The sequence below is a fragment of the Anopheles ziemanni genome, chromosome X (assembly GCF_943734765.1).
Source record: "Anopheles ziemanni chromosome X, idAnoZiCoDA_A2_x.2, whole genome shotgun sequence".
Classification (NCBI taxonomy): Eukaryota; Metazoa; Arthropoda; class Insecta; order Diptera; family Culicidae; genus Anopheles; species Anopheles ziemanni.
The window spans coordinates 11,920,173-12,062,896 of NC_080707.1; the positions used below are offsets into that span (position 1 = coordinate 11,920,173).

A 142,724-nucleotide genomic window follows, 5' to 3' on the forward strand; every position below is an offset into this window, starting at 1 on the left:
TGATTTTTAAAAGCCGATGACAATCAGAACAGTGCAAAACTAACCAAATTATTATGAGTCATAATTTTCGTTACATTCAAATTGGAATAGCTTTTAAATCTGTAAGCGTTGGAAACGTTTTCTTTTCTAAAATAGCATTATGCATCGAAAGGTTATGACTGTGGCAAATACTACCACCAGATCCGGCCCGCGTCCCGTGCCAGAAACGAGACACGCACCGGAGGCTGGCAATCGCACACACTTTGACGCAAAATGTACAGCACTTTTTGCCTTCCACTTCACTTTGCACCGCCAGTTCAGATTCGGTTTTTGTTTCACACGGCGCAAAGGGCTTACGGTACGTGAGGCTGCCCATGCCAGAACGTTGCCTCTGTATGCGTTTCCACGAGGAAGAGACACAAAAAAGCAAATTCTTCTCGAAACGAACATCTGCTCCAGAAAGCGACATACGGCGGATGCTGCTGTGGACTCTTCCGGCAATTTTTTCCTTTCGTTGTTGTGTGTCTGCCCGTTCCGTTCTGTTCTAAAATGTGTTTTACCGAGCGAAGTGGTAAGTGGTACGTTTTTCGTAATGGCGCATATGGCCGGTTGTGGTACCGCGACCATTTGCGCTGCCACAACCGATCCATCAGCGGGTTCAAAAATCATGATCGATTTGGGGCCGTGTGTATGTGTGTACGTGTTTGAATGGCGCATCTGCTCCATCCAGCCCGGCAGGTGATTTGGGGCAAAAAGGGCCGGTTCGAGGCATCACTCCAGGGCACTCGCATCAATTTGTTCGCACCTGTGTGTGCGCGCGCCGTGACGCGCGGATCTTTTCAGAAAAACCGCAACGAATGCACCCGATCGACCTTTTCGCGAATGGCTGCGGCGGGAGATCGGTGAGGATCGGGAGAAGATCGTAGGGCGACGAGCAAAACAAAGAAAAGGGAACACAAACACACGCAAGGGCGGCGCTCTACTGCTACTGCCTCGGTCGGCCGGGTGCGTGAGAGAGTTCATCGTGGCGCTAATGTCGTGTTAATTAAGACCTATGGATGTTCCCGCGCGAGCGAGACAACGGTGGAACTGCTTCCCATTAGCGGGCTCGACGCAAGATGAATGGGCAAAGGTCGTACCGTTCCAGAAAAGAAAACGAAGCCAACGTAGAACGAATTGCTAGGGCACTTCGAGGTGAAGAATTACTCCCGGCAATCTCAACAAAGGCACATACACACACACTCGCTACTTGCCGGAAATGGCCGAGCAACGAGCCCAACTCAAACAGCGGCTGGATACCGACCTGCAAACGGCTGCACTGAAGCAAGCAACCGCGGTTCAGCAAACGGATCAGGCCACTCACGGTACATGGAGTTGAACATGGGTAGCTACCTTTTTACAATACACCATGGTTACGGCCCCAACGAAACACATCTTCACGACGTACACTCAAGATGGCCACCATTCTTGTGCACCCTCCAGGCTGAACTCCCGCCCCCCCGCTGGGCAGGCACTTTTGGAGAGTTTCCAGTGGCAACATCCGAGCTGCACAAATGCATTCGACAGGAAGAACAAACTGCAGCAGCACTAGCGATAATTGCAACCGTGAAACCCTTCCTTTCCGCACAGGGGGTTTTTGCTTCGACGCAAACAAACATGGCTGAGCCGCTGACTGGCTGACGAGTTCGTAAATAGGCTCACTGCATGTTGTTATTTGAGTTGCTTTGGTGTGCCACTCCGATTGTTGCACCACAACTGTCCCGCCAATTCTTCGAGGAAACCTACAAAAAATCAACCACACTCGCCTGACTGAAGTAATCTTTTTTGGGGAAAAACAAACCAAAACCAAACCACACGAAACCAAAGACAAGGCGAGGATTAAAAACAAAAGGGGATTGCCAAGTAACGCTGGAAAACTGTATCTAAAGTGCCTGCCATCGATCGGTTCTCGGAGGGAAACTAAGCCAGAGGAGCTCCAACAAGCTAGCACCGGGGGCAAAAGTTTATCCATAAAACAATCTCAAACCGAGCCCCTGCACCTGGATACTAACCGGGCAGGTGCGCGAACACTAGCATGGTCGAGCGCGTCGGGAAGTATTTTCCGTGTGCGTCCTTTGGACTCTCCAAAAGAAGAGAACTTTTGCCGTTTCCGTAAGATATTTATAATTCCAACGTGAATGCAAAATAACTTTTCAAATAATTATTTTTCTTTCTACAATGTTTTAGACCACAAATTTTCACAGTACTGATACACAATTTCTAAAAGCAATGAAAGCGAAAAGGATGAAAAAGGATTATTGTTGCATTTTACCAAAATCTTTTGAAACAAGGTTCGCTTCCCGAGAGAGATCTTTAAGATGGTCGTAGGAACAAACACATCAATGGTGATTTCAACTTCGTATTAACGAAGACTCCTCGAAGCAGCAGTTTCATACGAAATTTTCTGAAATAGTTTCTTCATAGTCAAAATGGCGCCAAACCAACATAACCTGTTACGACAGTGCTGCGGCGAACACTAGCCCGACCGTAGCTTGTGTTTCGTGAGGTGCACATGCTTGGTCCCTAAAACTTGTGTGAACGAGGAGTATTTTGTGGCTTCATGTGACTGCATCAACTCGGCACAGGTATTCCGTTCAAACCGCGTAACAAGACCTTCGAGAAGTTCAAGCGAATTTCAACCGGGAATTTGTGAAATTGGTTCCCACTCTCGGGTTGCACCTTGTGTACGGCAAGCCCGACTAAAGTCTCACGTAATCTAATCGAACCGCTCGCTCCGACATCCGATGAACAATAAGGTCTGTCCAACGTGGTCAACTTTTCGGAGCGTCCTAAACTGGGATAATACTGTATGAATGAATCCATCTGTAGAATGTTTGATCCAGTGCAAGAACCCACCGGTTCGACCATCGAAGAGGTCAACCATGCGATGCCAAAGCAACCAACGCAACCGAAAGGTGCGGCTTCCGGAATGGGCCGGCATATTTCCGGCCGCACGCTCCGTGAAGCGGAAAGAAACCGAAATGGAGCGGGCCGGGTAAACGCCATCGGAAGAACACCCGACTCGGGCACATCCATGCCCTTCCCGGACGCGCATTCGGCCAAACCCTCGGTCGATTCCGGATGTTTGTAAGTAGATTCCGGTATCGGGCATGTGCGTCGCAAATCACGCCATCCGATCGGTTCCGGCTGGTCAGCTAAAGCAGCCCGCAACTGCAGGCGGTAGTTGCATTACCTCGCCCACTCGGAACAATCACAAAAACATAAACACACCGCTGCGTCCAAAATTTGGTTGTTGCCCAGGAGGCGCAGTATTGTTTGTGGTAAACCGATAAGTAGCCACCGACGGATGGATTGGACGAACAACATGCTTCAGGGCAAGCCTCCGCACCGCCAGTGTACACTTTCATCCCCCCTCGAAAGCGCCCTCGCTACACTTCCCATACAGATTACATCTACAAGAGTCCGTTTGATGTGCTTGTAAACTTTACGGGACTTTTAATAGGGAAAACAAACAAGCGATATGGATCAGAGCTCCATGAAATTTGATCAATCGCAAAATAAGTAAAACTTTAAAACTACTTCAGGAGTCTTTTTTTCAACTGGTAGGGAAAGTGTGGAATAAATCAAACTAAATGTTCAAAGTCATATCAAATCCACAGACTGTCCCTTTAGAGAAGTTTACCTACAAGAAACGAGCAAATTATTACTAAAATGCCCCCGAAAAAGAAGTTTGATATTAAAGAGAAAACAAAATCCAAATGAATCAAATCCTCACTGACAGGCAATTTTATAATTGAGTTTTGACTGCCACAGGGAATAAACGAAAAAAAAACCCTGACACTCCTGAATTCACCCTTTGAGCCCTAGGAGCGCCGCCCGGAGCGTTCGGCTCCCTGCGTGAACCCTTCACCTCACCTTGCGGCTAATTTTCCCAAGCGCAACCCGAAAAAAAGGGGGCCACCACCGAGGAGCAGCACATGACGAGAGATCAAGCTAACGGGGTTTGCATTTTTGCGCTTAACCGGCAGGCGCGCAAGGTGGGTTGTGCCAGTTTGGCTGTGCATTGACGAAACGGGAGGAAGAAAACAAAAAGTAAGCGGAAAACCCCGTAAAATAAACATATTGAAATCGACGACAAACCGGCTAACGAACTGATCAACGGTACTGAAATTAACGACACGTTAAGAAATGATAATTCCTGGGAGGTAAAGGGAGGAGTGAAATAATGTTTCAAGTGGCGTTTCGTGCAGGCGGGGTAGAGAAAATGGCGAGCAATTCACCCATCCGTAAACAACAACGTAGCAAATGGTAAAACATGAACTGAATCAGCAATTATTCCTCTTATGCAAAATATATGTTTCATGAACTTTTGGATTGAAGATTTTTTTGTAACTAGACTATTATGTCCCTAGCATTAATTCGGACAACAAAATTTGATATAACAATTATTGGATACTTATCAAAATATTACACTTTGTTGTGACAGTTAGAAATCGTGTTTAAACGTTAGGATTTGGAACGTTATCAATCTGTTGTCTTCACTAGCTTAGTTTTTTTATCGTCGTTATTTCTATGTTCTTCTATGTTAGTATGCGTAACAGAGACACTGGCGCGGCAAATCATTTGTAATCCCTCTTCGTCAACTCCTGCGCGTCGGTAAATGTTTTAATTAAAAATTTAATGTAAAACAAAAAGGAACAAAACACTGAAAAATGCACAACGTACGAATATTTGCAAAATAAATAATATATAAAGTAAGGTCCAACTTGAAACTTGTTGTAGAAACCTTAAACCATACGATTCAAAAAGAAAATCAAAACAAAACAAAAGTAACCATTATTGACAGCCTGAAGCTAACAAAGCGAACGACCAAACATTTCGTTCGGGCAACACTTTTATCCAACCGGTCAGCACATTTTCCCCCCGAAGTGAGCAAAGTCCGCGGCATACAGCGTACCACCACCCTCGGCGAATGTGATCCCCGTGCGATTTAGCACGAAATGTTTCTCATGCTTTGACCGAAACCAACGGGCCCTCAACATGGAAGCAAAAGTGTTTCGCCTAACATAAAACGCGAACGGTGGAAAAATCATCAAGTCGAGTCTTAAATGGGAAAAGAAGGGCGTTGATCGATCAAATAAATATGTAACAGAAAAAAACGGAGGAGCAAAGAAGAAACGAAGACGCAAAAGGCCAGTGAGATGTGTTGAGATGGCGTCGGATGATGTTCCAAACTTGCTCAAGGGACTCCATTGTTGATAGTTTATTGCGCCAACATAAAGCTCAGTTTTGTGATCATGCGTTTTCGGTACCATTTCTTTCCATTACTTCTCGTCCTCCTTCTCCTCATCCGAAGGGTATGTTGGTCCGTCTTTTCTTAATCTGCTCCCATCATCAGCAGCATCGTATTTCGCACGGCGTGGCCACCCGATCGGCCAAACATCATGCTGGCTGCGCGATCGGCGAAATTCAGGGCTTACGCCTGTGTGCATTGCACGCACGCCGGTTTGCGCTGATGAAAAATTCACCGTTAAGCGAAATCTCATCTCGGTAAACCACAACATCTCCCTGCCCGGAGATCAGCGCGTCGTTTTCAGCTTCACCAGATCCGGCCCCGAACCTGTTTCCGCACGGCCCGCGATGAAGAAGTGGGCTGAGGGGGAGCGGGGGAGGGGTGAAAGAAGGCATCGCAGTTTGCATTCTTCTTGTCGATGCCAGTGCGCGCCTTCATGCCGTCTCGTTTCCCATTTCCATCCCCCCGAGAGCGAGCTCTTGGGAGATCTCATTTCCTTCCCGCGCCATAGTTGTTTGTTTGCCGGTGGAACGGGCTTCCGACTGCCTACGATCACCTGTAGCCGGACTGGAGTAGGTGCTGCTTCAAAGGAGAAACAACGACAACGGCTCAGCCGTTTGTTTGCTTCTTTCTTTCCGATCTACTCATTCATTTCAACCAGTCGGTATTCGGTCGAGCTCTTTTCTGCCCACCCAGCATCTTTCCAAATTGTAGCTATTACGACGCCTTGTAAGTTTTCACCAAAGAGATGCTGTATTTTCCTATTTTTCTTTTGGTTACGTTTTACTTTTCGTAATTTTCGCCCTTTAAAAGTTTTGTTATTTGATATAGTATTTTGGAACCGGAGTTTTAAGTCTCCTGTAAGAAATTAAACGCTTCTAACTGTCATTTGAAGCGATTTTCTCGACAGAAATCATCTATTTGACGTTCATTACATTGATTTCGTAATTTTTTTATGAAGAGCATGAGAGTTTTAAACGAATTAACACGTCAACTAACATGTCACGCAAAAAGCGGAGGACGGCAGCTATCCACATCAGCCCTTAAAAACAAATGTAATAATGCCCTTATGTAGCATAAAGCTATAATAGCTACAAAAGTTAAGTTTAGAAAGTGGTTTGATGTATTTTATAATCACATTCCATAAAAAAAAATATACTAAAAACAGGTACTTGTTTCGACAATTTTTTTATGTGCTCCATAAATTAAAAAAGCCTATTATGTGCGTATAGTTTGCTGCCTTTTGACAATCAAAATTAATTGATAAATGGTTGAAAATGTTGCTTAAACGTCAAATTTGAGTTTTTACCAAATTGTTTTGTGCAGCTGTTGCGCAATGCTTGCGGGCATTACCGAAGGGACGGAAAGGCGAGTGAGAAATGTTGTGATCCGCCATCTTATTCGCGGATGAGTAAGTAAGAGCAGCTGGTACAACCTCACCCCCTTCTGAAGCGGTTACAAGTGCAAGCTTTTCATCAAGCGGCGGGAAAAATGGTTTGAAAAGCCTCGAGACTGGATGCCGCTGAGGGTGAAAGAAAGCAGCGTCATCGCTGTAGGGGCCGGTAGCGCGGACTGACTGACCGACTGATGAGGAGGAAACCGACCGACGTATGGCGCTCGAGGCTTGAGGAGCGAGGTAAAGTGCGAGGTGCACGCATTACCGACGGAGGGGGGACGGGAAAATCTCGCGCAATTTACAAGCGATTTACGATTCCGCAGTCGCTGCGGGTTGTGAACCTGATGCTGCCCAGCAGACTGTGGCGATTACCGACCAAAGCAACGGGCCGCACAGTGGGTTTTATCGGTCCAAAGAGCTAGAATGAACGGATCCGTTTGGGTGCGTGCGATCGAACGTGTTGTTGTAGTGTTGCGAATGATTCGAACTAAAATGTATCTGATATTACACTTGAATTTACCACCGATTTTTTTCCAAATTTTCCTATTACTTTTACAATCTTTTTCAGAGGAGAAATGAATATGGCATTTGTTACATCATGAGTGCAGAATGAACATATAAATTATCTATTTTGAGTAAGCTTCTTCCTTCACTTTTTAAAGCCTGGATCTAAGTAAATCAAAAGGAAGAAAGCGCGCTACTGTAGCGCCTCTAGTGGTGCCAGCCGGAAACTAAATTTTTTAGTACAGTCGGACGTCGATTATCCGGGGCCGGATTAACCGGGGGGCGGATTATCCGGGTGTCTGGCAACTGACAACTGCACAACCGGGTTGAATTGTTTCCATGAATATCAGGTTGGTTCGCAACATTTTTTTAGGAAAAGTGTCAAATAAAATTTGTCTGATCGAAATTAGCATTCAAAATTACCATAAAACAATAATTCAAACATGTTTTATGTGTAACCAACTAACTGGAACTGGTCAAAAGTGAACTAGCCAAGACTCAAACCAGGTATTATAAACGTATTTTAGTATATGTTCGATTATCCGTGGAATTCGATTATCCGGGGACCTCCCGGTCCCGACACCCCCGGATAATCGACGTTCACCTGTAATTTTTGTAACTTGTAACGTTCATATTGTGAAAGTTCACTAAAGCAATTGAGCAAATTGAATAGGCCGGGAACCAATTAAAACAAATGACAAGTATTTTTCTTTAGTACAGTTATGTACAAAGTTTGTTATAAAAATAGGTTTCTATTATTTACGTGTTCCCTATTCTTATAAACTCATGTATTTCAAATATGGCTAAAACGCGTTGAAATATTAACGATCATTGCCATTTTTCCTCAAAATGTAATTAGAAATATATGCAACAATACATAAATAAAGAGCTAAACTAAAAGCCAAAAGGGAAAAAACTAATTAGTATAAAAGAAATTTGATAAAAGTAAATAAAATAACGACAACTTGAAGCAAACCAGCTTTCATTTGGGTCACCTTGACCCAACTTCTGGACTCGAGATCCCATAGTGATGCACCAACACCACAAAACGAGTTGCGATCTTGGGCTTGCTTCGAAAACCGTCAAATAAAAATGAAACCGTCCACAAGGTAGAAATGTCTTGCATTAGAAATAAGTAAATTATGTCATCGCTGCCATCAAAACCCGCCCCGTCGCCCCCTTTCCCGGGTGGTGATGGTGGTTTGTGAACGGGGATGGGTGAGAAAAACAAGCTCGGAAAAAGTGAGCTGGTAATTGTTACGCTTTCGCGCACCGAAAAGGAAAACCGCATGGAAGGGAGAGAGGGAGAGAGAAACTAAAACCAAAATGGACACACTGAGGAGCAGCAGCAGCAGCAGCACAGATTGCACCACACTTTCCCGGGCAAAACGTAATCACCTCCGGTTGCCACCCACCCATCACCTTTTTCCCGTTCCCCTACCCTCCCCCTTTTGGCCATCATTTGCTCCTCCTGGTGAATCATTTCAAAACGCGATGTGCATTAAAAGTAGTGGCTTGAGGTCTCCGCGTTGCCAAGGGAGGGAATGAGAGGGGGGTAAGCAGCCAGCGCACATACACAGCGCAACCCAGCAGCATAAATTTCCCATCCCCAGCACCCACCCTCCGGTCAGCCTGCCCTCAGCGTAGTGGAGGAGGACGAGGGATTTGGGGCTTTTATTGTACTCTCCTCTGCTAAAGAGGCATTATTTTACTGATCGCTAACGTCCGCCGTACCGTCCCGCCCGTTCCTCGCACCGCTGCACATGCCAAGCATCATTCACGCCACGTTCTAGACTCCACCCCTTGCCGTTGCGGCGACGGAGGGGTGGAGGGCTTCGTAATGCATTTGGTGTGGAAAATTTCCACAGAAAACCATGCTCCGGTTACGGTTGCATCGGTTTGAAGTAACAAAAAACAAATGCATTTTTCACTACAAGCACAGGGCGGGCACGAACGTTCAAACTGACACCCTATTTAAATCGTTCGATTGGACGAAATTTTGTAAGGTTCTCATGTGAGGTTATTTTCGTATATAGATTTTTCTCCATGCAACAGACTTCCAGCAAACCAGTGTACGGAAAAATTTAGGAAAAACATGTGCAATAATTGCTTTTTAATTATGATGAGCTTTAGAACAAATTACAGATCAAAAGATGTACTACATTAGAGCATTATATTTTTAAAACTTAGAGATTATAAAATTTCTATATCTTTTTGCTATTTTGCGTATGGAGTTTTATGTACACTCGACCAATACTGAACCGTCGTTTCTTAAAACTTGCCACATATTATGTTTACGACCTACAGATTTTGTTGAACATTTGTTTGACCTTCTTTTTTTTTAGAAACTCTCTCCAAAGAGAGTTACTGTGATCAAAAGACGGGATATTAAAGAACGTTTCATCCGTTTTATTTGATAAAAGTGTTTTTTACTAAAACCATCTACATTTTACATTTTGAACACAGTTTTCACAAACACTAAGCATGTACGCTCGTTACAGTGAAAAATAAACACCACATCATAGAAATGTACATAGTTGTTGCACAAACCAAGTTTGTTTACTTTTTAAGCAATGTACACTTTTTCGTTATCATTAAACGAAATTAAGACTAATACATAATTCTAATTCAAATTGCTGTTCACTGTTATCTGTAAAGGTTTATTCATCAAAGGTGTATACAGCAAGGAAAAATAGGTGAACAAGTAGTTTTATTTTTAAGAAAGAGTAAAACATTCACGAGATTTAATAAAAAAGTTGAAGTCTCATTCAAACTCAATTAACAACACATCATTTAAAGATTTAATAAAAAAATTGAAGTCTCATTCAAACTCAATTAATAACACTTAATTCAAATAAGACAGGACAAATCGTAATTTTAACTAAATGTCTAGCAATTGATTTGAAGGTTCTTGTAAAAGTGAAAAACCTAAATGAAAACCATAAAATTCATCATTTTGGCAGTGCAACACAGGGGACACAGTTTGAGCCCCGCGTAAGGGCAGAGATCCAGGAAACCGAAGGCGGATTTGCAGGGCAACAAACACGAAAACTTCATTAGCATTTCGCTCCGGCGGGGGTTTCGGTGGTTAATGCTCATAATGCCCCCGTGCGGTTTAGTTTTTACCTTCAATTTGGGAAAAAAAACTGATCCATTTGGTTTCGTTGTTTATTGTTTCCTTGCTGGCTCGCCTCATTTTTGCTAAAAGGATTTTGATTTCAAACACACACTTTCATTTGGCGCGTTTTCTCCCCCGCCATCCCTTCGGAGCGGGCGGAATCGTGGTTTTTAATTGGAATGCTGCTGCGGTTACTCCAATTCTTTCGATCCGGTTCCGGTGAATGTGGTCGATCGGTTCGCTTCCGCTCCCCGATCGGTTCGCTGTTCGATTTGCTGTTAGCTCGAGCGAACTGGGGTAAAAAAGAAACATTAGAAGCCATCCGGCAACGCCGTTAGCCGTACCCCGATCGAGCGTGCGATAGTTTGGGGCAGTCCGTTACAATATAGACTAGGCCCCAAATATGCACAAATGTGCCGTACTTACGCGTGGAAAGCTGGTAACTGTGTGTCGGAAAACGAAAAGAAAAGAAAAGTCGAGCAAATCAAAGCCGGGAATTTCATTCCGTATCACTCACGCGCGCGGCGGCACTAATCAAGCGGGCGAGGAACAATGGACAAGACGCAAATTCACCTCCCGAGGCATGCCACGGCTTATTTCACAAACGAGAAAAACTCGAGCAAACAAACCACGACTCGTGCAGAATGGAGAGCGTTTCCAATTTGTGGAAGTAACTGCAATACCGGCATTCAACAGGTTGGATTTCCTCCGGAGAAATATTTGGGTCCATCAACTGGAGCGCAATTACGCCACGCTCGAGAAACAACATACGCCGCCTAAGAAGAACAAAAACGTGACTGTCTGTCGAATGGCTTCAGTTTTGACGCCAGGAGAAAACTTATTTACGATATTTTTGTTATTATTGTTATTAATTCTGTAATTTTTAGTTTTATCATTTTAGTTTTTCTCTTTCACATTTTCCATATAAGCTTAGCAACCAACAATCCTTATTTTGTCAATATTTTAATCTGTTTAAACCATCTCTAGCTAGAGCCAATAGGTACTGCGTCTAAAAAAGACATTACAAACCTGCTTCAAAGTTAGTTGAACAAGCATCTCTTTGATAATTGCATTGCAAGTAGTGATGGGAATAATAACTCTTTTTAGAGATTTGAATCAGACTCAAGCTGAATCTTCGAATCTTCTACTTACTCTCTTGTGATTTAAAACGCGAAAAATGAGTGATTAGTCGCTCCAGTGACTCGGATCCTTAAGAGAGATTTGAATTCGAAAAGAATGAATGAGTGAGTGAAAGAGTCAAATCCCAAGGGGGAGTAAAAGAGCTACAAGTCGCCACAAAGATTAGAATCTGTAACAAAGAATCGAATGTCAAACAAGGATTGGAATCGCAACCAGATGCAACGACATCTGTAACACAGTTTCTTCTCTCGTTTATTTACTCTTTTAACACTTTGTTGACGGGCGTTTTTTTCTCAACACTAGCTGCTGTCACCGGGGCCAACAAGGTGGTATGTGTACAACGTACATGTCCGTCTTTCCGTCCTCAACGTTGAGTCAAAAACAGACGAAGATCTCCGTCTCCCGTCAACAAGGTGTTAACTACTCTGATGAGATTCGAGTTCCTGTTTGGGATTCGAATCCCTATTTAAAATCCAAATCCCTATTTAAAATTTGAGTCCCCATTTGATTCGAATCCCATATGGTTGGGAATCCAATCATTGTTTGACATTCGATTCCTTGTGTCGATTGACTGTAACGATTAGTAACTCTATTACTCACTCTTGGGATTCAGATGCCTACTTGAGATTCCAACCCAGATCCCCTCCTCGCGAACCGAATCGCTGAGACGTCCAGTATCTCTTTTACTTACACATTCGCACTTTTGCAATTCAAATCATTGTTAAGGAATAAAATCAAAACTATCTGTGAGGATTTCAATCAATTTAATAGTTAGATTCAACTCATTCACTCATCCTTACGCACATCACTAATTGCAAGTTCAGGACAAAAAATATAAACAGTCAGTGAAGTAAATTAATTACCGCATGAAGTAAGACGAACGTTTCACTAGAGAAGAAGAGAATTGAATCAAACAATTCCTATCTTAACATCTTTATAGATTCACACAAAATATTTGTTTCTTGAAGATACTCTTGTAAATTTATCGAACAACTGAATCAAATCAAGCGCATAACTTAGAAGAACAGTTCAATCCAGCCCAATTCATCATCTATGTTGCTTCAATGTATACATCTTCTGATGCAGCTAAAGTGCTAAAGCTTACTGCCACTCGAAACGAGTGAAACGACTATTCGCTGAGTTGCAAAACACAGCATTTTCTGAACGACCTAAAGGAAACCGATTAACCCGATGTCGGTTGTTATGGTTTGCGTGGTACGGTTTCATCAACGGAGAACTTCTGGGAAGTCTGCTCGGATGCATTCGCTTAGCCAATGGTTGATATGTGAAACGGTTCCAAGTGGACCGATTAAAACCTGCTGGTTCGGCGCAATCAGGATGCAAGCTGGAGGTACAGTTACGAAATGCCAATAAGGCAGAAATGCAACAGCGACCAACCAACGCCAAGGGAGTCATCTGCCAGGGAAATTTTAAACCGTATTCCGCATGGTCGACGTAAAAATTAGCGATAATATAACATCATTGTCGCACTACGAAGGATTCAAGCGTTAGTGCGTCAAAATAGCCCATCAGATTAGATCATCAAATAGCCTACACCATACCGAACAACCTAACACAAGTTATCACACATTTTTCTAGTGTTTAAAAGATGGTGTTATGAAACGGTTGGTCCCCGTTTACGTTCAGTGGCAAGTAGCAACGGCTTTAGACACTAATATCTTGTCCATCACGATCGGTTACGCAGTTCCAAAGCAGCATTTTGTACCAACGCACTATGGGCACGGGGTGGAACAAAACGACAAACTGCAATCGAGCTAACCCTCAGTAAGAGACAAAATATTAGCCATAGAGTTGAAAGGATCCTGAAAAATGTGCTCGAACAAATGTAAACAAAAGTCTTTTGACACTTTTTTCCTTTTTTTAAATAGCTAAAGTTTTATAATTCAGATTCCGATTCATAAGTCTGAGTGATTTTTTTCGTTTTAAAGATTCATAAATCTTTTAACGAGAGATTCACGAATTCCAAAGATTCATCCACTGATGAAAAGTGATGAGAAAATCACAAAAGATTCATGAATCCATCGGAATGAATCTTAGGTGAAAGATTTGTATGAATGAATCTCGCCAAAAGGTTCATAAGGCACAACACTAAAAATAGTTAATTAATAAATACACCCTACTTACCGAGGAATAACTAGAGTTAAAATAGTTGAAACGTCTAAAATTAAGCCTAAAAGAATATAAACACGATAAAATGAGCTAGAACTTGTTTCGAACTGGAAACTTAACTAGAGGAACTTTAAGAGAGGATTTGTCAAGCATGGTTCATGCTTCTTTTGTCAATTTTCAAATATCCTATCGTTAAGACTCAGCTATTAGGAAGTAAAACTGTCACTCCATTGTTGGTTTAAAGTTTCCATTTTCATCATACAACCACATTCGGTTGTGCAAGTAAATCAACAACGACGCTTCATCCAAACGCTGTCGAGCACGGACGCATCAGCCACGTTATGGGCCTCCCAGGCTGATAAGGCACGTCTGACAGTGAACCATTCTCCCCGAGGTCGGTTGGGAGGAAAATTGCAGCAGCAATGTCTGCAAACGATAGGATGGCGGGCTGGTGAAATCATCCCCTGTCTGGCGGTTTTCTGCTGCTAGTTTTGGCATTGTACCGTTTAGCAAACTCCCGGTGGGTACCAAAGTCGTGGGGAAGCAGGTGCAAACGCGGAAAACTGCTCGCTCTCTAGCAGACGAACTGTGTTCCATTAACCAATCATAAACGAGCTACTTAGGTGTAAAACGCATTAAACCTTTACGTTTTTTGAAGGCGTTTTTGCTTCGTAAAGCTGCCAAAAGCAATAACTACTAGACAAAAAAAACGAAAAATTAATGTGAGGCAGCAAAATAAAACGAAACAAAACAAAACAGTGAAGAAAAAGAATCTCAAACAATGGATGGGAAATGGGAATATTTTTAAGAAAAACATTTTCTGTTTTTGCTCTGAAACCTTTCGTGGATTGTCTTTCAATTTACTGATCTCACTACATTCACACGCTAAAAAAAATCTTAAAACTGTAAACTGCGACAATTCGATGCTGATTGTTTTTACAGTCGAACAAAAAACACGATATAATGTGTTTGATAGCGACAAAACCAAAACGTGGCCGATCCAGTAGCTGTAGCAAATCGAATAACAAATATAAAGTTTAGGATAGCCGAGCGGAAGAAAAAACCAACCGCCCAAGTGCCAAATCAGGAAAAAAAGGAAAATTTCCTTTCCGAATACTGTGGGCGAAAGAAAAGCAAACACATGCACCGTGTGCTTCGACGAACGCCACACGGGCTCGGGCTGCTTCTCACTGCTCTCTCCCTCTCTCTCTTGGGGCGAAAATGGCGAACACGGAAGCGATACGATCGCGGAAGGTGGGCGGGCGGGGAAAAGGAAGCCGGGAAAATCAATTAGATGGTGTTCGAAGGCGATTGACGGGAGGAAATTGAACTTTATCGTGTTTTTGGTTCGTTTTCCCTATCACTTTTCGCACTGTCCGCTAGAATTACATTCGAAGGTAGAGGAAGTCTTGTGAACACTTTTTTTTTGTGTTTGTCGTCTAGCTTTCCGGTACCTTCACATTTTCAGCTTCCCGGAGTTTTTGTACCTTTTGCTTAGCCGTTTTTGTTATAGCAATGCATTCTTGCTACACACGAAGGGGCTTTAAGATGAAAGGGCCGTAGATGTTTCTCTAGTATGTTGCAATTTACAACAAACACACAGCGTGCGAATATTTGCTCATCTTTTTTATCTTAATTAACTTTTCTCCAACCCTTTTTTTCCAATCTGAGAACGAAAAACTCCTTAAAGAGAAGAATTCGAATTGACTTTGAAAGAAAACAACTTGAAATAGTTTGAAAACCCCTATTGCAAGAAGAACAAAACATGATACTATGAAAAACAGAATTCGATTACTTTTTCAATCAAAACATAGAACCGAAAGAAACAAATTAATGACATTGCAAACCCCTTCAGAAACAAAAACGCATAGTTTTTCAGTAACGTCAGCAGTTGAATCGGAAAAGCGGTAAAGTTGAATCATTCTGTGTAGAAAACAAAATAAGAATCTTCTATCCTTCGACCGAATGAATCTTCAACAATCTAAACAAAACTTTTCCACTTCTCGCAAGCTCGTGTATGCTCTGCAGGGCTCGAATGCTTTCGTAGAAGTAACCAAAAAAATAGAAAAACAAAAAACCCGGATTGTTTATGTTTTCCTTTTTTTCCAACTGGATTTCGGAAAAGATAAGCGCGGAAAACGAACCCCTGGGAAACGGCAACATAAAAGCTAAAGGCAAAACTACTCATCATTTCGTTGTATCGACAGCCGCACACGTTGCAGGAGATGGCTGAGCGGAATAAAGGCAAGGTATCAAACAAAACTCAACGGGGGAAAACAAAAACAACGCAAAAAACCGACGCGAACGGATGAATTATGATTGTTCCACTCCATTAAAATGCCTCCAGCCGTGGATGTTGTGATCTTTCGCCATGTGAAATTGATAATGAGCTCGTTTGCGGGGCCGCCGGAAAGAGCCAAAACAAGGGCATTTTCCGAGCCCGATTTTCTCAAGCACTCGGCCGCGCGGGGACGGCGTCTTGTGCTTGGCGCTTCACCCATTCAGCCGCCGCATCGGAATAGGAGCAAATCGGGTAGAAAGTGTGGCAGTGCATCATCGCCGGCATGCACCGTTGTTGCGCAGACCGAGGGCGCTCTCATGGTTGATTTGAGACGAACGCCGAAAACACTTCCACGGTGGAAGTTAAACCTGCTCCAGCATCACCATCACCACACCGCCACCTCCGATGGAAACGCGACCTGTCACGTAGTGGCGTAGTTTCCTCCTCTAGCGCACTCCGGCAACCTTAAGCTTGAAGGTTATGGAAGCCAAAAATGAAATCGGCATGGTTGCGAAAGCAAAACCACACACAATGAGCAAACCATGTGAACCGCGGTGGAACACAAATCAAGCCAAACTGACTCGCTTCGGTTTCACTTTTTACTTTGGCTGCACGTTGCAAAGTGGTTTAAAAACAGTCAAACATACAATGTTTTGCTAGATTTTCGTTCGCGGTTCTGTCACACGAATTAGAAATCGTACATCGTCTTTGAAGTCTACTTCTGATAACCATTTACACTCCGTATATTAACTCTCGCCTGAATGTCTCCTAATGTTAAGCACATTACGAACAACTTCGTTCTCCTACTTTGTATATATTTCTTAAATATTTCATAAGCCGTAATTTATCGATACTAATTAATTAGAAAGAAAGGCTTTTAAATCATAATTTCTTGATTTTTAAATCCCCTTTTCTAATTTTCCTGAATATTTACTTATTGACCGATATCAATTGACACCTCTAATTTCTAAAAAAAATGTTACGACATTTTTTTTTTAATTTGTCATCAATTGACTAATATCATTTCATTGTCCCCATTTGTACAAGTTTTATTCTTCTTAAATTGAAGGTAAGTCCTTTAGCATGCTTCTTAAATGAGGCGTCATATAATTTTAACAAATCGTTGGACTTAGAAGAAAGAAAGTTGGCTACCATCGAATAAAATTTATTAATAAATTCCATATATTCAATAAATAAGGACAACAAAAAACTAACTAAAAACTTCAAACAAAAATCAAAACGATTCGGAATGATCTAAAATTGGACGCGCTAAGGTTATAGCAAAAGGAAATATTATTATAATCGAGTAATCTTTGTGGAAGATACCAAAAAGAAAAGCTGCATGGACGAAACACGCCTTGCTGCTTTCAAGGTGTGCGCATCTTGTTTCCCACTAGCCAAACGGTGGATAATTTATTACCGACAGCAATTGAATTAGGGGGTCGTATCTCTCACTGAGTCGCTCGTGGAATGATACCACTCCACCCATTGGCAGACGCAAAACACAAGAAAACAACGGCTGAACCTTCACCCTTTAGCCACGGAAGGGAAAACCACCGACCCCCTGGAGCACCCGCGCACACAGAAACGGTTCCGGTCGGCTTCACTGTCCGCAAGTGCACAAAACACAGGCTCGAGCGGAAGCTTTTATTACTTCGCTGCCCCTCGGTATCTTCGGGGAGATTCTGCTGCTTTCTCCCGTACGCTGGGGCATTTTCCTAAGGTTTCCTTTCCCTGTGAGACAGGTCGCCCGCCCGCCGTTTCATCTACCCTTTTATCTCGATGCTCTAGCATGCCCGACCACCTCCAAAAGTGTTACATCACTGTTCCATTCAAAAGTTGTGGGTAGCAGCTACAGAATTAACAGTTAGAAATAGGTGTAATGCCTGAAACGCACTTTCGGCCGCGTACAACAAGCTGACAATGAAAAGCCGGAGAGAAGGTAACTTGTCACCTTACCTCGATTAAATGGCGCTGCCCTTCCGCCACAAGACGATGGCTTCACGCTTCACTCGTCACTTAATTTGGGCAGCGGCGAGATCCTTTGGACCGAACCCCCGGAAGTGTGTAATAATGGGAACAGAGGAAAACAAAAACGACCACCAAACAACAACCAAACAACTGAGCGGCGGAAAAGTGCGGCTCTCGGTTTCATTCACAGTTGGATAAGTTTTCACGGTTTTCCCGCCACCCCCTCCCCTGTGCCTGTGTCAAAGGTTTCCGGCGTCACGTGCGACTTGCTGTCATGGAGACGTTTCGTTCGAGCAAGAAAAGATGATAGTTATGACTCCGCCAAGGCGATTTATCAGCCACCCATACAAGCGTGCGACGGGAAATGCCTCCACGGAAAAGCAACAAACTTATCGGTCATAAAATCTTGACTAACGCCTAACCATGTTAAAAAGTCTAGGATTTGACAAATTTCACAATGTAACTTTGTAAGATGACAATTCGTAAGGTGACAATTTACTAAAAAAATGTTTGAACGTGTTGTACCTAAGTTGGTTTCTTTATTTCACTTAACTATCTCTTTTCTTGTTCAGATCGTTCCGCACGTGGTCCTGTTCGTACCGGTACTAACATCTGTCGCTCTTCGATCTATCAAGCCCTTTTGTCTGTGGAGCCTTTGTTTCATCCAGCATCCATTATTATCATCCATGTTGGATTAATGCACCATCATTTGCACCGGGTGCCACAGAATGCAAAATGTGTTAATCAAAATAGTTCAAACAAGAGCAACCAACTAACAGATAGTAGAGACATTCTGCTTTATTGGAGGAACTCGTGAAAGCTTGACGCCTAACCATGTTAAAAAGTCTAGGGTTTGACAAATTTCACAATTAAACAATGTATGGTGACAATTAACTGAAAATGTTTGAAGGCAAATGTTAAGTTAATCATAGAAACTCGATATTTAAATATGAATACAAAATAGTTCAAACAAGAGCAACCAACTAACAGACAGTAAAGACATTCTGTTTTATTGGAAAGAAATCCAACGTACGGACTTGCTGGACGCTTGGAAGAACTCGTTACCGCTCGCTCGTCAAAGACCCACCGCCTTCGAACAGGAGTGAGGCGCTTTTGCTTCTCAAATGTCCGACGGATGGCCATCGAACCGAAGCTGCGGCACGTACTTGGGAAATGGCGTAAGTTAAAAAGAACAAGGCATTAAGAGCAAGCGCTTAAGCGAAGCACTCCTACCGCCTCTGCCTAATGCTTGCAGCAAAAGCCCGGGGGTTGGGGGAGAAGAAATCAGAGTGACCGTACAGGAACACTAACTTTGAATTAACCGTTAGCTGTAAACGACCGTAATACTAGCCACGTACTCGTCAAGAGGGTAAAGACGCTCTCGGACGGAACGGACCAGAACCAACCCGGCCAGAAACGGGATTGGGAATCTATTACTCAGCGGAGTAAAGTCTGATCAGCACAATATGTGGACCTACAAGTTGATTTCTACTAAAATCAGGTTCTTTTTCAATTGTAAACATTATAAGGAACATTTCCAAAATAACGGTGCTGAAGAGTAAACGTAGAAACTAACCTCTTCAAGTTACATCCACCTCAAACGATTGCAAAACTATTAAAAGAAAGTTTAATTTGTAGCGAATTGAGCGCGTTAAATTATGTATGCAATATGCCTACTGCATCGCACCATTAAAATGCACAGATTGTTCTTCCGTTCATGCTCCAGTTCCCAATTGTCTCGATGTGTATGCTAACTACTCTACTGTGTTCCTATATTTTCAGTCATAACTACGGCATCGAAAACTCCAAGCCACACGCAACGGACGGAATGAGTTGGATATAGTCAGGCTGACATTTTGCAAGATATCGCTTCGTGAGCAAAGCAAAGCAGGGAGATATACGATATACGATAGCCGGATATACAGCTACAACGAAGAGGAGTACCACCTGTTAAGCAATGGTTGTCCGGAGTGGGTCACCTCGGCCGGCGGGGCTTCGAGGGCCCGTGAATATCTGCATGGTGGTGGTGGTGGTACTATTGATGCTAGAGGCTCATGTTGGTGATTGCTTCCTGACGAACTACCGTGGCATTAGTGCGGACGGGTTCAGTATCTGCCCGTCGGACATGCGCAACTGCTCGTGCAAGTCGTACACGGGTTCGGAGAGCGAGATCGACTGCCCAGAGACGGACCCGACGATACAGCTGCGCATTGAACCGCGACAGTACGCGGAGCTCAAGTGCCAGCGCAACCGGAGGTACGAGTTCGATCAGATCCCTCAGCTGGCGATTGGTGCGACGAAGCGGCTGACGATCGACGACTGTCCGTTTCCGCGCCATCAGTCCATTCTGCAGTTCGTGTCGTTCCTGGGCACGGCTCAGGTGAAGCTGCTGTGGCTGAAGAACAATGCAAACCACGAGCAGAGCGCGTCACTCGTGAGGCACCATTTCGAGGGTCTGGAGAGTCTCGACCGGCTCGCGATCAGCAACGCCAAGCTGGCCGACATCCGCGCCGATCTGTTCGAGCACCTGCCCAACCTGACGTGGCTGGATATGCGCGACAACATCTTCCAGCTGCCGGCCACCATCTTCGACACTCTGCCACGGTTGCGCATTCTCGAGCTCAGCTTCAACAGCATGGAGGTGCTCGATCCGCGGCTGCTGCGCAACCTATCAAACCTACGGCTACTAACACTCTGGCATAACAAACTGCGCAGCATCAGCCGTGAAGCGTTCGAAGGTGTTCCGCTGCTGGAGCGGCTCGATATTTCCGCGAACCAGCTGGAAACGCTGCCCAGTGATCTGTTTGCGCCGCTTACCAAGCTCTCCGAGCTGGCGCTAGGGTTCAACCACTTCCGGACGCTTCCGCAGGGACTCTTCCGCACGAACAAGGAGCTGCGGAAGCTCAAGCTAGCCTTTCAGCGTGTCGAGCTTGATACACTACCGCACGATCTGCTCCAGCAGCTTCCTGCGCTGGAGCAGGTGATCCTGGAACGCAACGGGCTCACCAGTCTGCCGGGGACACTGTTGTACGGCTCAGCGAACGTTACCGAACTGAATCTGGCCGGTAATCGACTACGGGAGCTGCCGGAGGATCTGTTACGCGATCAGCGTAGCCTACGGGAGCTGAAGCTGCAAAACAACCAACTCGTCTCGCTACCGGACGGGCTGCTGAGGAACACGGAGGAACTGCGCTCACTACATCTGTCACACAATCAACTAGAGCGACTGTCAGGGTTAGTATACCACAGTGGTGCTCCATAGATTGGACTATGTTACTGATGATTTTCTTTTACTTTTAGTTCCATACTGCGCGCTCTGAACAAGCTTGAAGAGCTCTACCTGGACCACAACCAACTACAAACGATCGACCAGCGTGCGTTCCAGAGCACTGGTGCACTCCACACACTGCACCTGCAGTCAAACCAGCTCTCGTTTGAAACGTTTACTGCCCTACCCAAGCTCGAGACGACAATTGACGCAGCGGCAGCAGCCATTGAAGCGGCTGCCAGCGCTGGCACATCCGACGAGTTTGGTATTTTCGTACAGGACGGTACACCATTCCAGTACATGCATGCGCTGCGTGAGCTAGATCTGTCGGACAACTTCCTCACAAGCGTACCGCGCGACCTGCTGGTTAATACGCACGAGCTGCAGCGGCTCAATCTGACCCGCAACAACATCACCAGCCTCACGTACTCGAGTCTACAGTTCCTGGCGCAGGACATCACGGTCGACCTGCGGCACAACAGCATCTTCGAGATCGACCTGGCCGACATGGAACGCTTGGCACGGCTGGAGACGAGCGATCCGAGCCGCGGCGATGAAGCTGACAGAAGCACCAAGGCACGCATACTGCTCAACGACAACCCACTGAACTGCAATTGCATCGTGTACGCGTTCGCCCGCTATATGCAGCGCCGATTGAACAGCAGCTCGCTGTACGAGCGCGTCGAGCTGGTGGCTGACACGTTGGCCTGCGAGGGCCCGGAGCACCTGCACGGTATGCTGATCCGGGACGTGCCTACCCGGGAGTTGCTGTGCGAGCTGGACAGCCCAACGACCGCCATCCGCCACTGCCCCGACGGTTGCAGCTGTCTCATACGCCCAGCCGACTCGGGGGTTATCGTGAACTGCAACAGCCTAGGGTTGAACCACGTACCTTCCCTCCCGCGGCCAACCTCGTTCGGCTATCGGTTCATCGAGCTGCACGTCGAGAACAACAACATAAGCAGTCTGCCCAGCACGGGCCAAGGCGCCGGTGGCTGGAACGATGTGCACGAGCTGTACGCGTCCAACAACTCCATCGACAAGCTGCGGCTCGATCAACTACCGGCCGGTCTGCGCGTCCTTGATCTCACCCGCAACAAGCTGACCGGCTTGGACGGAACCGTCACCGAGGCGCTGACGAACCGCGCCGACAAGCTGCTGGCGCTACGGCTCGCACACAACGACTGGACCTGCCAGTGTGAGGCATCGCAGTTTCTCACCTTCGCCCACGCCAACGCACGCAGCATCGACGACTTTGGCCGGCTGCAGTGCGCCGACGGCCGCCAGCTCGACCAGACGACCCTCGGCGACCTTTGCACCGACCGTACCGGCTCGATCGTACTGGCGTGCGTCCTCATCTCGATCGTCGCCTGTCTGCTCGCCCTGCTCTCCTTCGTCTACTACACGTACCATCTCGAGCTGAAGGTGTGGCTGTTCAAGCACGGCATCTGCCTATGGCTGGTGGCTGAGGAGGAGCTCGACCGGGACAAGCTGTACGACGCCTTCGTATCGTACTCGCACAAAGACGAGGCGTTCATCACCGAGCACCTGGTCCCGACGCTCGAGCGCCCTCCGATGAACTTCCGCATCTGTTGGCACGTACGTGACTGGACACCGGGTGAAATGATCTCCTCACAGGTACGTCTATAACGTTTGTTCAATCAAGTTTATGATCCTTGCAACCACAACGTTATCAACTCGTGCCAGAATACCTACGTTGTGCTACTCTTTAAATAGTTCTCGATAAATATCCATCTCATGTTGTCGTTATTTGATATTACATTTAAAAATTCAGGACTATATGGCATTCACACCTTTTTGAAGTTCATGAAAGTATTTTGTTATGAGTTTGATATGTGGATTTCTATTTGTTGTCTCCATTGGACGATAAATGTGTTACAATAAGGTATTGCCAAACCCCCATAAACATTATAATTTCTACCAATACAATGCACGAAATTCCTATAAACGCACCACCATATTGATACTGCTGTGCTTACTGTTGATGAAAGAAGTTTTGTATTAGTTTTTAAAGTAACCACATTTTGCAATAAAATGAGAACTCTCAATAAAGTAGGACATCCCTATGAACACACCATAAAATATTTCAAATTAACTTGACAATCACCTTAAAATATCTACACCAAGTTTGTGTGATATTTTTTAAAGTGTTTGGAAAAATTACTTGGCGTACAATTGGCCAAGATGTGCATCATGGGTATTCTTCTCTGATGGCCACTTGGAGCTCTCGAATCATTCTAAACTGCATCTCTGATGTAAAATCGTCTGACCATTTGTTCATGCATCGCGTTAGCAGTAACTTAACTAAAAATGATTTCCACAAATTGCGCAACGAAAATATTCATTAGAAAAACAAACACAGAGGGCAAATGAACTTAAAAAAAATATATAAAACTCCTGTCGTCAAGATTAGATTAGGCATTAAAAGAAATGGTGGTGCGTTTACAGGAATTTTGCGCAGTGTTTGTGCAGTTCTTAAACTTTTCAACATTTCATACAGATTACAATGTGTTTTCGAACATATTCAAGCTTTTAATCCGCTTCTCGAAAGTCTTGACACCAAAAGTAGGAAATGACGTACAACAACTCCAAAATAAACACGAGTGATTACATACTTGTAAAACATTGAAATGGATCTAATCCAAACTTCAAATTGCTCAAATTTTCCTCGTTAATTGAACAAGCAACATTACTTCAATAAAGTTGCGACTTCAAAACTAAATATCTTGTTATATAAGGTTTGTTATTGTGCCTTTACTAATTGTATCTTCTTATTTTGCTTTTTCTCTGACAGATATCGAGCTCGGTCGAGCAATCCCGGCGCACCATTATCGTACTGTCCAGCAACTTTCTGGAATCGCTCTGGGGCCAGCTGGAGTTCCGCACGGCGCACCTGCAGTCGATGGCGGAACGGCGCAACCGGCTCATCATCGTGATCTACGGCGACATCGGCAACATCGACGACCTCGAGCCGGAGCTGCGCGCATATCTGCACACGAACACCTACGTCCGGTGGGGCGACCCGTGGTTCTGGGACAAGGTACGCTTCGCCATGCCGCATCCGCCGAAGGTGCGAGGGGGGGCCGGCGGCGGCGGCGGAAGTGGAGCGAACGTCGTCAAGTCCGGTGTCAGCACCGCCGGCGGTCTGTTCATGAAGCAACTGCAGCCATCCGCCAACTCTACCGTCGACGATAAGCTCGAACTTATCAAACCGCAGAGCACGATGGTACCGGCGACGCCGCCCGCACTCACCACACCCCCGACCGAGCCGAACGGTGCGATTCCGGCCACCCCGAACGGGTCGGTGGGTCCGTTCATCATCAGCAACGGTCTCAGCAACGGCACACCGACGCATCGGATCGTTTCGCCACCCTACCGCACCATCAACGGTGGCCATATCAACGGAGCGTTCATGATCAACACCAACGCGAAGCAGAGCGATGTTTAATAAAGGGCGAGCAATTCATCATCAAGCAACCATCGAACATCAACGTCAGCCAGTAGTTCATCTAACCAAATCAATCATCTCAGCAAGAACCAAGCGTGAAAATCTGAGACCCGGACGACCCGGAACGTCCTTTGGGATGTGAGTCAAAAGCAGATCAGATCAAAGAACGGCGAACGGATAAACGTAACCACCTAGATAGACGAATAGTGTCCTAGCACTCAAACAAACGAACAGACTGATTAAGCGAAAACTCATTCGCGCGAAGTATCCTGCGTAATCCTACCTTTCAGGAGGATCGAGGAAAGATCTATATGAGATTAAGCTACCGTAAGGCAATCGATAGAGTAACACTGCGCAGTGCTCTCTACTACCAACCCATCGCGTGGTACAGGACTGCATCGAGTAGAACATTGATCTTGGGGGCATGTGATTGTGAAAGCGTTAGAATCGAGCTCTCTCCAACACAAGGACCCCAACGACGCCACAGTCGGTTCTTTCTAGTTTGCGAATTTATGTGTTTTGATCCAGGATAGTCGGAACCCCTTCGCTCACCCGGACTTTCTTTTGCCGGTCGTTTTTAATTTAAATTTTCCACTATGCTAGCGTGTAAGAAACTACTCAACACAAAGAAACCAATGGTAGCAAGCAAGCGGGGCAGATTAACGTTTAAGCGTAAACTCCAAAGCATCCCTCTCTCCCCCTGGCGTGCCCATTTTATCCTCCTTCTCGCACATTTTGATAATGGCTAACTGTGACAAAAAAAAAACAAAAAACCAGACGAGTGTGGATTCGATGGGCTTATCATATTAGTTGGTTTGGTGCGAGTTGAACAAGGGGGCGTTGAAGGCTTGCGCCAAACGGGTTTAAGAATGTTGCATAGGGGGGAGGTGGGGGGGATCTAATTTTAACACTTGCATGCCCTATTCGTACTTAAAAATTAAATTTTTGCGTTTGAATGTGAGATCCTCTTCTTCCGAACAACATAAACCGGCGTGAATGTTTAGGATCTAATGGTGCACGAGTTATAACTTAGTACCTTTTTTTTAATGTTTGAGGTTTTGAGACGATGTAAAAAACAATAGGCAAAAACAGGCAGCTTGGATTTATTTTCCGTTTATAAAATGTAAGGTTTACGCCACTGAATGCGTATCGAGGAGGAAGAGAGAGAGAGAGACGAGAGGAAGATAACTATATTTTAGATTATAACCAACATAAGAAACAGTACGTAGTAAGTACAATAATATACGCAATCGTGTCAAAAAAAAACCCATGAAGCATGGTGTTGTGTTTGCCTGGTTTTTGTGCAGAAAGATTTAATCTTGTGGTTTTTTTTGTCCGCTTCCGCGTTTGGAGAGTGACCAGAGGCGCAAGATGCAGATGTTAAGTTTTTCAACCGCTTTCGCTATCAGCTATGTTTCTTCTAGGGTTTTGTTTTGATTTGCCTGCCTGTAGAACCAGCCTCACCGGGTACGAAACGACCCAATATTGCTGAAGTACAAACGGCGTGGAAAACCCGAGATAAGACCCCGACACCGAGGCATAATGCGTCGAACAACAAAGTCAAACCCATCACGTACGACACTTCTTGAGATGTTGGTGTTTCATCAGGAAGAACTTTTACCTATTCCTGGGAATTACGTCTCACCGTTGCCTGCGACTTTCGCCGTTGCCTGGTAGGTAAAAAGAGAGACGGCACACGATGGATACTGCATGGAGATACTTAAAATTATTATTTACTACCACTTGCTTCCGTTAGATTGGCATCGAACGTTACTCAACGTGATCGGGTCCGCTTCGTTCGTGACTCTCAGCCAACCGTTCCCGAGATTGTCTAGATATACTCATGGCGCCATATGCCGTGCAACAACGTTACAGCGCTCCAACAATCGGCATGCATTCTGATGAGCTATTAACACGTCCAGGCAGCAACGGCCAAGCCGACGCAGTTGAGAGAGCTTCAGTACGAATCAAGGTCAGCAAAATCACCAACCGCAAGGCAAACGAAGGAAAAGCCTTTCAAAGTAACGATACGCAAACCGATCGAGCACGCCCGAGACCATCATCTTAAGAAGAGGATTTTCCGGTTTTGGTTGACGCTACGCCAGCGCGTTGCTGTCGTAAAGCTATCGTTTACGACTTGGATCAGAAATAACCCTGCTCAGCCTGTTTTGTTTATCGAACCAACCCGCCGGGGACTGGGGCAAACCTGTTTCTGGGGTAAAATTCAACCCGCTTCCAGGTGCCAGTACGAATCGTGTTCATTTTGTTCTAAAAACATTAGAAAAACCCTAACAACTAATTCCTTTTCCGAAGTTAAAAGTATACAAGGAATACTTTTCGTGTTGCTAAATAAAATACTTTCATTTCATTGCACAAACCTTAACTGTAATATTAAATAAAAAAACAAACATTCTAAAGGATAATTGTAGTTACACTTTAGAACCTCAATACGCATTAATCAACGACCTATAATCCGAAGGAGATAATGGATTATTTTACTACGTCTTGCTACAGCGTTGCAATGTTGTTTTTAGAACGAGATTAACACATAAGGTTCCACATTTAAACAAATCTGCTCACACGGGTTTAAAGTCACTGGCGGCTTGAGCCTTTAATTAATTTATCGAGAAACTCTGATTAGCAAAGTTGTACCTCCGCGTGCCACTCTGATATTTACATAAATAGTTGCAGTGCACTTGCGGTTGCGGATTGCTAGATAATATTTATGAATGCCCGTAAGGCATTCAGGCGTCCAGTGTGTACAATAAAACTGCATTCATCGAAACGCTCCTATGGTAATCATCTATGAAGCGGCTGACGTTGTTGCTACTCAACGCAAAATTGATGGATTGCCTCTGGAGCATAAAACTGCAATTACCATGCAACAAAAATTACAACTGCACGTAATGGTTCAACCATTCTGGTTCTGCTTCTCTTCCTCCTTTCTCCCTCTCTCTCTCTCTCTCTCTATCTATATCTTTCTAATGCCGAACGTATGAGTCATTCAACATAGCCGTAGCATAGATTACCCGTTTGTTGGGAAATTGTCGTAAATTGACTTTGGAGACGTTACGTCCCCCGAAGACGTATTGACCGCAACCATCCGTGAGTGTGTGTGTGTGTGTCCGTTTGTGATGGAAGGGCACAACTACCTGCCACGAGTCAAAGTCGCGTGCAGACCACATCGAGAGAGGCGACATGTATTCCGGTCTGCTACCCCTGGCGGGGAAAATCGATTGCTTCCACATTGCCCCTCTCCCTCCACGCTTGCCTTTCCTCCGGCCCGCAGCAATGCACCCGGATCTGGTGCACGGTTCTTCTTGGAAGCGAAGGGCAAGCATCTAAAAACAAAAAAAAACACAACAGCACCGCCGACGAAGGGAATCTTTGGCGGGCTGGGGAATTCAGAGCGCGCGCACACACGCGCTATGCTGCATGGTGTATGCGGCTCGTACACACAGCCATCGCGTAGTAGCAGGGCGCTGGTCCGGACGTCGGTTACGTACCACGGGCGCCAGAAAGCTGCTTTGCCAGTCAGTTCGCCATCGCGTGCATTGCTGGATGGACGCACTTCTAGCGCAGCGCGATCGTTTCGATTCGAAAAATCCCCACCCATCCCGTCACGCCTGGTAGTGGTGTGTTTCGTTAGCTGGTGTTGTGTGAGCAAGTCCGAACCCGCGAACCATCGCCAGCCAGCAAAGACGAACACGATCACATCGCACGGCGCAAGAGCAGCGCCGATAGTCTTACCCAACGAACGGCGATCGGCCGCCATCGGCCGTGTGACAGATGTAGGCAGCCTCACGCCACGGAGCTGCGCCTCGGTGGACCATTAGCCCCAATACGCCGCAGCGCATGATTCAGATTAGTGAGGTGCGATCGATAGAGCATAGTGTGCGCTGGAGAACCCGTGAGGTCGTGCGGGCATCTTGCGGTCGCATTGACGTATGGGAAAATCCCGTCCTATCAATCCGGTAGATTGTGTTTATACCCGTCGTCCGCCGCACGTTGCTTTGTTTGCCTCGCTCGCGTGTGTATTTCCGTTGCCAAGTGGTGACGCGCACGGCACCGTCATCACCCTCTAATAGAGATCAGCGCCAAAAGCGCATACGGCAGTCAGCTGAAAAGGTAGGTCAAACGAGTGTGTAGTATTGTCCAGTGCATTCGAAAGTCAATCCGAACACCGCCATTCGCAATTCAATCTGTGTCTGCCCCATCAGCACCGATCAACCTTTCGCTCGTGCAAAATTCCGTGCCTAGCATACGGCAAAACCGGTTCCTGTGACGTTGTAGACTTGATGTCGTGTGTGTCGTCTTTACCGCTGGTGCTGTGGTAATATCATTCCGCCACACATTGGCTCGATCTACCGAAAATCGAAAAAGGTCGTCTCGTCACAGAGGCACCGATCGGATGTGCGTAATTCTAAAGCACACACACACGCGGTGCGTGCGGGTGGTGGTGTTACATCTACCATCGGTGCCCAGCGAAGCGTAAACAACGGCCGCGAGTTCGCGAACCCTGCCGCCATTTTCCTCGATCAACTCAAATACCCCGCACCCACACACGGAGACGAGGATGCTGCCTCTGTGTTCGATCTTCACCGCTTTTTTCTTGTGCACTGCTGTTAATGTGTCGCTCTTATCAGGGTTCGGGAACGGATTTCATACGGTCTCCACAATACGGCGAAATCCACACCACAAAGCAAGAAGTTCAGCTCACTGTTAATGATTTGAAGGATGATTTCACTAGAGTAAACCAAAGTTTGATCATATTTTTTTTAAATCCTTGAAATGTGAAGTAATTAAATCATTTGGAAATATAAGATATGTTCAAGATAGAAAAATACAAGCTAGCAAGTGTTCAATTATCAAATATATCCCATACACAAGCACCGCGAACAAGTGTATACTAGGTTTCATAAAAATACCAAAAGGGTCCTGGTTTGTAGAACTGTATTCTACCTTTGAAACATCAGAACATAAGAATTTGTTTAATTCTCACTGCCAACTTATCAATTGTTTTTCAACATGGTCTTGTAATTTAAGTGGAAATGTTTTTACTGTAAATTCTCCGACACCGACTGCTAGGAACTATTTGCTAAATAAATTAAATTAACCTAAACCATACTTAGTAGCACTCGATTTAAGAATTGGTTGCAAGCGTTTTAAGAATTGGTTGCAATTTTATAGTATTATTATTATGGAGGAAAGTTGCCGACTCCTGGCGAATGGGGTTTCTCCACTGACATGCTTCCAACAAGCTGTTTAGGAATCAGTTTGCGATAACCCTTGCAGTCAGCCGGTGATAGTAAAAGAGTAAATAAAAGAAGATTAAAATCTGTTCTACACTGAATTACAAAATTGAGATCTATAATGAATATTCGTTTAGCAAATTTTTTTTTTCTTCTTTTTCTAGGCACAACAAATCATCGAATCGATGTGGATACTATTAAATATTAGAACAAGACTTAACACAAGCCAAGCATCGTAGATTTTCTGGGACGCATCGCAGTTTAACATCAAGTTACCAGACAGCACCATGGTTGTAGGAGTGTGGCAGGTCTGCCTGCCACTTCTTGCGTTGATGGCATTGCTGGCGCAGGGGAGCGTCATTTGTCCACAAGAGTGCTACGAATGTAGCCCTACAAAGGTAGAATGTCCGAGGTTTACCCTCGAGGTAAAGTTAATCAAAACCAGGAAGCACCTGCTTGTGCGCTGCAAAAGTGGGTACAGCTTCACGGACATGGTGCCGAATAGTTTAAAGGATCTGGATTTTTACGACCAGCTGACATTAGCGAAATGTCCCATTCCCGAGAATCGCTCGCTAACAGACACGCTCTCTATGCTGGGCCCTCTCACCCACCTGAAGGATTTGTACTTCGTGGAAAACTTAGACAGTGCCCCACTGGAACCAGTGCTTTTCGAGGGGCTCGATTCGTTGGAAATTCTTTTGCTGAAGAACGTCACCCAGCACCCGATCGTGGCGTCCGATCTGTTTAAGCACATACCACACCTCAAGTGGCTTGATCTGCGGCTGTACGATGGAGCGACCCTTCCGGCAGATTTGCTCCGTCCGCTCCAAGCCTTGACAACGCTCGAGTATCAGCAGAACGCGCACGTAAAGGAACTAGCGCCCGGCTTTTTCTCCAATCTACCGCAGCTCAACAAATTTGTCATCTACAGCAATGGGCTGACAAGGCTGGAACGTTTCGTGGGTTTACCTAACCTGAAACAGCTATCCATGCGCAGCAACCAATTGGAACAGCTCCCGGCGGACATGTTCACCGAGGTGCCCCAGCTAACTGAGCTGGACTTGCGACAAAATCGTCTCACATCACTACCCGATAACCTATTGGCTGGGCTTACGCAGCTGGAAACGCTCGATCTGTCCCTCAACGGACTTCTACACCTGCCGGACACGCTACTGAAAGACCAACGCCACCTAAGATACCTCAACCTGGGCTACAACCGGCTGACCAGCCTGAACGAGTAAGACTTTTCCATTCATTCCTTAGCCAATTTCAATTCATTCCTTTACCAGTTCCTCTCCGGGAACAAAGATTACGCGGATAAATGGGCGTTTACATTTTTGAAAGCTCACGTCAGCACGCGATAATAAGGTGTTTTTTCTTCTATGTTTTTTTCGCCTTTTAGCAAAGTGTTTGAAAATCTGAAAGCACTTAACACGCTGCACCTCGAATACAATCGGCTGCGAATAATCGAGAAGAATGCATTCATGGCGCATGGCCAAACGCTGTCCGAGCTGGACCTGAGCCACAACAACCTTTCCTTCGGCGACAACGTTATGTACGAAAATGGTATAGCCCTGGTGGGTTGGTATACACCGATATTGAACCTGGAAAAGATCACCATCCTGAATCTGTCCCATAACGCCATTGGGAAGCTTTTCAAAGGTTTCGACGATTACATGGCCGACCTGCACACCGTTGATCTGTCGCACAACGCCATCGAGAGCTTGGACTTCGCCCAACTCAGTTTCAGTGCAAACGTTGCATGGCTTAACCTGGCAAACAATCGGATCCGAAGCGTGAAAGTTTCCGACGTGTCCACGAAAAAGTTTCCCAAGCAGATCATCCTAAACAACAACCCCATTCGATGTGACTGCAATGTGCACGCGTTGCTGGCATTCTTGAAGAAAGAACCACGGTTCGTAGTGAACGAGTTGAGGTGCGATGAACCAACGGTGCTCCAGCGGACGAAGGTGAGCGACGTGCCACCGCTGGCACTGACGTGCGATTATACCGAAAGCAGCTGTCCGTCCGAGTGCGACTGCCAGATCCGACCGGAGGATCGTGTGCTGCTGGTGGACTGCTCTGCACGCAACCTAACCACGGTGCCGACGCTGCACCCACCGAAGGACAACAAATACCGTGTCGTTGATCTGCGGCTGCAGGATAACCTGCTCGATGCACTCCCCGACACAACCGCGGTGTCGGCATGGGAGACGGTGTATCGACTGAATGTCAGCAACAACCGGCTGGATGCACTGGAGACTAGCAATCTACCGTTCCAGCTGGAGATGCTCGACGTGAGCGGCAATCGACTGCGGGCTTTCGGAGACGGAGTCGCGCAGCAGCTGAAGCTTCTGCGAAACGTTCATCTGAAAGCCAATCCCTGGGAGTGTGCGTGCGGCGCGGAGCTGCTCAATTTCGTTCAAGCGAACTCCACTCGCATCACCGACTTCGAGGCGATGCAGTGCGAAAGCGGCCAGAACATCACCATGAACCTGCAGAACGAACTGTGCGACAACCAGTGGAAAGCGGTTGCTGCGATCTGCGGGATCGTGGCGGTGTTCTTTGCCATTGCGGTGGTGCTTGTATCGTTCGGTTACCGCTACCAGCACGAGGTGAAGGTGTGGCTGTTCACGCACAACTGGCTCCAGTGGCTGACGAGCGAGGAGGAGCTCGACAAGGACAAGGTGTACGACGCGTTCGTGTCCTACTCGCACAAGGATGAGGACTTCATAACCGAGCACCTGGTGCCGAAGCTCGAGAACGCACCGATGAACTTCCGGGTCTGCTGGCACGTGCGGGACTTTATGCCGGGCGAGATGATATCCACCCAGGTAAGGGCAAAACAGGGGCGAACATTAGCGAATGTAAACGAATGAATATTAATCGACCTCGCCTCTTGCTTCACAGATCACCAAAGCGGTGGAAGAATCGCGGCGCACCATCATCGTGCTTTCCACAAACTATCTCGAATCGGTCTGGGGCCAGATGGAATTCAAAACCGCCTACCTGCAGTCGATCGAGGACAAGCGCAACCGGGTGATAGCCATCGTCTACGACGACATCGGCAACGTGGAAGACCTCGACCCGGAGCTGCGCGCGTACCTCCGGACGAACACCTACGTCCGGTGGGGTGACCCATGGTTCTGGGACAAGCTGCGCTACGCCATGCCGCATCCGGGCCGCGTCAAGGGTAGGCAGATCAACAACAACATGCGTATGGCCACGATGGACAAACTGGAACTGATCAAAACTCTCCAAAACGGTAGAGCTCCAGCTGGAGATGGGGACGCTTCCCCGACACAGGAAAGCACTCCACCCATCGAGCACGTCGTAAAGGAAATCGATGGCCCGCTGGCCAAGCTCTACGCATCGACGCCGGCGACGCCCGTCTTCACGATCAGCAACACCAAGCTAGACCTACACGCTCCCGAGTGACTCCCTGGCCTGCTTCACACGGAGCGGCACTGCTCGTACCAAGGCGACTGAATCACAATGAACAGGAACTTTCAGAAAGCAACGAAACACAATGAAAATGTAGGAAATCTCCGGTACATCACAGTACCCAACAGGAAATCTCAGTGCGTACTTTTCCTACTTTTGAAAGGAATGATATACGCAGTTTTAGTCATAACAGTGCCTTCGCTTATATCGCCCCCCTTAGTGTAATAACATGTTGTTTTGCAATGGGTGACCAGATTATTATATAAGTCCAATGATATGTCAGAACAAAAACGAAAAACATTTCAATTGCTTACAAATACCTTTAAAACTACTCTAGACTTTTGGATCGTGTTCAACGTACGATACACGACGCGCTCGCTAAAACTGGTACTCTACAAAACAACACTTCTATACGGTGCAACCAACAGCTTCCATTATTCTGTAGAAAGCCTTTCCTGATACATTGAAAAATATTCAAATTCACGAGGTACAAAAGAAAAAACAGCATTAGATAAACGCGAAAACCAGAAGCCGCGAAACACTGAGAAAGGCTAGGTTTGCTAAGGTCAACATGTCTGACCATGTGATTGTTACTATGTTATTGACCGATCAGTGGAATTTGGGCAATCAGCGTGCCGTTTTAAACCACTTGACGACACTTCTTAATCCACGCTGCGTCCATAGAAATAAAGAGAACATCCACATGATAGTTGATGCGGATGGTAAAGGGATGATATACTCAGTTTTAGTCATGAGAATATTAAGAATGCCTTCGCTTGTGTCGCTACTTCTATGCAAGAACGTTATGTTTTGCAATGGAAGACCAGAATACGCTATGTCATAGGTTAGCTAGCAGAACAAAATGAAGCATATCAAATACCGCTCTTACTACTCTAGACTATTATCACGTGTACAAGATATGAATACAATACGCTTCTTTTTATATTTTCGATTATTCTGTTAACCGAACTTCCATAGATCTGATTAACTCAATCATAAAAAAATTAAATTTATAAGGCACAGAAGAGAAAACAGTTTAGACACACGCGTTAAACGCGTCAAGCAATGTCGAGAAATAAAAGCTTGTCTGTGCAACAAAATAGTCGGATACATTTGTGATTTATACAAAGTGTTTGACCCGTCAGCGGTTCTAGCGACACTTTGGCACTCCTTTTTGCCATTTCGAACCATTTTACCACATTTCGCCATACTTCATCGTCCAACAAAAAAAAGAGTTAACGCGCGATTTGTTTACTTTTGCAGTTAGAGTACTTATATAAGTTTCTCACATGAGAGAGAGAGAGCTACCTCCGTACACCCAAGTCCAGATAATAATTAAAAACAAGAAATAGTCCAGAAAAGTTTGGCAAGGAATTGTGTACATTTATAGAATTAGAAAAGGGTTATGGATCGAGGGATCGAATTATTACTGTTAACTTCTGCTAACAGACGTTAGATGTTGTTTTGTTAATGTTGTTTTTCAGAAGGTCATGGGAACAAATTTGTTAGACGGAGGAAGGAAACTTGATGATGCATCAGGAATGAAACGAACTGTTCCGCCAGCATTTGCATTGAAAAGAAACGAGGCGCCTACCCTCAGTACAATAATACTGGGCGGATGCAAGTATGACAACATCCTGCCAGGCTCAGCAGAGCGATAGTGCTATATTGACCGTTTTATCGTATTGACGAATAAATATAGTTAATAAATATATTTTGATGTGTTTTATAAACTATTTTTGTTTGCTTTCCACCGACAATCTAATGGTAACAAATAGGAAAATTGTGAGAACAGTGTAAAAGATCCTTTGTTTTAAATAGAATAGTCACCCAATTCCATCGTGAAGCAAAACTTTACCAAAACAACAGTTCCCCATGAAACTATGTTACAATACTTTGTTTGCCAGATGGGCAACAGTCGTGAAACGGTAATCGCTTATATGATAAAGGAGCGATAATGTTTTTTTTAAATAGTACAAATAACGTTCATATGCCTTCAATGTTGTACTTCATTTAAAATCGTTTCCCCCAAGTTTCTCGTGCATGTGAAAATGTAAGCGTGCCTTAAGATAAAAAAGTAAATGAAACTGCTTATCGTTGCTGGCCTGCTGATTTCAATACTTACAGAGCAGACGGGAAATAACAGGCATGGCTGTGACTCTACCGATACTTTTCAACTTATCAAGCTACTTTCAAACAAAGAATAAATGAGTAAAAATGACGAATGGCATAGACTTATCATTTGCCTCAATGGCTTGATAAAATGAGTTACCGTTACCAAAATAGTTTGTTCTTGAATTTGAGTCATTGGTGGTGGAAAAAATATGATCAAAGAAGATGCATGACACCACCTCACCTTCAGGGTTTATGAATTTGACGTAACTTAAACGGTTTAGCTGCAACATTGAAGGTAATATACCGTTACTTACCGCAGTTCGTTCCGGTGACTTATTTTCCCCGCACGTGATCGTGATGTTGTAGTAACGTTTGCCTGAAACATATGGTGAGATAGAACGCCGATCAGTGTTACGGATGTTAATGCGATTGTGCCCGCCCCACCGTTTACCTCCCGAATCGCGGCAACTCGTTGCGTCCTGGTCGCTGAAGTGTACATCGAGCGCGTCCGGCGTTCGCCCATCGATGGACGCCACCGGGCTCCGTTCGCACAGGTCGCCCATTTCGGTACCGACGAACACGTCGTTCATGTTCGCCCAGACGGCGGTGGTCGGGTTGTAGAAGCTGCAATTCTTGGGTTCAAAGCGAATGTCCGTCGGTGAAGCAGGCGGCGTCGGTGGTGGAGGTGTTGGAGTGGTGTTGTGCGTCGGGCCGCAGATCACGGACGTGGGCCAGTCGAAGCGATAGTGGCATTCGTTGGCGATCTCGACCAAATGCGGCTCGCCCGCTCCGGCGGATGGCACACAGCGGAAGGTGATGCTGGTGGAGAGGTTGGTGTGCGGATCGTGACGGCACGGTTCACCGTGGAAGTATTTCAGCAGCACGGTGTCACCGACCACGACGGGTTGCACCTCCGGGTAGCCGAGCGTCGTTTCGTTGCGCTGCGTTTGCCCGTCAAAGATGGTCTCGCAGGCGGCCGCCCCGCCCCGGCAGCTTAGGCCGTACTGTGGTACGAGCGGGCGGCACACGTTGATGAAGTAGCGGTGCGTGTTCGGGATGCCCGGCCCCAGATGCGCCTCGTAGTTGCCGTCGGAGCGCACCAGCGGGCTAAGGTCTATGAACTGGTCCGGTGAGGAGGCATTGTAAGCGCCGCAATCGAGCTGTCCGAGGCACGCGTAGCTGGTCACGAAGTGCACCACCAGCAGGCAGTCGCTGTCCTCGGCCACCACGACCAGCGGCTGCGAGCGTGTCCTGTCGCAGATAAACTCGATGCGCGTCTCCCAGTGGGTCCCATTCGCCGTGCAACCCGCCCCGGACCGGTACTGCAGGTAGGGGTTCTTGTCGAAATGCAGCTCGTCGTTCAGCAGTCCCAGCGAGGTCGTTTGCGTGCCATTGCCTGGGTGTGTCTCGCAGGCACCCCACGACGGATCGCAGCGGTAACCGAGCGACGGAGCGTTGCACACGGCCAGCTCGTACGTGTGATTGTTCCCGGCCGCCGTCACCGGGTAGGTGCGGTTCGCCAGCGGGCTCAGATCGACCAGCTTGTTGAGGGCACAGGAGCGGGTCACGTTCCGGCACGCCAGCTCCGTGCTCCACTCGAACTCGTGCGTGCAGTTCTTCTGGCCGAGATATTTCACCACGTCCGGGCTTGAACCGCACCGGAACACGATCCGCGACTCGCCCCCACACCCCTGCTCTGATCCCGACCGCATGCGCATCTCCAGCACGCCCTGCGCATTCAGCGTTGGGTTCGCGACGGCCTGGCCAAAGTCACGGTACCGGCGCGCGCGAACCGGTTCGGTTGCATTCACAAAACATACGCTACTGCCGGGCGGACACATCGCCTCGTGGCTGTAGTGGACCGGCTTGCACACGGACAGGATGAACTTGGAGCCGTTGGCGAGGTGCACCTCGTGGTTTTCGCGCCCCAGCTCCAGCAGACTGTACTCGTACGTGCCGTCCTGCACCGTGCAGTTGTTGTTGCGCACCGGGTCCGGCAACGGCAGGCAAGCGAGTGGCGTGTCCCAGAAGATGAAGTACCGGCAGCTGCCGGGTGCGTACGGCACCACCCGCAGCTCGTCCGGATTGTGCTCGTACCGGCAGATCAGTATGATCTCCAGCGAGTGGACGCTACCGGTCGTGCCACACGGCGCACCCTCGAACCGGAACTGGATGCGGCCCTCGTCGAACAGCAACGCCGGCTGCCGACCCAGCGACACATTGCCACCCGCCTGCTTCAAAAAGGCCTCCGAGTCGTCGCACACGTTGAAGAAGAACCGCTCGGGATTCTCCTCATCCGACATGACGTGGTGCTGCAGGTCGGAGCTCAGCGAGCTAAAATCGAACGTATGGTTGTACAGCGGCTCGCGAACCGTGCACTTCGTTCCGTTCAGCTTCCGGTGGGCCATCGCGAAAAGAAAAAGAAAACATAAAAACATAAGTTTAGTCATCAGCACAATCAGCACCATTTGCTTGTGGACAACAACGAAGGCTTCCTTTGACGGGCACTATTTGAAAATGCAACAAAACATTACCGGAAATCTATGCAAAACGATCAACATTTAGTTCTTTGCTAATTGAAGTGCGCTAAACGAGACCAATGGAATTACGATAGGAATGAAAATGAGACATAATTAGCAAAAAGATTAATAAACATTTAATTTTGCGATAAGGCCAAATTTAAATTAGAACCAATTTAGAATAGAAAAGCAGCGGGCTATTTTCACAGAAATCGTGTTGAAACATGTTCTGGTTTTCGTAATTTCACTATACATACACATCAAATGTAATATGCTGGAATAGTGAACGATCACAATCGATGCAGCTTTCGTGAAACCAATAAAAAAGAGCAAGCGTGAGATTATATGCAAACTCAATGTTTTGCAACAATGTATAAAAACATGGTATAGTGGGTAAAAAATTAAATCAACGATAATTTATTCGAAGTTAAAATTAAATGTGCAGCTGCGTTCGTGCGAGTCCCATGAATAAATTAGTTCGAACAAAGAAAATCGTCTGCACCAGTTTGCAAGTAACAATACCAAAGTATCGCGGTCGATGAGTGTTCACAAAACATACCCACACACAAAGTCAATAAGACCAGCTAGATAAGAACCTCCAGGAGGAGAAAAGAAAAAAAAGTCGTTAAGGCGCTTCGGAAAGTTTTGTGGCTTATCAATAATGCTATCAAAATGCTATCGCTGCCAGAGAATTGGCTGTAATCCGTGAGGTGACGTTGAAAACAAACACATGACTCACGAATGGAAACGACCGGCGACTGGACCGAAGGGAAAATAAGTTAAAGAGGTCTTAAATAATTGTTTTAAGTGAAATTTTAGATGGAACGTAATGTGTTACAAAGTTTAACTAATTTGAATTTTCTGAACCTTTCCCTTTCTACAATGTTGCGTGCAATATGTTGTGATTTCCTGAAGGCAAACAGAACCAAATGTATTATTGTCTAGAAAGCTCGAGAATATCTGTTTCTTGTCTAAAATATAGGAAAATATGTTCGATTTAAATGGCAGCCATTTCTCGGTGTTTTAAGATTATCCATCTGTTTCCCGAGCGGTTGTTGTTGATGGTCGCAACACGATAGTCGTAATGGTGGGTGTTTATAGATGTCTTTAGGCATGGGAAGTAGGCATCCCATGGATGCACATAAAAGCCCGCATAGTTGATAGCATTTCGGTTGATAGGTACGTCATACTTGGATGTTTTAGTGGTCCACTAATTACCGCCGCAGAGACGTCGCACCTACCTTCAATGGCTCGTAGCCGCCCGGAGCCTCAGCTGCCTCGGCCGACAGCAGCCACGACGCGCACAGGAACACGAGGCCAATCGAATAGCGGTGCCTTTTGGAAGATATTTTGAATTCCGGCCTCCGTTGTTCCGGCGCCATTGCACCACATGGTGCACCCATTGTTGTGTGGAAATTACCCGGCACAACAAAGTATCTACGTATGGCGTTCAACTGTTTCCACCACCTTAAGGAACCGCACGTTGCACTCTTTGGTGTTTTTTTGTAACGGAAAACTTCGTCACAACACTTAAATTTGGCTGATAAATCCTAGGGCTTCTTTCTTCACTCAAACACGGACAGACACACACGGGTACACGACGCACGCACGCACGCACTGATGTGCACCGAATTAGGACACGGTGGCGCGGTCGTAGAATGCACTTTTCGTCTGTGCACTGGCTGTGTCTAGCGAGGCACAAGTTTCGAAACAATTTCGTTCCCCAAACGCCGCAATGAGGGGTGACACTACGGCGCGGTCCAGCAAGGTACGTCCCCGGTAGGAATGATAATGTTTATTTCTTATCACAACAAACACACGGCCACAGGGCGCTGAAAAAAGAAACGAGTGTGTTTTTCCACCGTGTCCAACACACACCTGTCGAAATACGATGGGAAGAGGTGTGCCGCGGACGGAAGGAGGGGTGGGTGACACGACTGGTCACAAGGATGTGGCGTCGTTTCTTTGACGGTGTACTTTGTCTGCCGTATTTTCAGCTTGATTTCTGCAATCTAAATTCGATGCGTGCCAGCCGCTGGCTCGGGAGGTTTTCGCGAATCCTGCGACAATGTGACGCACGGTGTGCAACGCACCTACACCAGCACATACCGAGTGCGCGCGCTAAACGAAACTCCGCGCCAGTCGGGAAGGGCAACCGTCACATCAAATTAGCCCTTTGGAGCGTACAGCGGAGCAGGTTGGGCGAACAACACAGCAGTCGCGCCTCGAATAAGACGGTTGCGTGCAACCGTTTGCAGGTTAGTCAGCTGGACGGGTCGACCGTACAAGTAAACAGTGTGCGCCCGGCCTTTCTTTCGCCTTGACTTTTATCGATGGTGCGACGAGGAAACTATGGATGCTTATCACGCTGCGAAACTGCCACCCTTGAAGCACCATGAACTATAAGCTGTGACTCGACAGCTCAACCGACGACGGGACTATTATTCACCGACAATTCGTCTGAAAACGGGAAGGTGAGCAACGTTAAACTGCGATGTTTACATTTTGCCTTTAGCCTAGTTGCCCGAGTTTGTATGTGTAGCTGTCGAAGGCGCGTGCGTCGTACCTGTTGGGGCAACGGATTTCGTATTGGGGTTTTCTTAAGGGTGAAATCTGCATTATATTACAGCTACGTATTGACTTCCTGCAATTTGCAGTGCACCTTTGCCATCTGTGCATTGCGACCGTGCATATACAAAGCAACTGCTGTTGTAACAGCATTACCGGTTTGCCAAAAATCCACACTTATCATACGAGCACGAACAGTATGTTCACAACGAGCACCAAACCCCCGTCTATCTGCTCGGAAAATACTCCGGCTGCAATGTCTCATTTCTCCGGACATGTCATTTTTTATTTCGCAAAAATATCTTATAAAGAACGTAATACGCTTCATTGTTTATAAAAATCTGCAACTCCATGCCGAGCAGGCGGTTGACCAACATTGCTGTAACACAATAGGTTAAGCCAACAGGGTTGTTTGTTTCTGTCAAAGTGGAATCCATCGATGGATTATTTTCGAAGACGACCTTTTGATGTAAATTTAAATTATTGAAAAGCGTAGAAAATAAATTGAAATCATTTCATGAACCGTGCTTCACCCAACTTTGTCGAACTCACTTATGTACCCTACTAAAAAAGTTGACAATCGTTTACCACCGATGCCGTATGTCACAACCTGGAGCCCGTAAATCCATTGTGCATTGACATTTGTTGCAAAACACTTCGCACAGGGTGAGAGAAAAGGGTCGAATTTGGAACAGTGCTTACTAATCGTTTTAATTGTAAATTCAATGAAAGTCAGATGACGAAAACTAGTTTTTACAATATAATTCTTTTGTTATGTTTGACGTTTGTGATCTACTATAGTTTAAATGTATATTTCATCAATCACTTACAATCAACCACACCGCTAGATGATGGTGTTGTAGGCCATAGTAATGGCAAGCCAGGTTCCAATAAAGTGAAGCCATCGAAGGTGGCACAAAGCAGAGATTTGCCAGGCAATGCCCACTTAGTACAAAGTGCGATAATGCGCACGGCGGGAGTGCTGAAACCTGCTTTTAGAAATAGGAATCCAAAGTATGTCCAACTCAAACAGGAGCTGGTCGCCTGCGTCGAACCGAAACCGTACAATATCAGCACTATATGGAAAACGGCAAACTCGGTATGTATGTTCGCAATGCAGCAATTGCTGACACAGCAGATGCAATATTAAACTTTTCACTTGTCCACTTTGCAGTGGCCTAAAGCAAACGAGGTGGTCCCTGGAAACGAGAAATTGGTCGGGGCTGTGATAAATGCTATCGCAACCGAGCCGATACTGCGGATTAAGAATTCTCAGCGAGGGACCCAACTGAAGCTGGTGTTCGAGTTTGCCCAGTCGCAACACGTTCTTTTCAAACCGAAATGGTACAATCGTGAGGAGGTCATCAACGGGACGGTGTACTCCGGCAAGGATCGTCACAACTCCGAAATAGTCAGCTTCCATCTGGCCATGATCTTAAACCTTCGTTCGAGCCCGATCGTAGCGGGAAGAAGATTTTCACTTCGGGATCATGTCTCACGGACGGCTCCGGAGCTACAAATATCTATGCCGAGTATGTAAAGATAGTACTAAAGATAGCATTTTACTTGAATAACGTATTGCAAATATGTTTCCATAGTTGTAAATAATCGACAATGTATATACGGCGTGTGCTACTACTGTAACAGCGACGAAATGGTGTGTGACGACCCGGACAGCGGCCTGCTGGAGGGTGCCGTTTTATACACAATCCCTGGTAAAATCAACAAACTCCGATCCCCGTGGCAGCGAACCTACGACAATAGTGTGCTAGCTGCGTGGGAAAAGAACGACAACTACTGCTCGCTGGTTCGGAAGAAACTCACCCTCGAGGCACTGCTAGATCTGATTGATGCAGCACTGTTCGATTTTCTCATTCAAAACGGTGACCGACATCATTACGAAACGCGAGATGGTCGCCTGTTGTTGCTTGACAACGGGAAGGGATTCGGAAATCCGTACGTCGACCATATGGACATATTGGCGCCCTTATATCAGTGTTGTATGTAAGTAAATCTCCAAACTATATATTTGTTAACTAACCCGGGTAGTTGGTTGTATTGTTCAAAATTCACATCACATACAGTTCTTTCTAACCTCCTTTCGTTCTTTTCAGCGTTCGAAGGACAACATGGGAAAGACTACTCTTATTTTCCGGTGGAGCATTAACCGATACGCTTCGTGCAATGAACGAACTAGATTTGCTAAAGCCACTGCTAACCAAAGAACATTATGACGCGCTCGAACGGCGCCTCCTATACATTTATGGTACTGTTGAACTGTGCAAAGAGAAATATGGAACTAAATTGTTTAAATAACTTTATTTGCTAAACGTGTAGTCGCCTACTTATTACTACTTCGCCTTAAAAGCCGCTCCAACGCGATACGCTAGCGACCCTCGTATCCGTTTTCCGCGCAGGGCCAAGCCGGTCGGTAGTAGCGCTGGCAGGCGCACGTGCACGCCTCTTCGATTCGGTGTCCACGCGCGAAACACGGCTTCCGCATCCCTCGGCAGATTAATACCAAACCAGCCCGCCGATGAGAGCAGAATGTCACACACAGTCAGGTGCTTGTCCTCGGCACCGTGCACCAGTATGTCCGGCGCGCTCTCTAGCGCGGGCCAGTTTGCTAGTCGATTTTCGGTGCCGTACGGTACGCCCAGCATATCTGTTCCGATCAAATTGGTGTACAATGCGGCCGCATCCGTGGTGTTGCAGATTAGCGTGGGGAGCGTCATGGCAGCGTAGAGAATCACACGAATCGAGTCTGGCCCGCTGACGTAATCCAAACGGCCCAATCCTGCGAGGAAGATGGTCATTCCCGTCTTCAGCAAGTACGTTCGTGGCCGTATTATCTCTTTCGGCACGGTTTGCAGTATCTCTTCCGTAGTCAAGAGGTCCAATATTTGATCCGGCTGGACGACGCCGGGCGTATCGTAGCACCATTTGCTGTTTACGTACCGTTCGTTCTTCTCGTTCAGCGTAAGTATAGGTGCATCCCCTCCAGTTCGCTGAGTGACTGAGAAATGGTCGTGGCTTTCGAGTTTCTCCTTTTCAAACGTGCGCCCGATATGACCGATCAAGGTGGCGTACTTTGCGTTGCCGGAAGTTTTCGCCTGCTGCTGCCGAAGCTGCTGTTCCGCTCGTTGTTCATCTCGAAGCTGCTGCAACCGTTGCGTTCTCTGGTACAGTCGAAAGTCGGAAGGTCGTAGGATAGGAAACTTCAGCATACGTATCGTTGTGCCTGGCCACGGGCTTGCCGTAGCGCGCTGTACCAGATCCGCCGCCAGCACCTTACACAGATCGGAGCGAAGCAACGCATTGAACAGCGTGCTTTTGCCAACGTTTGTGCAACCGACCAGATACACGTCCCCTCTGGTGCCCCAGATGTTGTGGATTCGCGTAATCAACTCCTCCACTCCGTAGCCTGTGTTAGCGGAGATGAGCGACACGTGTTTGATGTTGCTCCTAGCAAACCCCGAATCGATAATACTTTTCGTTAAACATTGCCTCACATTTTCCAGGTACCCCCGGGACGGCTGTGGTAGCAGATCGACTTTGTTACCGGCTACCAGGATCGGCCGGTTCGGTCCCAAAATCTCCGCAAGCCCTGGCCAGATCGAACATGGAAAATCTAGCAGATCCACTAGAAGTACAGCGAGAGCCTTCTTGTCCTTGATTGATGATATCATCTCAATGTAGTCTTCGGGTGAAACGGTCACGTTAACGGCGATGTTGTAATGTTTTAGAAAATGGCACCGTTGGCAAATTGTCGTCTGAAAGTGAGAATGTTGGTTATGAAATTGATTATGTTTGGTTCTTCATATTTTAATGTACGTCCAAAAATACATTGGAAAAAGTATTCAACTCTTGCTTGCTTTACTATAAAATTTAGGTTCAAGTTTTGTTAGATTAATATCTTTTTGAGTAACGAAATATTATAACAATGAACCTTTTAACCCTAATTATATTTCATCATGATTACATCTTGGTTGGTGATGTGTTCGTGTAGCTTACCATTAATTGCTCCTTAGATTTTCTTTTAAATAGTTGACTGGGTAGATAGCCAGGAATGCTCGGTTCTATGCAATGCAAAAGAGCGCCACATCCTCCACAAGGAATGTGTGAAGACGGTTCTTTAGGATCGGGTGTACCATAGAAGGAAGCCGCATCGCTCTGCTCGTCTTCGTCGTAGTATTCGTAATCGGACATCCACGCACCGGTGGTTAGCTTTTTATCATGTTCCTCCTCCATATCGGTCGACTTCGGCACAGCCATGCCGACCCGCCTGAACGGCATCTGATAAACCATGGAAGCGTCTAGCTGGCGGTTTGCTTCGTCGGGATCAACCTCTCCGGTATCGACCAGGTCGAATTGGTCCCGTTCGATTTGCTTCAGGACTACGGGGAACGGCTGGACATCTTTGGATCGTTGCGAGCAATACTTTTCGTACCGTTTCATTTTAGACTCGATTATTTTGTTCTGCCTGTAGCCCATCTTGAGCGTTATGCTGTCGAGGTATGAACTGTAGAGAATTTTATCTTGCCATTTGTCGTATAAATCATCCGCGGTTGCAAGTTGTTGTGGAGAGGAAGAAATTTGCGCATTTCGTGTTCGTATGGAACTGCAAAGTGTTACATTTCTGGTCATATATAAACAATAGCGACTTTTAAGCACTTTTGGTAAAGAAAGCCGGTAAAACATTTTAGCAAAAGAGTAGCACATGCATTAGTTGAATAATAATATTTGTAGACTGACAACCGACCGCTTGTATTTTGTAAACAAATGCGTTTAAGTTCGCTAGTTCGATGCTGTTGTAGTTAAATTTATTTATAATACATTCTGGTGTATATAAATCAATGGTTTTGATACTATGATATTCTTATTAAAATTAATTATTTTATGAAACTAGGTAGTATTCATTCTTGCTTCCAATTTCATCTGCTGTAGCAGGTTCATAGTTTCGTTGCCATTTTAAAACCCCTGTGTTCTTTATCTTGTTCGCTTGGCGATGTCAAATAACTGTCATACTATAATACGAAACATAAAATCATTTCACAGAAATATTTTGGATGTGCCTCAACTGATGCGGTCTGTGCAATCGTTGTGAAATCTTTAAGTAAATTGTGACCGATCCCCTTTGGTAGGTAAACAAATGAATAGAAGCCTATGCAGTATAGTGAGTGTTATTTGCTAAATGTCTCATTTTCCGAAAAATATCCTTTCCGGTTCCATAGGCATCCTTTCAGTGCTCAGTCATCGGATTGGATTCAGTTGTACATCTAAAATATATTAGAAACTATGGGAAATACGGCCAGTGCGTTCCCTTCCGTGGTTGCCGCCTCCGTAACGGAAGAGCCGACGAAATCGGCCACCAAAGAAAAGCCGAAGTGCAAAGCATGTTGCGCTTGCCCCGAAACGAAAAAAGCGCGTGATGCATGGTATGAATGAATAATATAATTATGTAATGATTTTTATAATAACTGTGACCTTGAATCATTCTACTTTCAGCATAATGGAAAACGGCGAGGAAAACTGTAGTGAGCTTATAGAGAAGCACAAGCAGTGCATGCGGGATATGGGCTTCAATATTTAACACGCTCTGGTGCCAATAATGTTCCAGTAAAGAGTAATGAGTAATGTAAAGAAACAATGATGCCGGTATGTTGGATAAGATTTGTTTGATTAATATTTTATTTATCAGGTAGCCTACCACAATTATGCGAGTAGAACTTCTGTTAATAGTTGGCCTAGACTTAAACATGTTAATTTAATAAAACAGCGACGGGCAGTGATGAAAACAATCATGTGATATGTTTTATTTTTTCGGTGTCTCCTCTCGGCGGCAATACAACCTCTCCGAAACCTTCAAATCGATGCCCTTTACCTTGTATCCGTGCTATGGTAGATTTGGCGAGGGATAGAAATAAACTCACAAATAGGACGCAGTGTAGAGTGTCTGCTCTTTAGAGCTTTTATTGAAATGTAGATTAGCAACGGGCGTTTACTATTGTACAAGAATCCATTTCGGTCAATACAATGGTTTGCAATATCGGTAATCGATAAACTACGCTGAAATATCCTCTATCTTTTTGCTCACGTGGTTCGTACCGCAGGATTTCCGATTACCAAAATCACCTTCAACGTGTGTCGTGGAAGGAGCAAAAAAAACAACAAAACCGAACGGGCGACCAGACACCGACTAATGCGCCGCCTGGGTTGCTTGCTTCTTCGCCGCCGTAACACACTTGGCCATGGTCGGGGAGGCGCGCGTAATCGGATCGGTCATAAAGAAGTCGGACAACTTCTTCTGGCCGACGTCCACCTTGCTGCCGTCGAAGCTCACTGACGCATTCTTCAGCAACGCATCGGCGATGCTGAAGAAGTTGGCCGCCTCCAGTCGCCCGTAGCGCACCAAATGCGGTGCGACGTCCTCCAAGCGAGCCCGCAGCTCGTCCAGGTTGTCGTACGGAAGCGGCGTGCCGGCCACCTCGGACAGAGCGCGCAGAATTTTCCAGTCTTCACGCGCCAGGCCCGGCGGCGTGACGGCCACCAGCGTCTGCTGGGCTCGGCCCTCTGTGTTTACGTAGGTGCCCTGTTTCTCGGTGTACGCAGCACCGGGTAGGATAGCGTGAGCCTGCTGCGCTCCGACATCGCCGTGATGGCCCTGGTATACGATGAAACAATCCTTGGGGAGTTTTTCCTTGTCGACCACACCGCCGTCGGCTCCGAGCAAGAACAGCACCTTTGGCTGTAGCTCAATCACGGCATCCATGCCCGGCGTGTATCCCACGTCCAATGCAGCCGTTTGGGCGGCGTTCGTTTGCAGCACATTCCATACCTTCCAATTTTTCTGCAACGGAAGCAACCAAAGGAAACATGTTTAACACCCGGCTTTTTGATTTACTTTTCAATCTACTGCACAAAATCGGTTTCATATTTTGCCCGATGCAAAGCTTTCGAACGCTCATTTCAGGCGTGTTCTCCATTCTACAGAGGACACAAACCAAACCTATAGCAAGTATACTTGCTTCGATTTCTATGGATATTTAGATACAGGAACAGACTTAGCACAAAATTAGATATCGAGCAAAACCAACCGATAACTGCAGCTATTGGATTTCACTAGGCATTTTATGCATGTTTGCTATTTCATCACCTTTAGGAATCGATTTCAACTTCCGTACCCTGTATGATAAATTGACAGACATGACGCACAGGAATGCGAAAATTTTGAATTGCACTAATTGCAAAAACCCAGATTTTATTCTTGACCCAGAGTTTGACGAAAGTGCTTAACGTCTGTGCATAGGAGGTTTTTCAGTATTACAATTTTGGAACTTTGCGAGGTATACTTTTCGTACCGTTTCCATTTAGATCTGATTACTTTGTTCATACGAAAATGAAACAACGAATGCTGTGTAATACCAAGAATAGATCAATTAACCTTTTCGTTTAGAGAATACAATGATAGAAAAGGGTTTTCCGTTGAACCGTTTGAACTCGGCATTATGACAGTTGTACTGTTCGTATCGAAGATATATCAGTACCGTACAGCCTCTCTTTGACTTAACAGACGCGCAGGTGTTTCATTGACAAAAAACAAGCGACTCAATAAGAGCGTAGAAACTTTTTGAACGTAGTATTAGCTAATGGAAAAAGAATCATGGAGGACGACATAGACGGAGTATTGCAGCACTGTATGTTTTGTTTAGGTGAAACTAGCCGTTACGATACTTTTTGGAAAGACATATCCAGTACAGCCGTTTGCCAGTGGGTAAAGGAGCTGTACGCAATGGAGGTATGTGATTTCTTCTCTTTCTTTGCGAGCGAGCGCAAATTGAAACTATCTTTACTTGTTGCAGATAATTCCCCCAGACCGAATCAAATCTGTCTGTCGAAAATGCTTCATTGTAATTCTAAACGACTACGAAGCATTCACTGTACGTCAACTCGCAACGTTGGACCCACAGAAGAAGCAATACTGAAAATGCATCTCGAAGTGCGTGACGCATCGAAACGGAGTACCAAGTACGGATTCAATGTATTTTAATTTGAATTTTTTAACTTTTAAACGTTTTTCTTGAACTTGAAACGTGATACTGAACTTGCCAATGAGAGAATAACATTTATATCAAATACGTTGTGTGTTTTTGTTTTAACCCCAATGCCCATAAAAAGGTTAACGGTATTGTTGATGAAAGAAAAAGGTTAACCGATCTCAGTCCATCGGTGTATACTTACATCCGCCGGCGACAGGGAGTTGGCAAACACATGCAGGGCGGTCAGGAACGACGAGCCGTCCTTTCGAGCGAGTTGGTTAGCGCCGACGATGATGAGCGGCTTTTTGGCTTCCTTCAGCTTCTTGGCGAATGGATGGTTTCCGTTTGCAATCTCCCGAATCAACGAGGTGTCGCTTCCCAAATGCTGTTGGCAAAGAAAATAACCAGTGTTTAAAAAAGGTACCAGTTTCTTAAATAAAGTATCATCCGAAACAGTAGTCTAAAGAACCTCATAGTCGTAGGAAAGGTCCACTTTTGGACCGATGAGCGCAATGTTTTGCTCGTTGTGGATGTAGCCCTTGCGTAGGCGTGTGTTGAGGAGGGGCGCTTCGTAACGTGGATTTGTGCCGACGAGCAGCACCAGGTCGGCCTCCTCGCAGGCGGCAATGGATGAGTTGAGAAGGTAGCTCGAGCGGAAGTCCGTTCCGGAGCCGTCCGTCGGGAACTTTTGCTCGGTGCAGAGCGTCTCGGAGCCGAGACGATTCAGCAGATCCTTCAGCGCGACGAGTGCCTCCGCGTCGGCAAGGCCGCCCGCGACTGCGGCCACCTTTCCCTTTGGAGCACCACGCAGTGCCTGCGCGATCGTAATTAGGGCAGACTCCCATTCGACCGCCTCCAAATCGCCGCTCGGGTTGCGCAGCATCGGTGCAATCAATCGCTGACGCTTCAGCCCGTCGCAGGCGAAGCGCGACTTGTCCGACAGCCATTCCTCGTTAATAGCGTCGTTTTCGCGAGGCAGTATGCGCAGCACCTCGCCGGTGCGCGTGCTCACGACGATGTTACTGCCGAGCGCGTCCAGCACGTCGATCGATTCGATCTTCCGGATCTCCCAGGGACGCGCGACGAAGCTGTACGGCTTGTTGGTGAGTGCGCCGACCGGGCACAGGTCAATCACGTTGCCGGACAGCTCGGACAAGAAGAACTTCTCCACGTACGTCCCAATCTGCATATCGTTACCGCGGCCCGTCGTGCCGAGATCGTCCACGCCGGCCACCTCCGAAGCGAAGCGAATGCAACGCGTGCAGTGGATGCAGCGCGTCATGATGGTTTTGATCAGTGGCCCGATATCCTTATCCTCGACCGCACGCTTGCCGGTGTGGTTGATGTCGGTGAAGCGCGAACGGTCGGAACCGAACGCCATCGCCTGATCTTGCAGGTCACACTCGCCGCCCTGGTCGCAGATGGGACAATCGAGCGGATGGTTCATCAGCAGGAACTCCATGACGCCTTCGCGTGCCTTGCGCGTCATCTCCGAGTTTGTCTTGATGCGCCAACCCTTCATCACCGGCATGGCACAGGCGGCCACCGGTTTGGGCGACTTTTCCACCTCCACCAGACACATGCGACAGTTTCCGGCAACGGCCAGACGTTCGTGGTAGCAAAAGCGGGGAATTTCAACACCAACTTGGGCCGCAGCCTGTAACAGAAAATAATGATAAAACAAACGGGGCACAACCGACTTGTCCAACGGACGAACGAGCTTTACCTGCAGAACGGTGGTGCCCGGGTCCACCATCACGGACTGGTCGTCGACGAACACTTCGATCTTTTCCGGCAGCTTTGCCGGTGTAGTGGCCGATGTACGCACAATCGTCTGCACCGGGTACCGTGCCCCGAGGGCAAGGGCCCGTGTAACTGGCAGGCGAAGCATTTTGCTGAAATGCCGTCGAAAGGATACGTTTATTTACTACAAGCGAATTACCCAAGCTCCGAGGAACTTTGTCACTGCTGTCAACGTAAAACGAAGCGAAAAATTACATAATTTCGTTAAATTTCCTCTCGACCCACAAGGGTCAGGCACTTCCGTCCGGGTATCAACAGAAACGGCAGGCCGCTTTTTCCTACACACTTACTCTAGTCGACTGTTTCCCAAGTGGCTGGGCGATGGAACGATGAAAGAATTTCGATAAAAATTGTGTTTTTCCTCGTCGAGGACCGCTGCACCTGCGAGCCGAACAGTGCTCGTTTGACGTTTAATCGACGAAAAACAAATGGCAATCGATGAGCTGTCAGCTCTACCAGCTGGATGTAGCCGTTGTATATACCGGTCGAGAAAAGGTTCTGTGTACAGCTACTACTATACGCATCTTGAGCAAAAATCAAAAGCTAGTTCTGAATCGCTGTTGCAATATATATTTTCCAAACTAATAACGATAGATAAATTGCTTTTATATGGATTTTTCAAGTAAGTTACAGCTCTATTTGATTATATACTATTTTGATGCATTAATGATGGTTAGTTTACCGATCCATTTTTGAACCGGTGAAGTTTGATCATAAAACTGGTATATATACTGTGGTAAACAAGTCCGTTGGAGAACATCGCACCTTATGTGTTATATTTTTTAATACAAAACGTATCTGGTGCATTAAAATAAACATCTTACGTTGACTATCATTTTTTAAGAAAGTTTGAAATTATAACCTAATGTTTCATGAGCAAGTCTGTTGGAAAAACAGACATTTCAAAAGCAATGTATATTGCATACGTTTGGGGTCGAATGAACTTACAGGCAACTGTTAATACTCGTTTGAACAGTTTTAATTAATTTAAATTGATATTTCACAATGTGTAGCAATTTTACAACCCCAAAGTTTAACTGAATGATCTAAATATAACTGTGCCCAAATTGGGTTTGGTTTCCTTTTCTTGATACAGGTGCGCCTAGAAGTATGCAAACGATTGTACATAATGTTTGAAAGGTCCGGTACCGGTTTCAAACGTTTCAAAACTACCAGAAAGTAAAATGACAATAACCCAGATTTAACACTTGAGCTCTTCTCCGATCAAATAAGAATTCTTCGTACTTACCGTACATTAAAATACCCTTTACTTCTGCCATAGCGAAAACCATATACATTGTTGATACTGTTTTGTTATATTTCTCGATTGCTGTAACGAATTCCGCAACGTAGCTCGAACTTGGTAAGCCTTCTGTTATTTACAAGGATAAAAAATAACGTAAAACATAGTTATGTTGGCTCTTAGAGCTAGTTTTGTGCTGAATATGTGTCACATGTGTGTGTGTGTGTGTGTGTGTGTGTGTGCACGCGCGCGCGTGTGTGTTGTCTCTTTGCGTACTTGATACGATGCAGCTCTATGACCGCATTTGACTTAACGTTTTAGCAGCTAAGCTTTCACTTTTCTACGCATTGTTTAATTTATTGTTTTTCTTTCACTATTTCTCATTCATTTCTAACTTCCTAAAGGTTTCCGAAAGTACAATTCGTAATGGTTTCTATTTACAGCTAACGGTTTGCGTGACCCTCCGTTTTTTTTTCTTTTATGCCATCCTATCTATCCTAGTGTATTTTCATTGCGTAATTTTTTATAACTCACAGGTTTCCAACTGTTGCTCCTAGCAGCCCGGTTGCAATCTGTAAATCCTCGATCAATTTAAGCAGCTTTGCAACACATTAACAAAAAAAAAGCGTTTGCGATAACTACGCGATATAATAGCGATAAAAAACGAGACTTGCAGGCAGATTTGGCGTTGCTCCAATTGTAACTCTATCTCTCTTTCTCTCTCTTTCTTTCTCTCGCTCTCTCATATACACAATACCGGCCACACATTTTTACAGACGATCGATCACATACAGCCTCGGCAGGATTTTTGGGTGCTGGGCAGGATCATCCACCGGACCTGGATGAAAAGAGTTCGCATCTCCACGACCCTTTGGTAAACCCTCTCCTGTTCGAGACCGCTCGGCCAGATGGGGACGGACCCCCCTCCACTCTGCTCAAAGGAACTAGACGATCGCCGGCGACCGTGCGCTTGCAGGCCGGCACTAGCAGATGGCCGGCCAAGTGCACCCCAGCCACTTCACCGGACGCTCACCCCGTTGATGGTGATGATGTTCCCGCGGCTGGTCGGTTCCGGCTCGTACACCTCCTCGTTCGTGCGCATCTCGTACGGCGCGTCGTAGAACTGTTCGCTCGGAATTTGGTCGTAGATGTTTTCGCCGCCCCGCAGGCTGCCGTTGTTGTTGTTGACGCTGTTGTTGTTGTTGATGCTACTGCTAAGGTGGTTGTTGTTGTTGCTGCTGCCGTGCGTCAGCTGACTGGGTGGCGGCGGGTGCGGTCCGCCGGCCTGATGAAACGTGTTGAACGTGACCAGGCCACCGCGGTTGGTGAGATCGAAGTTATGGCGACCGTTCTCCAGGCTCGAGTAGGACATGACGGCCGCGTTCTGGTCCTCCTTGTGCTCGGCGGCCTGCACGTTTTCGGTGTTCTTCACCGGCCGCGCCTTGTTGCGGTGCAGAAACAGCACTCCGATCAGGATGAGCAGGATGACGATGATCGCTGCTCCGATGGCGATGCCCGTACCGAGGCTATTCGTTTCCTGTGCATCGTTCACGATCACTGCGGCAACAAATTGGAAAGGGAAACATTATCATCATGTGAAACAGCTCAGAGAATAGTAAATTACAAAAAAAAACACTCCTCTTATGTTTGCATAACAATATTAATATAAATATGACATTGTATCAGGTATCAAAACAATAACTAACTGGCAGAAAATGTGACGCTGTGAGAACAAGAGAGCGATCGGTCATCCACCGTGATATTATTTCGTTCTAGAGCAGGGATCGGCACACGTTTTCCAAAAAGGGCCAGATGATTTAAGAGAAACCGAAGGCGCGGGCCGGATACTTTAAACGATGCTTTAATGTTTTCAAACCCTTTCTAATGGAGAGAGGAACTTACTAAATAGCAAAGTTACATAAAAAGTGGGAAAAGATAAAGTATTTAAAATGTTATCGAAAAACATATAACAGGAACACCTCGTTAAACAATTTTCATCTTCGTTTTTGGTAAGAAAACAAACCTGGCAAATCCGATAAAAATTGGAATTGGTTTTTTTGTATGAAGCACTAAAATATTCTTATGGGCCGGATAAAATCATTTGGCGGGCCGGATTTGGCCCGCGGGCCGCACTTTGCCGACCCCTGTTCTAGAGTAAGCGCAAAGGACTTTGTTTGAGAGCGGTGAATGTGTTGGAAAGATACAGTTCGCAGAATTTCTATATGGATGGAGCAAACTGAAACACGTCGAGTGTTCACTTAAATTCGGAAAAGAATCTTAAAACCTGAATGGGGTACTCTTTACCCTATCAAGGAATCGTTTAGCTAAATTTATTAAATGTATTCCTTTTGAAAAACATGAAGACTATATGATGCAAAACCTGTATAAAAGATTTAAAGCTCTCATAAGAAGATCAGTAAAAATTTGGCCTTTGTTATAGAGACATTTAGGGCAAATAGTCAATGCCTGGAAGACCTCTGGGGTTTCCGCCTCTGTCTTACATGATAACCTTTCTAATACTGTCGAATTTATCTGAATATAATTTTCTCAAATCTAATATAAGAATTCGGCACGCACTCTATACAGCAAGGTGCACAGGAGTACACAAAAAGGAGATAGGCAGGTAGTTTGTTGTAAGCCAAGAGAATTTCGACGCCGAAATGGCGTGAATGGTTGCTGGAAAGCTTGTGGAAGATGATTGCTATACTCACATTCGCACCGTGGCTCCTCGCCGCTCCACTTGCCGTCGTCCATACACTTGCGCAGGTACGGGCCAATGCGGTTGTAGTGCGGTACGCAGTGGTACTCCGCGGAGCCACCGTAGACGGTCGATTCGTTTACCACGATCACCCGGCCGTTTTCGATATCCGCCGGTCGCCCACAGTCGATCACTGTTCGGAGAGATGGTAAAGAGTGTTAGATTGCTGATGCTGGGGAGGGAGAGGGGAGAGGAAGCTCAAACACATACACTTGCAGACGGGGTTCCGGCCGGACCATTGACCGTTCGGCAGACAGGTGCGCGTACCGTTGCCCACCATGTAGCGACCCTTGCTGCAGCTGAACTCCGCCAGCACGCCAACCTTGCGCGTGCCAGCGTTGACCAGCAGGGCGGCGTCAGCGAACGACAGCTCGTCGCAGGTGATCTCCACGCACTGGGGCTGCTCGTGGCCCCAAGTACCGTCCTCCAGGCAGATGCGGCGCGAGACGCCGTCGAGCTTGTAGTTACCGTCGCATTCGTACATCGCGGCTGCTCCGTAGTAGGTGGCGTTCGTTGCCAGCGTAACCTTGCCGTTCGCAATGCCGGCGGGTGTTTCGCAGTTGACATCTGTGTATGTGACATAGAGTATGTTAGACCAATGGAAAGGCGTTGCGGCTGTCGCTGTACTTACAGACACACTCCGGTATTTCGCCACTCCACTGGCCGTTTTCCTCGCAGGTGATGAGCGCCTCGCCGACGATCTTGTAGCCCCGCTCGCACCGATACTTCGCCAGCGCACCGACCTTGAACGTCTGGGCACCGCTGGCGGTCGCGTCGGAGGTCCGAATGAGCGTGCGTCCGTACATCCGATCGTTGCCGGTTACGCTGACGAAGCTGTGCGGGGTCAGCGTCGGCTCGGTGCACCGTATCTCTTCGCAACGCGGTGCCGTTTCGCTCCAGAGCCCTGTGTCGAGGCAGATGCGCCGGCTGACGCCCGATAACCGGTGCGAGTTGGCGCACGAGTACACCACCTCCGAGTCGAGGAAGGTCGTGTTCTGCAGGTAGCGATGGGAGCCGAAGGGGATCGGCGTCAGTGGCCCACAGTCGACGTACACGCAGTCCGGCGCGTCACCACTCCACTGGCCGGACTCGAGACAGGTGAGCGTGTCTTCGCCACGCAGGATGTGACCCGGATCGCAGTGGTACTGGATCGACGAGTGGATGTTGTAGTCGTACCCTATGACGTACGAGCCGGGCGGAACGTGCGGTGTTTCGCAGGTGATCACTGGTGAGCAAGAAAGTAGTATCAGTAGTGTTTTTGTCGAGGATACTTTTGTAGAGGAGACCAAATCAAACGATTTGGTGTTGAGGGTAGGAAATTCGGTTGGTTCAGTGATTATCTAACAGGTAGAACCCTAAGGACAATGTTCCAAACATCTGTCCCAGATTTGATTGGAAACGTACGTGGGATGGCACAAGATAATATTTTTGGCCTAACTTTGTTTTGTCATGTATATAAACGACATGAATTTAGTCTTCTGTTCCGGTGAGATGTATCTTTTTGCTGATGACACAGTAATATTCATATCGCGAATGGACATGAAACAGGCAGAGTTCCTGTTGAATAAAGACTTGGTGCCTCGGGATGCTAGAACAGGCTACACACTATCAACAAAGAAACAAATGTACGAATCTCCCAGGTCAATTATCTGGGAGTCGCTCTGGACGCCGGGCTTACATTCAGTGCCCAGATTGCTGTTATCATCGCAAGGCGACAAAGAAGTGTGTGGTGGTGAGTAGACAGGACAGCAGCCTTAATGTTTTAGTCTCGGACATAGATTAAAAGGCCAAAAAAAGTACAAGGTGGTTGTGTTGAAGTCGGTATATGCCGTCTGATTCTGTACTGGGTGTCTTGCAATGGATATCGGTAAATATATGGTGTACCAGATACTGATATTCTAACTCCTGAGGGGCTTGTTACCGGAAGTACCTTGGAGAAAGAGTAGATAGAGGTTCTGACGTTCTGAAATTCTCATGATCCTAGAACTTGGAACTTTTCAATAAGATTTGCTAGAAACCACTGTACGCAAGGAAAAGAGTGATGCCCGTTCTTGTCCGTGTAGGGTCACTCTGATACTACCATTTCCTGCTTTGCTTTGAAATGGTCCACAAATATCTTAAGATAACTCAGACATTCCCAAGCCTATGTTGGGGTAAGAGGTGGAACTAATCATCATTAGTGACTCACATTCACAAGCTGGTGCATTGCCGGACCACTTGCCATCCTTCGTGCAGAACAGCTCCTGCGGTCCAACGAGCCAGTAGTCGTCGTCGCAGAAGTACCGCACCACCGAGCCGACGGTGGTGGAGTCGTTCAGCAGCAGTATGTTGCCCCGATCCGGGCGCGCCGGCATGCCGCAGTCCACGTACCGGCAGACCGGTATCTTGCCCGTCCAGTTGCCACCGAGCCCGCACGACAGCACCGGCTCGCCGATCAGCACGAAACCGTAGTCGCAGGTGTAGAGCGCGGTGGAACCGGCACGCCGTCCCGACACCTTTATCGCGCCACCCTGGATCGGTGGCGGTTCCGGGCACCAGTCGACCAGGCACTTTGGCTGCGTCCCGGACCATCCGGATGCCTCGCACGTACGATTCTCGTTGCCTATCAGCGTGTAGTTCTCGTGGCAGGTGTAGGACGCCTGCACCCCGAAACTGGTACGTTGCTCGGACAGGATGATGCCGCCGTGCTCAATGTCCGGCAGTGTACCGCAGTCAACATCTGTGGGCAAGAATACACAATAGTCAGTGGACGCAGGAAACCAAAACACACACAAAGGATAGGAAACCTTACATTTGCAAGTCGGTGGACCACCGCTCCAGACGCCATTCTGCTGGCAGGTGCGCACCTCCGTTCCGATCAGGGAATGACCGACCGGGCAGCGGTACGTGATGCTCGCACCGACCGAGTAGTTGCGCCCGACGACCGTGGTGTTGACCAGCGCGTCCGGCGACCCGCACGCGAGCGGACTGTGCTGGCAGATGTAGTTGAGGTAGTCCAGATTGCAGCCGACATCGTTCCACAGCCAGCTGCGGCCACCGTCCAGCACGACGCAGTTCTGCTCGCCGTTGTAGTTGTTCGGCTGGTCCTTGCCCCAGGTTGGTTTGATCACCGTGTCACCTGCGTTGTCGTTCAGAACAATGCGATGTGATAGGGGGAAAGATTCTCATTAGGCGCTGGGAATAACGGGCCCTAACGCATGTCTCTAATGTCATTTGTGTTTGGCGTTCCGAACTAGAAGCTGGACTCTGCAGAGTGCTATGTAGCAAAACATTCTAATCAATGCGTCATAAACTGTACTGTTGTCTCTGTGCCGCATTAATCATCCCGAGCTCTAACCGCCGGGAGACCGCCGCCATTGTTTACATCGTTTAACCGGCTCCAAGCTCCGTTCCCAGCATTGTCACAATGCTCCGAGCTCTGAGGTCTATCTCTCGGCTCCATTGAAAACGACGCTAGTAAGCAGTCAATTATGACTTCACTTTCCCTGACAGCTAACGGAGAAACCCCCCCCCGACCCTCTGCTTGTTCTACCGAAAGGGCACACGGTTGGCAGATTTGCATGAACAAAAAAAATAGGGATGTTGCCTCATCAGCAATCGCTTTTCGCATCTCGCAAAATGGTAGATGTTGGCACAAAATGCTAAAAGGTTAATTAAAAAAACCTCTCTTCGGACAGCGATGATGATGGACCCCGTCGAGAGAGGGCGATTGTGTGCAAATTTTGGTGCTGATGTCTTTCGGCCTTCCGGACTGTGTTTGGACTGTGCTGCTGACCCAAATGTTTGCACGCTCAAGGTTGGGGGAAGCTAGAACCTACCGTTAACCCACTTCCAGGTGCGTGACGTTATGCCCGGTTCCTTCTGGGCGCCGATCCACACGAGCTGCGTCCGGAGGTCGGTCTTGCGGCGCTCCAGCTCCGATATGATGTAGTCCGTGGTGATGCCACGGAAGTCATGGATCAGATCGCCGCCTGTCGAAGAACCGAAGAACGAGATGGAGTTGAGGTGTGATACTTGAAATCTAAGGCCACCGTGACGTACCGTGCGACTGGCAGACCGCCCGTGCCTTTTCGAAACTCTCGCCGCGCGTGATGTGGAACTCGTAGCAGGTTTTCGCGAACGTCGTCAGCACCGTGTCGACGCTGAGGTTGGGCGAGGCGCATCGGTCGGAAGAGAACTCGTCGTTGGAGAATACCTCCACCTCGCACAGGCTGAGGCTACTCTCGACGCCGACGAGCTGTACTGTCACGTACTGACCGATCAATGGTCTGGCGCAGGTGAACGACTTGGTGGTGCCCTCGTCCACCGTGCCCGGGTACCAGGCGCACAGTGGATTGCGCTGTAGGTCGGTGCTGCTATTACCGACACGAATCTCCAGATCCTGGAGCGGCTGATGGCCGCAGCAGCCGCGCGTGGTTAGTCGCACCACACGCACCGCTTCCGGCGTGAGCAGATCCACCCGCCACCAGGGTGACACCTCCTTCTGCGTCTCGGAACACTCCTGCCCGTCCGGGTTCTGGTTGCCGGGCTTGCCATCGTTGGCGAACCCCGCCGGGCCGGACCTCGTCGCCGATGACTGGTTCACCGGTTTACGGTAGGCCACATTCGTACCTGCCGGAGGAAGCACAAGTCCATCAATGTCTTGCTGATTTCACCATACTTCATGCACCAATTTGCTGAGTACTTACCACAGAATGGAAGCTCCCGGTCCCAGCCCTTCACCGGATCACAGCGGATCGTCTCCGGGCCGAACAGCTCGTAGCCGCTGTCGCAGTCGTAGCGGGCCGACTTCAGGCCTCCGCTGGCCCCTTCCGCCTTCTCGGTGTGTACCCTCGCATTCGCCGGTATTGCTGGTGGGCCGCAAACTGTACAACGGATACAATGGAAAAGCAAAGCTGTATATCTAATCTAATCTAATCGCAACAGGTATATTGATCCTTTTTGAAGTGTGGATCCATGGAATCTTGGAATGCACAACAGAATGTGTAGGAAACGTGAACAAATTATAGCACATTAATGTTTTCGCCGAAGTTCTGATTCAACTGTCAAAAGAAATAGTTCGGTCAGACTATACATATGCTAGCCATGCATGTCATTTTAGTTTATATAGTGACGGTGCATCTGACCACCCTTTCCCCTAATAAATAGTATTTAAGAAATTGGGGTCAGTATTTCAGGAACTTTGGTCACTGTACTTATGAAAAATGGATCTGTGAGGAAGATGGTAAGGAGTAGACGATTGCTATCAAGACGAAACCTAACAAAGTGCAGAGATTCCAACCTGTCCAAACTTCCACCTAATAATACTACTGATGGCTAACAGCTTTGGTGCAATCCAAGAATTGATGCAAAAATACGAAAATTCCTAAGCGAAGAAGAAATATAGTGAGATATTGACGTGGAGACTCTTTCCCCTCACTCTCTCTATCCCTGCCTGGTGTGTTCAGCAGATAAAAATAGATGGTAAATTGCATCGATCCTCTCGGCAGGCATATTTTGTACATCCACTGACAGTGACAGTCAACGAAGGTTGTCTTGCTCACGACTGCTCGTGCCCCGTCTCGTTTCAGTTCAGGGGGGTGCATATGGGAGGGTAGAAATTGGAACACCGCCGCCGTTTTCCATAGCTCCCCAACAAAATCGTGTTCGGATCAGGTCGAGAGGGTCCGTTAAAAGTCACCGATTCCCAGAATGGTGCGGATCGATCGATTCAACCCTCGGCGAGTAGCGAGCGGTTCAGCGGTTTCAGGTTGTCTTCAGGGGAATCATCCGACACACACACACAGGCACTCTCTCCCTGTAGCGATATACCTGGACCTGAACCTAAATTTAATTACATAAGCACTACAGTGTCCGACCGAAATGGTGTCCGGTCGAATATGCGAACAACCGAAATACAAACGCTCGTTCACGACTTAGAGCTCGACCTGTAGTCAAAAAATCACATAGGCCAACCGCCTCAAGCGCGAAGAGGCGTAGGTGGTTACGGTGCAAACACCTTTGGAGAAGTCGCCACTCTTTTTGTATTGGCTGGCCTTTTTGTAAGATTGGCAGGTTTTCGACCTGGAAGAGGCAAACTCGAATGAATTTATTTGCAGCGACATTAGGGCCGGGTGAAAATCATAAAATAACCATTTCTACCCAGATAATCACTTATATTTATCGCACAGCGAAGAGCTTTGGGATCAACATCGAACCCTACGGCTCAACTAATTTGTGAGCAGGATTATTGTGTTTTTTCATCTTTCATTTAAAAATAAGAAACCTTGAACCAGTTTTCAGACAGCAAACCATCCGCGCAACTGTCCTTAATTCTTGGAAGGTGCTTGTAGCGCGATCGGATCACGACCTGGATATGGTTCGTACCAATGCTTTGCCATTGCGAAAGTTAGCACTATGTGAATTTGATTTAGTCTAGAAGTGGCTGGAAGGAGTGCAGTAGACCATATCCGGGTTTTTTTTTGGGATGAAAGGTGAAATCAGGCGGCACGCTGTGAAGTGGCCCGCAGTTCTGTCACTCGGAGTAACATATCCAACACGAAATAGCCTTAAACAAGTTTTAGCATTTGTTTAGTATGGGTATAATGAGTTAAATTCGATTCAATGTGGCTTTTTAAGATGTAAAATCAATTTAAATAACTTCTTTTTAAACAATGTAAAAGCATTATAAAGAGAGCTAGAGAACCGACCATAAAGTCTACAATTGTTGACAACTTGAAGTATTTGTGTAGTCCGTCTTAAAAACTTCACTTCAAACGTGTCATAGCCATTGGATACTAAAACCATATTGACATAACGTGGTCTTGTTGGGGAATCCTTAAGTTTTCTTCGGTATTTCGATCAAGCGTTCTTTAATCAATATCGGAAATAGCATTATGGAACCTAAACCAGCATTTTATATCATGAAAAATATAGTATAGCCCTATCGAAAAGTATTTAGAGTGAATTTTGGCCGTTTAATGCAGGGGTCGGCAAAGTCCGGCCCGTAAGAAAATTTAAGACCAACGTACAAACAAAACCTTTCCGAATTCTTTTCAAATGTATTCATGATATCGCAATTAATTTCCTTTTAAAACTGTTGAACGTGATGTTAAATACCAGGCAACTAACCTGAACTACTTTAAAGAAAACATTTTTCGGTACCATTACGAAACAAAATTTCCAAATTCTTTTAAGCTTTGCTATTTTTATAACATTATAACAGAGAAACATTGATACGGTAACATAATCTGACTAAATGATTAACTTGGAATATAATAAAAGTTATTTATTCAAAGTATAGCAAACAAACAATATGTTAAAAAAGTACAAAATTCAACGAAAATAAGTATCAAAATTTACGATGAGAAGTAAAACTTTGTATTTTTTATTATGTCTATGTTTCTGTTTGAAAAAGAGAACTGATAATCTAATGAAAAAGGTTTTAAAACTACATTCAAAGCATTGAAACATCGCTTATGGTAGCTGGCCCGCGGTTTTGGATTGTTTTTTTTTAATCATCTGGCTCTTTTCTGGAAACATGGTTTAATGAATTCATAATTTTTTAGCGATATTTTTTCAAATTGTTGGGACGCTTCATCATGTTTCAATGTTTCGTATTACATTTCATTCATGACATTTTTGTTTTGGCTAGTTAATGTTCTGTTTGCGTTATCGTTTATTTTTATTTAACGTTTGCAGTAATTCGTTTATTTTTAAAACTTTAAAATTACTTTATGATTTTGTCCTAGTAATCCATTGATAGCTACAAACTGTATCTGTATTTGTGTAGCTTTAGTGATCTCATCGATTAACGATGCTCGGGATATTACCAATTGCTGTTGCTCACGTAGGTAATGCAATAGGGGTTAAATATAAGGAACGCATCGTCCGACGATCGGGTACGTTACGTATGAATTGTTCGATATGCTTGAGCAATGCAAATGTAGGGCGCACGTTTCGATCAAACGCACATAAAATAAAACAAAAATAGAGACACCAACGCTCGGTGCTTATATGTGCGCGGTAACACTCAAACTAAACCCCGAGCAGCTATCAGTAATCCACCGTCGATGCCAAAACGGAAACCAATCGTAATCTACATAAAACGACTAGGTGCGTGCAAGTGGCTCACGTGGTGCAGCAAGTGGGCACTCAAAACTCCCGTTGCCAGTGAAACCGAAAGTGGTAACCGCCACCAACACTCGCTTTCCAGCTTCCAGCCAGCCAGCCAGCCAGCCACGTCTCGGTCTCGCTGTGCGGATAAATGCACGTAAAAGCAACAGCAAAAAAGAAACCCAACGCTCTCCGGATATGCTGTGCCAACCGTGGTGAAGGAAGTTTGGGGAGTTGCATAGCAAACAGCTTCAAGAGGCAGGTTTCGAGCTTTTCTTCTTCTTCTTCCTCCTTCTCCTTCGCTTTTCCGCCAATGCCATTTCGTGTTCGAACGAAATGGAAATTCATTTCTTCATTTGCATCGAATATGGCGTGAGGGACCCTCCAAAGTGTGCAGCAAGAGGAGAGGGGGGGGGGGGGGGGGGAATGCGTGGAGATGCTGAACTAATCATCATTGTGTGTGCGCGTGTGTGTGTGTGTGTGTGCGTTTCTGCGTGCATATGTTACCACGAAAAACCGAAAGGGGTAACGTAACTTCCTCTACAAAAATGCAAGAAATAACAAAATCGACAACTGGAAAGAGAAACGTAGGGGAGAAAAAAAAACCAACACCCTTGAGTTAGGAAAAATCTTCAGCCCCAGCCGCTCATCATGAACACCTCCCTAAGTGTGTGTCCCCTCTCCCCCCCGCTGCTATGCAATAGTAATTTTATTACCATGCGAACGAGAAACATTTTTCCGGCACGGAGTTGAGGATCGGAAGTTGAAACCCTTTTCCGAAGAATGTTGATTGAACGCGTAATTCCGTACAACTGCGGTTGATTCACTCTTATTGCGGTACAAAATGGCGGCAATAAAGAGTAAATTCAGGTCAAATTTAGCTTGTTACAAAGATTGTCAATATTAATTTGCTAAGGGAAAATTGTGGAATACTTTGCCTTACGGCATGAGCAGTTATTTTTATCAGTACAGGGGTCGGCAAAGTCTGGTTCGTAAAACATTTTGTAAAAGAAAGACTAGAAACGCTTTCAAAAATATCCATTATTGTACAAGAATTTAACGAGGAATAGCTCTTGGAAAAATCTTTTTTGTACGTCTCTGTTATGAAGTCTGTACGGATGTCGAGGCTTCTTTACTTACAAAGTTATTTCATATTTCGTTTTACATCTTAAAACATCGTACCATCTATTATTTCAAACTTTGGAGTAAATTCTTTAAACAAAACATTCTGCAGAAGTTCCTTTACAACCGATTTATTTACACAATAAGTTAATAGCAAATATCATCTTGTTTTATTTTTATATTCACGGTGCGGGCCGTACTGTCTATTCATAAAAATGTTAATCAGAAGGTGTATGGTCAAGGGTGTATGAGTAATTATGTACACTGAACAATAGAACGAAAACTATACTTTAATTTTATACATACTAGAATACATACTAGAATACCAGAAACGATTTGGGAACCTAGCTAAGTACGTGTAGAATCATCGAAAATGGTAGTTCCGTTCAAATAGAACCTCCACTGTACTTCAATAACTAGTTTTGCGCGCTACGCGTCGACTTGTGAAAGTAGTAACGTAGGCGCATAACAACGATGACGTATCTGCTAGATCCCACTTCCACGTTCCCGGGTTGTCAGTTTTTGTAAAGATTGTTTTCCATCGGCTGATGGGTAAACTATGCTAATCACTTTTTGATTCACACTCTACTGTGCTGCGTGATACGCTTTTTCACATGGTCGGTAAGTCGGCTGACCTTTGGAATACCGAATCACTCACGTTACAACCAAAGTGCCGTGACTCAGGTGAACAAACCGGCCAGTTACCGGCCCCACCGGGTACGGCGGGGGGGGGGGGGGGGGGGGGGGGGGGGGGAAGAGAGCGGACCCGCAAACCCCAATTAGCATCGGTGGAGAAAGAGAAACACCAGCACATCATCCGGCGGATCATCACAAAGGAAGGACGCGTGCAACGAGGCCGCAACGGAGGAAGCGCGGGGCTGGCGCTGTGACATTTGAGCTCTCTGCAACCGACGGCGGTTCGTGCGAGCAGCGCGTTTTGCGTATGTGCGTAACGAACCCTGACGGTCGCCGCGGCCACCGCTGCCTGCGAGATGTACCGGCGACGGGCAGCTGTCGTACTCGAACAAATGCCTTGTATCCGATGCCATTTTGGCCCCGCGTGCCCTCGGCACTGAACGGGGGCTTTTGTTTTTGCTCAACCACTGTCGCAGTGTTTGCATTCACTACAATGTGGTGCCACTGCCATCAACAGCACACGGTAGGGACCTGCCGCGCAGTAGCCGGGATAAAATGGCAGTTCATTCTTTCTAAATAGAATCTCGACAACCTACCATAAGCCAGAAAATATTACAACACGATGCTAAAATAACCAACTGGAGGTTAGTTTTTCAGACAGCCTTGATAAAACAATAGATTTTCTATACTCATCCGATACTGAAAGCATTCCCCGTTCAGTTGTTAATACATTCAAAAATAAACCTCTAACGAAAAGCGTTCTGAAAACAAGATACCGAAAGACTTCACTGAAGAAGTTCTACCAAACATGACGGAAAAAAACATATGAGTGATGAATCACATCCCAAGTAACATTTCCAAGACCTATTAGACTTTAACAGGTTTTATCAATGTTTTAACATGCCAAGTGTACCAAGTCCAATTGGTTTTATAGAGGTTTCTCAACAGGCAAAATAGTTTTTATAATTTTGACATCCTTAAAACCTTTTGAGGATAGCTATAAAATCGCTCATTAAGTCTAAAATCTTAGTACACTTGAAGAGTCTGTAAATACGCTGTTAAATCCTTCTTAAAACCTTCTCTTAAAACCAAATAGTGATTTTTGGTCTAGAAAAGATTTTAAGGGATGGTTTTGACAACGTTCTGTAGAGTGGGCCCTCTTACACTTAAAACGGGTTTATGAAGGTTTTATCACAGCCTTTAAGATATTTTACTCTTAAGATGAGACTTAATGATGAGCATGAACAACATCGTTAGAACCATGAAAAAACTTAAAATGTTACTTGGGATGTATCGCTTTTTACATGTTCTTGTAGCGTACAATATCACAAGTAGGATTTGGCCTCTCTCCGAGGAGAGTTACTGTGATCTATTATAGGACGGTATGTTATACATTTTACTTATGATTGATTCGCAATATTAATAAAAGTTTCTTCTAACTAGACTATATATGCAGTGGCAGGCAATCAAAGTCGAACGTATCAAAATCGATCAATCTTCACATTGAGTTACATTATCTTCTTCCCCCGAAGTTGCTAACGACACGAAACGCCACAGGGGATGTTTTCTATCATTCCACTTAATGGATATGCAGAAAAAAGTTCACAAATACTTCATTTAAAAAAATGATGAGAACTGAGTAAAACAAGTCTTGATTTGCAATTAGGCATTCAAAGTTGGATGCTCTGAAATAATTTCAAACAAGAGTGGAAAATAAAACTATAAAATATTTAACCATTGTTTCTTCACTTGCTTCCTATTTATCACACTGATAAAGAACATCCACTTGTAATTCTTGCATGACAGTGAAGAGGAAAAGTACCCTGTAAGGGAACTTTTGCGTATCTTTACTTACTTTACCGAATAAGATAACAAACCTTAAGGATATACTTCTTTACAGATGTCTGACTTTGACGGCCTGCTTAAATTATAACACCTAACAAAAACTAATTTAGCGTCATTAGCAATATAAACAATTAGTGTACTGACAATATACACATTCTTAAATGATCCTCAATACTATTCTAAGGGATTGTGGCTGTTGGCAAGAAAACAAAAACTCCTTACTTGTAAAAGTCGAATTAAGTGACAAAGTGTATATCTATTTGCCCTAGGATTAAAATTAAATCAAAAATGAGTTTAGTTATATTGCAATCTGTTTACAAAACGGGTTTTGTTCATTGAACGCAATTCCCTGATATCTGTTCTTTGTCCCCCATCAATCCCAGTGTGCAGCAAGCTGATGTAGAGTAAGATCACTTCCAAACCTGGTGATTTACCTTGCCTGCATACCACAATTGGGGCCATCTGGAGACAAGTTGACACTCGGCAATGGCGGTAAGGGGGCGATGGGGGGGAGGGGAGGAGGTTTGTTGAAATCACATCATCAACAATCTTCGGTGCGGACAGCAGTATTCTTAGCGGTAGCGGATCAACCATTCCACGCCCTCAATCGAACGGCCATTTTCACATCTGTATTCCCGCGGCATCCGAAGGGAAAGCAAACGCTTGGGCAAACAATGAAACTGCGGTTGGTTTTTCTTTCTCCTTCGACTTCTTCTACTTCTGCTGCGGCTGCTCGTTCTTGCCCGCTGTCCGTCGAATTTCTAATTTGCTGACCTCCTTGCCGAAGAGGGTGCGCCAGTGACGAGAGTTCTGAGTTGTGAACAAGTCGCGGCCTACATGGGCACATCATCATTGGTGGTGGTGGTGGTGGTGGTGGCAGTGATTACGGTGGTGACATACCCAGTCCAGCCTGTTCTACTTTTGCGCCGAGCTGGGTGACAAGATGTGTGAAGAGAAAATCCTGAAGCAAACAAACACCGACCATAACACGTACCCTTTGCGGTCCGGTGTAACGGTAACGCATGCCCGCGACATTCCCGTGCGTCTTCACCTGAGCCATCGGTGGGTTTTATTTGCCCGAACCTGTAAGAGCCCGTCCGTCAGTACACAAACAATTGGTGCTTGCGGACTTACTTCCTACGCTGTCTCATTCCAATCATCCCACACCGATTGCTTGCTCTTCCCAAACTCTTCACATCAATCTCCATCGGACCCATCTCAGCGTTTTCGTGTTGAACAAAAAAAAAACCAAACAAATCACCCAAAGCTTGACATTCAACTTCGTCAAGGGCACGCGATGGTGCCACGGATAAGTGTAACTAAATTGCGACCAAAGCCAATTTGCTCGAAGTTGGCGTAAAAGGCCACCGAGCGCATCCCCAAAATCGCGAAGGCCGGTTGTTTGCACCTGCAACCGCAAAATCCTATACACTGCGTCCAGTTACTATAAGACTACCTATATATTTGAAGTGGAAAATGATTATTCCTTCCCTCTCAGACCTTGTCATATCTTTTCAAACCATCCGAGTTGAACGTTTTTTAAATAGCAAAACCATATTTATAACGATTTATGTGACCATGTCTTCGATTTAACAAACGATTAGCCTAGATACCTTAGATCGTTCCCCAGATTAGTCATATTGTTGTGTATTTTAATCATTCTTGTCGCTTTGACCATTGTTCCCATCTTCATCTAAAGTCACGGGAAACGTCCAAGCCCTATTCTTGCTTGTCTTTTTAACAAATGTTTCAGCTACCCTATTTATATGTCTTTTACCCAAAAAGTATTTAGTATAGCTTCATTTGGTCGACAAAAACGACGGATTATATCTCGAATCTCAAATTGTTTTTGGGTAAAATGCCACAGTTCATGCATCCCTCACCTTCGTTTATTCTGTTCTTTTTGGCAAGATCTAGGTTAAATCATTTGTAGTTTTTAATTCTGGGCATGACACTATTGGTATTAGAATAGATTTGACATGACATTTAACAAATTTCTTGATAAGCGTATTCAAATTTATTAGTTTAACGAGCTAATTTTCCTAAATCTACATTTATTTGCACCAAACATGGCAGAAAGGTGGCTGAAATGTATCAAGGATGAGTATTTTTAAACATCGTTTGTTGATATCTCCTTACGCTTTTATCTCTTCCGAACACTTCTCCTCTAAAATAGTGTTTATTTATTTTATTTATTTTAAATTTGTAAAATTATACAATAAGTAGTTGATCTAGCAAAACAACGAGACTTGATACGCCACTTTGGTAGGGAAACAAAAATGAAAGAAAAGAAAAATCAAAAATGTATAAATTACAACTGTTGTTTACCGTGTTGTTCTAGTCATACTGGAGTTCCAGCATTGTTTTTCTTATAATTGACTCAATTTGCTTATTTTGAATGGAATTACTACAGTTAGATAGTAGTAGTAAAGGTTTCTAGAGGCTTAGACCCTTTTAGCCTCTTGGTTAGATAATTTATCCAAATTGTATGTAAAACTGATTTGTTGTTAACTTAAGATAATATCTAAAACAGAACTTTTTTTGTTTGTTCCAAAACTTGGGATATTCAAAAGTGTAAAACTCAAAAAGATAATAATAAAAACACTTCCCGTTTGAAAATATTTTCTTCCCAGATGAAGTCGGTAATGTTATTTAAAACGCACGAAAATCAAGGGAGTTTTTTTATAGAAATTGTTAACACTGTAATGGGTTTTGTTCGTATTGTCACCTACTTGTTCGATTTTGTATCCTTCGTAATGGAAGTGGAATTTATTTGTGATAGTTGAGGAGTGCGTTTATTTTATAGTTTTAGCGATGAAATAATTCATGCGGTTACCTAATAAACTACGGTTACCTAATGAGAGGAAAAACAACGGCGAACATTGTTTAGAACAAAAGAACGCAGTAACCTATGCTAATGTGGACGAGCTATGGAGGTGCCGCATCCGCACGTTCTGGCTCGCCAATTTCCCTCACAATGACCATATAATGCCGCAGCACCGACACCGCTCGGCGCGCTTAAAAGCATCGCGTTACGATTCGATTATCGCACAATTTGCCAATAACGATCTTGTTCTCAAGCCTGCTGCAACTTTGCCAACTTCGGGCGCGCATTCCACTCATCACTTTGATGCGATCGATCGAAAGCACGCCGTGCGAGCGCGGCATTGGCGCAACGGTCATTTCTAATTTTCTCCACCCTTTCCTCCCCCCACCCCCACCAGACGCCATACGTCTTTCTCCCGTGTGTGCGTACGCGGACCGTTGTGCAAGTGCACCGTTTTTCGGATGACTTCAACGATGGCGGCCGGCCGATGAGTCGGCTGATCGATATCAAGTGCGGTGAGTAAATCATGTAAAATTAACTTACCGAACCGACATTACTACATCAGCCGCGGTTGCCCAACCGAAAGCTAGGGGGCTAGGGGAAAACGGCCAGCGTTTTTGGGGTCGTAATCGAAACCTAAGCGGTTGCCCTGCGAGTAAAAGTGCCCCCTTCCATAGGGGTTTCGCTTTCGATTTTCTGCGTTGTCGTCTTCGAAAAGGGGTTTACATCGACAAGAAAACGCTTTGCTCTTGCATGGTTTATCGGCTGAAGATACATTATTCTTAGGTTTAAACACACATCCGTTTTTGGTAGAAAAATTGACAGTAAAGGTACTTCCAAAACAACAGATTTTAACGAGAGATTACCCAAATTCAAGCAACGAACCCGCATTTGTTCGCTACAGTTTCAATTTAAGATGTCCTATCATTTTAATGTTTCGAAAAAAGAACAATTTACCTTTCTGTTATAAAATCTGCCTACAAACAACTTTTAGAAAACATGATTATTTTTAAAATGTAATATTAGTTTCAGTTTCTATTAGGTCTGCATTTAAATTCTCGCTGTTTTTTTTAAAGAAAATGATTGTTTTTTTTTTTAATAATGGTAAAAGATTACTCATTCAAAGTATTGGCCATCGCTTGTCACATCTTTTGCCCATCTTTTGAGCAGAGCTTGATTGCCGTCCCAAAATAACTGTTGCCCCTTGGGCACTATCCGCGTATCGAGTAATTTTTGAAGTTTTTTCGCGTGATCTGAATTCATATTCACTCAGATCCTGTGCCATGGTCCGGAACCGGTGAAAATCTGATGGGGCAAGGTCTGGTGAATACAGCATGTGGGGTAGAACATCACTTTTCAGCGTTTCCAGAGAAATTTTCACTGATCTAGCAACGTGAGGCCGAGCGTTGTCGTTCAGGAGAATGACTTTGTCGTGCATCTTCGCGTATTGAGATCGTTTTTAAAGCGCCCATACCAACCACGGCACGTACTTTTACTAAGAGCATCGTCACCGTAAACTTGTTGAAGCTCCCGAAACACTGGAACAGCTGATTTCTTCGAATTGAACAAGAAAAGTAGCATTTCCCGCAAATGGTGATAATTCGGCTCAGAATTCGACATTTTCCAGATAATATAGTTATATAATGCAACAATGAAATCACCAATCTGACGATACAGTTTGTTTACTATATGTCTAAGATAAAATTATCACAATTGAGATACGTCAAAATCGACCAACTGTCATTACAAGTGATATTTTTTGACAAACAGCGAGAATTTAGTTGCAGACCTAATATAATAGTGATATAAATATATAATCAAAAAAGTAGAATTCATTTTAATTTGGGGTCCAAAATCATTCACAATTGTACTGTTTCACTCGTTTATTTATTTTATATAATAAAGGTGACAATCTTTTATCTTTTTTTTTTATTTTTTTTTTAAATCAGCGAAACTTTTCAAGGTGGTGTGTAATATTTTTTACCCAACCATAAATCATGCTATCTGCGTTGGTGGAACATAAATTGCCGCCAGTCACGTACTGCCACTGATTACCACCGTCGAAAAGAGATATTAGAGAGTACTTTCGAACGAAAGACTTAAGCGAATGTAAAAGTCAAGTGACGAACCCGCTTTTTGGGCATGTTTCACTTGCACTTCTCACCCCCAAATGCGGGAATCGCTGATGGGACGTGTGGATGGGTTAGAAAACAATACATACCACATACCACAAACGCTTTCCACAATGGGAAACTAATTTGGCTTGCGGGTTCGTCACTTGTGCTTTCACTTGCGCCGGGCCAAAAAACAGATGGCACACTCTGGCCGCGTAAGCGACGAACGTTGGTAGCAGGACAGGAAGCCTTAAGCCAGGTAGCGTTTGCTGGGAGAATGCAGCCCATCATGTGCAGCCAGGAAGCGGCCGTGTGCTGCCAACACATTGTGTCGGCTCCCATATTCACATATACCTTTCGCACAATTTTCGCACCCGCCCTGCCGCCGCTCGCCGAATTCCCGAAACGAAGCATCACTTATCTATTATGCAGGGGTTCGCGCATCGCAAAACGATCCGGTGGGATACATTGTCGGCGAGCGATGTGTGAGACGGGCAGCAATTATGATTTTCCATCGGCCGCTAATGCATGTGTGCCGCTTTCGGGGCCTTTTTTTCACCCGGCCGCATCCCGTCCCGTAAGGTGTTTTTTTTTGTTTTGTTTCTTGCCTTTTTTTTCGATGCAACGATGAATAATGGTTCGTTGAGTAGCGTGTGAGGGCATGAGAAAACTGATGATGATCGAAGGAAAAGAAAAGGAACACACACACACACACACACACCCTGGGACCTCGCAGCAGGCGAACACGGAAGATTTCCTTCACAGATAAACGTTGATCGATGCCGAGAGTTTTCCTACCCCACCACCTTGGTTGGGAGCGGGGAAATTGAATGAAGTTTAAATTAAACATCACACATGTTTCATAATTTAATAACAAAAAAAAACGAGCTCAAAGAAGGGGTGACAAAAAATTCAAACAGCAACATCAGATATCCTCCAAGGAAGGGAGGGGACTGGCGGTTAAAAAAAAATCTCAAACTTCGGCCATTTTGAATGGGGCGCCCCGCTTCGGTTAAATCCGATATACATGCGAAAGTGAAAGCTGTGTGTGCCGGTCGGGGTAGTTTTTCTGGGATAATGCAGGGGTTTTGGTCGGGTCCCCAAATCGGGAGGGAGGTGAAGGACTTCGAACCGAGCGGGGGAGAGGGCTTACCCGGCATGGGCGCCATTTTACAATACGTTGCAAATTGTGCAACATGATCTAACCGATGTTCCGCTGGCGTGGAGCTGAAATTACTAGCGGAAAACAAATGAATGTTTTTATTTTTAAGCAGTGTGTTCCGCTAGGCGAACCGTTTTCGTGTTTTTTTTTGGGAGGCCAAAAATGCAAGGTTTATATTTTGTTCTCCGCGATTTGAGGAAGAGAAGGGGATACTTTCAAATGCCACTCGAATGCATATTGCCTACTATTGGCGGCAGCACGAACCGGAGGACCATGAATGCTCATCTCGGTAAAAAACGTTGGTGTGTGTGTGTGTGTGTGTGTGAGGAATTTGTTGTCGAATTAATTTCATGTGTTAAAGAGGTTCATTTAGAATCAATCATTTATTGACTTCCTGAGTAAAAAGTCCAACAGCTTGACTTTTGTTTGATGTTTGTAGATTAACGACTTAATAAAATAAAATTAATTTGCAATATAAATTAATTAATACTACAACTTTTAAATTAAAGCTTTTAAAGGTAAGAGAATTTTAAACATATATACTGGATACTTGATTTGTTTGACATTCCCAGTTTTCAGTTTCAGCTTCGAGTTAGCATCAATTTACACTTTGGGTGTTCTAGGCCCTTTTATACGAAAGACTTCAATGCCCGCTCAAGTATGTTCAAGCAACGAACACTCACTAGACAAGTTCAAAATTATCGAAAGATTTTTAGAGTCTGATATACCCTGAGCTGAACGGAAGACTTCAACGCCCTTTCAACTAAATTCAAGCGACGAACTTCACTACTTCAAGCACGTCCGTTAGCAAACTGTTTACCGAAACTTTTATACATGAATTTCGCTTGTATTTTATCGAAAATGTTTTAGTACCCAACGAGCACTTATCTGACCGTTTTAAACTCTTTTTTTTACACAGAACAAGATGTTTTTTGCTTTAAATTTCGTCTATTGAATATTTTATACAAATTTTAAAAGATGTTTAAGTATGTTCGTCTCGACTAAGCGATTGGACGTCCGTTCATGTAAGTTTAAGCGACGAAACTAATAGAAAGATGTAAAGTGTCTCATATGCCTGACTGAACGAATGACTTCAACACCCTTTTGATGAAGCTCAAGCGACGAACTTGACTACTTTAAACACTTTTGTTAGGTAACGGCTTATCGGAACATGTTTTTGTTTTTTTTTTTAAATAATTTCGCTTTTGTTTTAGTGCATTTCATGTCCGTCTTAACGAAAGACTTCAACGCCAGTGAGAATAAGTTCAAGCGACGAACACTCACTTGCCTGTTTCAAATGCAATTTTACTCAGAGTTTGTATGTACGTGTTTTTCAATTTTACGTAAATATCGAAAGATGTTTATGCCCGACCGTTAACGAAAGACTTCAACACCCATTCTGAAATGTTCAAGCGACGAACACTCTCTGGACAACTTCAAAATTGTCGAATAATTTATGGAGTCTGCTATTCTCGACGAAACGAAAGACTTCAACGCCCTTTCAACTAAATTCAAGCGACGAACCAGACAATTTTTAAATACTCTTTTTGTGGGTAACTGTTCTTCCGAAACTTTGAGTATTATCGAAAAATGAAACGAAACAAAAGATTTCAATGCCGGCTAGAGTATTTTTAAGCGACGAACGTTCATTTGCATTCTTGAAAGACATTCGTTTTTAGCTGGTCGTTTCCGAAGAAGTTAATTGCAAATTAGCTTTCAAGCAACTCGGACAGCATAAAATAAACCAACCTTATCCGTAAGAATTTGGCGCAGCTACTGAGTCAGCGGCTGCGCGCTCTACTAGACCGTAACGCATAGTGAAAGGAACCAGGCAGAACCGAGCACGCAAATAAAAAGGAAAAAAAAACGAGTGTTTCCATTAAAGAATTCACATACACCCGATGTGCTCTGGCGATGGACTGGAAAAGGCTCCAACATTTGCACGTCCGGTGCTCTAGTTCATTTACTTCGGTGCGCTCACCGTTTGACGTTGGCGCAGGATCCGATACTCCGATGGAAGGCCATTTTGTTTCACAGATCGGTGGGTTTTTAGTTTTATTCGAACGGCTGCTTTGGGGCTCCATATCCATACGCTGGGTGAACGATGGTAGAGAAAAACACTGTCTTAAGCGTAGCTGTAGGATGACCAACCGTGTCAAAAATATATATATTTTCTACTTTGCCACCACACGGCGTAACGAAGGATCCGCACGGAGCACGGGTGATTGTTCCGAGTTGCCTCTTGCCTAGTCATCTTCGTCTATTGTGTCCTGGCGTACACACAAACACGCAAGCTAAGCCGCCTGCCATTGTGGTGGTCAGCTAAAGCCCGTGGGAATTCGCTCCACCGTAGGCTCTAGGCTCAGATAGAAACAGTCTGTCCGAACGGCACCGATCTGTAAACCGACTCCGAGTCGTCCACCGACTTCTGCAAGAGGTATGGTACATGTTTTGCCCAGTGCCAGGTGGAACAGGTTTTCAGGCCGTGGAGCTGTGGGAGTTCGCGTTTGTGTATGTAAGCGAGTGGTTGTTTTGTTACACGGTTCTGTTTTGCTCTCACTCGCGCGCCATAAACACCCCAGGCTGTGTTTTGTAACCTTCGCGGCGTTTCCAATGTGAAACGGTCGAAAAAACAGGGTGTTGGAACAGGGAAACAACAACACTTGCAGATGGGAGTGACAGAGAGCGCTAGTAAAAAAGCTAGCAGGAAAAAATATTAAACATGTATTTTGGTGCGTGCTCCAAGAAGTGGACAAGAGCCCCGGTTCTAGTTCGCCTTATAGCCGTTTGTTGCCGAACAGACTTTGCAGACTTTTGTCGTGTAGTCTAAAGCGCTGGTAAGATTACATTTCGTCTCTTCCGAACGAGAGCGAGAGAGAGGGAGGAAGTACTAGGCTGTCAAGGGCTGCTAATTGATCGGTCCGAGTTTCTCAACGCACAAGAAGCGCAGTTTGACGACCCCCGAACTGAGCCGCAGCACACCGCTTGGTGTGTTTCCTTTCATTCATCATCCCACGCAGCGATAGATCCACGTCGTTTTTTGACCCTCTGTCCACAACCTGCACCGAAAACTAACGCTACAGCGATGTCACGTTCCCTCACTTTGTTTGCAAGACGTGGTTTGGAACGTGGTCTACTGAATGTTTTGCTGCACTTTTGGTTTGGTTTGGTTTCGGTCCAAAGGTGTGCGACACCTCATTCGTTATTTCTTGATCCATTGGAACCGATTCCCCTTGGTAAGCAGGAAAGGGTATTCGGCGTGGGTTGGTCCACACCAAATCACATCGAACACTCGAGCGGGAAACAAGTTTGACCGAGCGGTATTTGTGGCTGCCACGACATTTCGCCAATTCGCGATTCGATATTCGTTCGAGATCAGCTCGAGAATCGACTCACACGAAGAACGGTATCATTCTTCAATCTCCGAGGCATGGGTGTTCGCACCGTATAAGGTGCGGTTTGCCAGGACCTCCGAGGACGCCCAACACAACGTTCACCCGACGTCGAGTACCCGCGCGGGGACGGGGAGGTCTCTTCGGCTGGGTTGACCCTCCAGCTTCGTCGCTCCACTTTTTGCCAAGGAAATCAGGTGGCGGGTCAGAGCCGTAGTTAGTGTGGGTTCAGTGCGTGCACACACACCTGCTGTTATCGGCAGGAGAAGGAAAAAAAAACCAAACAACGCTGAATGAAAGGAGCCCTAAGAAGCGGTCGTACTTGAAACGGTGGTCGGTTATTAAGACTCTCTCGCTGGAGGATAGGCGCCAGCCACCTCAGCCAACACTGGATCGGACTGTTCTACATACACGCCTCAAACCTACAAAGTGGTGTCGTTTCTGTCAGCTGCTACCTACAAATAACTTGCACAGTTCAAATCTAGCGCCAGCCAAAGCCGGACTCTAAGAGTTCTGCCTCGAGAAATATCAACAGGAAACAATAACCAAGCAGATTATTCGATCTTAACATCTACAAATCATTAATAACGGAGTATTCGACATGAGGAAGTACAGCAAACGCACGAAGGAAGGGTAAAGATACATTCTAAAAACCACAACCTGGTAGCCAAGAGCATCCAAGAGAGCTCACGCCCCTGCTCACGACCCTCTGCCGCTGCCGTCGTGCACAGTGCTTTGCGATCAAGGTTGACTCGGGCTTCCGAGCTGAAAGTAACCCACGGTACGATTGGTTCGTGGCCTATATCCGCATGGCTAGCTCCAGATATATGTGTCTGGACCGGGGAGTCGACGACAGTCGTTCGATCGAGTTTGGTTCCAGCTCCCGCACTCATCTAATAAGCCCCCAGGTCGGTCGGTACTTGTGTGTGTGTGTGTGGTCTGCGGTGGAGACGGGCACCACTTTATTCATCAACTTTGCACGATGGGCTGCACACACGCCATACCGCACCGTTGGGTGGGGCAGCCGGAGGCCGATATATAAATTGAATGTTTCACTGAGTCCGCTCCGGCTCGCGAAAATTCTGCCGCACGTCAGCAAATGGCGATACACGGGCTTCGAGGCTATGGAACGCTCTACCATTGCATTGAGCACGAATAGATTGCTTCATCAGTCAGTCGAAGCATGCCGAGGTGAACTCCCAACATCAACTCTATATCTCGTGCCGATCGGAAAGATAGATCAAGTATTGAAGACCAATCAAATGACACTTATAAATCAATACAGAGATAAGTAAGCTAGAGAGGAAAAGCTTATGAATTATCTCTTTTAAAGTGCTAGATGATTCCAATCGTTATGAGTTATTATTCCTTTCTCTACAAGACAGACAGAGGTGGATTAATGGTTCAAGAGATCCCTAGTAGCTTTAAATCTAGTCCTTTAAGGCTATAAGTTGAGGCTACGTAAATATTTCACTTCTCAAATGTTTATAAAGCTTATATAATACTTCAATTTGTTTATTTCCTTACTTATTTGGCTGTAAGTTGATGGTAGCTTAGTGCGTTTTACGCAAAAGTTCCTCTATTAACGAGAATAGATTCGTTTGAAAAGATTAATTGTAAAATGAATGGTTTGCACAATAAAATTATAAGATTTAGAGTTAAGAGACGACAATTAACGTTTGGATTAATTAGGTTAGAAAGGGAAAAACTCAAATGATGAATTTTTAAAGTAACTAAAATTGTAAAAAATTGCGTTGATGAACTGAAAAGAACCAATATTGGAAAAGTTACAGTACATAAAATTGCTAGATGTATTGTTGTTAAAAATATTATTAACAATTGCCTCCGCAGAGTATTCATATTCCGTCAATAAAGAGAATTTAAAATTATCTAAAACAGTTAAAGTTAGGAGAAAGTAGGCTAATTGATTCATCCACTATTGACACAGAATAAGAATATCGAAATTTCATGAGTACTAATGAAATCAATCGTGAATTTTGGAGGAGAAAGTATAACCTGACAAATAAGAAAAATAAAAATTCTTCTTAGGTACCTTTTTCTTTTCAAGTTGGAGTGCTATTCTGGGTTTTGTTAAGTAAAACTTTGTGTAGTACAATGATTTTGAATGAAATTCACATCTGGAGAGCCATTGGGTGTAAAGAATGAGCCATTCCAATTTCGATGGAGTGTTGAATAATCTTTTAGGACTGTGATAAGGTGAAACCTAACAATAGACACGATTGTTATCAAGTTTCACATTCTTCTCTAATAACAGTGTGAGACGAACTAATGAACAGATAGTGATAGTACTAGGGCGTAAAAGTATTGTTTTTTGTCCCTCGGCCACTAATAAAACACCCCATGCGCTTTCTTCTTCAGAAGGGTCGCAAGCACTTTCAGCCCAGGTAATTGCCCGGAGAGGAAGTTACCCGGTGAGTGCAAAGACACAAAATATAAAATCCGTTACACACGACGCGGTCTGAGAACGAACGTTCGCTTAGTTGATGGCGTTCCCAAAAAAGTTCGGGGATTAAGGTACGAAACAATGACCGTCCGCGCAATTAAGCTAACCCAAACTGTGTGCAGTTAATGAGTACAACTGTGAGGGAAGCTGATTTATAAAACAGCAACGCTGGCGCGAGATGTGACTTCCGACGACCGGAAGGGTATAAAACGAGATCACTGGACGCAAAACGGTGTCGTTAACAGATCGTTGCCCTCCATTTGAAATTCCGAGAAGTTGGTATGTAATGTTGCACTTAACCACAACGGTCCGGTGGTGGGAAACGCTGGACGACAGACGACAACGAAAGAAACCAAATTTTCTTAGGGCGTCTTCTCGACTTTCCCCACACACACAACCGGACTGTCCGTGATGTGCTAAATAATCCTGTCCCGCTTCTCTTTATCCGCCAGCGAAAGAACGCCCATCAAAAAGATGGTAACAACAGAGCAAAAAAGAAGAAAAACGGAGGAAGAAACAAATAAATTCATACCACCAACAAGAACGCCCGAAAAGCAGCGAAGCGTGCCGAAGCTTTTGCGGGAACGCTTGGCCGGTCGACGACCATTAAGGTAAGCTGGAAGCGAGTCGAGTCTTGTACCTACTGGTGTGGGAAACAGGCAAACCTTATAGACAACCTATTCATGAAAATCGTCCCTAAAATAGAAGAGATTTTCCGACTTGGAGGGCGTTATTTTGAACTCGGAATAAGAGCGTCACCCGAGTGTGGGTGACAGGGTCCTGTCCTTACTCCACATTGACAAGCGACATCGCGTCAGCGAAACTGTCACCTCGCTTTAGCTCAATTGCCTCTTCCATGAGCTCTGCGCCAATGTCATATTCGAAACGTAAACAAACAGACAGCTAGACAAAACGTAAGCAAACCAAAACACAAACGCTAACAAAACGACCAATACTCATCAGGAAACGTTAGATTTTTCGTTTTACTACATGTTCTACTCTTCACAAAGGTGATTCAGTTATAAAACTCCATTCTAATCGATCTTTTTTTACCAATCTGCTTCCTGTTGTCGAAACGTAAACAAACTGCACTTCAACAAGAATGAGATGACAGGGAAATATTTATATACCACCGAGGGTTAGTTTAGCCTGTTTTCTCAGTGAATTTCAAACGTAGAAGCACTCGCTTGAGATGCATAAACTATGTAATTAAAAACTAATTTCATTACTATTTATTTCAATTCAACAACATTTTTCCCCCAATGTAATACACATTTCCCCATGTTCTCCTACCTTTGTCGCGCTACTTCTGGCGCGATTGTTCTGAAGAAACTGAGCTACTTTTGTCGCGCTCCGTAGCGGGACGTCGCTTGTCAATGTAGAGGTCGTGTAGCCTTATTTTTAGCGTCCGTTTTAAAATTCATCAGAATGTAATATTGAATGTAACCATCAAAGTAACTGTAATCTGTCTTATTTTGCTATACGCAGGTCGAAATAAAAATGCCGGAATTTGGTTCAATTCCCTCCCGGGTTGGGATGACCGCCCGGCTCCCTTCCAGACTTGACCTCTGGACGGCAATTTCCCCATTCCATCGCCAGTTTTCCCACGCCGGCTGACGAGGAAGGTGACGATTTATCTGCGTGTGATTTCCCAGCCGGCCATTGTCTGCCGGAAACGGGGAGGCCCGGGGGGGAGGAGGAGGAAATGCCCCATCGTTCCCAGCGGTCGCCCTATCCAGCCCTCGGAATGAGGACAGTATCCACCGTCGTCGGTCAAAAAATTACCGACCGCACGTGCATACCAACCGGGCCCTGGCATTACTCGTGACCCTTTCGGGGGTTGGAAAAAGCCCTCCTTCTTCCGGCGACGTGGATCTTGGCCCCCGAGCGGCATGCGGGACTGCCGTGACTTTGTACTTAGTGCGACGTGCATATAGCGAGAAGTACCAGCTTAAACAAAAAAAAAACAATGTCGCCGGCCGGGAGAAAGACGGCTCGCTTTCCCCTTAGCTAATCTTAGCACATTTCCCCACAATCGGGTAGTCACTGGACTACTTTAGGTTGCGTTGGGGTCTGCATGCTGCTGCATGAGATCGAGAAGAGTACCTCCAGATTTTGGAGCGATTTGCCCGAGCGTTGTGACTTGCCAATTATCGCTTCATCGTGGCGATCACCGGAGTGTGTTCGGTCTATGATACCGTGCTCTCATTTTTAGGTCACTGGAAAGGAATCATCTGCTCGGTGAAAACGGTGCCGTCTTGGTTGTCACCCGTCTGCGAACACCGACACCTCTGACAACGGCACGGAATTCGACGATAAACTAGGATAAACCGTAGAAAAGGAGATGTTTGGATCATATGACAAGTAAAAGTTCCTTTTCACAATTATTTAAAAGTAAAATACACAGTTATACACATAGTATAGCACAGTATAGCAATATAAAACTGTGAAAGTAGCTAGAAATGCGAAACTTGGCATCAACGCCTAATTGGGAATCTACTTTATTTTAATAGTAACTAGTATAAGCGTCGTTGGACGAATCCATATTTTATTAAATATGAAAAATAAATGACAATAGCCAAAAAATGTTTTGTGTAAACACATCACACACATTTAGAACATTTAAAAAAAACGTAGAACGATAGCATGACGCCTACGTCTCGATGAAAAATGTGTATGAGAATATATTGAACACCTTGTAAATTTTATCGTCATCCCGTAAAATAACTTTATGTTCAGAATCCCATTAGATAACATCAAGTTCAGAGATCATACAGATGTAAAGTTCAAGATACAACTGTCAGTTGACACATGTTTGTTACCCTTAAACAAAAAAAATCTCAAGCTTTCAAAAGCCGTAACCAAAAAACCTAACCAGTATTATTAAAACTACATTTCGGTAATGCTAAAAGAAAACAAAAACCGAAATAAGATGTTTATTTCACCATAATCTGACAAGATAACATCAAGTTCAGAGATCATACAGAGGTAAAGTTCGAGCTGCCACTGTCACTTGTGAAAAAAAGATCAGACTTACAAAATCCATAAGAGAAAAACCAACCTTCGTCTCTGTATTATTTATGTTATAGCATTCCTACCTCATACAATTGCGTAATGTCGATTCAGATTCATGGAATTAAGTGACTATTTGCTTCGTTTTCAAGGATCATGAATCTTTTAACGTGAGATGAATCCCAAAGGTTCATTTAAGCGAAAAGAACAGAAAAGTAACGTCCAAAAACTGGGAAAAGACTAGGAAAGAGTTTTTTTAGTCGCCTAATCCACACGAATCAAAGAATCATAAAGAGGCGTGAAAGATTCAAGAGCATATTATGAAGGATTCATAAAGGTTTCGAAATAATTCATCAATGTTTAAAGATTCGAATACTTAAAAGATTCGTGAATCAATCTGAATTAATCTTAGGGGAAAGATCCACATGAAAGTATCCCGCCTAAAGATTCATAAGGCACAACACACCTCAATGAAGTAAGAGTATAGTTTTGAACAGTCACGAAATTTTGCTAAAATGGAAGTTTCTGAACTGCTTTCGGAGAACGGTGAACGTCATGAAGTTATCGTTTGGAACACTTTTCTGCTTCGCAAAGTCAGTGTTCCCGTTATGGGAGTTTGAGTGACCTATTGGTTTGAGTGACCGAGCGGGGGGATGTACGCTTCTAGGGTTTGCATCGAACATATCTCGTTGCAAGCCTGATGAGTAGAGGTCTGGCATCAGACATCAGGGAGAGCTGTGTTGACTCGGTTAATCTGTACGGCTTCAGACGCTCTGTCGAAAGGAATGTAACAGAGCTTGTGGTGGAGGGATTGGTTTGTTTTTGGGGTCGAAACCCAAGCTTCTAACCTCGAAACCGGACACCTTCCGCTCGGGGCTGGCGGCGAAAGGGAACCTTTTCACGAGTAGTGGGTGCAATCTCATCTTCGTGCCTTCTCCGAGCCTTCTACTCACCTTGACTGCTAACGCCGGTGCAGGTGAGGTTGATCGTGATGGCGGCGGCCAGCAGCAGCAAGGTGGCGCCTCGGTGAGGTCGCCGCTGTCGCGTTGCCGGTTGCTTGCTGGGCTGCTGCTGTCCGGTTGCTTGCAGGGCGGCATGATCCCGGTTTCGGCCAGCGTCGTGCGTGGCCACCGTACGCACCCATTGCCTCATGACCGAGCGGCGTCTCCGCTCGCGCCAGTGACGTGCGTGTGTGACGTGTGTGACGTGAGCCCGAGCCGAGCAATGGCGGCCGTGTGATAACTCGTTTTCGATTTTGCTCCACTGCACTGATGCTGCTACTGCTACTGCCCTCCCCTCCTCCGGCTTGAGGGTTGTATAATTGATACTTTGGGTTTTTTTGCTGCACTGTTTGAATGTGTGTATTTACACTACCATGCAAACGCGAACGCGAACTCGCACACACTCTCGCGGCTGTGGAAAATGAGGAAGTGAAAGGATTTCTCACACACTCGACTGGCGACTGCGGGACACGACCCGATCTCGGTACTAGAATTTCAACGTCGCGCACAGCAACAAACAGCATACACACACACACACTAAGCGACACGTGGGACCAAAAGTGGCCGATCGCCACGGAATGCCTCCCGAGTGCCCAAAGTGCGATGCCGATCACTGACGGATTTCTACCCAAGGGTCCACCAGGTGTGTATGTTGTGCAGTATGGGGGCGCTTTACATTGCGCTACACCGAACGATTCCCAGCGCAAGACACAAGCCCCCTTGACGACGATCGCGCGACGGCTGCTGAACCAGCTGGCTCTGACCCTACGAACCCCTACGGGTTTGATTTGATTGATGCAAAAGTAGTGCGGAAAGAAACAAACACACACCGTTACCGCGAGACGGTCATCAACAGCGAGAAAAAGCAGTCCAAAACAAACCCAAACACAGTTTTTCACTAAAAATCTCGTGAAGAACAAATAAATATATAATCTAAACGAGAGAACAAATAAGTATATAATCTAAACGAGAAGAACAAAAGTGCCAAAGGAAACAAACATAGAGAAGGCCGAAAAATCAACACAGAATAACGAGGTGCAAACATCCTTACAAATAGCGGAAAAAAGAATGCAAAAGGCAACAACCACCAACCAACTTTTGCAAAATGCTTATAAACAACATGTAAACATAAACTCCAGACGAGTTGAAGTAGGTGGTTAGGTAAGTAAACAAAGATTTTTTCGGGAGTTTCGGGAGGACATTTAACCAACGAAAAATAGCCTTGTAATAAGAAACACGCACATATCCTTTTACATCTTCGCTTATAGACAACAAATAAACATGCAATTTAAACGATAAAAAGTAGTGCTAAAGGAAACAAACAAAGATCATTCAAAGGATGCCTATAAACAAGGTGAAAAAGTAGTGCAAAAGGAAAGGAAAGGATATACATATTATTTCACGAAATTATTATTCACAAGGAATAAATAGAAATAGCTTCCGATAAAAAGCAGTGCAATGGAAAGCAAACTCTGATCTTTCCCGGGATGCTTTGAAGCAAACGAGAAAACATTAAGACCAATAGAGAACACAGCGAACCTGCTGCAGCAGGCAAAAGGTTAATAGAAGCGAAAGTGTTGGCCAACGCTCCAAAGGTGGCCACGCAATCGTGGCGTAGGACAGCCAGCATTAAAAGGCTGCACAACATTGAAGCCGAGTGGGGCCGCGAGTGCATAAGTAAATTAATAAATTCGGCACACTATCGCCAACCGTGAGCGTCGAGGTGGCTGAAAATGGTTTTTCTGTGCCGTCTGCGACGACGACGACGACGACGACGAAAAACTGGTTTGTTGTTTTTTTTTGCGCTCTCTCCCCCTCTCGCTCTCGCTCATCAAGCCACAACCTCTCCGTCGCCACTATCCTCTTAACGCCGTCGTTCCTTCGGAGGCTGCGACTTGGACCCCCCACAGGGGGTGGTGGTGGTTGAGGGCTGGGTGATTGTTGCGGTTCGGGCTCAGTTTCTTCCTGGTTTTCACTTTCGCCCGGTGCCGGTTTTTGTACGCTCGCTTTTTTTTTATTTTATTGGATGCCGTGCCGTGTGAACCTACACTTCCTTGCGAGCACGCGGGGTGAGTTTCCCTGCCTTTTTCCCCACCCCGCTGGTCGCGTTCGTTCGTTGATCGATAATGGTGCGAGTTTTTCCTTCCAAAGCTTCCTATCGCGGCGTATGATCGTTTCACTTTTCTTTTCTTTCCCAAATGTTTGTCTTCAGCTCGTTGCTTTGCGATTGCATGATTCGTACATCTTGTTTTAAAAGGAGTTTATGTTGAGTTCTGCACTCGACAGGCTTTATCCGGTGGTGGGGGATCACACATAACGATTATTTTGCCCTAACGATTGACGTATCGATGCACACGTTTTGGGGTAGGTTTTTTTTACTACACACAACATTGCTTGTTTTGAACTTTACAACGATTTAAGGGTTCGAAGCAATGAAGGTGCTGCTTTTTCACGAGACACCGAAGATCGTTACTTACAACAAAGTTATGTTTTTTTTTTTTGTTAATCACTGTTACGTAGCGTCACAATACTCGATAGAGAAGGAGAAAAAAAAGAACTGGTTCACTTCATAACATTCGAGACGCGCACCACCAAATAACAAGCTCCTCCGCTGGCCGTTGTTGCCGTGCGACTACTGACGACCATGACGATTGTTTCGCGCTCGATCGCATCGCCCATCAGGGGGGAACCTTCACTGGGAGCCAAAACCAACACCAGCGCCACCGCCTAACACGCACACGTGTCTGACTGCTCGAAAAAATTGTGGCCCAGTGAACAACGTCGAGCAGTTGGTTATGCTTTCCCAGCGGAGAAAATCGATCAGTTATGTTGTTATGTTGATGTTCAGATTCTTTGTTTTCTGAAATGGCCTTGATGGGTTTATGAAACATAATTTTCGTTCAAAACAAGTTAAGTTATGATTAATTTGAAAAATAGTTACTGAACCTATCATGGCTGAATTTGGTAGTGTTAAAAGTATCCTTGATTTTCTGACCATAAATATTAGGTGGAATCGCATACGGGTTGGTTTATTTCACCATCGTTTAATGTGTCGTCTGTGAAGAATTGGTTGCATTTGTCAATCCTTTGCGTTATTTCGACGCGTTGGTCGTTATAATCTGTACAAACGATCGTTAAATACCCATTCTTATTTCCAGCTCCTAGATCGATGAAAATGAGGGATCGTTGATTTTTAACCATCGTTAAAATTAAACAAATCCATATGCGATACCACCTATTATTTTTCTGCTAGCCTACTGTACATCGAATGTATGATACACACTAAGGCTGGTGTCAGTGCTTTACCGCGTCAGGTTTTGACAGGCAAAAATGTATGGGATTTGATAGCTGCAAGGTTCGCACGATTTATTCGCACGATAAAATCAAAATCATTTGATTTTATCGGATGGACGCATCCGATTGTATCTGTCAACAATGTTGGACTTTATAAACTCGGAGTTGTGGCTTTCAACTAAGAAAAATAATAAAATTAATTTAATCGTCTTAGAATTAAAAAAAAAAAGTGAAATTTGCGGACCTGCCGTCCGTCAAACATCGTGCGGTAAAGCACTGACACCAGCCTAAACAGTCATAGGCAAAACAAATACTCCACTTGAATATGGTCGGAATCAGTGAATATTTTATGAAATAAAATAAAATATATCAAGTAGTTTTGTTTTATGCGATTCCTGATGCAGGAATCAACAAATTCATACTATATGTTCATCCCATCACATAATTTTGGTGTGTTGTCAATGCTGTCACATCTTACTGAATGCCCGCTAGGCAATTTCGAGCAAATCGTCCTCAAAAACGTCCTCCATGACACAAACATCGAGCAGTTTTGTATGGAGAGTAGGACGAGGAGGGCGATTGCTCGAAAAACGTCCTCCTTTTGTTTCATTCCCATACAAAAAAGGAGGACGTTTGTTCGCGCGGAGGACGTTTTGAGAACGATATTTCGAGCTGCCTAGCGGGTGCCCGCTAGGCAATTTCGAGCAAATCGTCCTAAAAAACGTCCTCCGTGACACAAACATCGAGCAGTTTTGTATGGCGAAGAGGACAAGGAGGACGATTGCTCGAAAAACGTCCTCCTTTTGTTTCATCGCCATACAAAAAAGGAGGACGTTTGTTCGCGCGGAGGACGTTTTGAGGACGATATTTTGAGCTGCCTAGCGGGTGTCCGCTAGACATTTCCTAGCGTTTTCTCTCAAAACTCCTCAGCGAAAACAAACAACTTCTCATTTATGAATGGGCGCAATTCTGCTCGAAAAACTGCTCGAGCGGAATGGTGCAAAGTAGAGTTGTGTAAATCTGATTCAGATTCATGAATTTCATTCATGAAGAGATTCATTCAGCTCTGTCTTGTAAGGGATTCATGAATCTTTCGTCGAGAGATTCATTGAATCCAGAAGACACACCAACTGATGGAAAGTCACCAGCCAAAAATGGGGGATGAAAGAATCGGGGAGATTCATGACAGAGCCATGAAAGATTCATGAAGATTCATTACGGTTTCGACAGATTCATTAAGCTTTGAAGATTCGAATCCGCAAAGAGTCATGAATCCATCTTAATGAATCTTAGGTGAAAGATTCATATGAATGAATCTCGCGAAAAGATTCATTAAGCACAACACTAGTGCAAACCCGTTTGTCGTTAGGAATGATACCGCGAATTATGCGTACGTCAAAGTGTTTATTCCTTAGTTTCCGGCTAGAGATGAGTCTGTCAGTTAGATGAGTCAGATGAGTTAGAGACAAAATCAGATGAGTTAGAGCCATCAGTCGATGAGATATTGCAATACCAGATGCTTTAGTGACAACAGTTGATGAGCTACTTCAAAGTAAAGTGCGTTAGAGACAAAATCACCCGCTTTCTAGGCAAAGTTGGCTGGCAATCCCTGTAATACAAAAATATTCACTAAAGTGAATGAAAAGTTCATCCTTGACAACAACCAAGTCATGCTAACTGCATACCTGTAGGCGCTCACGCAGCGGAGATAGTGAGATATTTCAAGTGAGATATTTCAAAAAAGCTTGAAAGCTATATGGAGAAGTTTCTCCAGGTTGTTTTCAAATTTGGCACATAGAGAGCACTGCGGTCACTCAGGAGAGTGGATGCACTCAGGAAAAGTGTTTTTCCAGCTTTTCTTGCTTCTTTGTCAATATGCCATTCAATGCGCTTCGGACATTTTACATGACAATCAACTTTAGTTTTTCATATTTCAAATGAGTTTATCAAAAATGCAACAAAGATTACAGTAAAATTCTGCTAAGAGGGATGTAAACATGGTCGAATGTTTATGCGGAAAAAAAGTTGACGCTGGGTAGCTTTCCCGGAATGATTTTCGATCCTCGAGGCAATGGAGGGACGTCGTGCTTGCCATTAGATACGTGCGAATTACTTTAAAAAGAAGTGATTTTCCCAAAGGTGGACTGGGACAGATACGTTGAAAAGCTATCGTGGAAGGAAATCTTATATTGAAAACTCTCTTTGTGCTGCGTGCTGGGCGTGGCTTCCGCCGAATCGATGCATTGAGTAGGCGGGGCCTCAGCGACAACGATGGCTACCGAAAAGGTGGTGCAATACACACGCACACACACATGTACATGTTCGCGAACGCGAGCGCGCCAGGAACGACGGAATTCGAAGACTTCGGCCACTGCATGTCTCCGGGTAACGCAACGTCGGTGATGTCGTACAGTAGTTGAATCGTGGTTTTTCTTCCTGCGAAAGAGGAGCAGGACAACGGAACGGAAACACACCGAGAAGCGGCCCCAACGCAAAGAAAAATAAGCAAAAAAGCAACAGTGAAACAGCCCAGGAAAGAGAGGTAAAAAAAACCCTTCGTGCTGGGCGTCAAATCAGAAACTAAGCCATATTAGGTGAAATTGAATCCAGTAAAATCAATACAAACTCTCCCTGCTCCTTCGAATGTGTGTGCGCTAGAGTGTATGTTTGGATGTAAAGTTGTTTTAAGCACTGAAACGCAGCAAACAAAACGCAACTGCGAACGGTATGGCCGTTGTGTAAAGCCCTATTTCGACGCGAAGGAAGGGAAAACAACAAGAATAACCGATGCAGAGAAAATGTAGAACGCTTGAAAAACGACAGGAATGGTGTTATTTTTAAAATCGACGGTGTTCCGCCATTGGATACTAACTGCCGGTTTGGAAAGGCATTCAGTTTAACAAAGCTTTTTCGTAGCTATTTCATAAACATCTATGTAGCTATTTTATATTTCATCGGAAAACAACACGAATATTTAAAAAAGTGAACAACATTTAACCATAAGACAGACCGTCAGACACCGACTCCGAGTATGTCAAATAGATCAAGATGAGTTTTAAGTTCGTCTTTGAAATCATTATAGCTAAGATTTCGTTGATTCTGGTATCGAAATTTTCAAATATATTTAAAACCTAACAAGCAAAACCATGATAATAAAAGAAATCTTATTTTAAGCTCAAAATGAATTGAATGTAGCAAATTAAATCTCGTCTCGTGGCCATCCGGTTTTGTTTCCTAACTTTAATGTTGTCGCTATCTTTTAATTGGCTTATTTAGAATCAATTTAATATGCACATTGTTGTTTGTAGCTAATATTATTTTAAAAAGGCTGCTTACATAAAGGAAACCCAGCAAAATTATTAACAAGTTTGGTACTGAATAGTATGAAATAAAAAAAGAACTACAGCGATTATAAACAAACAAAAGAAGTGATAAACAAAAGAAAATAAATGTATATTCCCGCATTCTCCGCTTTTGTGCTAAATCCAATTTCGTAAAACAAACCATACAACAAGTTAGTTTTAAAGTATGAATTAACTAATGTTTATTGTTGTTTCACTTTAATCATCTGGGAAAACCACAACTACCCTGTTTGTTTGCATGTTTTCGGTAAGAGACACAAAGCTGATTAAAAATAGTTAGAGACAAACTCATCTAGCTGTTATCTGAAAACTAGGTGCTTTAGAGACAACACCACCTTTGCTTTCTAATTCTTATTGAACACATAATTATTCTAAAACTTATTGCCCAATTGAAACAAATCGGTTTTTTGCATTCAAATGTTGTGTTAAATCGTTCAGGAAACGGTGAGTAATAAAACATCTATCTGCAGCTTGCTTTTCCAGAAAATTTCCCTGATCAAATTTCGAACCTCGACACTGTTGGCAATAAAATATCAATCAAAAGAAATTACAGCCTACATTAGCAAGCCCAACACAGTCTAATTCGATTAGGCTCACCAGATAATCAAGTCCACAGTGTTAACCTCGGGAATATGGGCTTTGTTTGTGCTGCATTATTATTGTTGTGGTTCGGGTCTGCTACTTTCGATTGAAAGCGAAGTGGAACCCACAAACTCAAGTTGTCGGGATAATGGTTTGAAATGGGATAAAAATATCGGTTGTGTCAAATTTCGTACGGCGAGATACCGATCGCGTGAGGAAAGGACAAGACAAAAAATGGAAGGAAACCCAAATTTCTCTCTTTCACACAGATGCACACACACACAAATGTACCGTTTAGCGAACAAAAAACCCACAACGACCCAATCGAGCGAATTGTTCGCTCGCGCGTCAAGTTCGCACTCTTGGCGGCTTTTGTTCGGCGTTCATGTTGCCATCTATTTATTTATATTGTTTTCGGTGTCGTATGTTTCCCCGGTTTCGCCCAGAAGGGGGCCCCATTGTTCCCGTTTTATTGCCCTCATGCCACTAGCGGGCTGAGAGTGTGTTTTGTTTTCTTTTTTGTTTCCACCTCTTCCTAATGTGTGTTTTGCTTAGTTGATGCAGTTTTTCTTTTTCGCTCGGTTCAGGTTTTTGCAGAAACTTGCTAGGAGCGCCTTTTTCCGCAATTTTCCCATAAGTATAGAAAGCGCCCCCGAACGGAAGGTCCTTTGGGTGAGAACAGTCTTTGAATACGTCACCACAAATAGAGAGTGAGAGAACAAGAGATAGAGAGGCGACAATTACCGTAATGGCAGTGTGCGACGAAAATGATCGCAAAAGCATCGAGAATTGCTTCTGCGTTTCTACACTAATTTCCGCGCATCGTCACTGAGGGAATTGGGGGGGAGGGGGATGTTGTTTAAAGTGGCGACTAACTAAGACAAAGAAAAACGAGCACAGAGAAGAACAAAAAAAACCCATTTCCGTTAGCTACTAAACAAAAACACACAACCGGGGAGGGAAAACAATGGAGAGTAAAGTCAGGTCAGTGGACTAGCGAAAGAAATACATTGACAAAACCTATGTTTCCCACCAATTTTCCCTCCACGGCTTGGGATAAGGTGAAGGAAATGCATGGTATATTCAGCAACAATTTCAATCCCCGCTGCACTGTAGGACAGCGTGACACATATCGGCGGACGAGCGTATATTGATGTGGTGTATTTATATCTAGTTGGAGTTTAGCTTAAAAAGGAAAAGATTCTTGCAAGCCTTAATGGTCGTAATGCCGAAGAAAACAAATAAGAAAAAAGGGCTAGTGTTAGTATTTAATCGCATGCGTTAACATTTGATATGAAAGCTCAATAAAATCAAAATAAATTTCTATTAGAAAATTTTTTTAGTTAAACATTTTCACCTTCTCATGAATTTATAAACTAGTGATAAGATAACAGCTAAATCCACGTCAAATCGGTAACAATACTGCTATCAAGAGAAAATAATGTATCAATATTTGTTAAACCTCTACGATTTGTTGACAAGAACGAACGTTCAACTGACGACAAAGAGAAGAGTTTGGAAATTGTTTACCGCGGCGTTGTCCCTAGCAAGTAAAAGCTAGCGTACACGAGAGGAGAATATAAACTGAGCTACTGATGAAGCGAGGATGACGGGCTGGTAACAAAAAGGCAAATTGCTGTAACAATCGCTTTATTTAGTATGGACTGACATGCAAATGTTTTATAAGCTCAACAGATGATTGTAAACAAAATAAAGTGACATGTTAGAATGAAATGAATTTGTCGTGTTGAATTATCAGCAGTTGTAAACGAAAAATTTACATAAATTACATCGTGAAATTATCCACCAGTGGAATTTTATGAAGTTTTCTTAAAAATCACCGATTTAAAATATATACAAATTAACTCCTTCACAGTTTGCGGATGGTTTTCGTGCTGCCTTTTTTGTCGCGCGTTTTGTTACTACTATCGTTGTGCGGCGTTGATTCAGCGATCACCTGCTGCGTTGTCTGGTATGCGAAGTGTCCATCATTTAAACAATAAAATATTTTTTTTGAGAAAATACCATTTTTATAACACTGTGGCAATTTTTTGAAACTGTTTCCTCGATAATGGGAAAACTACGAAGGGTTTAAATAAATAATGTAATGGCACGCCGTAAGCCGAAGGTAGCTATAATTGGAATAAAAAAGAAGCATCGATAAATTGATGATAAACCACGATGATTGTGTAATCATATTTATTACATGCATATTTTACATAGAAAGCATATTTTCACATGCTTCTTAATTGATAATTAAATAACTAGGAACAGTAGTCGAACGTTACATGTCCACGCTGATGCCCACCGTGCACGTTGACCAATGTGTTCGGGTGGAATGGATAAAAAGTCCGTGTTGCCCGAGGACCACAGCGAGGGCAGACGGGGTGCTGGGGGCAACGAACAATCGACCGATTGTTTGTGTCGTTAATACCGAAAACGCTTTTGTTAATGGTGCACTGAATGGCGTTTCGGTTTCCGTATGCGATCGGCCGGGCAGGCAATGGGCCTGTCATCACACCGACTACGTGACTGACCGACGGTTGTTGAGCGGCGGGGGCGGGCAAGTGGTGGAGAGTGGTGAGTGATTGGGCATCAATCGTGTGATTGCATTCCGGGGGCGGCCCATTGTGTCCCATTGTGTGTGTGTGTGCTCGTGCGTGTGGTGTCCTTTTTTCAAGAGCCGACACCGACTCCCAAACACCACCAGGACTCCTTTGACGGTCGATTGTTTGGCTTGACGGAGGCTGCCGCCTGAGCTGGAGAAGCTTTTATCCTTGGAAAATCAAGAGTGTACGAGCAATTGAACCTTTCCCCCCTGCTCCTGCCTTGTTTCACCCGGGAGGGTTTAACTTCCGGTTCACACACACGCACACGTACGAACAATACAACACAACAACCGGATGAGGACAACGAAGCGCATCGAAACGTGTGGCAAATCCTGGACATTCGTCCTCATTACTGCCGCTCGAGGGCTGCGTACTAATTTGATGGGCCACACACACACACACACACACACACGCCCCATCAATTAACCGAAGCGTGACCAGCAGGACGTCGATCGGGCGAGACCGTCGTACCGAGCCAAAGTTTACACACCAAAATAACAAACCGGTACGAGTCCGCAACAGTATCGTTCTCTTCCAATTATGTTTGTTTCTTTCCGGATTGAAAATGCACATCCTTGCTACGTGGGAGACGGTGCGGTACAATCGAAAATCCATTTACGTTATATTGAAGCTGTAATTTCACTAACCATCGGTTGGTAGACAGTTCAGCTACGTACCTATATGCCTATTTTGGTATGGAACTATTTATCTTGAATTAACGTCAACGCAACGAAATGTGGCTTTAATCTTTATTTTCCACAACAAGCAACGATTTTATTGGATCAATCAGGTAGTGGAACAAAACAAGGCGACTCAAATCTGTTGTATCACAATGTTAACTAACTGTTGATGGCAAAAAAGATTACAAATTGACAATATAAACAAGGTAAATCGCTGCATAATAATGACATATCGAAAATAAACTGCAAACTAGTGGAATGCACAATTAGAGATGAACTAGCAAAACCGAAAATGATAGCTTTTAAAACATGTTCAGTACAATGCACGTTGAAACAGAGGAAAAATTGTAAAATAAAGGAATTTATCCCTGTCTCATTCCGAACATGCACGAAATAATGCGGTTTAGAGGAGTGGAATAATTCGAACAACACAAACGATTGAAATAGTTATACGTTAAAACCATTCCTTATGCAGGTTGTTATTGGTAATACAAAAAGGTAGTACAAAAAAAAAACCACTGGACTCACACATACTTTGCTTTTCTACATCTGAATCTCCAAAACTGATTATTAAACGACATTGCTAGCGAAATCTGTCTCCTATCCATTAACATTTAATCAAAACAAGAGAAAACAAATATAATATATAGAAGAATGAAAGCAATATGTAGAAGAAAGCAAAAAAGGAAGCAAAAAAGAACGACATAATTAACACCAGCAAAAAATATCAACATATCTGTGATTGAAACAGAAGCAAAATGGATGAAGGGTCCCCAATATGATCCTTTTTCTAGTCTAATTACATTTAAAAATGAGAAAAAACATTGAATCCTTTGAACCAACTTCAGAAACATTAACACTACAGGCAGTTTATAATCGGCCAGCGATTAAATTCAGTAATGTAGATTAAAACATCCATTAAAATTCAACAAAAACAATATCAAGAGAAAACAAATGCAATATAAAAAAGAAAAAACAATATGAACGAAACAATATCAACAGTAAAATATATAAATACGCATCTGTGACTGGTAAAACTTTGCTTCTCGTGCTTTTTCGTATGCGTTGCGTTTGTTTTTCGTCTCCTCTGATTGGTCAGCTGGGTGAGTGAATCATTGGTCCTGTGTGGTCCTTTGACCTCCCCCAAACAATTGTTTTCGGACGCGTGAAAAAAAAAACGAATATAAATAACTCATTCTTTTCGAGTAAGACGTCTTCGTCTGCGCTCGTCAAGTCGTGTCAAAAATAATAAGAAATAAGGAATGGGGATGGAAAGCGGTGGGGAGGATGGGGGGGGGGGAGATGGGGGACTTGGGCATGCTACCGATGGTGCGTTCAACCCTGCGGACCGTCAACCCGTCCCGCTTGCGTCCCAAAAAGCAAACCACGACGAGGTGGGTCAACATTGTCCATCGTTCGGTTTGTTGTAACTCTAGAACTCGAACAACATCGTACCCGGAGTTGGTCGGAACCGGTTCGCTCCCGCTTGCCCTTCTCCCCCCCCCCCCCCCCCCCTCCCTTCGGATCCGATTTGTAGATCAAAATGGCCAGGCGAAAAGCGGCAATCGGATGCGATCGATGGCGATCGATACCTCCGCGAGGCGGCCGAGGCGAGCACGATGCTCGAAGCGAAATACCGCTGCTCCGATGCTTTGGTAAATATTTTCCAAACACTTTAAATGTACTTCCAAAGCCAAGCGGCACAGCTTCCCACAGCGTGCCAAAAGGGTTCGCCTTCGCTAGCTGTCTCTGGCCTGTCGCTCCTCGCCATGCGTGTGTTTTTTTGTTCTTTGCGTCTCGCTTTCCAAGCCCAATGCCATTGTCTCTCCAGGGCTGAGATTTTCCCCGGGACCTCGGAATCGGAATCGGAATCGGAGACCCTTGACGACCGGATAATCACACTCAACCGCAAGAAGGCCACTCCATTCGAACTCCTTTTCCCCCTTTCTCCGGGATCGTATGCTCACACATCCACACACAAATTAACAGTGATACTTGAAACCGATCTGCCTCACGGTGGGCTATGCGTGGCCGCTATTCCCAATCAATTATTTCCGACATGTTGTTTTTCATATTTTAAACCGAACTAACAGACAGCTGGAAACTCGACTGCATTAGTAACTTGAAGAGGAATTTAAAGTAAATGCCGAAAAACTGGATTGAATTTTTTTTATTTGAAATTGACAAACAAACAAAATTAAGGGGGAAATTGAATAGATCCAGCAAAAACGAGAAATTCCAGCAAGCACTCTCACCCATAGAAAAGTGTCAAAATAAGAATCAAAAATAAGATAAAAATCCATATTACAGGAGTTTTATAACAGAAAAATATAATAGATTTTATCGTGTCGTATAAACTCAACATATTACCCTCGGTATGTTTTATTCAACTCATAGATGTTTAATCTGTATTAAATAATATTCGTTTCACATCTTGGATTCCTTTAAAAGGCTTGGAGATTATAAAAATATGAAAGAATTTTAAAATAGAAGATGAATTTTTACACCGAAGATGCAATACGTTGATCTGACAAAAATAATGTTGGCTTTCATAGCACAAAATTACATTCGCAATCTGGTCAAAATCGTAAGCAAACGAACCATTAGTTCATTCGATCGCACTATAATCGAATATTTATTAAAATGTTGTGATTTTTTAGCGTAGTTTTTATAATTTAAATAATAAAGAACAAAATAACAAGTAATGCAAAACATAAGCAATGCACGAGATACCAGCGTAATTAACGATTACACAAAGGATAGCGCTTCATTAAAACAATCTACATTAAGATGTAGAATTCATAACTATATCTCTATACATAAAAGACGTCTAATTAGGTTTTAAACTATAAGTGGTTCGTTAAGTAAAAGAAAATTGGTAAAGCATTAAAAATAGTTTTCGACTTGAAGGTTATTGCCACCAAACAGCTTCTTATTTGATATTGTACATGTAAATCCTGACAGTAGCAACCGATATGCGGATTATTGTAAAGACTTTGTTCCACAGGCAGCGCCTCACTGTGCGATCGATAAGTTGGATCGTTCGATTTGGTTGGAGCTCCTCAACCATCCCGGACAAATGACTATGGGGGAAAGGCGGACATTATAAGGGGGTGGACGTGAGGCACACCTTCTCTGTGCTACCCGTGGCCGAATGCGTGTGGGGTGGTCGATTGAAAGTAAACAAATCCTCGAACACACACTCGCCTGAAATCGACTCCCGATACCCGCGAGCGAGCGTCGGATGCGCGTCCGCATTGTGTGTTTTTCTTTTGAAAAATCAACACTTGACCGGAGCAACAGCATGCCCGTCAGCATCAGCCAGAGCAGCACAATGTTACCAGGCTAGGAAGGGCTTCGAATGGCCGACAGCTTCGATTGGAAGCGGACATCCCGTCGATCTGGGGAACATCATGTGGAGCTTGCATGAATGGGGATATGGCATGTTGGCAGCTAGCAAACAGACGCACGACATCACTTCCAGCTGCAAGCTGCAATTTTAGTCAAACAAATTCCCTCCAGCTCACTAGAAACTACTACTCTTAATAAAACCACTGCATTTACAGCATAGTGGAGTGTGCAACCGCGCAAATATGTGGACGAAGGGCTTGACTCAACATCTGGATCAACGCTGGCTATATTATGCTCAAGATGAGGGTCAATTATGATAATGACCCGCGTCTCCGGAAGGAGAACGGTTTTTGAACGGGAACCTACAGCAAATGACAACCAACTAACGCATTATAGAAACTAAGAAATGTTATAGAAACAAAAGCAATGCCTCATGCTAATGATTATAACTGTCTTCCAAATGCGATTTAAAATTTAAAATATGTTTAATTGTTAAAAATATGGGAGGACTAAAAATACCAACCTGCTATTCGTGTAAAATATGTAGAACAAAACCTTTAATAGAAACAAATGAATACGCCAAAATGTAAACAACTTCAGCAGTAACAACTCGAACAAGCATACTTTTTAGGAAACGTTGCACAACGCTGTAAAACCATTTATTTCATTAAAAAAGAACATAATTTTAAGAAACAAAGATGAAAGCAGGTTAGATTCGCTACTAAGAGTTAAAGTACAAATACGTTAAGTCAGCTCAGCATTGTAAAAAGAGGATTGTGAACAATATAAACATTACAAATAAAAGAAATAAAGTAATAAGGTTAAGAGGATACTCTGTCCAGGAATACACAACATAAGCAAACGATCAAAGTGCTGTCACTATTCGCCAACTTTGTAATGCTAATCTATAAAAAAGAGATCAATCGAAATTTACCTCTAACTGATCAATAAATTACACCAACCATGTGAAATACTTATGTAAATATTAGATTAAAGATTTTGTGTAATATTTGTCATAGTTTGTTATTGTTTTCGAACGGTATACTTTCTACTGGATTCTTCAAGTGAAATAAGTTTCATCCTGGAGATAAGCAGAGTTCCGGGTTTTCCTACATTATATTTTACGCATAATTTACTTACTCGCCATGTGTCATCTTGGGATTCACCATAGAGAGATCATTCTTCATGAACAATAATCTCTTCCAGAGGAAAGCCTTGTTTTCTTTGCCTTCTAGAACTCTAGTTGGATTGGATGAATGGATGAATGAATGAGGTAATGTTGGAAATTCCCAGCCTTTTTATTCCATTTGGAGGTTTTACTGTCGTGAACCGATACCGAAACCAACCAGGTCCTCGGCCATCGTTGAAAGAAGTCAATAAGACTCTTTGCTTGGAGTACCGAAGCTGGAGAGGAGTGAAATACACTGCGGGAAGCGAGAATAGTACCACCGACTTTTGTCAAAAATGGTGGTAAATTCATTCGGAACTTAGCTAAAGGTGTCAACTAGACATGTCAAGCAAATTGTGTTAAGCATGGAAAACTACAAACCAAGATTCCGTAATAACCACATGACAGAATGTACTGAATCGGTTCAGTTTCCCTATAAGGTGGACCGACGCATGGAAAATGGTAGTTTACCGTTAAAATAAAGTTTATTCTACGTTTTCTAGGAGTTTGGAAATGCTTTCGGCATGATTTTCAACAATAACCTTGCGTTAAAATGAGTCGAAACATTGGTGGTGTTAACCAAATGATATCTCGCATTGCGACGAGAGCTTACCTTGTTGTAGAACTCTGTGCGAAAATACTAGAAACAAACTCAATTTAGCGTAGCGAGTTGATGAGCTTAGATTTCGTTTTCCCCACAGGAAAATACCGGAAATCGTAAGGTTATGTTGGCTTGGATTTTTGACAAAAAAGACAAGGATACTCTCTTTATCTTAATCCCAATTAATTAGGCCCGAAAATGAGAACTTAATGAGTGGATCACTCTGAAAAGGATTTTTTTTACCAACAAATCATGGCATATTAAAATAATGAGAGCCAACCACTCCAATACTAACATCACTAAATTGTATTTAGAAAGAGATTAAGTAGGAATACCTTCAACAGGTGGTCAGTGGTGCCATTTTTATTTCCTCGTCATTGTCAAAAATGGCTTAAATGTTAATAGTTCATATAAATATTATCATATTCCACTGAAAAGTTGTTAAACTGATTGTAGTAACATTCCAAAGTGGAAAAAGCTCAAATTTTATGGTAAAAAAATTAAAGTGGTGCTATTCTTGCTTCCCGAAGTGTACACTGCGCTGATGCTGGTGGGAGAACACAATCCGTACAGTTGTACGATAACTATTCCGATATATCGAGCGAGTGGCGAGAGTTTGGAAAAGTATTCTTGGGAGTACGGCCACTCGTCGTATAAGACGCTACCTCGAGGAGTATCGTTTAGGCCATCGGATGTGCCATGTGGAGCTACTGGAGTCATCACATCGCCATGATCGCGCCTTGCGGGACAACCTTCGGCAACCCGCACACATACACAAGGTGTGGTGTCATCCGCACGGTGGCTCATTATAAAAACATCCTTCGTCATCGTCATTATTCTTCTCCCCCAACGAGCTCCCGCCCATCGCTCCATCCCGCTCCGGGATACCTCCACTATTCCATTGACATTTCACTCCGGCCGGCCTCCCTTCCGTTGGTGTTGGTCGGCGGTCGGCAATCGGTGAAGTGCGATCGCCGCAGGCCGATAGGGAAACCAATTAAGGGCCAGGAATAATCGGACGGAACAAAGAAACTATTTACATCGGCCCATTATTTAGCGCACACCGCTTTTGTTTGTAACGTGTAAAACAATGTGCGAAGAAGCGGTTAAGGTTGTTGATTCGCCCATGAGCAGTAAACATAGCTGAAAAGGGCTGACACTATGGCACGACTAAAATTAATGGAGACCAGAGAAACCAAAATGAAAAACAACAAGACATGTATAACAAAGAAAAGCTACAAGATATTAAAAACGATTGGTTTTTTCGTTCAGTGATTATTCAAAGATTATGCGTAAATAGTTTTACATTTCAAATAGCAGAAATGATTTTTCAGAAAGAATGACATAAGGTTGAGCTTTAAAAATATTTTAATTCCAACTAAATTGAAGCTAATTTAACACAACGTACAAGCTAACCCCAACTATTGTTAGATCTCTGTACTTTTATATACATTATTTTTCGTTCGTTTTTATTCGTGCACTTTACCATTTTGATGATTTTACATGTTTGATTCTTTCTTTGTCATGTTTTTCTTTCTTTCCAGTTTGTGTCGTTTTTTTTTTAACAAAATGTCTTTTTTGTGTTTTTTTTTAACAAAAACATTTTTTGTCAAAATGTTTTGTGGGTTTTTGTTTGTTCTTTCAAGTCGCAACCAGGCAATATTCTAGTGTTCGGAGGGCTGTCATAGTTTTACGTTCAAATGTGGATATTTTTTAAAAGATTTCGAGCAATATTAAATTGCTCTGCATTAGTTATAAGTTGAAATTTTGATTGATTTGTGATTCCGTTTCGCGAGTCTCACACTTTATGGTTTGTGCTTATCAGTAGGTTTAATGTTCATAATATGTAAACATTTCCAAATAACTGTCTGATTTGTTGGGTTTTTTTAACGCAATACTTTTCAGTACAGTCTCTTGAACTTCATCGGTATTATGACTTAAAAACACACTTGCTGCCAGCATTTAACGAACTTGATTTTAGTTATGATGTTCGTAACACCATTACCGACTCCATTCCAACTATTTGTACATCAAATTAATTTATGCATAGCACCAGCGTTGGCAAAGGGAACGGGAAACACGCAATCGGCATGCTCACGCGCGTAAAATTGACAACTTCTTTCCGGCGTACTCGTTTTCCGTCGCCTTTTCCCTCCTTCTCTCTCTCTCTCACTCTCTTTATTTCTCTCTTCAACGACATCCTTGTGCCACGGGATTGCAGTGCGGTCCGGCGCAGAACACAGCGAGCTACCGGAAATCCGGCACACAGCTTTTCCTCGGTCGGCTGCTGCCATTCTTTATCCCTAGACGCTTTCTTCGCTCCAGGACGCAAATTCGCTACGACACACACACACACACACACACTTTCTTCTTCTCGACGCACCGGAAGCGCATTTTCCCGCAGCATTAACGTTGGTTCCAGCGCTGGAATCCCTTCACGATGGTGGGGGGACCAAATGGCGGAACCAATTACACGGCGTAGGAAAACATTTCGGTTACTTACATGGACTACTTCAGCCCTTGTTTGGTTCATCATCCATTGGGTTTCGCACTCTCCAATAAGGGATTTCGTTAACTTTTCGCATTTCAATATTTTTCTTCCGCAAAACAAAGTTTATTTTTCAGAGATTGCGAAAACATTGACGAAAAATTCCATTCTCGATGCAAAAACATTGCGATGTAAATGTAAGCAACCGTAATCAATATTAACAAGTAGTGATTGTGCCCCTCCACCGTGCCCCGAAACGGGAAAACCCTCGTTCCGCGTCGGCTTCACGGTTTGATTCCGATCGAAACATACGTTTCTTCGGAGACGCAAACGTAACAATAGGAAAAAAGCCCTCCGGCTTTTCCACCCCACCACCGGAGGGGGTGGTGGGTTACCGTTTATCGCTTTAATCGGCTTACTGGTGCGGATGAGCAACTGGGCTCGTCGGCTGATTGTTCCCATTGTGGCGATGCGAAGGCGGGCGGGCGGGGGGAAAACAAACGGCGCGCGTGTGGCCCTTCCGAAGCGACGCACGTCATATTTGGGCGACATAATTGCAAACGCAATCAATTGCTAACATGTTGATTGTGGAAACTCGGACAACCGGAATGGTGCGGTCGGCGAGGGGTAGCTTTTTAACGGGAGCGGAAGAGTTTTCTCACAGGAAACATATTTTTTTAATAAACAAAGAGTCCATTTTGGCCGAGGAAATGTTCACGATGTTGTAAGGACATTAAAAAAAAGCAGCTACGAGTGGAAAACCCTAGAACATTAATATGCAATTTAGATTTAAGCACTATTTACCTCAATGTTATTTCATACAAATGTGTTTTATTTGGTTTATGTCATGCGCCATCATTTATTCATTTCAAAGAGATTCCATAGATATTATACTATGGAGAAAATTGACAAGTAATTAACTTTTTAAACAAATAAGTTTTCAACAGTTGAAACAGTTGAAAAAACGAAAAGATATAATTTTAAACATTATTTCTATATGTTGAAGTGTTCAAAACACTAAGTTTGCTATTTCATATACGTCCGTTATACTTAAACTATTCTTAGAATGTTTCCTTAGTAAATAAAATGTGTAAACTGATCTCTTTAAACGACGGTAATGCATAAAACTTTTTATTTTAATCCAAAGCAACACGAGAAACGCACAAGAGACTGGTGAGTTAAAAAAGAGCTCACAAAAAACAAGAAACCACGATAGGTTTTATAAAGATTGCAAAAATCCTGTGAAGTTTAATGAAGTTGCATGAAGTAAAAAATATGAAAAACAGTCGTATTATGTAAATATGAAATAGATAGGAAACTATGTAATTGGACTTGTTTTATAATCAACACGGTGCTCGAAGAAGCATGTGAATTATTTTTTTTTATATTTCACGTGTAAAATCTTACTTAGGAACGTAACATTACTGTGCATTATTTATTGCACTACAACATATGAAAAACAATGAAAGTACCGACAAAATACTATCGAAAAATCTGATATCAATTAGCAAATAAAACTAAAAACGAAATACTTAAAATTGGTAACAATGCGGACTACAATTGTGCTGGCGTCGAAAGGAATTAGCAAACCTTTTTGATTTGCTCGTTATGTGGAAAACTAGATACCTGAGGCTCTTTATTGGAATTTAGTGAGTTTTTTCCTAACACTTAAAGTCTGCCCAATGTGAACTAAACAATTAAATCAAGAATGCTCTACAACATATAGTTTATTTTTCCAAATATTTTCAAATTGCGTTTAAATAAATTTATAAATTAATAAAATAAATAAATTAAATAAAAAGGCATTTATGGACATAGCGTATTCAACGTAAAAGAACATTTCCATTTCGCATTTCCTTTCGTGAATCAGAATAAACGTCCTGACAAATTCAGTAATAATACTCATGAAAACCGACTTCAGCCGAAACCTCCAATGATACTTTTCTAATCTGATTATTTCGAATCTGAAACTATATATTTTATCTCTTCTCGATGTTTCGCAATCTGAATTAAATGCCGCAGCTTATGCTTATTTGAAAAACAGCTAGACGATAGTTTTTAATCTTGCTGCTTTGTGGAAACTTCACAAATCAGGTTAATTTCAAAAGAAATAAACATCTGTAGCCACGAGAGAAACTGAGAGCAATTGAAGAAGTGGAAGTTGAGAGATTGATTTGCGGAGATAGATATTTCCTTCGGCTGTTGCGTCCAGCGGACCCTTAGTTGTAGCTTCCGTCAAACGCTCTTCAGGAATCGGACGACTTGGGGCGGCATTGAGGCCGGAGGGGGGTTGGTTTTAACTTCAAAGGCAGCCCCAATTAGGGCACAAAAAAGCGCACGGACACAAAATGCGCGCGTCCAGCGCAAGTTCAGCGTCCATTAGCGCCAAAAACATGAAAACAGGAAAAGAAAAATGCTGCCCGCCGCCACCACCGTGACAATGACAATCGGTTTTGGGGTGCGGAAAGGTACGGCCTGGGGAAGAGAGACATTAAAGTACATACGCACACTGACACACACACACACACACACACGCAAACACACAGTGTTAAAACGTGTAACAAATGCTTCGCCTCGCCGATTCCTTGGATGGAAACGAACGAGAAAAAAGAAGGACGAAACGCAAGGGTGACAAGATGTTCTGATATAAAGTTATTATTATGTAGAAAACACTAGACTCCATGGGCTTCCCTTCACCTTCGTTCCCACTCCCCTGAAAGTGTCCCCGTGGTGGAATGGGGAGGGGTTGGGGGTGTGGGATGGAGCAAATGATGAATGTTTTAAAATAATTTGCTATGTTTCACCCATCATGTTTCGTCAAATCGTTTTGCACTCGCTCCCGCACACAAACACGCACACACACACACAAAAACACATACACCTACTGTCGGTAACTATCTCTCTCCCTCTCACTCACTTGTTCCGGTTTGAAGCATTTTACACAACAAAATCAACCTTTCCAGAGAGAGCATAATGCATAAAGCCGAGCCGAGGAGTTGAGGAAGAAGAAAGCAATCGCATATCGTCAACAGGGACGACGGCTACGGTATGTTTACTATGTACACAAAACAAAAACATAATTTAAACACACACACACACACACACGCGGGCACACACACGGCTCGTTGTGGAATAGGAAAAGCCGGGTGGAAAAACTCGCCACTCAATCGATTCCGAGGGTTGCTTTTGTGCGATGGAGGAGGGCGTGGCCCGAGTGGTGTGTTACCTAAAAATACACCGCGATTGGCTGGACGGCCTGAGCGCTCCGGGGCGAGCGAGAGTTTGTGTGTGTGTGCACGGTTTGTTTGCGCAAATGTTTTGATAAATCGTGCGCAATGTTTTCCTGGTCGTGTTTTCTGCACGGTGTGAGGAGTTGTGCGGAGCGGTTCCCTCCCGCTCCGCGCAAGGAATCACGTCGGGATCGGCTCCACCGGGAGCTGGGACTCGTTCCCTCAAACCCGGCTCGGTGTGAACGGTGGGCGATATATAACTAGCGGCTGAAGAAAACGCTGGACAGAGCAAGCAAGAGCACCAACGAAGCGAGAGCAGGAGCACATCAGCGAGTCCGACACCAGAAGCTCCCGGAGCGAGTGAGTGAGCGAGTGAGTGAGCGAGTGAGCTGCCTTGCGCGGAGTCGAGCTCTTGGTCGTTGGTGTTCCGCTGGGCAATGTTTTTCCAGCGTTCATTGGTTTGTTGTTTTTCGGCTTGTTTATTTGTTCGCTCGCACCACCGGCAGCTCTTCTGGCTTCTCTTCCGTTCCTCAACATCCCTCCCCCCACCCCACCAGCTGTGTGTGGTACGTGTGCGTGTGAGTGTGCGATATCGGTGTGCCTCCTAGAACGGCCGGTCGCGAGCTGGAGAGCGTTTAGATCGCGCGTACCCTGCGTCCGGTGTGGAGTTCGCCACCAGCAACGAGTCCGAAGTCCAAAAAGCGAGCAGCAAAGCTCTGTTTTATGTATGGCCTGAGTGTTCGGAGTTCAACAATTGTGTTCTGTGCGTGCTGTGTTGAGTGTAGCTTCCGATCGATTGAATGATTTGCTAAACGGAGGCTCTGCTTACAACAAAAGTGACAGATCAGGTTCAAGAAAAGTGTACTAACCTTACGACAGATCAAAACCGGAACGGAACGGAAGCAACACGGTGTTGGCGGCTGATATAGGACGCCTTTGTTACTGTTCCAGTGTGGTGCGAGTGTGTGCGAGTGTGTGTAGAGACGTGTCTGTCCTCTAAGTACCTTCCGACGGCGTCCGACGGGGCAGACCGCCCTCCAGCGGCCGGTGCGATGTTGAACGTGTGCGCCGACCTGGTGCAGTTCGACCAGTACAGCCTGCAGCTGTACAACTACGCCATGGTGGAGCGGTTCCGGTCGAACCAGTTCTTCAACTACGGCAACTTCGTGGCCGACTCGCGCACCCTGTCGCGCTTCTTCAAGCCCACCCTGCCGCCGAACCCGGTCGAGGCGGCGTCAGCAGCCGCCGCCGCCGCCGCAGCCGCCGCAGCCGCCGGCAGTGCGCTGCTGGCCGACGCGGGCAAACTGTCGTCGCAGGCGCCCAAGCCGCAGTACAGCTACATCGGGCTGATCGCGATCGCCATCCTCAGCTCGCCGGAGAAGAAGCTCGTCCTGTCCGACATCTATCAGCACATACTGGATAACTATTCGTACTTCCGCAGCCGCGGGCCGGGTTGGCGCAACTCCATCCGCCACAACCTCTCGCTGAACGACTGCTTCATCAAGGCGGGCCGGAGTGCGCACGGCAAGGGCCACTACTGGGCGGTCCATCCGGCGAACGTCGAGGACTTCCTCAAGGGTGACTTCCGGCGGCGGAAGGCGCAGCGTAAGGTCCGCCGCCATATGGGGCTCACCTCGGACGATGACATCTACGACAACAGCAGCCCGAGGCAGTTCTTCCCCGCTATCAACTCCCCGCCGCCGCCGCCACCAGGCCAGCAGGCCGCCGCTGCCCATCAGGTGGGGCCGCCGCCGCCACCGTCAGCGCATCAGCCGCCACAGCTCCACCAGCCGTCGCTCGTACATCCGGTGCACCCAGCGCATCTCTACCTGGGCCCGGGCTCGGCGACGGCCACCGCAACCTCAGCCGCTGCAGCCGCCGCTGCCGCCGCAGCAGCCGCCGCAGCCGCCGCCGCCGCTGCCAGCGCCGTCGGTTCGAGCTCCGCTGCAGCCGCAGCAGCCGCCGTTTCCGCACCATCCTCGCAGGCCGCCAAACTGTCGTTCGCCGTCGGGCTAGGCGGCGAAGCGGACGGACATCACCATCATCACCAGCAACAGGCTCACCAGGCGGCCATCCTGCACCATCACAGCCTCCAGCAGCAGCAGCAGCAGCAGCAGCAGCAACAGCATCTCCATCAGCACCATCATCAACATCAACACCACCATCATCACCACCATCACCATCATCAAACAACGGCTGCGGCCATCATCATGCGCAACACGATGGAGAGCTTCTCCCGCAAGCGCCAGTTCGACGTCGAGTCGCTGTTACGGCCGGACGACAGCTCCGACGAGCGGGACGGCCCGTTCGAGCTGAAGCGACCCCGGCCCCTCTGCTCCCCGGCCAGCTCCAGCCAGAGTCCTTCGCCGCTGCCCTTCGGAGCCGCCGGCGGCACCCTAGCGCTTACCCAGCCGCCACCGAAGGCGAGCCCTCCCGGGTCCCTTGCGAAGCCGAACCAAAACTGAGCTTCTCCAACGTTCCAGTTCCTCCAAAACGTAAAACTCCTTACAACCTAAGAACCCATCCCCCCCTGTATGTCCCGCTCCAAGGAGATACTCGGTGGCACAAACAACCCGGAGGAAGAGTATGTAACTGTCGTTAACCAAAAATGTTAAGCAAACTCTATAGACAGGCGCAGTCTAAGCTATCTAGGAGTAGGTACTAGAGCTCCTCTACGCACTTCTCGGGCGAGTCGGGCGAGATCCGACAGGAGGAGTGTGGTTGGATTAGGAATATCTGGATGTCCCAAAAAGAACTCCGGCACGGAACTCCAGGAATACCTGATGATAGACAAACGTCAAACCTGACGGGGGACTAATAGGATAATCACCCCGGCTACGGCTCGAGGGATTATAAAGTATATCGGAAAATTATCGTCCGGCGGGTGGTCGCCCCCGGGAAACATGATTATCAATGTCTTGTTAGCCGCCCCTCCCACCCATTCTTCCTTTCCCGAAAATCCCACCTTTGTGTGTTGGTGTACATTATCCCGGATGAAACCGTCGCGTTTTCATTTGCCGAAATTAATTTCGCTATCAAAGGAAGGATTACGGCGTTGGGAAAAAAAAATCCCCCTCTCCAGGGAATGGTTGCGGGGGGAAAGTCCTGGTGGGAAAAGAATCTTCGGGGACCGGCTGAACAATGGTAGGAGCATTTTTGCCCGCTCAGGGCGATCGAACAATGGGCGCGTGCGGCGTCTTTGTATGGCTGCTTCTTAACAGTGTGCCGGTCATATGCTACTCGTGGGAGGAAAATCAAACCAACCATGTTTTCTTTCCTTTTTAACACTGTGAAAATAGAAGCAACATATAATACAAACTTTCCCTCAACACCGCAGGAACCACAACGTTAAACTATTAGCAAAGACAAAACACAATACTCAAGTGTGCTCAGTGTGCTACGAAGCGATTTATTAGTACTCGAAACTGGCAGTGTGTTGGCGACATGTCACAAACAATGAGAGAACAAAACGAAACAAACCCCCTTCTAAGCACACCAACAACAAAACCCATCAATCAATCAATGTGTCAATGTTGTGTCCCGGTTTTATTACTGCATTACGTGACTCACTACGTTCAACGTTCAACCAATCCCAAAAGGCATCCTCCGTTTCGAACGTTGTCGGGTTCTGATTAGGTGTACACGTATTTAGCACTTATTTGAGCGCTCCACCGTGTCGCATATGTTACTGCTTGTGTTTTTTTTTTGTCTAGTGGCGGAAGGAGTTACAGGTCAGAAAATATTACTACTGAAAGGATAATCCAAAAAAAAAACCATGCTCGTTCGTGTCGTGTTCGTGTTTGCTTCAAACCAGCGTTGAAGTGTCACCATTTTGCGCCATCCGAAACTAATCAGGTCTATCCTTTACGGTCTGTGTGCATCAAAGTAACAAATGTTTCCGAGACATGCTTGTGTATGACAAAAACCAGTGTACTTTTATTAAAATTACTAACCTGAACCTTTCTTTCGTTCATTCTTTCGATTTTTTATTTATAGTAACCAGTATGATAAAGTGTCAACCTTGAAGATTTAGGTTTGTTCATTTCTAATCAAACACACTGTGATCATGTTTTTGTACGTTGTTTTAGATATCCTTTGTAAAATTCACTTGGAAATTGAAAAACCAAACAATTTAACTATGAAAAAGAAAATAAAAACATCATTAAAAAAATATAGTGACAAGATAAAGCGCCCACCTAAACAACTTGAGTTTTCCATAAAATTTCCACTGAAAACTGCCACAATTGTTTTCATTTTGATACTTACGAACATTTCGTGTAGTTTAGCGGCAATTCTCAACGGTATACAGAATACCTATTTTGAAGCACTAGAGCGTGCTTGGGAAGAATAAGATTCACGAAGGTTTGGCCGAATCGAAAGGAGGAAACATTAAGTGTTAAGATGCATTTATTATTTTGTATTTATATGATTGGTTTTTTTTAAAATAGATGTTTTTTTCACTCAAAGTTCAAATGTATTTCTCCACTAATCCATGAGTGAATCTCATAAAGGATTTGTAAAACAACAAACAAAAAATGTGCATTAACTTAGTTTTGAGCAAAAATATGGAGGAAAATTTAGAAACAAATCCACAAAGTGGGCATTTTATCATATCGGTCAATGTAAATTCTCTCTGTGATATAAATGATAACAGATCTACTAAGTTGCTGATTACAGAATTTCACATTACTTTATTTAGAATAATTTCATTCATTGAGGATTATTGATTGAATTGTTTTCTCACTTTTGCGACATCATTTTATTGAACAACATTTTAAATGTATTATTTTTTTCTTGATCCTTTCTTCTTCGTTCGCTTGACAACGATGTTCTCAGCCCGAATCCACCAGCATCCAGATACGTTCATGTGGTTGCATTGAGGAAATAAATAAGAAAAAAGTATTAAAAAATGAACATGCGGTTTTGTTAGATGCTGGAAAGTGAGTAGTGAATTAATTGGGAGAAAGAGAGACGAAAAGGAACGCATCCAGCATTCCGGTGAGTCCACCATGTCCTGTTTGGAGTTCCTGTGAAGTAAAGCGAAAAGAAAACCTGCTCCAAAGGATACAGAAAAGAGGCTGGAAAAGAAAAGGAAAAACCCAAATCGCTATGCTCGTGAGCAACGGAGTGCCCGTCATGTAACCATCCCCAACCCCTTCCCCCATCGACAATCCCATTACAGCCACACACACACACACACAGGTAACCGACACAGTCCAGTTGTAGAACGAAACGGCTAGGGAAAATATTTAAGCAGCGTCTTTATGCAATCGAATAGCGAGTGCGGGAACCTACCTTGCGTTATGCTCCACAGCTCGGACGAGGTGAAGACGCCGGTCGGGGCGATGAAGTCGTAGCTGAACACCTTGTTGCCGCCGCTCGATTTCGAGAACTTCCGCGAGCTGTTGTGCGACTTTTCGCTCTGATTTTCCTCGTCGCTGTTGGCCGGGGAAAATGGTAAATGTAGTTATATTTGCATTTTGCATAGTGAAAGCCAACAACGTTTGCTGGTGTTACATTTTATGGACTGTTGTTACATGTTCTGCTTTCAGTTTTATACAGTTTTGCTCGTATAATCGTTACTATTTTTTATCGTTACTCCTTTTCCAGTTTGTTTATCAAATGTGTAAATATAGTTGACTTGTTCGGAGTGGCTAGTTTGAACTACAGGAAATTTATATTCTTATCTCAATTTCTTTAAAAAAAAAAAGCAGCACTTTGATACGTTTGATTACAGTTTAATGCAAGTGAAACGAAAATCTGAAAATTTCCGAAAGAAAAGCAACGGAATTGAAATACATGAATAGTTAATTTACTTTTGAATCCATCGTGAAATAGATATGAAATATATAAACATTTCCGCTACACTCGAGTTTGACTAATCGACTTGTCTATTGAAAAACGAAAACAAGTTTTTTTTTATTTTATTAATATGTTTTAGTGTCATTGATAATGGTTTCTTGCAGTTTAGAAAAATAAGATCAACTCAGTTTATTCAAACTTCTCAAATCATATCGTAATTGAAATCCTTAAAACGAGCTACTTCCATTAGCTCGCTTTGCCTTTCTGTCGGTTATTGTCCTTGCCTTTCATACTCTTGATGTTTTCAGTTGATTCGAACCAATTTTATCATCCCTAACGATCGCCGCTGAAAAGTAATACACTTAATCGAAAACTTACCTGAAACCTTTATTTTGATTTGGTTGTTGAAAGGCAGCATCACACCAAGAGTTCCACGAAAAGAAGGCGAAGAAAACAGAGAGAGAGAAACACAACTGACATTAATCAGCAGATATTTTACTACGATTCAAACTCGTCTCATTTAAATCGAATGATCGAAATTTTTGCTAACGAAAACTTATCCCCAAAAGTGTGTATTGAACGGCGTGAATATATATGAGTGTTAAATCATCAAGGTGGAGAAAACAAAGTGAATAACCTGTCCAATACAAAGGTCCGAAAAATGTGTATAACAAACAAGTTTTAGTGTTTAATTCTCAGAGACATAGTGTAGATGCAAAGTAAATGGTTTTCTCCAAAAGTTGAGTTTGTTTTTTTATTGAACATCTGACTAACTGTGTGTGTATGTTTTTGTGTGAGAATTGTTGGGCGTGGTTCTAAATTTTCCACGCACTCGCAGAAGCCAAACATCCAATCTAAGGCGATAAGAGGGCACTTGGCATTGGAAAATAAATACATTCGCAAAACACACCAGAAACTGGACTTTTGGTGGCATATTATTTTTCCTTCCTTCCGTAAGAAACGTCTTCACCAAGAGGTATTGTGTGTTTGAAGATTTTCTCGAATCGACAACGGGAGATATGAAAAGAAAACGATACATCAACGCGCGGCGTAAATAAACACCGTTCGGTTCCATCGGTTCCCAAAGTTTCCTGTATTTTTGAGGAAAAGAACAAACGGACGAGCAGTCTCCCGAAGGCTGGGAAAATGCATCCTAGCGGTAGGATTGATTTTGTTGATCCCATTTTCATTCGCTTTCCTTATCCCGTGCTTAAGTATGTTTTGGTGCATCAAGATCATGTTCGATGGCAGATAACGGCGAGAGTAAGCGAGGATACGGAGTGGAACAAAAAAGGTGCAAAACAAACCCCGGCATAAAAGCTGATCCTTCAATTGGTTGTTTTACCTTGGATGCATTTTTTTTCTTCTTCTCTTCGCCCGAAGTGTTTGTTTGCACTTGAGGCCGAGGAATATCACGTTCGAATGCAATCTTGGCGATCTTGCGGTGCATTTTGCTGCCTTTATTGTTGTTCTACAGCAAACCGGACACCCGAAAACAACAGCCGAAGCCACGGAACCACAAGTGCTGGCAGCTAGCACGGTGCGAAAGGATTCGGGAGGTGGTGCAGCATAAGTGTTTACCTTGCAACACCTCGGCCTTTCGGTCGGCCACATTTTGGCGTCGTCATGTTTCACCGAAATGAAAAAAAACCGTATGCCAAAAGAAACAATAAATAATTCTGTTTGTTCCACCTCGATCTCGAAGATGTGCGAGATCATTCGTTCATTTTCCATCCTTTTTACTGTCGATGGTAACCGGACCGATTCGATCGTTTTCCCAATCGATTGTAAGCCAATTCTTTTATACCTATTTTTAGTTTTGTTTTTCTTCGACTGTAAACTTTATTCGAGATGTATACATTTATTTCTGACGAATGTTTTTATACCTTGCACAAAACAGTACTTGAACAGAATCTTTCCGAACTATGAATAGTAATAGATGCTATACTTGGTTATAAAACTTCTCAAAGGTTTTGTAATGTTTGTTATGAGATGAAATGGCAATTCACCTCGACTGTTTTATATGAAAAAAAAACATTTTCAATTGAAATCATGAATATTTTCCAAAGACCTGAGTAAACATGTATTTTCATGTTCATTGTTCTAAATTGATGCATAATTTAATTTTCTTCTTATCCATATTATATCTTAACTTGTTGATTGCTAAGCGTTTTCAGCACACTTTTTAGTACAACTCTATTTAATGAAATTTGTTTATAACATTTATCAAAAAAAGGCAAACACATACCTTCCCAAAGAACTTGTTTTTAATATTACTTTAGTTTTTATGGTGTATTTTCTTTTACTTATGGGTCAAAAACTGTTTAGTGTTAATTGCATGTGTCACCCACTTTTGGGTGACGTGGCAGTCAACGTGTTGAACAACATTTTGGATGTTGTTCAGAACCAAAAGAAAAGGCCTTCCACTGAAATGGCCATGTTTTAAAAATGTTGAGGATTATTATTATTGTTTGCACTTATTTTCATAATCCTCAAACCATTCTGACTGTTTCCCTCTTGTTTGATAACTAGAATTTATAGTTTCATGCTTGTTGCTTCAGGTCAATACTTTTAAATTCAAGAATTTTATTTTAAAACTTTATCTCGCATCATAATGTCTGCCTCCATCTCTGATGTGTTGTATATTTTATAACGTTCCTATGGCTTTTTCCTCCACTATGTCTGTCATAAGAGCAGTAACAGGTACCAAATATAGTTTTTCTTTTTTTATGGTAAAACAAGTAAAATCAAATGTTGGGAATAAATTAATGAAGACAAACTGATTTGATTCACGACAAACACAGAGTCATTGTCAAAGAAAACAAACGAAAGAAACAAATCACAAGCAAAACAGGAGCTTTGCTGAAATAGATTCAAACGATGGAGCTTGTCAAAATCGAAGAGCAAATGAAAACCCCTTGTCCGGAGGCGGATTGATATAACTCATTTGGTCATAGTGTTTTGTTAGTGTTGTGTCAATCCAGTTGTTATTATTTATTGTTTTGCGCAATGTAATCAAAATTCAATTATTATTTGATATTTGCCTAAACGAGCGACGATTTGATATCCAACCGGTACGTGAATCTAGTTTATTCCTTAAAGGTTTCACTTCGATTAGTAACGAAAAAGTATAAACCGTTTTGCTCAAAGATGGATCCCGTACGAGGGCACCTCTTTGGTAGTGCCGTCTTCACACCCGGTTTCCGATTCATCTTACCAATTTTTTTTTCCTCTAAACTCCCCTCCCCTCCTGCTCTCGACCGGACGAACAACTTTTTCTCGGCCCGAGTCCGAAATGACTCTATTTGTCTTGATTGCCTTTGAGTGAAAGTGATACCGCCGATCGTCGGGCGTTGGAGCGGCGGTTCCTTCAAGGATGCGGGGTGAAACGGAGAGGTGGAGGAAGGGGGAGAAGGTTGGCAGGCACACCCCAAAACACACACACACACACAACACGGATCTCCCTCTCATTTCGGGAGCCGCCCGGTTGTTGGATGTTGTTGCGCGCATGATTATTGGTCGGCGTTTTTCGTTTGCTCTTTCCAGCTCGTTTTTTGTTTTTCCCGTACTGTGTTTTTTTTTTGTGTTTGTAGATATCCCCTCCCCCGCAAGTCCGCCTGCTAGCCCCGTTGCACCTCAAAATCACTTAACTTCCAGATTGTCCAGATTTTCCTTCCCCGCGAAAAGCGAACGAGGTGAAGGTAAAATACAAATGGAGGGCAACAAGAGCTTTTAGTGAAAACAGAAAACCTTTTTCCAAGCGGCCCGTTTTGACGTGATGTAGTAAAATGACAAACCAAACTGTGTGTGCGAGTTTGATGTGAACTTTTCATTTAATTTTCTAAAACAATCCGATTTGTAGACGAATAGATTTGGGTGGAAAATTGTTTGTTATTTTTGACTTAAACTTTATAATTGCCTTACAGAGCTAATCGGTAGAAGAAGTCAATATAACGAGGCTCCATCTGAAACAGCTCGCCAATACAATGCTGGAAACGACCCAAGACAGGGACGTAAACAAGTCGTATATAACGTGTTAATAGTACGCCACTTTCGGTTACGATCCGAATCCCTTCGCCCATCGGGAATCGATCATCATCAATATACACACACACACACACTCTTACACCCCCTTCGCGGGTGATTTTATTACAGCCTGCGCGAACACGAAGCGCGTGATCCGGGAGATGGATAATTGATTTTTAAAAGCCGCAAAAACAAAGTGAAACAAAAAACCAAGCATATTCATTTATGTTGCAGCCCTTCCCTCCCCCCTCCGCCGGGGGAAAAGATAAAACAAAAAAAAAAACTAACACGCAAAAAGAAAGGAGGAAAAACAAAACAACAAATGGATAAACCATGATCCGGCCCGATCCCTATCGCGCATTTTAAGGCTTTGTAATAGAAATGTGCCGCCGCCGACGCCGACGACGCCGGGCATTGCCAGTCCGGTTGGCGTCTGGCGTGAAGGGTGAAGGATGAAGACGAGAGGGGGATGCTGGTTTAGGGATGCCCAAATGGAGGGAGGCACGGGCGGAAGCCACATTATGAAGTGGCCACGGATTGATAAACTGCGCCGGCGGGAGGCGCAACCTTCCGGACAAACCCGGTCAGAGCTAACGGACTTGCCGGCGGAAAACCGCCCCACGGTGGGATCAGGGGTGGACATTTCGTAACAAGTTTAGATGATGGTCAGATAGTCCATTAAGAAAAGACTTTGTATCAATTCAATACATTGCTCAACGTTTTGTTGAAAAAGTGAAGAAAGTGTCATATCCACTGTCTTTTTTATATTTTTAACGTAACTTTGAAATACGATTAGTTTAGTCAACATAAAACGAATTCGAATGTTTCTCAAATTGAAATTCAGTGTGTTTAAAAGATACTTTTTAAGAATCTTAATACAAATTTCTCATTTGAACAGCAACAAACATTAAAATGACATACAGAAAATGTCTTTTCGCAAGCCTATAGCATTCCCGGAACCGAATATTGACCTTCAATATCTACATTTTCTTTTAACATCCCTTCCACTACGTAAGTAAGTTGAAAACTAAATCAAAATCGATTGTTTTACTGAGAGACGACCCAAAATGTGCGCAAAGACTCGAAAAGGGAACACGCAAGTAATATCGACCAGATAGGTTTTCTTTGTCGTTTGGTGCGTTTTATGTGGCCTCGTGTCGTTTTGACTGCAAATTTATAAGTTGCCCACTATTTTGCTATGTTTATTTATATAGGTTCCCAAATTTTACTATATCATTGTTGATTTGTAAAAACTTTCACACAATTCACTTTATATAATGCAAATAAGCAAAACCGGGGCTTAAGAATGAATGGTGGAATGAATAAAGAAAAATATGTCTGAGACACATCAACTCATAAAATACATATGTAAATAAATCAGTCCTGAAAATGTCAGCAGCCCGAATTTGCCCGTTTTTTTAGAAACAACCTTTTCAGATAGGATAAAGCAACGACGAAGCAAAGAAGGCGCTAACAGCAATATACCTTTTGCAGATATCGTGTCACTTTACTAACTACACTGCTAAATTTATCTTCTGGATAAATTGACTTTTCTCATGTGTTTGAATCCCTTTTAGACCATCAACATTTTGAATTGTCCGCTTGATTGCACTACCTTTCCCCACTGTGCACTCGGACAGACAGAGAGGGTGCGAGAGATGTTTTAAAACGTGTGTCTGCGATCGTGTGTCGATCAATCGCTCATCGGCGCTGGCCACTGGCCGGCGCGCATTTGAGTGCAAATTGAGGAAATGTTTCTGTCAAATCATCTAAACATAGTGTCGATATCTTAAAAGAATCGGCGGCATCTCGGCTGGGCGCGAGAGCGAGCGGGCTCCGAAGATGAAAGGGCCCGAGGAAGGGACCCGCGTCGGGGAAGCATTAGCCAATGTTTTCGGTGCGCGTGTGTGTGTGTGTGTTTATGCTCACTTTCAAGGGCCGCGGCGGACATCACAGCCCGCGCGGTGTAGGAATAATTAAAAAGAGGCCGTCAGCAGTTGATCGAAATAAGCCACCGAAACGATGGGAAGCGGGGGGAAGGGAGGGCTAGAGGATCTTCGATGCAAGGGGAAGGGAAGGAAGGGCGTGTTTTGATGGTAATGCCTAATGTGTTAACGTATGTAGGCAGCAATGACAGAATGAATGCGCCACGAAAGGCGAGGGCAAGGGGCGAACCGATGTGTTCTTTAAAATGGATCAATTTTTCCGTTCGTCCTTTGCTTCTTTCCTCCATTACTCTTGACTTTTTCGGCCTTTTTTCCAACTGTGTCTATCTTGTTCGCATATGTTGTCAATATTGATTTCCTTTTCTGCGTTTGCTATTCTTTTAATAAACTCTAAAACAAACAGTGACTTTAAATTGCGTCTTCCAAAAAAGGAACAAACTCGAAAGTTACAGATTTTTTAAACTACACTTATCAAAACAGCTCAACGTGAAGCCGTTATCACATCTTTTTCAATTTAAAAGGAAGCAGAACACATTCCTGAGGTTCTCTAGGCTTTCAATATACCTCTTCTAATACGATTCTACTCGACTACCCGAGGTTCTCAAGTTATACTTCTTAACATTTTCACTTTTGTCTTTGTGATTGAGAAATACTGGCAGTAGCTCTTTTGATTTTTTCCAACTACCATACTATAACCTAACGTTAACATTAAAACCAACGGTCTCAAATCTGGCCGGGAATTGTTATCAGATTTGTTCACGATATTACTTATGGTTTTTCGTTACAAAGTATACTTCGTAAACTTTGGTAAAACTTTTTCAGCCATATTTTTACTATTTGATCATTCTTCCTTTTCCCAGTCTCGCGAATCACAAAGTTCCAAACATCCTGCGAGGGATCCTCGAGGCTGAGTTATTGCAGTTACTGAGAGTGACCCAGTTAAAATTGTAAAAGCGTGCTACTCCGTTTCCGCTTCCATTAAGGCTTCCAAATGTTTTCTTTACCTTTCTCCTTTTCTTTTACAAAATGGTCAAAAGTTGAAAACAGTCGAGTTGGGTGAACAGAAAGTGTCTCACAATATTGAGAGCAGAGGCGAACCACAAGGTAAGCTGACTAAGCAGCTAATTGGAGTTCCGAGCAAGGGCCCCGTTCTTTTGACATATATTTTTTAAATTTTAATGTGGAAATTATTTATAATACTTTCCTTGTTTTATCAAATGCGCGATGAGTTTGTGAATTTACTTTTAAATGAAAGAAAATGTAGTAAAAAATGGTGTTTTGATCCAGAAAAGGTACCATGTGATTTGGGTAAATAAATGAGATCGTTAAAGTTAAAAAGATCAGTGTAAAGATGTTATAAAGAAAAGGAAAAACCTTAGAATAGTTTAAGGATAATGGACATAGAGTAGCAAAAGTAATGTTTTGCACATTGCCAAACATAATAATTTTGATGAACATTATTTTTACTTTGTTCTTTTTCAAACATTCAAACAACAACATGGAAAGTTATTGATGATGCAATGAAAACTTTCCAATGGAATTACATTGAGGAAATAGTAGTTTATTTTTAGGGCCTTCAACTTAAAGCTGCTTGGGCTCCCTAGAACGCTTAATCGGCCTCTGATTGATAGTGAAAATTCTGCTCATAAAAGCTTGTCCAAGAGAACAGCACTTTTGGAGAGAAGCTCTTGAAAGGTATCGATTGGCACAGTGAAGTAATAACCGATAGAAAAAGTACAGAGGCTTCGCGTCGCATCTGAAGATTGAAGCATTAAACATGCAAGAGGTATAGAACCTGCTTGTAAAACGGTTTACAAACTAATGATTTGTTGAGTTAAGTGCAATACACTTGAACTGAGGACAGCTAGAAGGGAATGTACGTATGTTTTAATGCATGTGAAGAGTTTTAACATACACAAAAAGTAGGAGACAGGTCTGGAATGAAAAAATCGGCATGAAATTTGAGTCCCCCAATTGGAAGATGTCCCATTCTGTGATGCGCGCTGGAACTCATCAGAGTTTAAAGTCTCCAGCTCCAGCTCAGAGGCGTTAACTTTGTCGGCTTGCTACTTACACTTGATAAAGTTCGCCAGGTAGAGGTCCAGCTCCTTGATTAATACTTGAATGTGGTACGGGTTGATGCAGAGGCTCGGGCTGGTGCAGAAGCAGGCCTTCTCCAGCCGCTCGCCGTCGGTGCTCTCGAGCGGTATCGCCTTGAACAGGATCACCATCACCAGATCGAGCCGCCAGACCTGTCAAACACGAATAGACGTCACAAAAGGGGGGGTCGGATAAAGGGGGGGGATCTCCGTACCTTGTCCGCCTGTCGTAGGCAATCTATCCGCCGCATCTTGCCCTTCTGGTCCGGATTCGACAGGATGCACATGGAGGTCTTCTTCTTCGAAATGCAGTGCACAAAGTTTTCGCGGCTGTCGTGGGTGATGTCCTTGCGCAGCTTCCCGAGCAGCCGGGCGGCCCACTTCTGCTTGGTTTCGGGATTCTCGTTCTACATAAGAGAGAGGGAGAGAGAGATAGGTTAAAAATATCAAAACACATATAGAGATGACAGAAGAGCGGAACCAATCGATGGGTAGCGCTAGGAAGGTGAGTCGTGGTGAGAGATTCTAGAGCCCCAAAAGTAGGCGTATCATGGCCGCCAAGGCCTCGCCGCTCGGTGCTGCAGCAGTCCCGGCGAGCTGCCACTCTCCCCAGCAACTCCGGAATCGAGCACAACAGGGACAGGGATACTTCCTGCTCGATTGCAGGCGCAGTTCCGGTTTTTGCAACTGCAGGCCATCTCTGTTCCCGGGGTCGTGACGTGAAAGAGAGCGCGACTCGCCGTGGAGGGGAGAACAACAACAGGACAAATAAACAAAACAACAACGCCGAAGAGCCGAACTAATGAAACGCATCTGCATTTCGCTGGCATTGGTGCCTGAACCGGTTGTCACACAAAAATACGCTACAAAAAACATATGTACAAACAGCTCGGTGAAGGCTGTGGTGTCGCCTACTCCTTCATCCTTCGGCCTCGTTTCGGGAACTCCTCCGTTTGACAGAATCTCCATAAATGCAACCCACGGCGTTCACCAACCGTTACTGCGTGACTCGTGACGCCGTAACGCTCCCGCCTCTGTCAGACGTTCCCCGGGAACGTCATGCGTCAAAGGCTGCCGGGGAGTCTCCTAAGCCGATTATTACGTTATCATCCACCCGGACTTCAGGTTCGAGCAGGCGAGCGAGGAAACCCCGTGGGACTTCCTGGTCCGCCGGGACGCACCGAGGACGAAATTGACGAGTAACAAATTTCGACGACGCACAATTAGACGCACCCCCCCCCCTCCCGCTCGCCACCGCCGAAAACATCCCCGCAGGGGCATTTCCCCCTTTTCCTTCCGCTTTTTATTTGTGCAAACCCCCGACCGTTGCGGAATGAATTGAATGTGGGCACATTATTCGATGATTAGCGGTTATTGTGGCTTCTACACACCCAAGGGGAATCATTTTGCCCGCGGGGGTGTGTGTGTGTGTGTGCGTGTGTGTGGGGGAGAGATGGTGTTGCTAGGGATGATAATAATTGCACAACCCTCCGGCGGCTGGGGCGAACGCACGCGCAATCTCCCGATTGCGTCGCCGAAGTCAACAGGCAAAGGCATGAGCAAGTTTATAGATTTCTGAAGCCTCGCCAGTGTTCGACAAAACAAAACACATCACAAGCCAAGAAAGCGAGTAATCTCCACCGGACCTTTCCTGTTGACAGTTCAGGAAATACACTAAGGGAAGCAAAAACGGCGCCACCCTTTTATTTGACAATAATTGTGTAAATTTCCACAAGATTTTACGTTTTCCTAGCTTAGAGGCCTTCATCATGGTCAGTTTTGTTATTTATCTTATTTTTAACAAAGCGACACTGTACTGACCCTTTGCTGTCAAATTACGCTTAAAATCGAATAATTCATGGAAAATAAAGTTTACCTTAAAAAATATGAGTTCTATACTTATTATTCAAATCTGAAATATGAATTTATAGTTATTTCTTGAAAAACACGCAATGAATTATTCGGTTAAATAGTAAAAGTCCACATTAATACGATCGCAACTCACTGAAAAGTTGTGAAAACGATTGTAATAACGTTTGAAACCAGAAAGAAAAACTAAAGTAAAAACAGTAAATTGAAACAAATCATCTTTGGGCCAACCAATGTTAAGATAAAATTCGACAACACTAACCGGAAATGAAAATCTGCCTAAAACTGTGGATAAGGCAGACATTAGAGTAGTTGTAGAGTATCCTTAAACTTTGAAAATGATTTTTTAAACCCATCAGGGCAACATTAAACCTTGGTGCCAAATTGATAAACTGCTATAGAACATTTTTGAACTTCATTAGCCAATTATAAGAACAAAACCAGGTTTATTTTGATTCGTATAGATGCAAATTACGTACAAACAATCTATAACAAACCGTCCTCCAGTCTAACAATTTTCTATTGATGTTCAAAGATACCCAATCGAAGTTATGTAACTGCATCGTTAATGCATATAATGATTAGTTTTCGAAATTAAAGAGCAGTGAATTACTTTTGGGCCTGTCTTCATTATAAAAAAAAACCCCGAGCTAACAGTTTATTCCTAAAACCCTTCTCTACACTTGGTGCAAAATAAAATTACGGAGGCAAATTGATTACTCTCTATGTTTGACATCTTTAGTATGTCTTTAGGTTATTAATCCCTGAATTCTGATACCTAGCACAGTAGAATTTTCTAAAATTTACTGCAACTAATCCGTCAAGCATCCTGTAAACGATCTTGATATCTACGCGCGCACACTAGCGTATGTATTACAAATTGAGAAATCAATATTTTGGAAGCTGTACCATGTTTTGCTATTTGCTTTGAGTTCATAAGGAGGTAAAGTGGGGCAATTTGCACATTTGAAGTGAAAAATGCTTTCTTTCTCGTAGCCCTTATTGCTTTTATATATTTCTACTATTCAGTTCGCGAACATTTTATCAAAAACTATCAAAATTAGATTAAAAAGCACAAAAACTAAGCTCCAAATTGTCCAACACCATAAATTTTAAACAAGTTTCACAAAGAAACTTAACTGAACTAGTTTTGAAGTAGTAAGCTGTGTTCTATTGTATTAAATTGCATAGCGTATGGTCGCCACTAGGCAATTTATATAAGTACATTATATACAACCTGGTTGTCCATATACTTGTTTCCTAAATCTTTTAAGAATTCATTTTCCATCTGTTTTCCAGTAGAGAAACTTTCCTCACAGCTTGTTCTCTTAATTTGTGCTGCCAAGAATGACAGCTCGGTCCGGTCCCGGGTTACTTTGTTGCCATACGTCGCCGGTTTCCCAAACCCTCCCAGGTCCCAATCCAACCCACTCACCCACACTACACTTTTCCGAGCTCCGACAACCCGGGCGGCTAAAAACATGCAAATTTCATTTGATCTACCGTAATTGGAAAATAAACGCTTTCGCTTTCCATCGTCCCATCGTTGCGTTCCGTCCCCTTCCTCCCGGGGCCAATCCTCGGGAGGGTTTGATTAGTTGTGTGCTCCGTCTGGCAACAAACAACGGCAGAGCGAACGAAACGCACGGTTTCGGGTGGCTAATAAACCAATTAGGAGGCACATTTACAACACGCTCGTGCGCACCCCGGAAAAAAGCGCGTTAAACCTGGTTTGATGGCGAATGGAACAACTTTCATTAAATGTTTTATCCAGTTCGTTCTATTGTTCTTACAGTTAAAACAATTAAAATATTGCCATAACAGTAATATTGGATGATGGTATGCATTAAAATGTGACTATGGGACCTCACGATGAACCCAGATGACGGTAACTAAAGCGTTGAAGCTCAACAGCAGCATCAGCAGCATCGTTTGAGTGTTGTTGCCAAAGCACTTACACGTTGTTTAACTGCAGGCCGAGCCCTTGTCGGAGGTAAATACACCTGTCGTGCCGCTACTCGACAGTGTGCAAACACTGGCAAACAAACGCAGACACAGGTTTTCCCTATCAATTTGCTATCACGAAGGAGCGAAGAAGCCTCCAGGCGACGGCGGAACGTCAACATCAAAGGCAAAAGTAACGAATCACCACTCCCGAGTGGGAGGAAACGAAGGGGGCGGCAAGTTTTCAACTTGCTGAAAATTAGCCTTGGATCTGTTGAGTTTTTGTTTCTTTTGCTTTTGACTCCTGCAGGGACGTCCAAAACCAAACACGTTAGCACTTTGCAGCGCTTCCAACTAAAAAGGGCTGTCCCGATTAATGTGTGTTCCAGGGCTGGTAATTTAATTACGCCGCCGCGCTCGATGCCGCTCGCGAGGGAAAATTGCGCAAAAAAAAAAAAAGGGAAAAACCTCAACAAATTTCCTTTCTGCATTTTTCCCGCCCGAGGCTGGGCGAGTGATAACACCTCCCGAGCGAGACGGAAATTAAATTGCCTATGGCGAAAGTCCTAAACGGGCGTAACCCGAGCCCAGGCGCACCCTCGCGTCAGCATCGGTTTAGGCTGACAGGGCTCAAATTTCTTCGAAGTTTTCCAAAGGTTCCCCCCCCGTTTGGGTTGCGAGCACCCAGAGTCTGAGAGCGAGGGTGGATCGGGTAGGCTCGGAAGGTAAATTGAATAATTGGTGCTATCATTGATACATGTGTAAGGTCCGTTGTGTGGCAAACAACAGCACTTTGGTTTTCTTGCACTCTCCCTCGTCTTTACACATACCTACGCGATCGAGAATAGCTATCACAAGTCCTTAATCCAAGTTCAACACCAGCGGGGCGATTCTATCGACGAATCTCTGAAGATAGGCCAGAGGCTCGCATTAGGGCGACTGGGCGTGCGGGGAATTGGCCCCGGGAGAGATGCGAGAACAGCTGGTAACGAAGTTAGGCCACTCGACTTTTGACAAATAAAGCGTCTATCATCCACATCATCAACATCGTTAATACTATCTATTAGGCGCGCCGTATATCTATGATCTCTGGGACGCCCGGCCGCCCGGCTGGTCTCTGATGGCCGGAGTCCGTGCGGCGGTCGGTAACATGAAACAAAGTTTTTCGGGAAGGCGGAAAACGAAAGCCCCCACCATCTGGTATCGCTTTGGCGTACCGTCCCGTCTCGTCAGTCTGGCAAGCGCTCCAAAAGTGAAGGAGTTACTCCTCTACGGGCTTTTGTTTATGCCTTTCTTTCGAAGTACAAAATTACTCCTTCACAGAGTGCTGGCTGGTGTCTACCCCGCAAGGACCAAGGGCGTTTACTAACACTTGTGCCATTCTTAGTGCCCCCTTCGGAGCTTCTACCTCTTCGACATTCGGGAGATACCAGACAGAGGGCAAACACACTCCCGTTTCGGTGCCAAAGGTCATGGCCACCGCGACGTTTGACGTCTCAGAAGCTCGCAAGCCTACTTACCTGGAAATCGCGCTTGCACTTGTTCTCCTCGTTGTGGGTCATTTTCTTCTCGTGCTTCTTGAGGTACCGTCGTTTCGCCGCCTGCAGGTTGAACCAGGTGTAGCTGAACGACTTCACGTACGGCAGCAGCGCTTCGATGAACGGGTGGAAGTCTTCCTGCTGGAGGATCGCGGTCGCGATTGCAGCAAGCATAGGTGAGAAAAGATAGGTACGGACGGATTATTTGCGCAGATTGGTCAGCGGGTCCAAATGGTGCCGGAACAAAGGCACGGAAACGGGACACGAAAGGTTGGTGCGAGTTGTGGAATTTTTATAAAAAAATTAGTAGTGAAATCAACGAATTAAACGATTGATACAGCAAAGAAGAAATTAATACAAAAAAAGCTTAAACGGGAGGCGATGTGTTATAATAAGGATGCAAAAAGTAAAAACATACAAAAAGAAAAAAAGAATAAACACACGATTGAAATAACAGACAAAAAACGTACAAACGTTTAGTTAAACAAGTAAATTATTAACATTTTTTGTGGTACATTTCAATACACCATTGCGTCATTTTGTCTCGAAGCGAAAAGATTCAAGCGAATCATGCGAAAAGATAAAATAAATAAAGCTGCAAAAAATTGCACATAAGTCAAAGTATTCCAACAATTTTGTACTATAAGCAAATGAAGGACATCATGTCACATCCTTAGTGCAGAATAAAGGAACTTTGTTGGTTCGGTTTACGCCGCTTTCGAGTGTTCTGACCTTTCCAAGCACTCACCTATAAAGAAGAGTCTTTTCTTAAAAGGTTCTTCGTAATAAGATCAGCCTACAGACCCACTACAGATAAGCAAATCTTATTATACTTGGATGCGAATGCAGAAGCTTTGCAGCTGCAATGAAGAGAACCTTTTTTGCATTCTACTTTGTCTGTAACGAAACACTTCTTTCAATGCGCAATGTTGCTTGTTCCGCAACAATTGTTCGCTAATTTGTGCTAATCTGCTAACGCCATCGAAAGGTGACGAATGGCCACCTTGGAAGGATCTTTCCCTCGTCCTAAAGTGCCCCGAGATGCAAGGCTCGATAGTGATCCGCAAGACCGATGTAACTTATGTGGTGAACGAATGACACAATTTGATGAACGAAAGAAGCAGAAAGATAGAAACAGCACATAACAAGAAGCAATAATAAAAAAAGATCAAAGCAAGCTTGATGGATAACAAATGAACGAAAAACACACAGACACATGCACATACCCAAGGCTAAAAATGGTGGAAAAAAACAGATTAAACAAGGACAACAGCAAGCTGGTGTCACCCTGTGCTTTGTCAGTACTTCACACCTCTCTCTATAGCACCGCAAACAAACGCTCAAAATCTCGGGCCAATAATGATAATACGCCAAATCCTGGATGAGTGTGCGATGTTTGCCGAAAATTTGCTTTGTTTTTGGCAAATAGTTTCGCTTTGGTTTTTTTTTTAGCTTTTTCTTTTGTTTTGGGCTAATTTTGGGTCTCGTTTTCGTTCTCGAGCACGAGACATTTTCGCACGCCTGTAAAAAAGATGATGAAGTACCGCGATTTTTAGTATTAGAAGTAGAAGGGAAGGGCGCAGGACTCGAGGTAAGCCAAGGAGCGTGGATAAAGTAGGGCTTGACACACTGAGTGTGCGTGTTTGTGTGTTTGGGTTCCGGCACATACCTGCGATAGAAAGTTGCCCTTGTTGATCGTCGCCTTCGAATCCATCGTAAAAGATCTGCAAAGGAGCACAAATAAAAAGGGAAAGGTTGAAGAAAAGTGCATTTAATAAGGTACTCAAATCATTAAACCAGGTTTCAGTATCACATAACTAAAACAGCAGTTGATTATGAACGCAATCAGGTTAAATATGACAAAACAAAATATATTACAATTTGTTACAAGGTTGTTAAAAATACATACACGTTACACTAAATACACATTGTACATATTTCTCAATATTAAAAAAGGTGAACACATTTCTATAAAAATGTTGTTTGTTAATTACCATTCATTTTTCGTCTTAAATACAAAATGTAAAAGCTTTGGGTTCAGATAAAATAATAAATATTAGAAAGAGCGCCCTGTTAAACTATTTTGAAAAAAAAGTTGAATCTTTCAACATATGGTAATTCGAATCGAATCTTTAGAAGTTACAGTACAGGATATACTAGTTTGATGGTCGAATTAGAAGTCCAACATAAGTCGTTCCGTTAAGCCTGAATCGGATTTAATCGTCAGGGCACGAATGTAATGTAAATCAAAAAGTTGTGTATGTAACAGTCACAAAAGCATTTGTAATTTCCGATGTAGTCTGTATTTGTTCTGTAACAGTCTCAGGGTAACCAAAAGGGTAGATTATAGGCTCATAGGTCCAATGGTATTCCGAATATCGATAAAAAAATTCTACTAATCCTAAATCCCGCTCCCGTCAGAAGGAAACCAAGCTAATCCGACGCAGTGTTATAAAATATTTAGATTATTGATGTTTGTAATGATTTTCAACAGCTTCTAAATGATTGTAAAAGCCGTTCAAATTATTTAATAGAGTATGTAAGGGTTTTATTTTCTAATGTTGGTTTACACACGATTCCTATATTGTGTTATTAGTTTGTGGCAGAAGACTTTTACCAACAATACATGAAGAACGTACCTCAAAAACGGTGGAACGAAAGGACGAACAGATAAGAAGGTAAGGAAAATCATATTAACCGTAAGATATCATCCATAAAGATATAACTTCTCTTGTGTCTGCAATGATTACTTTTCATACACCAGACGGAAGCTCCTGTACAACAGCTATGTTATTTCATTTTAATTTGTTCTTATCAATGCCATCCTACTCCTGATCTGTAATAGGATTGTTTTCAAGTAGTTTCAACATTTGTTTAGTTTAGTTAAGTGTTTCGGTTTGTATCGTTGAGCTTTCGTTTCAAATAAAACACTCCTTTTAGGTAGAAAAACTATCAACCATCCGTTTTGCCTTCCCCTAAGCGATACTAGCGCTACCTATACGTCAGCTTTCGAAGCAGGTGAATGTTTTCAAACGCTTAGTCGAGACGCATTCGGCGTCCGCGTTCTGATGCAAAAGGTGCGTGACAGCTGGCCTGATGACGTAATGGATGCACACATGGTTTTCCTGCCAAACACGCACGTCCGTGCGGCGGAGATAGTGTCCACGCCGGTCGAGATCAGTTATTCCGAACCGGTCCGACCCGGCGTGTCTGGTGTTTTCACGCCAGCCGACCTTTGGCACCGGCTTCGAGGCCACCGCCGGCCCGGTCAGACATGCAGACAATGACATTCGCCCTCGAGACCGGGCCGGCATTCCCCGGCACACACACACATTCCGAAAGCGGTGCCGGGAAACCTGTCGGACGGTTGCCAAAGTGAAGCGCCGCACGGCGAATGGCTCGAGTGGCCAAAGTGGCTGCCAAACAGGGCGATCCTCGGCGGAGTGTGTCGCCTTCCGCTGCCAACAGCTGGCACACGCATGCACGCACTCACATGCACACATATGGCTGTGTTTAATATCGTCCCTTTTCCAGCAATTCCCGAAAGGAATCGGTTTAACATGGACCACACTTTCACTTTCGAATAGTTCGAGCAAAGATTTGGAATCACCATCTTCAGTTAACAGGCAGTTAGCCTTTGAGGATCTCGCGCCTGTCTCGGTGTTGACTGAAAAGCAGAACGAAAAGCGGCAATCTTGTCCCACAAAGTAAAAGGAAACACTCCCTTAGGGTCGAAAGCGCGGGTTCGAAAAGAAATAAAATATATAAAAATAGTGTTCAATATTTAAAAATGGCCTCCTCGGCGAAGGAGTGCACCGACACTCCCATGCCCATCCACCTCCATCCCCTTGACCCATTCCTGTAGAGATCCTGAATTCTCTTGTCACCTCTTAACGCAGAAACCCACCGTAATGGTTCTTGGATCTACTTTTAGAAACCGGTCCCGCGCAAAGCTGGTGGAGACAAAAAAAACCAACACACACAGGCACACACATGCAGGCGATGCACTACTCAGCCAAACTAACAGACACACAACAACGCCAACAGGGTGCAACACTGAATGTTGCCGGCTCCATTTGAGCAGTGTTTAAATTTTCCCGCTTACTACTCCCTCGGTTGACTGTTGACTTCATGACTGTAAGCTATCTTCTATTTATTCCGTTTTGTTCTTACTTTTCCCTCTTTTATTGGTTCAACTTACATTTCAAATAACAAGTTTGACAAAGTGTTACACGTTTTTGAAAGGTAAAACACTCCTAAACCATGCAATCGTCATTTTTTGTAGAGAGAGTTACCAGGCTCCACTGTTGCAGAGGAATTGCTAGTTAAACTAGTAATTAACTTTTCCGTAAGTTTAGTAATCGAATCGTTTTTAGGTCTATATTTTAGCCAAGCGCCATCTTTTTATATTCCGGTCTTGAAATTTTATAATTGTAGTCAGCTTAGTATCTGTTTATCTATAACCTTTTCCTACATACTTGATTTCATTAGTTACGTCTGGCCAAACAACACAAAATAGAGTCTTAACTGTTTATAGAATCTGTTAGTAATCTAGTTTGTTACTTTCAATTTGCTGTTCGATAATGAAGTTTTCCAACTGAATATCAAATGAATCAATCATTAAAAGACATTTTTTTATTATTGCACATTACATTTCCCAAAGATTCATGAATCTCCAACATATTGACTTTTGTGAATTGTTGGATTTGCAAAATGTGAAATGATGTAGACATTTGCGGCTGTGTTGTTTTAATCGTCATTTAATCGTCGTCCGAGCGATGTATCTTTGGAGTTTCATTACTGGTCAGATGCTTATCCATTTCGAAATATGTATTTAATTTCATATCGAAATTTTTAATACAAAACACTCTTTACTAGCACAAAAACTACTAGCCACGAAACTTGAGTTAGTTTTCAAAATCCTTCGATTCAAAGAAGATGTCAGCTACAAAACAATGGACTCGATAACAAATGCAAATCAGGATTACTTTCAAACAAACATCTGCTGCATATTTTATTTAAAGGATATTCTGGTAAAATCGACCGCGATATAAACAACAAAAAACTATTTACCCTTCTAGTGCATTTGTTGTCATGTAACAACATATTCAGGGTCCCATTTGTCGACGAAATGGGACTGACTAATTCAACCTGTCAAAACAACCACCAGCTAAAGCAAACAATACCACGCACGTTTGCCGTGACAAACAAAAGCAGTGCACAAAACCGTCACGGCCATTGCCTGTCCCGGGTTCCGAGAATATGCAAACACCCGAGCACACACACACACACACACACACACACAGGCTGCCTGATAGTAGTTGGGCGGAGTAAACCATGTGTTTGGCAGTTCAGCACCCGGCTGTGTTTTCCTTGCGCGGGGAATTGTGTTTTCCTATTGTTTGTTGTTGTTTGGCTGTGTTGTTGCGCAAAGGTTTGCAAAAACACAAAAATCCACCATTATTTTGTGTTTTGGTTCGCTCGAAGTCGCTCGAAGGAAACAAAAATGGCCCCCCGGCTCCGTTACGTCAGCGCACAGTGGGCAATGTTGGCGGGCCAATGTTTGCAAACAATCAGCTGATCGGAGCAATGCGGCACCAGCCTTTCGGGAGCAGGTCTAATTTCGATGCACCTCGAAGGAGCTGCAGCGCATCGACGCGCGACCCGGATGAGCAAAGTAATTTACGTGTGTGCGTGCGTGTGTGTGTGTGTGTAAAGTTCGCCCGATAAGAGCGCACACCGACGCGCGCTGGCGAAACGACTTGCGAAAAATGTAAGGAAAATCGGTTGCACCCTGAGGTGCGACTCGGAAAAGCAAAGAACATTGCGTAGGGCAACCCAGAGCCCGCCTCGCACCCCCTTCCCCCACCACGTTGGACCCTTCCTTCCCTCAGCAACCGAGGCAGCGTTTGCGACAGGCGCTATTTAAAGCGAGTGAAACAAAAATAGACCCATCAAACCGAGGATTGGGGCGGCTGGGGGGACGACCTGGGAGGCGGAAGTGCTGCCATAGCGGGCGGGGAAGAGTGTAAGGGGGGTGTGCAAGCGTTGAATGAAAATGCGCGGCTTCGAGCGAGGCAAATCAGTCAGGCCCGAAAGCCGACGAATCATCGGCAAATGGCAAGTCGTAAAATCGTTCGTTTAGTGTTTTTTTTTTATGTTGCACCCAGCACTAGATGACGGATTGAGAATGTGGGTTACGATTAATGCATTTTGCCCATCGTTCCCACCGAAAACGCTTGGTGACACCTTGAGCGAGAAGGGTGAGAGTGGAATGGTGCCGAAACCTCCGTCCATCCAGACCGGGTGAACAGGACACCGTTAACCCTTTAACACCTACGAGCTCAACCTAATGACATTCACGTCAACCGAGTGAGTCGATTATGCCGCGTAACAAGCTGCGTTAAACATCGTTTCCAGTATCACGACGTTTACGAGCAATGAACTGTGATTCGAAGGATTTCACGAATGGCAAAAACAAACCAAATTCTATTGCCACAAGGGTTACGTAACGCTTCGGCATTTCGAATTCCATCCGTCAACGCGTTTTTGGATGCAATGTTTTTAAACTGGAGTTGAATAGAAGTAAAAGTTCCATTGGCAAAAGGCTTGATCTAAACAATTGATGCTATCATGAGATAACGACATGATCTGTCAGTGTTCTCAACGCACCATGCCAAACCCCCGCACAAAAAGTAAACAAAGTCTGTGCGTTCTCGTCCACTTTTCTCTGGTTTCCTCACGTTGTTTACATTTTGTACGGGAGTTTGACGGATCACGTCGCTATCGCATGATATCCTCAAAAGAGTTGTGTGATTCAGATTCAGATTCGTGAATCTTAATGGTTCTTTGTGTTTTAGAGATTCATGAATCTATAAATGAGCGATTCATGAATCCCAAAAAATAATCAATTGATGAATACGGGTCGCGGGACCTTTTTTTGGTCGCATGATCTAGGTCAATGAAAGAATCATGGAGATTCGTAAAAGATCCATGAAAGATTCATGAAGATTCATTTATATTTCGAAAGATTCATAAACGAGTGAAGATTCGAATCCTAAAAGGTTCATGAATCCATCTGAATGAATCTTAGGTGAAAGATTCATATGAATGAATCTCGCCAAAAAAATTATAAGGTCTTACTTGTTTTCGCCAATTAAAGCGGGGTCATCCCTAAGTCAGGATGTTGGAGACACTTTGAGAAAAATAAGATTTGGGAAAAAACGAAAGCTATTGCCTCGCAAACGGCTGACGAGGAGGCTGTCGCTTAACACGTCGGCTTACGTCACCCATTTCGCAGGTGACAGCAGCAATAAAAACATAAATCCTTTCCACTAAAACTGTAGCCCTCAACTATATTAGTAGATCACTGTATTAGTGTAAAAAGCTGATGAGGATTACTGCTGTCACCGGCGTAATGGGTGACGTGGCAGTTAATATGTTACAGTTTCGGCCATCGCTCAATTGTTTGGGGATTGGACTGCTCCTCTATCTGCAGAAATCGATGGGTTGGTCATTTACACTTACGTTGTTGGACATTTTACAGCAGCTAACCATAGTAACGCTTTTTTGCTCGGGAACGCGTTACTAAACCGATGACGTAAAGTAAATGTCATCGTTTAATGCTGCTCGGGTCGATTGAGTCGCCACTTTGCTTGTCTTGTCTCCCGGGTTTGCACTCAAAGGGTTCGCAAAGAACACCCAACGCTCGCCGGGGCAAAAAATAGTCGCAATTCAGACTGGGTGCGGATGTCAGAGGAGGCTGTGTGACTCCATTCCTCCCGCTGGTGACAGAGACGTGTGTGTGTGTGTCCGGAAAAGACACCGGCCGAAGGATTTGACGGCGATTGACGAGCCAAATGGGCGAACCAGCAATGCAACGCACCAGTAAACATTTTATTAACAACAACAAAGCGACCCGGGCGATGCGGTAGACCGGGAAATGAATCGGCCAAGCCCGGCCTTCCAGGGCCCGACCTGCACCCGAACCCTTTTTGATCCCCAGCGAAACGTCAAACCGAAAGCAAAAAACACAAATCGTCCCCGGCGTTCGACGAACGGCGCAGGGAACGCGGAGTCGCGGAGGCATGGGCCACGCAAACGGTTTGGTGGTTTGGTGGTTTCGTAACCGAGGCAAACACAGAGCGAACAACAACGAAGCGGCAACCCCCGGCAAATGCGCAAAATGAGTGCACACTAGTAAAGCCAGTGTCTAGCTCTGCGGGTCGTAAAAGCAAGCAGGAAGAAATAAAAAGGCGTGCAAAAACGGCGTCGAGAATGCATTTCGCTCGCCTTCTGCAGCCGCCCGTGTGGGAGTGTGGGAAATCCTTCGCTTTAGCCACTGCACTCATCCGCAAAGGTCGGAAAATACTACACAGCTTCCTACAGCGTGGCCCCAAACATCAAGGCCGAAAAGTGTGGGAGCTGTTTTGATTCCAGCAGACGGGACGGGTCAGCGTCGGAGAATGTGGCGGAAAGCTAACGCGAAGCGGAAGGAAAGAAAAACCACCGGCCCCGGGGCGGCAAGCCCGCCGCCACGTAACCTTCACATCGCCCGAGGATGAGTCACCCTGTGCGGAGGTGGTGCGAAAAGTGACCACCTTTACCAAGGTGCGGGCGCCAGAGGTGCATAACTTCACCCGCAACAAATTGTTATTGAATTTGACGATTTTTATTTCCTGGGATTTCAATGACTTCATGCAAAGCAAATTCAGATGACAGATGCTGTTTGTTTTGTTATTATTTTAGATGTTTGGATTGGACTGAATACAGCGAGTCCTTCCTACATTACCATTTTAGTCCCCACAATATTTGTACGACAGCTTATTTTCTCAACAGTTGAGGTTATCATGAGATAACGACGCGATCTGTTAGTTTTTGGACGCGTCTTGTCAAATCCTCATACAAAGGATAAACAAGAACTAGGACATACGTCGTCAGTACTCGACGTGCCCGGCCATGTTAACGCTTTTGCATATGTTGTTTACTTTTCCACTGTCTTTTTCAAGTAAGGAAGTAAATGTTTACCTTTCATATGGTTGGTTTCGTATCTTACATTGGCTTAACGAGTCGCGTCGAGAAATCTGACAGATTATGTCGTTATCGATGGATAGTAAACATGTTGTGGCAACATATCAGGTCATTACGTGTGACAACATATGAGGTCGTTTTGGATCGTCGAGAAGATATCGACACAGTGAACAATTTTTTGCTGTTTTCAACGTGTTGTTTATTTTTTGGATGGAACACCATCGTTAAAATTGACAGGTCTCGACGGAAAGTCATAATGACCTCAATAGTCAGAAAGTAACTGAGGTGTAGAGGAACAACATGAAACAAAGTCGAGGATAGTACCTCCGTTGCACACTTTACTTCATAGGATTGTTAGGTTTTCAAAAACAGAGCGAAAGTAAATTTGTTTACCTTTCGCAAGCATCTGAAGATGAGTGTAAATAAGGATATGGATGTACGCCTTGGCCTCTTTAGTATCCACAGGGAACAAATTCTTCTGTACCGACTCAATTACATCAGATTTAGTCATTTGTAGCAGTTTAGTTCAAGTCCATGAGTACTTAACACTAGAACTACCGGGCCAGTCATTTTGACTGGTCAGCGACATTTTCAATCACATGTATTTCTTAAAGTTGAACAATTCTACCAAATGTTAATGCATGACTTTCACACATCCAATGGAATCTTTATTCTTATGTATTCAAAAGTAAAATTTTCTTTTCAATATTGAACATAAATCGCGGTAAAGTTTCAAGCGTCAAAATCGCGGTAGTTCTAATGTTAATCAGTTTAAAGTTCAAACCCCCAGGCTTCCTCCTCTTGATCGAATCGTAATTGGAGATCAAGCGCGAATATGCACCAGCCCAGATCCTTGGGGGATATTGATTGTTCACCTGGGCGCGTGATTGTTTTGAGAAGCACTGAGTGTATTAGGGGGATCTGTCAAAGTTCTCCCCATTCTGTTTACCTCTTCATGGAATTAGGAGCGCATGTAATCAACACACAAAAAAGCAGCTTATGTCTTAAGGACGCAAGAGTTGTTTGTTTGTCCAACTCCCCGCTGGCATGTAGTAGATCGCAGTACACAGCTGTCAGTGTACTAACGTGGAGAAGGTGTTGTTTGGAATCGCAAAGCGCAAAGCAACCCTGTCGATTGCCCTCTCGATCGATTTACCTGTGCGTGGCAGGACTAATGGTGCCGGATTGGGCTGTCTCCTGGTCGATCGGGACGCGCTGGTAACATCCGCCGTGCGGGGGGCAGCTCGATGGTCGGCGTCGCGGGCTCCTCGGGAATGGAGCGCCTACCACTCGCCGGACGGGAACACGGGAAAGGCACGGGCGCACCGGCGTGGTGGTGGTTTATTGGTGTGAATAAGGCGAATGTGGGTGCGCGTGTGCGTGCGTGTGTGTGTGGGTGCGCATCCGGGCCGGCCGGAGACGCGAGAACAAACCCCTTCCGCCCAGACGGCCCAAGGATTGGACGTCCTTGCCGTCGTCGTCGTCGTCGTTGTCGAGCTGGCGGCGGCTGCCTGTCACTGTTGTTTGTGTTCTCTTGGTGCGAGAGGGCGCGCGGTGGCGGGTGGTGGTGGTGGTGGTGGTGGTGGTGGGAGTGTTGCTGGTGAACGGGGAGAACGCGCGGTGTCAACTGAACCGTAGAAACGACTGTCGGAGGCGGGCCGAATGGGAGGGAAACCGAACAAACCGTGCACGGGCGACCGGGGAGCGGGTGGCGGGTGGTGCCGGTGCCAGTAAGGAAAAACGCAACGGCACAAAGAAAACCTCCCCCTGCTGCCTACCCTTGCCGCGGCACGCAAAACAGAACGAAACGGAACGGTACCCGGACCCGGAACGAAAGGAAAACAACCCCGGACGGTGTGACGGCGCGGCACCAGCGCGGATGCTAGGCAACGGCGGTTAGCAGGAACTCATGGCCGCTGTTCGGGCGCTGTTCGACGGGAGATGATGATTGCTCGCTGGGCCTGGTGCCTGGTGGTTGATTGCTGCTCGTTGCTTGCAGGACGTGGATGGTGGCTGGACGCTGGCGTTGGCATCGGGATTTCGGGCGACCGCAAGGACTCGCCGTGCCACGGATACACACACACACGCACACACGCACACGGGCACACATATGAAAAGTGCACTACATCGGGTGCCGATGGCTGGCATCCGCTTCTCCGATTGCTTTCTTGTTGACGTAGTAGTTGTCGGACTTGTTTTTTTCAGGAAGACGAACGGAACGGTATTTTCCTCGCGTGTTTTTGATGTTGTTGTTGTTGTTGTTGTTGTGTGATTCGGGATAAATACACGCACACACGCACACACACACACACACGCTCACTGTTCGCTGGATCGTTTCTCGATTTTTCCGAATCCCCCGGTTAGCGAAAACCAAAAAAAAAACCCCCCCTGCTTTTTTACGCACAGCCAGAGAAACACACGGGCCTTCACACTCGCAACACCCAAAGCTCGATGTAACGCAGTAACGGCGGCAGGCAGCCAGCTCTGTGTAGGGGTTTTTTGGTGGTCGGAATTTTGGGGACACCGACACCGTTAAACGCAAATCGGAGCACCAAGGAGAAACGGGACTGTGAGCAGCACGACGAGCAAGAAGAAGAAGAAGAAGAAGAAGATGGGATTTTTAAAAAAGGATACCCGAGGGTGTGTGTGTGTGTAAGGGGTGGGGAGGGAGGGAGGTGGGGTGGTTGGGAAAACACAACACTCTTATATCCCCCACGGAACGGCACTGCACATGATTGTTTTTCCTTCCGTCACCGAACGACCGCGGTGGGTGGGGTGGGGGGAGGAGGAGGATCCGAGTAAGGAGTCACACTCCAACACACCAACACCACCTTGCACCACCTTCCGCTGCCACCGAGTGGTGACGGGCCGCGAGGATGCACTTGTCCGGAAGCTGGTCGGGTGTTGGTGGTTTTCCTTCCTTGCTGCACTTTGCGATGGCTTTGCGCAGATTTTTGTTTTCCACCACGAAATCCTCCGTCGTGTTGTGCTGGACGAACGTGTTGTTGAGTGGAGCGCGGCACGAGGAATCGGGACACACGGCTCCCGACACGGCGCGTTTGCCAGCGGCCAGAACCGTTCCGGAGCGTACCGATATTCCGGGGGAAAACGGGGACCGAACCGAAAAAAGAGAAACGGAAACAACGGACGCATGCAGTGTAGTGCAAAACTCGGGCTGCAGGCTGACCGAGGCCTCCTGACTGGCCGAACTGGTGCTTTTGTTTTCCGCGTGCAGCGGATCCGCCAGCGCTCACGCTCGCTCACGCCGTCTCGCTCGGCCAGCGCATCCGTCTGGCTCCCTCTCCCACACACATACACACAGACACGCGCGAGCAGAGGGGGGGAGGGGAGGAAGGGTGAGGGGGGGGACGAATGCCGAATGATCGCAAGATTTTACTGCAACCCGCGGACGGAGGTCGGCCTGTGCGTAATGTTTGCGTGCAAAGATATTAATATAACTGAGAAACCGAACGCAAAAGGTAAAAACACAAACACCTTCGACGAGGACCAGGCGCGCCGAGAGTTCTGGGGTATATATTCTTTTTTCTCTTCTTTTTTTTCGTTGCAGTCTCTCCCTCCCTCTCCCTCTCTCTATCTCCCTGTCCCTGTTACGCCTGTGGGTCTTCTACTGTATTTCATTTTTTTTTTTGCAAGAGTGCAGCCAGTTACAGTGTAGTAGAGTCTAGACTAATAAATCAACAGCACTCGCTCGATCTGTGTGCAACGGCACTCAGTGTCAGGCCGCGGTGGTAGATGCGCCCCAGCATCCCCGAGCGCATCAACACCAGCACACAAGGTGGCACGCACGCGGGCACTCAACGTGCATCGAGCGGCGCGTGTTTTCGAGCAGTCGCATCCGGCCCGCATGAGAGCTTGTCCACCCGGCTAACATTCCGCTATGAAACATGACCGCTACTTTCCTGGGGAGTATTCGGCTGCTTTTTCTTTTTAAGCAGCTACGTTCATTCGAAGATGGGTTCATGAATCTTTAGGGATTCGAATCTTCAAACCTTAATGAATCTTCATGGATCTGTCAGGAACGATTCTTTCATTGGCGTGGATCATGCAACAAAACAAAACAAAATTAGGTCCCTCTACCCATTTTTGGGCCATCACTTTTCATCAGTTGATGTATTTTTGGGATTCATGAATCATTCATGAAAATCGGCCCATGAGCGTCGGGGCACACCACCTCGACGGCGTGGGTTCGAATCCCAACCGAGACCGGACCCTCCCCTGTACGAGAGGACTGACTATCCACGTACAACAGGGAAACAAGTCTCGTAAGCCCTTAACGGGCAGGCATGACCAAGAGGTCGTTACGCCAAGAAGAAGAAGAATAAAGCACAAAGAATCATTCAGATTCATCTGAATCTGAATAAAAATTTTGTTTCCACGCGGGCTCTCTTTTCATACAAGCTCCGATACACGCGCGCAGGCCTGAGTTCATTCAAACTGTTTGTAGGGCTTCTTTTTATGGGTGTGTGCGGGTGAATTGCTTTCTTTTTGGCTGGTTGGGTGAGAGCTTGCGTGTCGGATCCCGCGTTTGACATCGGCATAATGGGGCGAACGGAGCGAAATGGGCAGTTTCGTTTAGCTCCAGATTGCACCAAGCATGGCGGCACCGGGTGGCCCAGCTGCACTATGGGCCAGAGCAACCGCCAGGACAACCGAAGAAGACCGAACGAACATAAGATACATCATACCACGCCAACATGTCTGCTCTTAGCACGTTGACTGCCATGTCACCCCAAAAGCGGGTAGTGGACTTCTATAGTAGTATGCTAAAATATTTACTGAAACGTATCCTTATGAAACCTATTTCAGTTCAATTATTTATGTTAACATGTTGACTGTCAAGCGTTTTTAGCAGTACAATCTTTTTTAATAAAATTTGTTTATAACATTTGTTAAACCGATGGTTTTCGAAGACCAAGCAAAGAATTAGCTTCCCGAAAAAAATAATTTTAATATTTCTATGGTTTTTGTGATGCATTTTCATCTATATATGGGTCAAAAACTTTTCAGAACTAATTGGTCCTGTCACCCAATTTTTGGGGGGCGTTGCAGTCAACGTGTCAAATTTGGTTGTAAAATGAATTGAACCAACGATTTTCAATTACTAAAGGAGACATTTTAGCCATTACTTTGCACTGCTACTATATAAGTCCACTACTATTTAAGTGTACGTGGGCTGATGAGCATTACTGCTGTCATCCGCTTTTGGGGTGACACGGCAGCCAACGTGTTGAAATTTGGTTATCAAACAGTTTTCAAAACCAAACAAAAACTAGACTTCCCAAAGGATACATTTTTGTCATTGCTACAGCCTACTTCGCTACGAGTACAATACCATATTATAGAAAAGTGCTGATAAGGATTGCTACTGTCTCCCGTAACATGGGACGTGACAGCCAACGTAATGCATAAAGGCATTACATACATTTAATTTTTTTCATGCTACCAAGTGCCATGGATTCATCATTGTCATCATTGATGAAAATTGAAAATACCAAAATGTAACTCAGTTAAAAAAGAAATTAGAATTTGCTAAAGAGTGTGATTTTTTGTTTGTCTTTCAAATTTGATTCCACACATATTAAAGTTAAAACCAAATAAAATAAACTGTTAATAGAAAGTAAAGAACGATTTGGTTGAAGTTTTGCTAAAAATCGACAAATACATTGTAGTATCCGGTGTGGGTGTTCATTTTATTTACAAACCTGGGATGGATTGTTTCTCAAACACAGTTTCTTTCTCACTTGTGTTGACCGGTGCCCCAGTGTGACCCCATTACGTAATCACCCGACCAACCAAGTCTATAGTGCTAACGATATGACATTTTTTAAAGCAATTAAGACGGGCGAACGGGCGAATCTGGTAAATCGTTATTCGAGTAGAACCCATCTGGGGCCACTAGGGTGGCAATTACGCTACTCGCACATCTGTTTGCGATTTTATACGTTCCTCTCAACTGCCCATCCTCCCCCTCGCCTACGTCAAACGGGTCATTGCAAGTCCCAATAATAGTTTCCATGTATTACTAAGCGATAGTACTTTAACCCTTGCTCTGACAGCGATTTTAATGCAATCATTCCGCTTCGACACCCACGGCGTTAAGGGGCTAGCCAATGTCGGATGCAAAGAGTTCATTAGCGACTGTTTGTCAGATTGGTAAGAAAAGACGATTGGTTGCGAGTTTAAAAGCGAGTTATTTATTTACCACCGGAACAGCGATTCCACGGGGGGGATGAATTTCATCGATTCGTGCTGGGAATGAGAAGACTGGAAACCCAACCATTCCATATGCTCGTTCATCTACTACTTAACATAAATTCCCTTTTATGGAGTATGGGAAGTAACTTACCGACACTGTACCAGCACCCAGTTTATCACACGTACGACTTTGGCTATCAGACTATTGTTGATATACAGTGGATTGCAATTTACCTGGTTTACCATACCTGACCGTGTCCCTAGCCATACCTGTATGCGTGCCTCCGGCAGCTGGATCCGCTCGGACAGCCGTTCGCGGGCAAACACGTCCGGGTAGTGGGTGCGCTCGAATTCTGCTTGAGTTGGAAGAGATTGGAACAAAACGACACAAAACGAGACATCAAGCGTCAAAGAACGATTGTAGTGTGCGGTGGTAGCTGAGAAACGCTAGTTACCTCGTTCTAAATTTTCGATCTGCTCGTTCGTGAACGATGTTCGATTTCGTTGCAGTTTTCGCTTCAGCTTCAGGCGAAGCTCGGAGTCCTCGTCGTCTTCGGACGAGTATTTATCACTCATCTCTTCCAGGCAACAGTTGGCTGAGGTAAAGTGGTGATTAAAAGAAGAAGGTTGTTGACAATGGAAAAACCAACTAAGATACAATCGGAAACTAGTTTCGTTTGCATTTTCGACAAATGTTATATAATTCAACGTTTTGGAAACTAGTTTCTACCGCAAAACAATGTAAACATTGTTTAAGTTGATCGAAAAGATCAAGTGGACAAACGGTTCTTAATAACAAACGTTACTTTACTCTGGAAAACAAAGTCTTCCAACAGACGAAAGGAACGAAAACTGAACGCACCTGGCTTGGAAGGCTGCTCGGCGGATGATTTAAGCGACAGATGGGGAATCGGGTGCGAGGAGAAGTTGAACTGACCGCTACCAATGTTCTGGCACCAGGTCCAGTGGCCGCTGGTGTTGTTGAATAGTTTGATTTTCTCGTACACCGTCTCATTGCTCTGCGACGACGTTTCCTTGTTCGATGCTAGATTTCGCAAGACACGATTGATGGATGACACCTGCAAAAGGTTTGGGTGTGAAAAGTAAGAAGGGCAGGTGAACCAGTGGTGGTGCTTACGCTCGGTATGTTGTCGTTGTTGCAGGTGCCCTCCGAAAGCAGACGGTCGCGTATCTCCCAAGCGAAAATGCTCGGACATTCAGCCTTATACTCCGCGATCTTCGACACTACGGCCGCCGTCGCCACGCGGGGCTTGCTGCCGCCGATGGCTCGCGGTTTGATCGAGCCCGTCTCGTAGTACCGGCCGAGTATTTTGCTAACGCACCCATTGGAGACCTGCAGGATGCGGGAAATATCACAGGGGCGCGCGCCCGAGTGCGCCAGCTCGACGATCTTCTGCCGGGTGGAGTCGGGCAGCGGCCGCCCGTTCACGTACACGCCACCGAGCTGGTTGATGCCACTATGACCCGACGAGTTGCAGCCGAAAATCGAGTTCACACTCTGTATATTGCTCTGGATTTGCATCGTTGCGCAGAGAACGCTGTAATTCGGGCAAGCAAGCAGAACACGGCGATTAGCAAAGCGAACCCCACAAACACACTCGTTTTTTCGATACGTTTCGGCTTAAAATTCCGCTCGGAAAATCAAGCCCGCCCAGTGGAAAATAATTTAACCGTAATTTACCTGCTGATCCGAAGCTAGATGTCTGTGCAATGCCTACTTTTAGGCGTTTGTGAAATGAGCAGACACCAAGGGGAGACGTTTCACGATGCTGCACTATGCGCATGCCCTGCCAAAGGTGCACGGTTGCTTGTGGGCAGCTACAATGGACGTGCATACGTTTTATAGTGCTTGTACCGGGTTGATTTTACATAACCAGCCGCTGGCGATACCGAGCAAACCAGCCAGCTTGAATTCAAAGCTGCTTTCCACTGGAATAAATTACCGAACTACCAATCGACCCCGAAGCGCAACGAATTTTCCAGTTTTCCATTTTTACCATAGGAAAATTTTCCCTGGGGGAAAACGGTGCAGATATGTTATACGACACCTGCATACAGGTGAACTGAAGTTTCAAATTCAAATGAACCGCTTTTTTACGGTTCGTTCAACGTGCAGATAAAAAGGACATGATTTTTTCGTGAACATTAATTGATTTTTTCCTAACCATGTACGCCCTCGTAATATAAATTTTTCGTCCATGAGAACGTTCGCAACAGTCGGTCGGTGATTACCGGGAAGACCATCGATGGAGCAGAAACCGGTTTATAGACAGTAACCCTTGAAGGCCCACATATTCCATCAAAGTTGGATGTCAAACAGGCAGAAAAACTTGTTTATTTATTCATAAATTCCTCTGTCTTTTATAGGTGTTAGCAGTTACAAAGACAATTAAGATCATTTTCTGAAATCTTGTACTCAAAACTCGTTTTTTCCATGCAAGCCTAACATTGTGGTTTCGTGGTGAAGCATATAAAAAAACCGTCCCTCAGCTAGTACATCCCAAGGAGAACCCTGCTGCACTTGCCTACCAAAGGTATCCATGCCTACCGAAAAGAACCTTGCCGAGTGTATTTTTGGTAGGCATGGACACCTCATAACCTACCAATAATTTGTTTTGGGAGGCACCGCAGTGGAAAGAGGTACTGGCTGTCAAACCTTTGTTTGTTTACTGTTTACTGTTTACTGTGCAAGTCTGGCCAACTAGCAAGCATTCGACCGTGTACCAGCGTATTCGTTGTTTAATTATTTGTTTGAGTTTTGTTAAAGCCGTTATTGTGTGTGAAATGGACCGTCTTGCAAGAATGAAACGCAGTGGCACGTTTTACCGGCAATTAAATAGTATTCGTAGAGTATGGAAAGTAGAGTCCACTAATGAAGGTGGGTTAGTTGTGAATTTGTAAACAATACCATTATTTTGCCAAACTACAACGTGAATTACCTTCCTTGAAACAGATTTGATCAGCCAGCCATCGGAAAATGTTCCAGATGGATCTGCAATTACCTGCTCGCCAAGTCCGGACTTCGCGGCGATCATCGGTTGTTACCGGTTGTAACATAGTATCGGTGGCCAGGGTTCGATAGCAGCGCTTGGATTGACCGACTCGGGGTGGTTAACCGGGGCCGTGTTAACTCGCATCAGACAGTAAGTACGTGTGTAAGAACCCACAGCAGAGAGTTCTTACTGATGATGATTTGTCCGTGCTTTTCACACATTTCAGGGTCTCGACAAGGAGGAAGAAGCGGCTTGAAATAATCATCAATGCGTTCTACGTGTTTTCACTGGCCATGACGGAGTGGTGCTGCACATCGTACATCGAAGGAGCCTGCTACGATCCGTGGTCGCTGTTTGCCAGCACGAACCAGAGGAGGCGTCGGACGATATCTGAACATTTCCCCTGATTGCCTACCGAACCGGACGATATATATAGTATTATATATAATATTATAGATGTATCAAAATAATAAAACAATCAAAAATATTTTACTGTATGAAAATAATTATTATGGGAAAGAAAAGATATCCTGAACCCAGCTCATATAATCTACTACGAATGGGTATACGTTTTTTACGCGTATAGCCAGAAATAGGTGTTATAAACACGTTGCACAGTCACGTTGTCAAAACAGTTCTCTTTTGCGGTGTCCCGCAAGTATCAAGAGAATTGTTTTACCCTTCTTTTCAGAAGTGTTTTACATCCAAAATTGCATAGGAAATCTGCTGCAAAAGAAGGTGTAAAACACTTCTGAAAAGAAGAGCGATCAGGTCTCAAGAGAATTCTTTTACATCAAAATGACGCCAAAATTTCTCGTTGGGATGTCATTTTAACGTTATTCATGCATTATATTATATTGTCTATGCATGTCTTACTAGAGTTGAGCTGTTCAGATTAAAATCCATGAGTTTTAATTGATCTTCGCTTCTTTGATCTTCATTTTGAGATTCATGGATCTTTGAATGAATGAAGAAAACCCCAAAGATTCATACAGGAAAAAAATCAATGCCCAAGCGACACAAATTATATGAGAAGACCCTCGTTTTTTTTTGGAGTATTGCGTAGAGTTCTATCTTAACTTAGGGTGGTTTAGCACGACGTTCTAATGGGACTTTTTTGCCATTAGCGGATATCGCTCTATTCCAGGTGTGTGGAGTTACTGTTGTTTTTTTTTCTCTGCTCGAGCTTGAGGTTTGGGCCTCTTTATCGCGGAGCAGGTGACACCTGGTCGCGAGCTTGGCTTTTTTTTTGCTCGATCTACTTACACTCACCGAAACATCATTCAAGATTAATTAAAAATCATGAATATTAAAAGATAATAAAAATAATAATATAAAAGGTTCAGGAAAGTTTTGAGATTCGAATCCTATAGGATTCAGAACGAATCTTTTTTGAAAGATTCATATTCTACTCTATCTCTAATGTCTGCGAATGTTCTTCGTGGCATACGTTGTCCGAATTTATCGATTTTCGGACGGTGAAATTTCGGAATCGAAAAGACTGCTAGAGATCCGAATTTTGTACCAAAAAGCTACGAATGGGTTAACATTTTAATTTAATGTTTTCCTCCATAAGGACACGATATCGCTTGTTGGGACGTGGATGAGAGTGTCTGTGACTTTTTGATGGACGTTCGCGAATAGTGGCGGATGCGAAGCTTCAAAATGGTATATCAACATAAGCATTACACCAACATAATAAAAGTTGCGGTGGTTGGAAATACTCGTCTGAGCTCTCAAGGGTTACCACGGCATCAGGCGAGTAGCGGTGAACGCGACAAACCGGTCGCACTCGCGTGAAGCATTCAACCTGCCGCGCGTAAACCCCGCGGATGCTGCGAAGATCATGCGTACATCCTGCAAGACCGCGAGCGTTGTGTGCACGCGTGCGCTCTCGTGTTGGTACACGCAGGAGC

At 44.6% G+C, this 142,724-nt stretch overlaps 10 protein-coding genes across 10 annotated transcripts; 4 read left to right on the forward strand and 6 right to left on the reverse strand.

Moving 5' to 3' along the window:
* The first annotated feature begins 19,685 nt into the window (after positions 1-19,685).
* On the forward strand, positions 19,686-24,655 carry LOC131291250 (protein toll). Its single transcript, XM_058320437.1, has 3 exons — positions 19,686-21,046; positions 21,113-22,718; positions 23,896-24,655. Exons 1-3 carry the CDS (start codon positions 19,770-19,772, stop codon positions 24,547-24,549), a joined length of 3,537 nt encoding a protein of 1,178 aa, XP_058176420.1. The 5' UTR covers positions 19,686-19,769; the 3' UTR covers positions 24,550-24,655.
* A 5,631-nt stretch (positions 24,656-30,286) lies between these two features.
* LOC131291072 (protein toll-like) lies at positions 30,287-33,242 on the forward strand. Its single transcript, XM_058320261.1, has 3 exons — positions 30,287-31,038; positions 31,204-32,635; positions 32,712-33,242. The coding sequence occupies exons 1-3, from the start codon at positions 30,293-30,295 to the stop codon at positions 33,237-33,239; spliced, it is 2,706 nt and encodes a 901-aa protein (XP_058176244.1). The 5' UTR covers positions 30,287-30,292; the 3' UTR covers positions 33,240-33,242.
* Positions 33,243-33,872: 630 nt separating this feature from the next.
* Positions 33,873-39,261, reverse strand: LOC131291073 (cation-independent mannose-6-phosphate receptor). The gene is made up of 4 exons (XM_058320262.1): positions 39,121-39,261; positions 35,812-37,753; positions 35,675-35,736; positions 33,873-33,917 (listed from the first exon to the last, which is right to left on the reverse strand). Exons 1-4 carry the CDS (start codon positions 39,259-39,261, stop codon positions 33,873-33,875), a joined length of 2,190 nt encoding a protein of 729 aa, XP_058176245.1.
* Positions 39,262-41,111: 1,850 nt separating this feature from the next.
* Positions 41,112-42,777, forward strand: LOC131290349 (glycosaminoglycan xylosylkinase homolog). The gene is made up of 4 exons (XM_058319499.1): positions 41,112-41,546; positions 41,622-41,979; positions 42,046-42,451; positions 42,562-42,777. Exons 1-4 carry the CDS (start codon positions 41,184-41,186, stop codon positions 42,761-42,763), a joined length of 1,329 nt encoding a protein of 442 aa, XP_058175482.1. The 5' UTR covers positions 41,112-41,183; the 3' UTR covers positions 42,764-42,777.
* A 21-nt stretch (positions 42,778-42,798) lies between these two features.
* On the reverse strand, positions 42,799-45,103 carry LOC131290350 (nitric oxide-associated protein 1). The gene is made up of 2 exons (XM_058319500.1): positions 44,462-45,103; positions 42,799-44,220 (listed from the first exon to the last, which is right to left on the reverse strand). Exons 1-2 carry the CDS (start codon positions 45,092-45,094, stop codon positions 42,799-42,801), a joined length of 2,055 nt encoding a protein of 684 aa, XP_058175483.1. The 5' UTR covers positions 45,095-45,103.
* A 1,299-nt stretch (positions 45,104-46,402) lies between these two features.
* On the reverse strand, positions 46,403-50,685 carry LOC131290345 (NADH-ubiquinone oxidoreductase 75 kDa subunit, mitochondrial-like). Its single transcript, XM_058319494.1, has 5 exons — positions 50,580-50,685; positions 50,213-50,381; positions 48,956-50,143; positions 48,695-48,871; positions 46,403-47,297 (listed from the first exon to the last, which is right to left on the reverse strand). The coding sequence occupies exons 2-5, from the start codon at positions 50,375-50,377 to the stop codon at positions 46,647-46,649; spliced, it is 2,181 nt and encodes a 726-aa protein (XP_058175477.1). The 5' UTR covers positions 50,378-50,381; positions 50,580-50,685; the 3' UTR covers positions 46,403-46,646.
* A 1,865-nt stretch (positions 50,686-52,550) lies between these two features.
* On the reverse strand, positions 52,551-82,110 carry LOC131291074 (sushi, von Willebrand factor type A, EGF and pentraxin domain-containing protein 1). The gene is made up of 10 exons (XM_058320263.1): positions 81,912-82,110; positions 58,979-59,155; positions 58,332-58,901; positions 58,109-58,261; positions 57,082-57,408; positions 56,479-57,009; positions 54,922-55,515; positions 54,501-54,857; positions 54,244-54,423; positions 52,551-53,089 (listed from the first exon to the last, which is right to left on the reverse strand). The coding sequence occupies exons 1-10, from the start codon at positions 82,108-82,110 to the stop codon at positions 52,551-52,553; spliced, it is 3,627 nt and encodes a 1,208-aa protein (XP_058176246.1).
* Positions 82,111-104,376: 22,266 nt separating this feature from the next.
* LOC131291075 (forkhead box protein E1) lies at positions 104,377-105,789 on the forward strand. The gene has a single exon (XM_058320264.1). It carries the CDS (start codon positions 104,377-104,379, stop codon positions 105,787-105,789), a length of 1,413 nt encoding a protein of 470 aa, XP_058176247.1.
* Positions 105,790-108,560: 2,771 nt separating this feature from the next.
* LOC131291077 (nuclear factor 1) lies at positions 108,561-124,265 on the reverse strand. The gene is made up of 6 exons (XM_058320265.1): positions 124,218-124,265; positions 122,531-122,689; positions 117,413-117,604; positions 117,173-117,350; positions 109,505-109,511; positions 108,561-108,762 (listed from the first exon to the last, which is right to left on the reverse strand). Exons 1-6 carry the CDS (start codon positions 124,260-124,262, stop codon positions 108,561-108,563), a joined length of 783 nt encoding a protein of 260 aa, XP_058176248.1. The 5' UTR covers positions 124,263-124,265.
* Positions 124,266-137,730: 13,465 nt separating this feature from the next.
* Positions 137,731-142,088, reverse strand: LOC131291078 (paired box protein Pax-6). The gene is made up of 6 exons (XM_058320266.1): positions 142,081-142,088; positions 138,933-139,353; positions 138,657-138,873; positions 138,250-138,390; positions 137,946-138,150; positions 137,731-137,737 (listed from the first exon to the last, which is right to left on the reverse strand). Exons 1-6 carry the CDS (start codon positions 142,086-142,088, stop codon positions 137,731-137,733), a joined length of 999 nt encoding a protein of 332 aa, XP_058176249.1.
* Between the last annotated feature and the right edge of the window lie 636 nt (positions 142,089-142,724).

Excerpts from the sequence above, each read along its gene's own strand:
- LOC131291077 (XM_058320265.1), bottom strand. The coding sequence starts at position 124,262 with ATGGATTCGAAGGCGACGATCAACAAGGGCAACTTTCTATCGCAG. Across the intron at positions 122,690-124,217 it reads AGGGCAACTTTCTATCGCAG|CAGGAAGACTTCCACCCGTT; the intron begins GTATGTGCCGGA and ends GCGATCCTCCAG. Across the intron at positions 117,605-122,530 it reads AGTGCAAGCGCGATTTCCAG|AACGAGAATCCCGAAACCAA; the intron begins GTAAGTAGGCTT and ends TCTCTTATGTAG.
- LOC131291078 (XM_058320266.1), bottom strand. Across the intron at positions 138,391-138,656 it reads CGAGCAGCCTTCCAAGCCAG|CCAACTGTTGCCTGGAAGAG; the intron begins GTGCGTTCAGTT and ends ACTTTACCTCAG. Across the intron at positions 138,151-138,249 it reads GATCGAAAATTTAGAACGAG|CAGAATTCGAGCGCACCCAC; the intron begins GTAACTAGCGTT and ends TTCCAACTCAAG.
- LOC131290349 (XM_058319499.1), top strand. The coding sequence starts at position 41,184 with ATGACGAAAACTAGTTTTTACAATATAATTCTTTTGTTATGTTTGACG. Across the intron at positions 41,547-41,621 it reads TATGGAAAACGGCAAACTCG|TGGCCTAAAGCAAACGAGGT; the intron begins GTATGTATGTTC and ends TCCACTTTGCAG. Across the intron at positions 41,980-42,045 it reads GCTACAAATATCTATGCCGA|TTGTAAATAATCGACAATGT; the intron begins GTATGTAAAGAT and ends ATGTTTCCATAG.
- LOC131291250 (XM_058320437.1), top strand. The coding sequence starts at position 19,770 with ATGGTTGTCCGGAGTGGGTCACCTCGGCCGGCGGGGCTTCGAGGGCCC. Across the intron at positions 21,047-21,112 it reads CAACTAGAGCGACTGTCAGG|TTCCATACTGCGCGCTCTGA; the intron begins GTTAGTATACCA and ends TTTTACTTTTAG. Across the intron at positions 22,719-23,895 it reads GTGAAATGATCTCCTCACAG|ATATCGAGCTCGGTCGAGCA; the intron begins GTACGTCTATAA and ends TTTCTCTGACAG.
- LOC131291074 (XM_058320263.1), bottom strand. The coding sequence starts at position 82,110 with ATGAGGCAATGGGTGCGTACGGTGGCCACGCACGACGCTGGCCGAAAC. Across the intron at positions 57,010-57,081 it reads TGGTCCACCGACTTGCAAAT|ATGTTGACTGCGGTACACTG; the intron begins GTAAGGTTTCCT and ends TCTTGCCCACAG. Across the intron at positions 54,858-54,921 it reads CGAAATACCGGAGTGTGTCT|ATGTCAACTGCGAAACACCC; the intron begins GTAAGTACAGCG and ends TCACATACACAG.
- LOC131290350 (XM_058319500.1), bottom strand. The coding sequence starts at position 45,094 with ATGACCAGAAATGTAACACTTTGCAGTTCCATACGAACACGAAATGCG. Across the intron at positions 44,221-44,461 it reads AATCTAAGGAGCAATTAATG|ACGACAATTTGCCAACGGTG; the intron begins GTAAGCTACACG and ends TCTCACTTTCAG.
- LOC131291072 (XM_058320261.1), top strand. The coding sequence starts at position 30,293 with ATGGTGCCGAATAGTTTAAAGGATCTGGATTTTTACGACCAGCTGACA. Across the intron at positions 31,039-31,203 it reads CGGCTGACCAGCCTGAACGA|CAAAGTGTTTGAAAATCTGA; the intron begins GTAAGACTTTTC and ends TTCGCCTTTTAG. Across the intron at positions 32,636-32,711 it reads GCGAGATGATATCCACCCAG|ATCACCAAAGCGGTGGAAGA; the intron begins GTAAGGGCAAAA and ends CTTGCTTCACAG.
- LOC131291073 (XM_058320262.1), bottom strand. The coding sequence starts at position 39,261 with ATGGCGCCGGAACAACGGAGGCCGGAATTCAAAATATCTTCCAAAAGG. Across the intron at positions 37,754-39,120 it reads GCGGCTACGAGCCATTGAAG|CTGAACGGAACGAAGTGCAC; the intron begins GTAGGTGCGACG and ends GCCCACCGGAAG. Across the intron at positions 35,737-35,811 it reads GAGTTGCCGCGATTCGGGAG|GCAAACGTTACTACAACATC; the intron begins GTAAACGGTGGG and ends CATATGTTTCAG.
- LOC131291075 (XM_058320264.1), top strand. The coding sequence starts at position 104,377 with ATGTTGAACGTGTGCGCCGACCTGGTGCAGTTCGACCAGTACAGCCTG.
- LOC131290345 (XM_058319494.1), bottom strand. The coding sequence starts at position 50,377 with ATGCTTCGCCTGCCAGTTACACGGGCCCTTGCCCTCGGGGCACGGTAC. Across the intron at positions 48,872-48,955 it reads ACCTTTCCTACGACTATGAG|CATTTGGGAAGCGACACCTC; the intron begins GTTCTTTAGACT and ends CTTTGCCAACAG. Across the intron at positions 47,298-48,694 it reads TTGCCAACTCCCTGTCGCCG|AAAAATTGGAAGGTATGGAA; the intron begins GCGGATGTAAGT and ends CTTCCGTTGCAG.